Source organism: Ranitomeya imitator, chromosome 3, assembly GCF_032444005.1.
Source record: "Ranitomeya imitator isolate aRanImi1 chromosome 3, aRanImi1.pri, whole genome shotgun sequence".
NCBI lineage: Eukaryota > Metazoa > Chordata > Amphibia > Anura > Dendrobatidae > Ranitomeya > Ranitomeya imitator.
Window position 1 is genome coordinate 198044019 of NC_091284.1, and position 144179 is coordinate 198188197.

The 144179-nt window shown below is 45.3% G+C and overlaps 2 protein-coding genes across 3 annotated transcripts; one reads left to right on the top strand and one right to left on the bottom strand.

Annotated features, from left to right (window-relative positions):
* Positions 1 to 6864: 6864 nt before the first annotated feature.
* On the bottom strand, positions 6865 to 86251 carry RHOC (ras homolog family member C). 2 transcript variants are annotated; one of them, XM_069761739.1, is made up of 6 exons: positions 85858 to 86226; positions 60741 to 60790; positions 18655 to 18812; positions 16034 to 16154; positions 14410 to 14540; positions 6865 to 9045 (listed from the first exon to the last, which is right to left on the bottom strand). In XM_069761739.1, exons 3-6 carry the CDS (start codon positions 18808 to 18810, stop codon positions 8872 to 8874), a joined length of 582 nt encoding a protein of 193 aa, XP_069617840.1. In that variant the 5' UTR covers positions 18811 to 18812; positions 60741 to 60790; positions 85858 to 86226; the 3' UTR covers positions 6865 to 8871. The 2 variants fall into 2 exon arrangements, with proteins under 2 accessions (XP_069617840.1, XP_069617842.1); XM_069761741.1 differs by lacking the exon at positions 60741 to 60790 and having other exon boundaries at positions 85858 to 86251.
* A 1512-nt stretch (positions 86252 to 87763) lies between these two features.
* On the top strand, positions 87764 to 89114 carry LOC138673122 (uncharacterized). The gene is made up of 2 exons (XM_069761742.1): positions 87764 to 87911; positions 88004 to 89114. The coding sequence occupies exons 1-2, from the start codon at positions 87898 to 87900 to the stop codon at positions 88962 to 88964; spliced, it is 975 nt and encodes a 324-aa protein (XP_069617843.1). The 5' UTR covers positions 87764 to 87897; the 3' UTR covers positions 88965 to 89114.
* Positions 89115 to 144179: the final 55065 nt, after the last annotated feature.

Consider the following 144179-nt stretch of genomic DNA (forward strand, 5'->3'; position numbering starts at 1 on the left):
AATCCCCTCGTCTCTTCCTGTTGTGGAACTTCCTGTAAGACTTTCTTTTCCAGAAGACTGAACTTCCCTCTGGATACTCAGTTGCTCGATCTCCGACTTTCTTTGTGGTGTAACCACAAACTGACTGTGTGGCATTGTGTGAAAGGTTGGTTTTAGGCCCGTCTTTATGATGTTTAAAGTCCAGGCACTTCCAGAAATTTTTTCCCAGGTTTGAAGAAAGTGAGTCAGTCTCCCTCCTACCTGGGGCGCACCCTCATTGTGGCTGTTTTTTATTCTCCGGTTTGTTAAACATAAACCCTCCTTTTTTGAATTTTCTGTCTTCCCACCCCTCCTTTTGGTTTTTTGGGGGGCGTCTTTGTGTGAACCTTCTCCCTCGAAAGGGCCGCCTGTAAGACTGATTTGGGAATCCTGGAAAGGCTTTCTTTTTATCCACCGCTTTTTCGAGGACATCGTCTAGGGTGGGACCGAACAAATATTCCCCTTCACACGGTATGGAACACAGCTTGGCTTTAGTTTGCAGATCCCCCGGCCAGCACTTCAGCCATAATGCTCTCCTAGCCGCATTTGAGAAAGAAGCTGATCTTGCCGTCAGCCTAACTGAGTCTATTGAGGCATCTGCTAGATACGCAGCGGCACCTCTCATTGCTGACACTGAGTCCAGTATAGACTCTCTCGGGGTTTTATTTTTTAATTGAGTCTCTAAATGATCTAGCCAGACCATCAGAGCTCTCGCTGTACAAGTAGCAGCTATACCGGGTTTTAGCCCCCCGCTGGCGGCCTCCCAGGACCCCTTTAGAAAGACATCGGCCTTTTTATCCATAGGATCCTTGAGGGTTCCCATGTCCTCAAAAGGCAGAGCGAATTTTTTGGAGGCTTTCGCAATGGCAACGTCTAATTTTGGCGCCTTTCCCCATGATGCGCAGGCTGGGTCGTCAAATGGGTATTTCCTTTTGGGTGTCAACAGTACTTTTTTGTCTGGTCTTTTCCACTCCTTTTTTTATTAGGGTTTGTATTTTTTCGTTTAATGGGAATACTCTGTACTTCTTTTGTTCCAGGCCACTAAACATTAGATCTTGTACGGATTTTTTGGAACGAGTGTCCGCCAGGCCCATTGTCGCCCTAACCATTTTTACCAGTGCATCCGTTTCATCTATTGGGAAACAGTTGTGGCCGCTTTCTGAAGATGCGGAGGAGGATGCTGAAGCTGTAGAGCTATCTGAATCCTCACTCGTGCTATCTCCCTCGCTGGAGCTGTAATCTGGAGTTTTTTCTTTACGTTTTCTTTTACGGTTTTTTACGCTTTTTAGTGCGTCTGCCACCTGGGTTTTAATTAAGTCTTTTAATTCAGATGTGAAACTCGGCGTCTCCTCATTAATGGTGTTCCTAATACATGACGCACAGAGTTTTTTAACCCACGAATCTGGCAAATCTGCTGAACAAAGTGGGCACACTTTATGTTTACTTTTCCCTTGGCATTTCTTTCCCTAGGAAACAATAAACCCCTATTAGAATATACACTTTCACGGAGGTCACTTACCCTCCTAATGTGAGGAAGATACCGGTTGTGGCTTTGAGGATGCCTCCTCCACTTGAACCACCGTCTCCCTCCTGGATCCACCAGAGCCTCTGCTGCGCTGGGATCCTGAGCTGCTGCGCTGCGTAGGTTTCCGTGACGAATGGCGCTCCTTCGGATTCTTTGTCACAGGGGCCTGTGAAATTTCTTCCACCGACTGCTCTATTCCACTCATGGTGGTAATTACTGAGCAGCGGTATGCCCCTTTTTTTCCGGTTTTTATGCTGACAGAGCGGCGCCAGGTAACTTCCGGTTTACCCAGAGGTACCTTGCGCCGACCCCGGAAGTGACCCCCGCGCCTGCGCAGTAAGTTGCCGGACCTCGCGCGCGCGCTCACTACTTGCCGGCTCACAGGAGGGACGGAGCTTCTGCAGCCGCCGCTGCACCCTGCGTCCTGCCGCTTGTCGGTGACCGGCGTCACCACCCCCTGTGCGCCTCATGGACCGGCGGAGGAAACCTCCAGGTAGCCGCCGCTACCTATTACCGACCACTCCATTGAAAAGAGAAGAGGCAGGCTCGGTAACCTCTTCACTGCCTCCCCTCCGCGCATATCCACGAGGCCCGCCGACCCCGGAACGCGCCTTCAGGGAGGAATCCACCTGAGACCGTGGCAGGGCCCCCCGCTGCCTGAACTCGGCCCGATGGTCCCTGGACTCCTGAATGGTGAGCTGTGGGATCCCCGTCGGGGACAGGAAACCGAACTGAGGTGGAGGAGAGGTCCCGCCTTTTTAACCTGTGGGTTTCCTGTCCCTGAGGGCGGATCCCTCTCTCTCGTTAGTGCCGTCATGGGGTAAGAGAAAAAAGGTTGAAGGTGATGACCAGGTGGCTGCCTTACAGATTTTGTCTATTGGTACCTCCGACCTTCCGGCCCAGGAGGTCACCATAGCTCTTGTAGAGTGCGCTTTTAGCCCCTCAGGAACTGTGTTTCCAGTGGATGAGTACGCCAAGGCTATCGCATCAGTTACCCAGCGAGCTATAGTGCTTTTGGAGGCTTTGAGTCCTTTCCTAGGTCCCTGAAAACAGATAAAGAGAGACTCTTCCTTCCTATGCTGTTGGGTGCATTCTAAGTAATGTATTGGACACCTTCTCACATCTAATGTGTGGAATCTTTCCTCTTTCTTATTTTTAGGATTTGCGCAGAAGGATTATTTCCTGGGACCTGTGGAAATTGGAAGCAACCTTGGGTAGATAAGGGGGGTCTGTTCTTCGTATTAAGGTACCTTCACACTGAACAACTTTTCAACGAGAACGACAGTGATCTGTGACGTTGCAGCGTCCTGGATAGCGATCTCGTTGTGTTTGACACGCAGCAGCGATCAGGATCCTGCTGTGACACCGCTGGTCGTCGCTGAAAGTCCAGAACTTTATTTGGTCGTCAGGTCGGCGTGATTTGTCATGTTTGACAGCAAAAGCAACGATGCCTGCAATGATTTTCAATGGAGCAAACAACCAGTGAGAACGATAAGTACGTCACTGGATCGCTCCTGCATCGCTCAGCTGTTGCCAGTGTTTGACGTCTCCTAGCGACCTAAACAGCGACACTGCAGCGATCGGCTCGTTGCTAGTGCATGCCCTTATCATCTCCCGCCTCGACTACTGCAACCTCCTACTCTCTGGACTCCCCTCTAGCACTCTGGCACCACTTCAATCCATCCTACACTCTGCTGCCCGACTAATCCACCTGTCCCCCCGCTATTCCCCAGCCTCTCCCCTGTGTCAAGCCCTTCACTGGCTTCCTATCGCCCAGAGACTCCAGTTCAAAACCCTCACACTGACATACAAAGCCATCCACAACCTGTCTCCTCCATACATCTGTGACATGGTCTCCCGGTACCTACCTACACGCGACCTCCGATCCTCCCAAGACCTCCTTCTCTACTCCCCTCTCATCTCTTCTTCCCATAACCGCATCCAAGACTTCTCCCGTGCTTCCCCCATACTCTGGAACTCTCTACCCCAACACATCAGACTTGCGCCTACCATAGAAACCTTCAAAAAGAACCTGAAGACTCATCTCTTCCGACAAGCCTACAGCCTGCAGTGATCCTCAACCTACTGAACAGCCGCACAGCCAGCTCTTCCCTCTCCTAGTGTATCCTCACCCACCCCCTGCAGACTGTGAGCCCTCGCGGGCAGGGTCCTCCCTCCTTATGTACTCGTGTGCCTTGTTATCTGCTCATGTTTAATGTATTTGTCTATATTTGCCCCGTATTCACATGTAAAGCGCCATGGAATAAATGGCGCTATAAAAATGTATAATAATAATAATAATAATAATATATCGCTGCAGCATCGCTAAATGTGACAGTACCTTTACCCTATCATCCATGATTTGCGTGAAGGGAGGATTTGCAGATAGAGCCTGGAGATCACTTATTCTACGGGCAGATGTTAAAGCTGTGAGAAGGGCCGTCTTAAGTGATAGGATTTTAAGTGGTATCGAATCTATGGGCTCAAACGGGGGTTCTGTCAGAGCTGACAAGACTAAATTTAAGTCCCAGGTTGGTAGTTTTTTTAATGTTTATGGGCTTAGAACGTACAGCAGCTTTAATAAACCTTGTTACCCATGGGTTAGCGGCAATATTCTCACTGTATAATGCACCTAAAGCCGCTATTTGCACTTTTAAGGTGCTCACCGAGAGGCCCATATCTAACCCTTTTTGTAGAAATTCTAATATCTTAACAACTGGGACCCCATCTTGTAGTCTTACCCCAGAGGTGGACAAACTTTTTCCAGGTTTTACCGTAGATTTTAGTTGTTCCTAGATACCCCATCTCTTAGTTGTTTCTCTAAGTTGTCTATCCAAATCATTAGAGATCTGGAAGTACACGCGGCTGCTATTGCAGGCCTTAAACATCCCCCTGCCGATTCCCAGGCCCCTTTAAGGAAGGTATCGGCTCTTTTATCGAGGGGATCCTTCAGAGTTCCCATGTCCTCAAAGGGCAACGCAAATTTTTTTTAAGCCTTAGCTACTGCTACGTCAAGTTTAGGGGCCTTATCCCATGACGTAGAAGACACTTCCTCGAAGGGATACTTCCTTTTAAGGGAGGGCACAGATGAATTCTTTCTTTCTGGTTTCTCCCACTCCTTTTTAATTAAAGCTTGAACATTTTCGTTAAGTGGAAAGACTCTGCGCTTTTTCTGGCCTAGGCCTCCAAACATGATGTCCTGTACTGTTTTGTCAGGACGTGGATCTAGGACCCCCATGGTCGATCTTACAGCCTTCAAAAGGGCATCTACTTCGTCTAAGGGGAAGCAGTGGCGACCACCGCTCTCAGAATCTGAGGAGGAGGATGAACCCCGCCTGTCTGAAACACCCTCTTCAGAACTAGAGGAATCGGAGTGAGAATAAGGTACAGGTGTTTTCTTTTTAACCCCTTCCCCTTTAAGGGATTTAAATGCTGTTTCTACCTCTGATCTTATTACGGATCGTAATTCAGAGGCAAAACTAGGGGTTTCTTCAAAGGACTTGTCCTATACAGGAACCACACAATTTCTTATCCCAGTTTTGCACCAAGGGTTTTCTGCATAGGGGACAGGACCTATGCTTAGTTTTCTCCGTTCTTTTTCTTGCCTAAAAATAAACGGAAAAGGGGACCCCAATTTGGTGAACTTTCACGAAGATCACTCACCCATCTTGTGCAGCCAAAGGTACCGGTTCTGGAGGAGGTAAAGGATCCTGTATGAGATCTGTAGTCGGTGGTGTCGGCTGGTTAGCCATACTGGAGGCTTTACTCTGCGGCATGGAATGGCTGCTGGAGCGAGTACTGCGGGTGCCGGCAGAGGATCTTATCTTTTGCGCATCTGGCTTGCGCTGGTCTTCATCTGCGCATGCGCGCTGCCCGGGACCCGGAAGTAGAACGCATTAGATTCGGTGCGGCGGCCATCTTTGTGCACCTCACACACGGTGCCTCCCGCCCCGAATCAGGAAGTGCCTCCGCATGGAGCCGCCTGAGGCACACCGGGTCCCTGAAGCCCCTACCCCAATCCGGGGAGGCGGCCGCGCTTCCCTCCGCACACTCTGCAGACCCTTCGGACCCAGAAGTGGCAGCGTCGGACACCACACCAGCTGTGACAGGGGCCTCCCCGCCGTCATAGCTCGACTGGCCGGCTACGGATCTTCAGGTACCGATCCTAGAGGGTTCCCTGTCAGGGACAGGAAACCAAAACTGACGCAGGAGAGAGGTACCGCCCTTTTATCCTATAGGTTTCCTGTCCCTGAAGGGCGGATCCACTCTCTCTGGTAGTGCTGTCATGGGCGACTGAGAATCTCGGCTTATACTTGAGTATATACAGTAAATTTTTTGTGAAAAAAAGTTAAATGTTCATTTTTTTTGTTTAAAAATTCCACAAAAATTTCTGTGAAACACCTGAAGGGTTAATAAACTTCTTGGATGTGGTTTTGAGCACCTTGAGGGGTGCAGTTTTTAGAATGGTGTCACACTTGGGTATTTTCTATCATATTGACCCCTCAAAGTGACTTCAAATGTGAGGTGATCCCTAAAAATAAAAATATGGTGTTGTAAAAACGAGAAATTGCTAGTTAACTTTTAACCCTTATAACTCCCTAACAAAAAAAAAAATTTGGTTCCAAATTTGTGTTGATGTAAAGTAGACATGTGGCAAATGTTACTTATTTAAGTATTTTGTGTGACATATCTCTGTGATTTAAGGGCATGAAAACTCAAAGTTGGAAAATTGCAAAATTTTCAAAGTTTTCGCCAAATTTCCGTTTTTTTTTTTTCACAAGGAAATTTTACCACTAACATGAAGTACAATAGGTCACGAGAAAACATGGTCAGAATCACCGGGATCCATGCAAGTATTCCAGAGTTATAACCTCAAAGGGACAGTGGTCAGAATTTTAAAAATTGGCTCGGTCATTTACATGCAAACCACCCTTGGGGGTTAAGGGCACAAATTAAAATTTTGACATTGCAAAATTTTAAACATTTTTGGCAGATTTGTTTTTTTTCATAAATAAAACGCAAGTCATAACGAATAAATTTTACCTTTAACATGAAGTACGATATGTCAGGAAAAAACATGCTCAGAATCAGCGCTATAACCTCATAAAGGGACAGTGGTCAGCATTGTAAAAATTGGCCTGGTCACAAAGTACAAAATTCACTTGGTCACTTAAAGAACACTTGGATGAGAAATGCACGATTGGTGGGCCATAAGCATCTAAAACTTGTTTTACCACCTAAATTAAAAAAAAAAAAAAAAAGTCCTTCTCCCTTCCCATCCAAGAGCAAACAATCAAATCAAAATACCATTTGACATGTACTTTCTCATTGTAAATGTGTTTATTGTTCTTTTTTACATTCGAAAAGTCACGTGTGTCAAATTCCAATGTTTACAGGCAGTCAGGCAGAGAACAGAATACAAAAACAGACAAAGAAAAAAGCTTATAATTGTACACTTTTTATAAAGGAATTTTAAAAAGCAGAAATGTTGAACACAAGCTGAAGGTCATGAGAAAAAGTAAAGCTGATCTGATTTTTGCTTTACAAAGGATGTACAAAAAACAAAAAAAATTTCAGTAGACAAAGCACAGTAGATCGGTGGGTTCTGCAAATTGGTAATAACATTTATCAAAAATGCTGGTGTATAGCAAGTGCATTAGTTAGCAATAGTGTAGGGGGAGGATTTGAGTAGGGAGTACACATTAGAATATAATACACTGCTTGAAAAAAAAAAAAAAAAAAAAAATCCCCTCCAATACTACGGAAAATTATCTGCTGGTAGATTAACCATGAAGTACATGGTTCCAATTGTGCCTTATTACCAGGACTATGGGATTTGTCCCTTTCACCACACAAATCCCCAGTATTCACATACTCTTATTAAATACAAATAAAATACCCTTGTGCAGTGGTATTGTGCCAAGTTCCCAGTAACACACAAAAAGCAGTTTTTGGGCTAGGACTACATGGTGACTATCCGAGACATGTCAAACGGCCAAAGTTTACTAGCTGTCGCTGCTCCATCACAGTGCAATAGGAATAAATGGGCTCGATCCCGAGGGTACTACGACCATGGCCGGTCACAAAATGTCTCATGCAGTAGGACCTTGAGACTTACTTGTCATGGTACCTCAGCGTTGCACTGCGACCCCATTCACTTGTATTGCGCTGCGATGTAGAAGCCAAATATAGCTATCTAGTCACACCCAAAGCGGCCGTGTATCCCCAGCCTTATTGGTTTACTAAACGCATAAAGAGTATATGCTACTACATGACAGGAGGGCCCACAGAGACACTGCAAAGTTGGCACACATGTTAAGTTAGAATAAGGAAAAGATTGGGGCACAGGAATAAGCATAAAAATAAGAACAGACCTACAAGATTGTTGTGGTTGCAGACCTGGAAAAAAAAATAAAAAAAATGGGAAAGATGAACAAGCTCCATGTTCACATTCAATTTCCGGTCCAGTTTCTGGTCTGTGGGGCCCCAGTTGGTCTTGGACCACTTGCACATGTCACAAGATTGCTATGTGGGCATGTTAGAACGTAACAATCGCTTCTTGTTAAAGTCTGGACTTTTATTAGCACAAGACGGTTACGACCAGTATACAAAACTAACATTGTCTGTAGGGTTTGTAAGGCCATTTTGTGGGTCTGGAAAAAAATGGGCACATTAGAGCTAAGGGCTGGAGGACTGCAAAGAAGCAGGTAGGAAAGATAAAAGTAGGGAAGAAATAATTGGGTGACAACTACATGAGTCTCAGCTGGGAGGATATGAAATTAAAATAGTGTAAACCATGACTTGGGTAACGGGATCGTGCAACTTGCCATTTATCATATTGTGCTATGCAAGTACAGCTAACCCCCTCAAGCTCAAACGCTCATTTCCAGTGTTGATTCCTTGCTGTTATGTCTGGTAAGCCATTTTGGAAGGGGAAATTCAGAAAGTAGAATAAGTTAAAAAGATTCCAAAAACACAATATGGCACAAAAAACAAACAAGTAACTCCCAGAATCCCACATGTGCTTTTTACTTACAAAACAGGATTGTTTAGGTGTATAGATTGTATGGGTAGAGAAGGAGGCACTGCATATACATTCGAAACTTTGTGCCGATTTTTTCCACAGTTTCACTCGTGCCTAACTCTATATAGACGTTTATGTGGAGAAAAATGAAACAAAACCAAGGATACATACATGTACAGTACAAATGGTGCATATAGCTCTTTGCTACTGAAGTCTCTGGCATTGTATAGCAGGTGGTGCAGCAGCAAAAGAAGCTACTCTCTGTTCTTCTAATCTTCTTTCCAAAAAGGTTCTAAGACGTTACTTATAGGATTGAGCAACGCTGCTTCTTCCTGTGTTTTCGGACCTGCAGAGCTGCCCGTGTTGCCATTTCAAACACTTCCCGGACTCCATCTTTGGTCTTAGCAGAACATTCCAGATAACCAAAGGCGTTAATTCTATTGGCCATTTCTCTTCCGTCTTCTGGTTTAACAGGCTCCTGTGGCACACAAGCAAATTAATGAATTTATTGTGTGAATATAAATATATGTCTATCATCTTACATGTACTGAACGCATCTCTTATCAAGCTTTTGAGCATCTACATTTATCTTAAGCAATGCCCAAGCAAAAATCCGGATATAAACGTCACCACTCTGTATTGAGAGAGAAAAAAAAAAATTAACTAAGCAGCTCACACAACACAATTGTGGCATTTATAATTAAGAGGGTGATCAGCTACTAAAAACCTTTGCTGGTAAATCTTTCCCCGTGGGAACTTAGAACAGCCTCTATAGAGAGGAGGAGGATTTGAACTCTAGTGCCACCTATCGAACATACCACCTGGAAATCAGTAATGATCCATTAACGAGCCATGGCACATGACTAAGCCTGAAATGCGTGTCGGCTTTAGCTTTTATCCTGTTTGCCCTTCCTCAGTGCAAAGAAACAAGTCTGCATTGATATATCCCAAGCCAAGGGGTAAGGTTTCTTAAAGGGTTAATATTCAATTTTAGATTTGCTACCCCCAATAGGTGTCACTAGAGTTCAAGTGCTCTTCTCTAAAGAAAATTTGCATATTTTCTTAGAGGATCACTGCATGGCATTTGAGTTTCCTTACCCTGGCCTGGCACTACGTTACCCCCGGAGACCTCCATGGAGAAAATCAAGTATGTGGAAAACGAACTTGCATGATCTTTCTTAAAGCAGATGTACATTACTTTTATGTTGATGAACAATCCTAATGAGAAGTCATTAATATCAGGTCGGTGGGGGTGCAACTGCGAGATGTGTGTTGGCTCACCATTGTGCTATAAATGTGTATACCGGTGTCCGCATCAGTATTATACTGTGTCGGTTGTAAATAAGTAATCATCTGAAGTAATGTTCAGTTATTCAGCCACCAGGGTCCGTTCGCCAAGTAGAACGGAAAGATTATAATAGATATGTATTCTGTGTAAAAACACCCAAGAGTTTAGAAAATAAATCAATTTTGATATGCACTGATCAGTCCCATATTAAAAGTGATTCCCAGTGACGACAAACTGAAGTTTTGATGCATCAATGCCCTGCTTGGTACAGGGGTGAAGATCTAAGCGGGGGAGGATGTGGATCACAGGAAGTGGAAGTGCAGCAATCTTGGATACAATTGTCAGTTAAGGACAGAGGGAGGACATGCCAATGAGGAACCCTGCAACATCCGCTTGTGAAAGCATCCCACCAGGATGAGAGAGTGGTGCTGATCGTATCCGTGACCAGATTCTGTCGAGATGGGAGATTTCTATCAGAAATGCTGCAGAGACAGAAAAGGCCGGGACCTAGTGTGAAATGTTGGAAGTCGCTGAGGAGTCAAGTAACAGTTTTCAGCAGTACTGTTCACCTGCTGGAGGAACCCTACATCTGTCTGTACGCACCGATTTTTTTTTTTTGCTGGAGCAGACCCCAGCAGTGAGAAAACCAAGGTCTACTGTGCACACACACACACACACACACCTCACAACATTCTGTCGCCAAAATACTCAAGACTGAGATAGGTCCTGTAGTTAGATAGGCATATTGACTGTTTCACGGTTATTTCCAAGATCAGCGTCCGAAACTTCCCTATTTGCCGCAACGTTTCCGATTTGTTCCATAGTTAAGAATTCTAATTCATGTCTAGGTGCTGACATGGCATGTAACAGACTTCAGACCAAACACTAACTTTTTTTTGTTTCAAGAGAGCTTGAGAAACATTATAGCAAGGGATATTTGCTCAACTTTGCTAGACTTAAGTTTCCGGCTAAATAGTCAGAATAGTTGGTTAATTGCGGACACTCCACTGAAACTGCCCTCACTAAAGTCTCTAATGATCTAATAACAGCTAAATCCAAAGGTCATTGCTCTCTGCCGATTCTTCTGGATCTATCTGCCGCATTTGATACTGTGGATCACCAGCTCCTTCTCACTATGCTCGGCTCCTTAGGCCTCAAGGACAGCCCTCTCCTGGCTCTCCTCCTACCTCTCTGACCGCTCCTTCACTGTATCTTTTGCCAGCTCCTCTTCCTCTCCTCGTCCCTTTACTATTGGGGTTCCGCAGGGCTCAGTCCTAGGCCCCCTCCTTTTCTATACACTGCCCCTATTGGACAAACAATCATCAGATTTGGGTTCCAGTAACATCTCTATGCTGATGACCCCCAATTATACACTTCTTCCCCTGACATCACCCCTACCCTAATTAAAAATACCAAGGATTGTCTGTCTGCTGTCTCTAACATCATGTCCTCCCTCTATCTGAAACTAAATCTCTCCAAAACTGAACTACTTGTGTTTCTCCCTTCTACTAACCTCACTCTACCCAACATCGAAATTACCCTGGAGGGTTCAACCATAACTCCCAAGCAGCGTGCCTGCTGTCTTGGGGGTCATATTCGACACCGAACTTTCCTTTACTCCCTATATCCGATCACTCACTCGCTCCTGTCACCTGCATCTTAAAAATATCTCCAGAATCCAACCTTTTCTCACCTTTGAAACTGCTAAGACTCTTACTGTCGCTCTTATTCATTCTCGTCTGGACTACTGCAACTCTCTTCTGATCGGTCTCCCTCTTACCAAACTTTCGCCTCTCCAATCCATCTTGAATGCGCCAGCCAAGGTCATTTCTGTCCAGCAGCTTCACCGATGCCTACATCTTGTGCCAGTCATTACACTGGCTACCCATTCGCTACAGGGTCCAGTATAAACTCATCTCTCTCACCCACAAAGCTCTCCACAGTTCTACACTGCCTTATATCTCCTCTCTCATCTCTGTCTATCGCCCTACACGTGCCCTCCGTTCTACAAATGACCTAAGGCTAACATCCCCTGTAATCCGAACCTCACATCTCCAACTCCAAGACTTCTCTCGTGCTGCGCCAGCTCTCTGGAATGCACTTCCCTAGACGATCAGATTGATACCTAGCCCCGACCTATTCAAGCGCACTTTAAAAATCCATCTCTTCAGACAAGCCTACCACATCAACTACTCAGTAAACTAACTTGCCCTGTTCCCTCCTTCCAAATATTATTCTGAATCTGCACCCTACTATTCATCTGTCTCCACACCCTCCATGCACATGATGCTTGACTCTTGCACTTAAACACACGGGCTGATGACCGGATCATGCAGCTTTATATGAAAATCCCTATTATAATTGCCAGACCTGAAATAACAAGCACTTTTCACCTATTGTGTTCCCCCCATTTCCTTGTAGATTGTAAACTTGTGAGCAGGGACCTCACTCCTAAGGGTACCTTCACACAACGATATCGCTAGCGATCCGTGACGTTGCAGCGTCGTGGCTAGCGATATCGTTGAGTTTGACAGGCAGCAGCGATCAGGATCCTGCTGTGCCATCATTGGTCGGAGCAGAAAGTCCAGAACTTTATTTAGTCGCTGGACTCCCTGCAGACATCGCTGAATCGGCGTGTGTGACGCCGATTCAGCGATGTCTTTACTGGTAACCAGGGTAAACATCGGGTTACTAAGCGCAGGGCTGTGCTTAGTAACCCGATGTTTACCCTAGTTACCAGCGTAAACGTAAAAAAAGAAACAAACACTACATACTTACATTCCGGTGTCTGTCCCCCGGCGCTGTGCTTCTCTGCACTGTGAGCGCCGGCCAGCCGGAAAGCAGAGCACCGCGGTGACGTCACCGCTGTGCTTTCCGGCTGGCGCTCACAGTCAGTGCAGAGAAGCAGAGCGCCGAGTGCAGAGAAGCAGAGCGCCGGAGGACAGACAGCGGAAGGTAAGTATGTAGTGGTTTTTTTTTTTACGTTTACGCTGGTAACCAGGGTAAACATCGGGTTACTAAGCGCGGCCCTGCGCTTGGTAACCCGATGTTTACCCTGATTACCAGGGGACCGGCATCGTTGGTCGCTGGAGAGCTGTGTGTGACAGCTCTCCAGCGACGCTGCAGCGATCGGGATCGTTGTCTGGATCGCTGCAGCGTCGCTAAATGTGACGGTACCTTAATGTCACTGTTTAAATTGTCTTAACTTGTACTGAATTTATTGTCTGTACATGTTGTCGTCATCATCATCATCTTTATAAACCTTTGAAAGACTTAAAAACCCTCTTATTAACAAATTAAGGTCTTCCACTGACCACCCATTATTAAACATACTGTCGTCACGCTGATGGCTATTATGCACACCACAGCATCTTTCTGACTCAAACCCCACCGACACCTGCATTATTCAAAGTGAAGCAGGTTCCCATACTTCTTTGTAACCTACTATATACCGTAATTGTTTAAGGGTCACTTACGTCTGTCTCGGACATCCCACGTCGCTGATTAGTCGCGGCCCAAGGCCACGACCAATTAGCAACGGGCGCAGTCCGGCCACGAATTGGCCCCTCCCTCCCCCCCAGTCAGCGCCCACATAGCGTTAACCGGACTGCCTCAGGCTGTGTGCACATGTTGCGGTTTTTTCGCTATGCAGCATCAAAAGTAAAAACATATAATGTTAAAAATAATAAAAAATCATTATATACTCAACCCCCGGATCCCAGCCCAGGCCTTTCCCGCTCCGGTCCCCAGAATGCATTGCGGCAATGACCGGAGATGACGTAGCGGTCTCGCGAGACCGCTACATCATCACGTGTTATTGCCGTTTGGGAACGAAGCAGGAAAGGCCTGGGCTGGATCCGGGGGCCGTCGGAGGGTGAGTATATAGCTAATTTTTTTTTTTTTAACAGGGATACGGTGCCCACATTGCTATATACTGCATGGGCTGTGCAATATAATACGGTGGCTGTGCAATATACCGCGTGGGCTGTGCAATATACCGCGTGGGCGGCCGCGAACAATCAGCGACAGGCGCATTCCAACCGCGAATTGGCACGGGATTTGAATCACGTTTCACTAATTGGTCGCACCCGGTCAGCTGAATTCAGTATATTCATTGTATTATTCTAAAATCTTCACAAATAAAACTACATATAAATTCTAGAATACCCAATGCGTTGGAATCGGGCCACCATCTAGTACACCAATATTTATCCAGAAATCTTTACCCTGCAAAATTCCTATTTTTTGGACTTTCTACCACCCCTACAACAGTGTGCAAATTGGTGACCTATTTTTTTTTTTAATTTTCTTCTCTTCCTCATAAAACGTTCAGCGTAAAAAAAAATTAAAAAGTGAAAAAAAATTCATTTAGCCATAATGTTAAATGTACCCTGTCTGGAGGAAACTTTTCCTTTTCCTTGCGTCTATGAAATCATTCAGCTGAAGATGCACTGATCTTGTTTGTTAACATTTGGCTTACGTCAAATTTTTCTCTGATGTGCTTCATAAATTGTCTAAACAACCAGACTGATTTTTTTTTTGTTTCATACTTACTTGTTTCATCTTTGTCAGCTCCCTCCGGGTGTGCTCATCGTTTCTAAGATCTTTTTTGTTCCCGACTAGAATGATAGGAACATTAGGGCAGAAATGTTTCACTTCAGGAGTCCACTTCTCTGGAATGTTTTCTGTTTTTTTTACAAAAAAGGAAAAACAAGAAATAAAAACATTTTTTAGGCATTTATGTAAAACTGATGCCATGTCATAAAAGGGGCATCATAATAGAGTAGGCTCCAACCACATTGGTCCATTACTTGTTTTCAGTTTGTCTCATGTCAAAGAAGAATTACAAAATGCCCGGACTATGAAATGTCCCAGAACCAAAATCCTAAAAAGTATAAAACTAAACAAGGACCAATTTTAGACCGAGGCACACTGGTATGCTTAGCACAGGGCCTCAAGTCGTAATGCATGACATGGGTTCTAGAAACAGGAGAATCCAAGTTTAATGCTCCGCTATTTATTAAACCCATCGGCTTGGTGAAGTTAATAAAATCAGTGTTACTCACCCCTTCCCGGCTCTAGCGCCAACTCGCCATGTGATTTTGTACAGGCTGCATGGGGAGATATCCACACTACAGCACTTGATAGTACTTCTCTATGGTCTCAGCGGGAATGCCGATGTACACAAGCGGCTGTGATTGGCCGCAACAGTCACATGGCACTATAGTCGTGACATCACCCTTGTAGCCTGTAAACCAGTGTTCCCCAACTCCGGTCCTCAAGAGCCACTAACAGGTCATGTTTTCAGGATTTCCTTAGTATTGCACAGGTGATAATTGCATCACCTGTGCAATACTAAGGAAATCCTGAAAACATGACCTGTTGGTGGCTCTTGAGGTCCGGAGTTGGGGAACACTGCTGTAAACAATCACTGGGAGCAGCGGCTGAGAGCTGGTGCTGGTGTAGTGGAGAGAAAGTCATATCGATTTTAGTATTTTTAAACTACAGCAAGCTGATGGCATTAATCTCTTTAATGCATGCAAGCAGCATAACAGTATCAGTTTTGTCCATAGTACTCCTTTTAGGGTATGTTTCCACGTGTCGTATTTGCTGCAGATTTAATGCTGCATACAGCTGCAGTGTCCGATCCACAGCATCCAGATGTTACAGCATAGTGGAGGGGATTTTATGAAATCCCATCTACACTATGCGTTCAAAAGACGCAGGCAGCAGACCTGTGTATACGCGCATGCAACGCATCTTTATAGACCACAGCATGTCTATTTATCTTGCCAAGATGCTCAGTCTCCACAAGATAAATAGCACAGTTCTATGTATAGGATGCAGAGATTCCGCTTGTGTTCAATGAACACATGAGAAATCGCCGTGCGTACAAAAGCCGGCAGCACTTTGGACGGGGCGGGTGTCCGCTGAGCCCAAAGCGCTGCCATTCCAGACCGTGGAAACATATACTAACAGAGAAACAATGATTTAAGATCTATCTTATTTTATTTTTGGCACAGTAGGGAAAGGACAATGGATCACTCAGAGAAGGCAAAAATGGTATAAAAAAAAAGTGCATTGCACCAAATAGTTAGAATGCAATGATATAAATGGCCCTGCATTCCCCTCAGATCATCTCTTCCCTGTCGTTACACTGATATAGGGATTCTCTTACCTAAACTGTCTGGGCTGTCAATGGAGAAACACATCAGAATGACATCGGTATCCGGGTATGAGAGTGGGCGCAGTCGGTCGTAATCCTCCTGTCCCGCTGTGTCCCACAGAGCCAGTTCCACCTACATTGAAATAACCTAATTAGTCCGCACAGAAGGAAGGATTATAGGATTAGGAGCGAGCAGGAGGGATGAAGAGAAAAGTGGAGCTTGAGAGGTGCTCGGCATTTAGCGCATACAGATTGTATAACTGGCACAAATACCAAGAAGATTTCAACAAGCCGGCCAAGAGCCATGCAATTAAAATGTAAACGCTCACCCAAGATTTGTGTATAGGAGAAACACATACAAAGACTGAACTACCGTATATACTCAAGTATAAGCCAACCCCCTAATTTTGCCACAAAAAACTGGGAAAACTTATTGACTCGAGTATAAGCCTAGGGTAGGAAATGCAGCAGCTACTGGTAAATTTCAAAAATAAAAATAGATGCTCCATACCGTTCATAATTGCCCCATAGATGCTCCATATACAACTGTGCTATATAGAATGCTCTGCACCGTTCATTATGGCCCCATAGATGCTCCACATAAAGCTGTGCCATATGGAATGCTCTATACCGTTCATTATGGCCCCATAGATGCTCCTTATTATGGCCCCATAGATGCTCCATATATAATGCTGTGCCATATAGAATGCTGCTGGTGCTGCAATAAAAAATAAATAAATAAATCACATACTCACCTCTCTTCGCTCAGGACGCCAGCGCTTTCAATATTTACCTGCTCCTCGTGCGGCTCCGTCTCCAGCACTGACGCTCAGCAGAGGGCGCTCACTGACTACGTCACCGCGCCCTCTAACCTGAGCGTCACTGCTAGAGGACGCTGCAGACGGAGCCGCACCAGAGCGAGGAGCAGGTAAATATCGCGCAGCGCTGCGCTCCCCGTATACTTACCTGCTGCGGTGCGGTCCCTGCAGTCCCTGGCTTCCCCGGCGCTGCAGCTTCTTCCTGTAATTGAGCGGTCACAGTTACCGATCATTTACAGCAATGAATATGCGGCTCCTCCCCTATGGAGGCGGAGCCGCCTATTCATTTCTGTAATGAGCGGTGCCATGCGACCACTCAGTACAGGAAGAATTTGCAGCGCCGGGGAAGCCAGGGACTGCAGGGACCGCGCCGCAGCAGGTAAGTATAACTACACAGCCCCCGCTCCCCCTCACCTGCCGACCTCCCGGTATATGACTTGAGTATAAGCCGAGAGGGGGACTTTCAGCCCAAAAAAATGGGCTGAAAATCTCGGCTTATACTCGAGTATATACGGTAAAACCAATTCTGCCAACATTACACATTTGCCAATTCCTGTTGGACCATCCAGGGTAATATTACCATTATACTCCAAAAACACCCAGAAGGCGAAGAGATGTTTACATGTTAATCAAGGGTAAATCAATTGTGGAATGCACGATGCCAAATCTCCCCACTTTGATAGCTGTGCTCAATCGTCTGACAGTTAACCATGCATCCAGACTCCCCCATACACATGAACCCTATGCTTGACCAACATTCTTGTGTTTTCAGTAGGGAGAGGTTGGTGTTCTGTGCTGCAAAACGTCTTGTGGCGAATAATCTCCAAGGGGACAAAAAGGATCAGGTGTTTAAAAAGGGAATCTGTCAGCAGGTATTTGCTATGTGATCTGAGGGCATCATGAAGTAGGAGCTGTGACACTGATTTCAACAATATGTCACAAGGCTGTGTGCGGTTTCAATATAAAAGGTTTTATCAGTAGGAGATAATTACTGCCCCAGACTACAGCTCGCGTGCCGCTTGGTCCAACAGTCAGAAGACTGTAATAAATATTAGATGGTTAGTCAGTCCCATTAAAATTATCAGGTTTGGTTAAACTTAATCTAATGTGGGTAGGAGGTAACCTGAAAAATGATAATAACAGCCAGGCTTTTTTAAAAAAAAAAATTTTCTCCAAGTATTCTATTATTCTCATCATGGAGAATTGCATGCCACATCAAGGAGGTATCTGTATGCAATGCTTTTATAAAACATACAAGAAACTGGGAAATCTAAAGACACTTGGGGCGTCTTGATGATTAAACATGTTTGACAAGTGAAAAGGAAAAAAGTGTTGGTAAATTCTGCAAGATCCTTTACTTATAGTGTTCAGCAACACCATTATTACCACTGGTAGCAGGGCATGGGGTCAGCCAGTACTATCATAATGACTGAACACATCTGAATAAAGGAATTTGATCCCACCCACCCCCTGAAAAAAAAAAAAAAAAACGGTAAGAAAACAATTATTCACAACAGAGCTAACGGACACACAGTCATGGCCGAAATTGTTCGTACCCTTGAAATTGTTCGAGAAAATTATGTATTTCTCCCAGAACATTACACAGTTATACACGTTTATTTCCTTTGTGTGTAATGGAACAACATATAAAGGAAATAAACATGTGTATAACTAAATGTGTAATTGTAATAATATTCGGGGAGAAGTGCCGTACTTTATTTTCTCGAACAATGTCAAGGGTGCCAACATTTTCGCCCACGACTGTACAAGGAGGAGCACATGCCTTATTGGGCAGTAGAATTTCTGGTTTCTCACCTGTTTTCCATCCACTTCAATATCGGCAATGTAGTTCTCAAAGACTGTTGGCACATACACCTCCGGAAACTGATCCTTGCTGAACACAATTAAGAGACAGGTTTTCCCGCATGCACCATCTCCAACAATTACCAGCTTTTTCCGAATCGCTGCCATTCCTGCAGAGAGAATTAGGGATTTTAATTATTCATAGTTTACATCTATTATGGGAAAATCTCATGTCAATCATAGTAACTGAAAAAGCTGTAGAGTTGTCTCAATCCATTTATTTTTATCTCCACCGGACATAGACTAGACTGAGGACTATGCGTAAAATGAAGAGGGGATGTGAAGCCCTGAAAAATAAAAGGAATTCTACCATGCTATTGATACTTAACCCCTTCAAGAAGGTGCACTTTTTAATTTTTGCGCTTGTTTTCGCTCCCCTTTTTCCCCAGAGCCATAACTTATTTTTATGTCAATATGGGTGTGTGAGGGCATTTTTTTTTTTTTTTTGCGGGACACGTACTTTTGAACGACACCATTAGTTTTACAACATTGTGTACTCAAAAACAGGGGGGAAAAAATTCTAAGTTCGGCGAAATTGAAAAAAAAAAAAAAAAAAAAAAAAAAGTGCAATTCCACAACTTTTTTTGGATTTTCTTCTTCATGTTCACCAAATGCTAAATCTGACCTGCCAGTATGAATCTCCAGTTCATTATGAGTTCATAGAAACCAAACATGTCTACATTCTTTTTTATTTAAGTGGTAAAATAAAACGCAGAGATTATAAAAAAAAAAAATTAAAATTAAAAATTGGGGCATTTTCCCGAGACACGTAGCGTCTCCATTTTCCGTGATCTCGGATTGGGTGACTGCTTATTTTGTGTGCGCAGAGATTACATTTTATTGATACCATTTTGATGTAGATAAGATCCTTTGATCGCCCATTATTGCATTTTAATGCAATGTTGCGGTGACCAAAAAAAGTAATACTGGCATCTTGACTTTTATCTAGTTATGCTGTTTAGCAATCGGGTTAATTTTTTTATATTGATCAGGAGATTCTGAACCCGGCGATCCCAAATATGTGTATGTTTTTTTTTTTGTTTTGTTTTTTATTGCTTTAACTCGAAATGGGAGACTAGAAGCTGCCATAACCCGATCGGCTCTGCTACATTCAGCCCATGATCAGATCACCTGTATGTACTGTTGCAGAATTGCTGACTTGCTATGAGCACCTACCACCAGGTGGCGCTCATAGCAAGCTGGCAATGACAACCATAGAGGTCTGTAGGAGACCTCTGGTTGTCATACCAACCCATCGGGGATTTCCGTCCTGATTGCACCCGCAGAGTTCTGGGCACATGTCAGCTGTTCAAAACAGCTGACATGTCGGGAAAGATGTGGGCTCAGTGCCAGAGCCAACATCAAAAGGGGGAGACAGGACATGCGCATGTAGTGAAGAGGTTAAAAGGGTATTCATATGACATGCCATAAATGTCTGAGATGCAGTGCCTGCACCTATCCTCAGAAGTGGTGTCCCTCACCCACAAATCAGGTTTATAGGTTTCCATAACATCCATAAAAATGTATGGACCGAACACCATATGCATGGTCAGCCGCTGTTAATTTTCCACCTCTATAGATATGGTGGCCATTGACAACTTCAACCTAAAAAGAAGGCTCATAGGACCCCCAAAATCTGGAGACAGGTGCAGATTAGTTTTCTGCTATAGCCTATAAGTGACAGAGTTCCAGTTTTCCATTACGATAAGTGCACTGCACCCCATGGGCCCATGCTCAAAGATTTTACGACAAAACAGTCGGAAAAGCTTTGAAAAGTCACAAGTTTTGTGCAACAGGGAGTTGCGCACAAATCTTCCAACTTTTGGTTGTTTTTCGTCTGGTTGACACAGCTCTTCGGTGTAAGCCAGTGGCACGACTATGCCCACATGTAAGATTAATATAAAATGTCAGCGCTTTGTACACCGGAAATGCTACTCCTTCAAGGGAACCAAGCAGACGTGGAGTCCAGAATGTCTTCCCCCTAATAATGGGTAATTAGAATCAGCCTTATGGGGTTTTTGTCTTCCTCTAGATCAATATATGTTATGTTATGTTCTAGGTTTAACAAGATTAACAGTCTTCTTTCAACTTTAAAGGAAACCTGTTACGAGGCTTTCACTACCTAAGCTGAGAACAGCATAATTTAGGGACAGAGACCCTGATACCAGCGATGTGTCACTTACTGGTCTGCTTGGTGTAGTTTTGATAAAAATCACTGCTTTATCTGCAGGAGATCATCAATAGAGGACTAGTGCAGCTGCTGCCGAATAGTCCAGCCACTCCCCCCACCACTGATTGGAGCTTTAGATCTATACTTTAAAATAAAGCAGAAAGCGGCCAGTGATGTGGGCGGGATTCCACAAAACCTCAGCAAAAATCAGTTTAAGTTTAAATTTTTGAACTTTTTTATTCTTCATTAAACCCACTTCCTGGGCACCGTATCACGTGTCTAGATATTATGCAAGTGTGGCTATTCACTACACAAGTCAAGGTCAGGTATAACTCTTCTATACAGTTGTCATTCAGGAAACAAAAAACCTTGGGTTTTCTAAAGTAGTATGACTTCCTTCAAGAAATTACATTATGCCGTGCGCCAATTTGTTTATGTCACACTTTGAGGCAAGGTGCCCACGATTCGGTGCTCAAGACCTTACGTTCGCTCCTGCACCAGCACCCGCGCATACTCCTCACCCTCTATCCAAATTAGAATCTTATACACTCAGACTATCTGATCGCGCAGCTTTAGGCCAGAACAAGACAGGATCTTAAAGAGTATGAGTTTCCAGATCAAAATTGGGCAGTTTCTCCTGGCGTGTTCCCGCTGCTCTCCTGAGTGTTCGGTTTTATGTTAAAAATCCGCCATACGGTTCCAGATATCAGGGCCTTTTTATTTAGTGCCCTTTAGTTTTGTGCCCTTTACGAAGGAAGTGTGGCTCTCAAGGTAATCATGCAATCAGACAAGATAAAAAGTCACGCCCCCTTGGAAAGTCCATAAAAATTAAACACCAAATCTAAAAAGACCGGTGTCTCTGGTACAAAATGTTGGATTTAAACAAAAAGAAAAAAAAAAACTTCTTGGGAGAGCAGCAGGAATGAAATAAAGAGCAAGAATTCAATCTGGTGACAGATTTTTCAAGTCATGTGACTGCAATTCTCAGACTTGTCATGCAACAAAAAAAACTTTTATAAAAATTCCTGTCACATGATTATTTTAGAGAAGACAATATGCATGCAACTTTCATGTGACAAGAGGGTTGGGTTCTTGCATTGTGGCTATGAGAGGTCTTGTTGACCCCACTGACAACCATTAGCTGTGAACAGAGGTCACGGTGAGACATTGCAATCGTAATGTTGCACGGCACAAGACGCGGTCCTAGCCTTGAGGAGCAGGGCAGGATAGCGGATGATTATTTCAGTATTGTGACCAGCTGAAGCTAAACTCCTGATGACACTTTTTTCTCACAATGCAGATTAAGTTCCTCTCCACTGTCAGCTGTGACTCCATCTTTTCCTGCAGTAACTCCACTTGGCCGTCTACAGCCAACACAGTTCTGGGCTCAGAACAGCTGAGAACTCGGAAAACCAAGTGCACCATCCAGCTAAACCACATCGTAACATAGCCGTAGGGAGGAAGAACAGGAATGGAGCAGGGCATTGTGGCTAAAATACTTTTTCTATACGTCCAACCCCATAACGCACTTCATCCTGGAATGCAGATCCACCCCACAACGAGAAGGGGGACGGAAAGTCACCTGTAATGTTATCAGACAGGTGTGGACTTTAGCCAACGTTACATAACCTTGGCTGAATTTCACAACCTGTAATGCAGAAAGAAATTGGAGCCACGACAGGAAAGAGACTGCTGTAGAGACAGGACAAAGTCACACTGGTGTACAAGGAAAAAGTGGTCAATTTACTTCAAGAACTAAATAAAGCAAATAATTGTAAAGTATACATCAAAGGAGTCTTGTATTGCCTGCAATTTTGAGTCACCTGCTGACTCACCTTCTTACCCCTGTGACATGGCGACACCTCATGCATGCCTCATAACTATGGTTATTTTCAGGAGATACCGTATATCCAATAGTCAAAGGGTGCGGCCTCAGAAAAAAGGTATGTGAATGACTATGCACTTAAAATGGCCGAGGTATATCATAGCATCAACGTCACTTGACAAGGGTCAACGAGGTTACGGAAACTTCAAACAAAACAAACAAAAAAAACAATCCATAGTCTAAGTTGTGCGATTTTATCTCAGTGGTTAATATGCTACAAAAAAATTTTTTTCCAAAAATAAAAAAAAACACAACTGAAATGTTATCTAACCTCTGACTGGTGGGATTTCTTTAGACTATTCCACTCAGTCAGTCATGGAGAGGAAGTGTGCACAGGCCTCCAGTGAGGAGAATTCATAGAATTCCAACCACATTCCTTCTAAAAGCCGATTAGCTTCTACATAACACTTTACTGATCCCACGTATCAGATTTACTCAACCACAAGAGGCGCCATGTCTACTGGAACGCGGAAACTGAGTGAAACATGCAAAGATGCTGCGGGCTTCATATGATAGATGTGCCAAGGGAAAGAAGGTTAATTTTGGAACGTAGTAGTCACCATCAGACCCCGTTCACAAACCCGATTAATCGTGATCTGATCAGTTTTCACCATTTCCAGCATCCATCAGTTTACAGCAATACTCCTGCAGCCACTTTGCTCCTCAGGGCCTGTAGCAGGGTGGTGGGTGGCTAGGTGAAAATGTCACTTGTCCATCAAACAAAAAGCACATAACTTCCCTACTACATGTTTACTTGGAAAAGAAAAAAAAATGAATCAGAAAAACCTACAAAAAGAATAGTTACCAGGTTAACTCCTCAAATTCACCCGAAAACTTAGTTATATGATGTTTGGCTTCTGGTGTGTAAATTGGTAGAATAATATTTTATTGGATAACACCAATCTACTCCACGACTCCAAAATGTTGGACAAACTGCTTTGTGTAAATGTTTTCCCTAGAAATGTCTTTTGTAACCAAATTAGTATTTCCACTATTGCTGACTACTCAAACCCTAATTGTGTGTGGTAACAGTAAGTTTAGTCAAAGCAAATGGCCCACCACCAAACGATTGTACGGTTGGTGGCGAAGTAGGTTTTAGTCTACAATTGGTTCCTCTTAAATGTATCTTCAATAACCAGAATCTTGGTGGGTACTCCTGTAAGGCTAGGTTCACATTGCCTTAATGGCAATGCGCTGACTTCATCCGTTACATAGCGGCACTAACGCTACATAACGGATATGTTAGCGCACCCATTGACTGCCATTATGTAGCGCATCGCTAACGCATGTCATAATCGGCATGCGTTCGCGATGTGCCGTCATTCTGTGACGGACCCTCGGAAGCCGCGGTCTGCAGCGTTTTCGGGTCCGTCACCGCTAGCACAGATTGAGCATCTGCGCTTGTGTGATCGCATAACGCAATCTTTAAAAGGCACTTGTGTGGCGCAGTCCGTTTAACGCGTTGAACAGACTGCACGAACGCAATGTGAACCTAGCCTAAGGAGGAAGACCAGACCGTGGGTACCTGTTCTGTGTCAGGCCTGGAACTGTCGGGGCTGTCTCCTCTGTTGTCCGGGGAAAAGCATAAGGGACCGGACAAACCTTTGCACTCAGAAGTTGGGGCGTGGCTAAGCTGCAGCAGAGACAGCGCACGCGGAAGCAGTCAGTCTTTGCGGGAACAGGCAGTGCACAGCAGGGAAAGAAGAGTGTGTCGTCCCTGGAGTACTGCTACCATGCAGACCCACGTCCGCTTACCTTCGCCGCTACTAGGGGAGACAGGAGAGACGTGCAGTGTGTCCGGTGGGGACTAGAAAACGAGGTGAAATACGCTGCGAGCCCGAGAGTACAGCGCACGCGCCAACTAAGAGACCGGGTGTGGGACAGACGTTCACGCCCGGACCTGCCAAAATACATTTGTCGGGCTACGTTGGACCCGGATAGTGCTGTGGCCTGCCCAATCTCGGCTACATCAATTAATGGACCAGGGGCTCAGCAGAAGGTACAGGAGACCAACCGCTGCCGCCAGAAGATGGATCGTTTCCCACAGGACCTCATGAGACCAGCATCGCTCCAGCTATTGTTGGCGCCATCGTCTGTTCAGCAACACACACGGCCTGAGAAACGACTAACAGGTTAAGTTAACGTTAACGAACTGCCGTTACTGAATCCACTGTTTTTCAACACTGCATATCCTTTTGCCATTGAAGAGTTCATTCTGCCATTTAACTGTTTATTTCCCCGTTTAACCGTTTGCCTCCCTGCGTGGAGTATCCCCCTGTTAAAGTTGTTATCTCTGCCTTCCCGCAACCTGCTCGCACTCCTTAGTTTACGTTGCCAAGATCAGCGCTTTGGACACCGCGTATGTTCGCTACGTCCAAAACGCTGCACTCTAATCATGCAGGTAAATCCGCTGTGAGCACTGAACCATGCGGATTAACCGCATTCAATACATTCTATTGATGTAATTTCTGTTGGAGATTTGCTGCGGCTCGTAAACCCACGCCGCAGGGTAGTGTCCGCGGGTGATCCGCAGGCACACAAATGCAGTGGACATGGGATTTCTAGAAATCCCATCCACTATGCTGTAACATCTGGCCATTGCTGTTTTGACACTGCATAAATACGCAAACCCTTAGGAGGGGTTACAACCTTTCAGGAACTCTTACATCCCAGGCAAAACAAACCATGCAGTATTCACTTGTCCCCGTGTGCACTGGCGAGTGTCCATCGATGTTTGGCATCGGCTATGGAGCCGATCACGTCGACAATGCGGCAGCCAGTGAGCTCAGCGCCTCTAGCAGTGAAGTTGTAAGGCCCTGCTCAGTGACTGAGTTCACTGAATGGTTGCTGTGAATGTGATATCAGTGCTGCAGCCAATGCCAGACACCAAGAGCAGCAGAGACTTACTAGTGGACCCAGGGACGGTGATCAAAGAAAGGTTAGTTTTTACCAAACTGCGCCCAGAAAGATTCCTTGAAAGGGGACAACTCCTTGTAGGTGTCCAGTAGTTGAATGAACGTTTAGTCTTTTGAATAGATTACTGTGTTTTAGGATCCAGAGAGGATTTCATAGGACTTATGAAGTACAATATTAGCCCAGTATGAAATAAGTTTCATTGACCAGCATCATTTTATAATAGCCGTCTTAGGCTAGTTTCACATTTGCGTTAGAATCCGCAGCGTTTAATCCGCATCCGCAAGTGCAGGAAAAAAAAAGCATAGAAACAAGTACAAACGCAGCTTTTTTTAGACGCATGCGGGAACGCATGTGGTTAAAAAAACGCCACGTTTTCACACTTTTCCATGCGTTTTGTCATGTGTTTGCGATTTTGGTGCGCATGGTGATAGATTTTTTTTACAGGAGAAAAATCTAGATAACCAGACACCACCAATGTGACAGATGGCATGTATTATGGGAGATATATATATATATATTTGTCTAAGGGTCACTTCCGTCTGTCTGTCCTTCTGTCACAGTTATTCATTCGGTGAGTGGTCTCGGCAGCTGCCTGTCATGGCTGCCGCGACCAATCAGCGACGGCCACAGTCCGATTAGTCCCTCCCCTACACTCCCTGCCCGGCGCCCGCTCCATAATTCCCTCCACTCACACAGGGTTAATGGCAGCGGTAACGGCCCGTGGTGTAACGCACTCCGTTACTGCTGCTATTAACTCGGCGTGTCCCCAACTATTTACTATTGATGCTGCCTATGCAGCATCAATAGTAAAAATATGTCATGTTAAAAATAATAAAAAAAAATAAACATATACTCACCTTCCGAAGGCCCGTTGGAAGTCCTGCTATACTCACCATCCGCCGCCTTTGCCGCTCCTCGCCACGCTCCCGGGACCGCTCCATTGCAAGCGGCAGCTTCCGGTCCCAGGGATGGTGTGCGACAAGGACCTGCCGTGACGTCACGGTCATGTGACCGCGACGTCATCATAGGTCCTGCTCACACTAGCCCTGGGACCGGAAGCTGCCGCTTGCAATGGAGCGGTCCCGGGAGCGTGGCGAGGAGCGGCAAAGGCGGCGGATGGTGAGTATAGCAGGACTTCCAACGGGCCTTCGGAAGGTGAGTATATATGTTTATTTTTTTTTTAAGTCTCTATACATGGCTCTGTGCTGGGCAATATACTACGTGGCTGGGCAATATACTACGTGGACATGCATATTCTAGAATACCCGATGCATTAGAATCGGGCCACCATCTAATATATATAATTGTCTAAGGGTCACTTCCGTCTGTCTGTCTGTGCTCCTGTCACGATTATTCATTCGCTAATTAGTCTCGCCAGCTGCCTGTCATGGCTGCCGCGACCAATCAGCGACGGGCACAGTCCGGAAGAAAATAGCCGCTCCTTACTCCCCGCAGTCAGTGCCTGTCGTCCGCATACTCCCCTCCGGTCACCACTAACACAGGGTTAATGCCGGCGGTAACGGACCGCGTTATGCCGCGGGTAACGCACTCCGTTACCGCCGCTATTAACCCTGTGTGTCCCCAACCTTTTACTATCGATGCTACCTATGCAGCATCAATAGTAAAAAAAAAAAAAAAAAAAAAATGGGTATTATACCTACCGATAATTCCGTTTCCAGGAGTCCATCCTGACATTGAAGGACGTCCTCCTCCGCCTTGCAGGGACAGGAAAAACACCACGAGAGGTTAAAAGGTCCCACTCCGCCCCCTTTCCTTTAGTGTTTTGACAAGTACCACACCATGGATAGATATACTTTGAAATCTTTATTAACCAAACATATTACAGCATATGAAATAGTATACATAGGGGGCAAAGTAACGGTGCTGTCAGGATGGACTCCTGGAAACCAAATTATTGGTAGGTATCATACCCATTTTCCAGGACGTTCCCCTGACAGCACATTGGAGAATACCAAAGAAAACCTTTTTTAGGGTGGGACAACTGCTTGGAGAAATTTTCTCCCAAATGACGTTTGCTGGGCTGCTAATACGTCAAGTTTATAATGCTTACAGAATGTGTTTACCCTGGCCCAAGTTGCAGCCTTGCAAATCTGATCTAGGGACGCCCCTGCTCGCTCAGCCCATGATGCTGAAACAGCCCTAGTAGAGTGTGCTTTTATTCCTGTTGGGCAATCTATCCCCTCTGATGAGTAGGCTTTTGAAATTATAGTCGTGATTCATCTAGCTATTGAAGCCTTGGAAGCTTTTTTACCTTTATTCTTACCCCCAAATAGAATAAAAAGATTAGAAACCTTCCTCCAGGAGCTAGTGGCCTCTAGATAGTTTAAATACTGCCCGTCTGACATCAAGGGAGTGTAATGCCTGTTCTTTTTCATTAGAAGGGTTCTCACAAAAAGGTAAAATTATCTCCTGGTTTCAATTTTTAACGGAGGCTATTTTAGGGATAAATGCTGGATCTAATTTTAGTATTATATGGTCCTCTCGGACCTGAAGGTATGGATCCTTAATTGATAGAGCCTGAATTTCACCTACGCGCTTAGCTGTTGTAATCGCTACTAAAAAAGGCAGTCTTCCAGGTACGTATTGAAATAGGCATGTCCTCCTCAAGAGTATAAGGATTTTTACATAGAGCCCTGAGGACCAGATTTAAGTCCCACGTAGGAGCTGTCTTAAGGTAGGCCGTAATCTCTGGATAGCCTTCACAAATCTAATTATCCAGGGGTGGGAGGCTAATGGATAAGCCAAAAAAGCACCGAGGGCCGAGATCTGCACTTTAAGAGTACTCGGCCTGAGCCCCAAGTTAAAGCCAGATTGTAAAAAATTCAAAACTCTAGGAACATCCAAGGCCCCTGGTACCACGGCTGACCTGCCACTTTCCATACAAAATTTCCTCCAGATTTTGTGGTAGATGGCTGCGGTCACAGGCTTCCTACTAGCCTGGATGGTTGTAATTACTTGATCCGAAAGACCTCTGGATTTCAAGATGTCCCTCTCAGAATCCATGCTGATAGATGTAATCTCTCCGGGTCTTGGTGTAATACAGGCCCTTGATGAAGGATACCCTTCCATAATGGGCGTTTTGATAGGGTTTTCCGTTGTCATGGCTCCCAACAATGGGAACCAGCTTCTCTTTGGCCAAAATGGTACAATTGTCAGCACTGTTGCCTGGTCCTCTTGAATTTTCCTGAGCACTACTGGAATAAGTGCTATTGGGGGAAAGGCATAAGACAGTGGTTCGTTCCATGTTTGACTTAAGGCATCGACTGCTTCCGGCATATCTGAAGGATTGAGAGAATAAAATCTGGGCACCTTTGAATTTTTCCTTGTGGCGAACAAATCTATCCCGGGAGTTCCCCAACGGTGGCATAGTATTTGAAAAATGTTTTGATTTAATTCCCATTCTGTTGGACAAACCTTTCTTCTGCTTAGGTAGTTGGCTAGAATATTTTGAGATCCTTCTAGATGCACTGCTGTTATTGACAGGACTGTTTTCTGACCAAGAAATATTCTTTGCACTAGATCTTGAAGAGCCTTGTGTCTGGAACCTCCTTGGTGTCTCAAAAAGGATACAGCTGTCACGTTGTCCGATAGGATTTTTACGTGTGTCTTTAGACGGGAATGGTTTCTTCTGAGAGCTTCCCAAACTGCATATAGTTCTCTAATTTGAAGACATCTGACTGATCTCTTCGGGCCACTTGCCCTGAAAGAATCTTCCTTCCAAGTGTGCTCCCCATCCCCACTGACTTGCGTCCGTGGCGATTACCACACAAGGGGTTGAGATCCAAGGGACACCCATTCTTAGGTTGCAGTCTTGAGGCCACCATCGTAGCGACCTTCTTACCTTCGTTGATAGCTGTAGCTTTCTGTCTAATGACGAACGACAACAATGCCATACCGTGAGGACTTGTTCTTGTAATGGTCTTGAATGAGCCTGAGCCCATCTGACACAAAGGATGTAAGCGGTCATCTTCCCCAAAATTTTCATGGCAGATCTTATCGTAATTGGACTTTTTAGGAACTCTAAAATCATCTTCTTTGTTGAGATCCGTTTGTCCTTTGGCAAGAAGGATTGTCTGGTTGTAGAATCCAAGAGTACTCCCAGGAATATTTTCCGGGATTTGGGCCTTAGATGCGACTTTTTCCAGTTTACCACCCATCCTAGCTGTTCCAATACTGCTATGACCTGATCTCGGTGTTGCAGCAGAATGTCCTTTGTTCGTGCTACTACGAGAAAATCGTCCAAGTATGGAATTATTGTTATTCCTTGGTTTCTTAGAAAAGCCACCACTTCTGCTACCAATTTCGTGAAAATTCTTGGGGCCGATGCTAGCCTGAATGGGAGGCATTGAAATTGGAAGTGGCAGGTTTGGTCCGGGAATCTCACCGAGAATCTCAGCAGCTCCTGAGATGAGGGATGTATCGGAACCTGATAATACGCACTCTTCAGGTCGAGAGTGCACATTACCGAATCCTTGCTTATAAGGTGAATGGTTGACCTGATCGACTATTTTGAATCTTTTGTACCTGACGTATACATTCAGAGGTTTTAAATTTATTATTGTACGGGTTTCTCCTGACGATTTTGAAATCGAAAAAAGAGAAGAATAGTGACCTGTGCCTATTTCTGGAGGGGGAACCCGAACTATGACCCGGGAGCTGAACAGATTTTGCAGGTCTGCGAACATTGGGGAGTTTGTAGCTACCACTGTTGGTGCGATACACCTTTGTGGTACGCGGGATATCAGCTCTATTCTGTAACCCTCTGAAATTATTTTGAGGACATAACTGTTGTCTGAGATCCGACTCCAGTGTTTTAGAAAGAGGCTTAGTCTCCCGCCTATACCTATGGCGTCATTGTCTCCTTGGTCTATAGCTTGAACCAAAAAGGGAACTTCTTCACCTTCTGTTCTAAGCGTAGGAACCATTGAAGGTCCCTCTGCTTGATCTCCATTGTTCTCTATACTCTGGTTGTCTCCGTGTCTTCCACTGGAAAGTAATAATTTCTTCCTAGCTCCTGCTCTTCCAGTGGCAATTCTCCTTTTTCCTGGTCTGAACCTCTAAATTCCGATTCTGCTTCCGAGGAACCATCCTGATCCTCTTGGTCTGGATCACTTCTTGGTCTCTTACAAGCCAGGCCCGGACTGGAAAAATCCCGTTGATACATGGAGGCCAAAGAATTTTGGACCTCCTCCTGGATTAGACTTCTCATCTCCGATAACGTTGCCGGTTGTTCATCTCTGACAATCTTAGTAATACAAGAGCTGCAGAGAGCTTTCTTGTATGCTTCTGGAAGCTTCACATTACATATGGAGCACCTTTTAGATTGTGACAACACCTTACCAGACTTTTTTGTCTGAGGGAGGGGAGTCTGAGTGGCCTCTTTATCCTATACATAAGAATAAGAACTGCTCAGTGTGAGTGCGGGAGTATGTATGTACTCTGCACTGCGCACTTACCCCCGTCTCCTCATTTCTGGCCTCCATATTTTCTGTTGAGAGATGGACAGGATAAATATGTCATCTCTCAATTAAAATAAGGGATATAGCAGCTTCTGCTGCACTCACCCTTAGTTTCCGGCATTTGTAGCAGCCTGGCTAGCACGGACCCCACGATAATCCTGCGTCCTGCCGCCGAGATACCTTTCAGGAATTCAAATCTGGCGCCTCCACCTTCCTTCACACAGGAAGGAATGCTGGATGAATATCTGCGGCAACTCTGGGTTTTTGCATCTTTAAAGACGCGCACTTCCGCGTTCCACGAGGTGGAACGAACGCAGAGATGCCGCCCTCCCTCGGATATGACGTCACCTTACCCTGCGCTGTCACCGGAAGCTCCCTCAGGTATACGATTTCTTACTTCCACGTTCTACACTGTGGAAAGCACGCTGCGCCTGCTGCTGGCGCCGTATTCCTCCATGCAGCGCCTCTTCTCACCTGGCGCCTGAACCGAGAGACCCCCACCGGGAGCAAGCGGTTCTACCCAGGAGCCCGTCCGCTCGACTGGTCTCTGGGCAGAGGGACTCCCCACTGGGAAGTTTCTGCCTCGGGCTAATGTTGCGGGGGAAGGATATTGGCCTAGCCGCACGATCCCCCGAGCCCTCCGGACTGGTAAGTTTCCGCGCTTGTACAGCGCTGCCTTCTCTCGTGTGTCCCTCCATGCAGGGACAGGAAAAACCACTAAAGGAAAGGGGGCGGAGTGGGACCTTTTAACCTCTCGTGTTGTTTTTCCTGTCCCTGCAAGGAGGAGGAGGACGTCCTCCAATGTGCTGTCAGGGGGACGTCCTGGAAAGTAATGTTAAAAATAATAATTAAAAAAAAAAAAACCTGCTATACTCACCCTCCGTTGTACGCTGAGCCACTCGTGCCTGCCGACATCTTCCTTTCCCAGCGATGCATTGCGAAATTACCCAGAAGACCTAGCAGTCTCGCGAGACCGCTAAGTCATCTGGGTAATTTTGCAATGCATCCTGGGAACGCAAGATGGCGTCAGCCGCGCGCCCATCGGCACAGCGCCGTTGGATCCCAGGAGGCAGAGAGACAGGATGCTGAGGAGCAGCGACGAGAATGGTGAGTATGTTAGAACCACAAGGGTCCCTCGGATCGTTAGGTGAGTATGTTTATTTTTTATTTTTTAACCTGTGACATATGTGGCCGGGCTATACACTACGTGGCCGGGCTATACACTACGTGGCCAGGCAATATACTACGTGGACATGCATATTCTAGAATACCCAATGCGTTAGAATCGGGCCACCATCTAAAAAAAAAAAATAAATGTGTGTATATATATATATATATATATATATATATATATATATATATATATATATATATATATATATATATATATATATATATATATATATATATATATATATATATATATATATATATATATATATATATATACACACACACATATACGCATACACCCTAGGACTGCTGAAATCTTAACAGTGTGCTACTGTATCCTGTGTCATGATGGACCTTCGCATGGTGAGCTTTTATTTCAACCTGGATTTAAGCATCAAGCTGTTTCTTGCCTGTGTGTTTGCTTGGGAGCAAGACAGAAATCGTGAAAGATGGAGAAGGAGACGGCGTAGGCGTTTTTGGAGACACCCCATTATCGAACTACGTGAGAGCCGTGGAGCCTATCACACGTTGTATGGCGAGCTTAATGCCAACCCGGACAAATTCCCGGAATATACAAGGATGTCGCAAGACTCTTTCCGGGATTTGCTTGCTCGTGTCCAAGGAGCCATACGGAGACAGGACACCCAGCTCCGTAGAGCGATTCCACCAGGGGAACGTCTGCTAGTTACATTAAGGTACGTAACAATTCTAAACAAATGCCATTCCTAATTTTGGTTGTTCTGACATGTATTCTTTGTAATTTCCTTTATGTCTTTAGCAGAACAACACCATAAATAGAATTGATTGTAATTTTTTTTTTTTATTTTCTTCCAGATTTCCGGCAACCGGAGAGAGTTTATCATCCCTCCACTTCCAATACGGGCTTGGAATTTCCACCCTGTCCGAAATAGTTGCGGACACCTGCCGGGCTTTGTGGAATGTTCTTCGGGATGAGTTTATACCCCTGCCCACCGCGGACAACTGTTTGGGAGCGGTGGAAGGAAAGCACATCCACATTATCAAACCAGCCAGAACAAGATCGGAGTACTTCAATTATAAAAAATATTTTTCTGTTGTGCTCATGGCAATAGCCGATGCAGACTGTCGCTTCCTCACCGTGGACATTGGAGCTTTTGGCGGTGGCAACGGTTCCCAGATTTAAGAACTCCGATATGGGCCGCCGTGTGTATGGCAAAAATTTTAATTTTCCACAGCCACGACCTCTCCCCAACACTCAAGGTCCACCGATGCCATTTGTTATGGTTGGCAATGAGGCCTTTCAGATGTGCGAAAACCTATTGAAGCCATATTCCAGTCGGGACTTGAACCACACTAAAAGGATCTTTAACTACAGACTGACCAGGGCCCGAAGAACAGTAGAGTGTACGTTTGGCATTCTAGTCTCAAAATGGCGCATTCTTGCAACAGCCATTAATCTAAAAATGGAGACAGTCGATAAGGTGGTCAAAGCCTGTGTGGTTCTACACAATTACATAATGGCTAAGGAGTGACCCACCATTGAACTGGATGAACCAGTTGCAAACCCATTGCCAGATTACCAGCATCACCCACTGCGGTCAACTGTTGAAGTTGGCCACATGCGGGACCAATTTGCTGCCTTTTTTTGATTCGGATATTGGACGTGTGGCATGGCAGGACAATATAGTGTAAAATGTCCTGTTGGGTTCGGGTCTGTACCTGTTATGTTTCAAATGTTACTAAAACTTGTTGTTAATAAACTTCATAATTTTGGTATCTTGACCGTGTCTCCTATGTATTTCCTCTAGAAACCAAGGCTGCTGTCACACTAGCAGTATTTGATAAGTACTTTACATCATTTTTTGAAAGCCAAAACCAGGAGTGGGTGATAAATGCTGAAGTGGTGCATATGTTTATATTATACTTTACCTCTCATTGCTCCACTCCTGTTTTTGGCACAAATACTGATGTAAAATACTGACCAAATACTGCTAGTGTGACGACAGCCTTAGGTTGTTAGTGGTAAGGTGGTTGATGTCATTGCGTCCTTATTCTGTTCTGCAGTATTCATTGAACGCAGACTGAAGAGACAATGGCTGTTTAATACAAAACAGATCTATAGTCATCAAGTCAGGTGTCAGAAATAATGAATTCATGATGCACATATAAGAGCCTTATGAATTCACTATTTCTGACACATGTCCAGGTGAGCATAGATATGCCTTGTATTATTATTCATTTATATAGCACCATTAATACCATGGTGCTGTACAGGATAAAGGGCTTGTATGACCGCCATCGTCCCTTCACTTTGTGTGAAATATATTAAGTACACAAGAGAAAATGGAGGTTATACAAGGCAGTTCTCTACTCACCAGGTCAGGTGTCCTAACTAATGAGTTTTTGGACACCAGACCTGTTGAGTATAGTTCTGCATTGTATCGCCACCATTTTCTCTTCAGTCTGCAACACTAGTCACAGACTAAGCAAAAGGAAGAGATTATGGATAAAATACAAGTATAATTTTTTTGGCCCACCTCATATCTCTATAATAAAAGACACACAAAACTGCAGTGTTGTACTTGCTAACTACTGGAGCTATGAAGTGGGCCAAAAAAAAAAAAGTGTGCGGCGCAGTTTATTTGGCGCACGGTGTGTGTTGCCGGCGGCAAAATACACAATGACCCAAACCTTTTTGGGGGCAAAAAACATTTTTTTAACAAATAAAAGAAAAGTTAACTGCGCTGGCTTGGGGTAGAGTGCTGGAATGCAGCTAGTATGTAGCTGTGAAGCTTGACTGACTGTGGACGATGCAGGGGTGGCAGAAGAAGGGGCAATTAAATTACTGGGGTCTGGAAGATCAGGGATGGGGCTCGACGCATGAGAGGGCTGAGACACACTGGAAGGGTGAGACAAACCTGACATTACAGACATATTGGGAGGTGAGGGGGGAGGAATAGAAATAGTCCGCTGTTTTTTTTCCCTTTTTGGGATCGGTGCTGCGGTCTGGTCTGGGGGGCCTCGGCGGGCTCATTGCTTGCGGCCTGGTCATAGTGGCCGAACGGTCAGTCTCTTTGTCCTGCTGCTGCATGGTTACAGTTGGAGGTTGGAAGGCCATGCCTGGGTCCTGCTGCTGCATCGTGGTGGCAGAGCGGAAGGACATGCCAGGGTCCTGCTGCTGCATCGTGGTGGCGGAGCGGAAGGACATGCCAGGGTCCTGCTGCTGCATCGTAGTGGCGGAGCGGAAGGACATGCCAGGGTGCTGCGGCTGCATCGTGGTGGCGGAGCGGAAGGACATGCCAGGGTCCTGCCGCTGCATCGTGGTGGCAGTTCGGAAGGCCATGCCAGGGTCCTACTGCTGCATCGTGGTGGCGGTGCGGAAGGCCATGCCAGGGTCCTGCTGCTGCATCGTTGTGGCGGTGCATCTCCAAGCAGGAGCAGCGGTCGTCATGGTGGTGGCGGTGGGCTGTCCTACAGCAATCGGAAAGGTGGTGGTGCTGTAGTGGTGTCCGGCAGTGATTGGAATGGAGGTGGCCGTGCAGTGGTATGCAGTAGAGTTCGACATTGAGGTCAATCGTGACAGTGTTGGCACAAGTGGATATGCCGCCAATGTCTGCTGAAAATACCGACTCTGCTGCATAGCCTGCACGTAAGCAGCATTCCAGGCCTGCATGACACCAAGCTGGAGATCAGAAGTAAGGTGTTCCGACATGCCGTGTTCAATTTGGTTAAAAAAAAAAAATGATGTGCTGGCCTCTGGAGGTCGGCTTTTTCTTGGTCAAGGTTTTTGGTGACCTCCTGGATATGTGTATCTATATGGCTAATGGCAGTATCCAGTCGGTCACCCAAAGCCTTGAGTCCATCGTGAAAAACCAAGCTCAAGTGCAAAAAATCGGGCATGGGTGACCTGTCCAATGCCCTCTGGCGCTGCCGGGAGGAGCCACCCAAAAAAGGGGCAAAGGCAGAGGACTGGGAAAGGGGAACACCTGATGGACCAGCTTCCTGGTCTCCAGTTAGTGTGGCAGGCCCACTTGCTGCAGCGCTGCAGGATGGCTGGGACGGGTCCGAGGCTGTCCGATGAAGGACCGCTCCTGAACCTGGGTCAACAGTGCTGCTCCATGTGCTGTGAACAAAGGAAAAAAAAAATTAAGAGCAAAAACTAAAAAAACGCCAACTCCTGTTGAATAGAAACATACAGATTATGGCAATACAACACAACCTAATACACAGGAGAAATACTTACGTTCTCTGGGCAAGGACCGGTCTTAAAAATGCCAGAATGCAATGGTATTTATACTTTCGGATCCTTGCTCCAGAACCACTGGGAACACGGCTCTCTTCACACAGGTCTTTGTTGAAGCGGTCCTTCATCGAACGCCAACGTGTTTTGACTTTCAGCACTGTTGAAAAAACAAAACAATGGTCAGACAATGGACTTTTGGCCGTGCTCACACAACTGTGTGTGATGAGAGAAACTCCTGAGAGTTTGTGTCATCACACACACACACACAAACACTTGTGTGAGCACGGCCAAGGTCTCTGCTGCTTCACACTGCATTGCAATACTTACAAAATGCATTTCGGACCCGAGTCGGGGCGTTGTCCCAGCCATCTCACATCGCTTTGGCCACCTCATTCCATAGCCGCCGGATCGTCACGTTGTCCAAGTGCTGTGGAACCCAGAAAGAAAAATGGCAGAAATTAGGACATGTAGAGACAGAAAATAGAAAATAAAGGCATTGGCTTTGATATACTCACATTGTTCAGTGTCTTGTTTCCTCCAAGGTTCTCGCCTGCGTCTGCTCTGCTTCTCTGTCTGAGGAGTAGTGACCTGCAAATGTCCACTCCCTCCCTTTATCACCATGTATGTGGGGGGTGGCTAATCAGTGTCTAGACATGTTTTTCTCTGGTGCAACGCATGCGTTCATGAACGCAAGCAAACGCATGTGCGTTCACATAGACAGCAATGCGGTTTTTTGCCGCATTTCTTCGGCTAACAACTGCATACGTTTCTAGGTGGTAAATTGACACCTCTAAAATTACTACATGTAGCATTTACCGTGCCAAGCTGCAGACGACGAAATGAAGCATGCGTCGTCCAACGCGGATAAACGCAATCAAACGCAGACACATGCGTCTCTAATGTTAAAGATAGGAATACACAATGCATGCAGATAATTGCGGAAGAAACGCTGCAGACACAACCGCAAATGTGAAGCCGGCCTAAATGAAAAAAAGTGTTAGTGATGCACATTGCATCACTAACAACACACTGGGGACTATTTACATGCTAAAAAGGAGGACATAAAAGGTTCCCTTTAATCTCCATATATCTCTCATCCCATCAGCATCACTCAGTCCCTGTAACGTGGGCTGCTCGAGAGGAAGTCTCACACGTGTGCATAGGGGGCTTTGTGAAGTCTGCCATTGTATATGGAGGGCTATGTGGGGCCTCAATGTATTTAGGGAGGCTCATCCTGTATATAAAGTGGCTGTGGGTGGGTTCACACGGTATACAGGGGGTGTTCGCATACTTCATTTTGCTAAATTTTAAGTGCTTAATTAGAATTGTTATTAATATTGTATGTTAATATTGAGCAGAATTAATGTCAACCTATTGGTGCGGCCCTCCCCAACTGTCAGCATCTCATATTGCCCTTCGGGAACGTTAATTGATCACCCTTGCCATACAATACTCTTGGCCCCTGTCAGGTGATTTGATAAAGAATCAGGAATTATGACAAAAATCAAACAGGTACAGTAGGTGGCTCACCCAGTTATGTAGCGTTAGCTTGAGATGGGTGCCAGTTCCTCTGGAGGAAGCCATTGAGCTAACATAGATCAATCAGTGAAGGATTAACACACCTAAAAGCACCTGGAAATGCTTCAAATCGGATTTATTGTTAGTTTTTCATATCCATTGGTTACACCGCAGTAAATACAGTATTACGTTAACATTTCAGGTGAAAATCCTTCAGACGTACGGGCTATGTTCAATGCATATAAGCCACCGGATGTCCAGGATGTGGGGTGGGATACCCCACAAGCAGGGACAACCAGGATCCATCTGTATCAAGTCTTCTGGACAGTCATTACTCACAAAAAACATCCAGCAGCGCATTGGTTATGACAGAGGAAAAGTACATTACTACATTAATGCCAACATGGAGGAAACCATGTTCCTGTCCACGATCTATACAATTTGACTGAATGATAAGCAGTTTGGCATTTACAGCCCTTCAGAAAGGTTCTTCTGAAAAACGCATTTGTAATCATTCCATGTACTTCCATCAAGCTCTATCGAATTCATCCTGAGCTTAGTCCCAATTACACGGTAGACACTGGCATTGCTCACATGCACCTGGCACATGTAACGGGATTTATTTATAGGGTAGACCTGGGAAGGAACGCAATCAAATAATATGTGGGAAAACTAATATAGCACAAGACAAAATATACATAGAAAAATATCTACAAAAGTGAAACTTCCTATTCTTGTCCATTTTTGCTGATCAGTAATAAGTGTTAAATACACAAGGCAATGGCAGCTCTGACATAAAAAATGGGTTCACACACAGCGGTTATGCTGCAGTGGCAAAAAGTTAAGAGCTGCGCCACTACTTTTATATTAATGACCTATTCTAAAGATGGGTCATCAATATAAGATTGCTGAGGGATTAACACATGCCACCCCCACCAATCAACTGTTCTCAGTGTCAGATGGGTGTTAGCAGTGACAAAGCTGAACACCACAGGGATAGGTCATCAATATAAAAGTAGTGGAGCAACACTTTAACCCCTTAGTGACGGAGCCAAATTTTTAAAATCTGACCAGTGTGACTTTATGTGGTAACTGGTACGCTTCAACAAATCCCAGTGATTTTGAGACTGTTTTTTCGTGACACACTATACTTTATGATAATGGTAAATTTAGGTCAATAGGTTTTGTATTTATAAAAAAATATCAAAAATTTGAGAAAAATGTTAAAAAATTAGCAATTTTCAAAATCTGAATGATTATCCCTTTAATCCAGATGGTCATACCACAGCAAAACATTAATAACTAACATTTCCAACATGTCCGCTTTACATCAGCATCATTTGTAAAATGTTATTTTTTTAGCATTTTAGGAGGTTTAAAAATGTAGCAGCAATTTTTCATTTTTCAAAGGAAATTTACTAAATTTATTTTTTCAGGGACTTATCCATGTTTGAAGTGACTTTAGGGGTCTCATATATTGGGAAACCCCCAAACGTGATACCATTTTAAAAACAGCACCCCCTGACATATCGGAAACTGCTGGCAGATAGTTTATTAACCCTTCAGGTGCTTTACAGGAATTAATGCAAAGTGATATGACAAATGAAAATGTGTATTTTTAGCACCTAAATGCCTCTAACTTCTGAACAGATTAGTACAGCAATCAGACTCTAAGGCCACTATTTGGTCATGAATTGCCACGGCAAACATCAGGACCACAAAATCATGATCTGAGGGCACCAATTGGGATAAAGAGGAAGCCCCCACACTCTGTTAACCATATATAATGATGTAGTCACTAGTTACAGCAGCATATAAGGGGTTAAACAGATTTGGACGGTGCAAACACTGATCGTGGCTGATGCAGAAAGTTGTCAGCAATAGTGCACAGCCTACAGATGCTGGATTGCTCCTGTATGGGGAGGCTATTCTCTTATATGTCAGGTCAGTTAAAAGGCGTATTGGCTGTCATTAAAGGGATAAATCTGTGAAGGGCTGGAAGTAGAAGGAACACCTACCTACTTTATATGAAAAATTACCTCATTCTTGAGTCGAGGAGTAGTGATGAGCGAGTGCACTCGTTGCTCAGGTTTTCCGTATTTATGACTGCTCGGAGATTTAGTTTTCATCACGGCAGCAGAATGATTTATAGCTACTAGCCAGGCTCAGTACATGTGGGGGTTGCCTGGTTGCCAGGGAATCTCCACATGTAATCAAGCTGGCTAATAGCTGTAAATCATTCAGCTGCCGCAATGAAAACTAAATCTCCGAGCAGTCAAATCACCAGGGCAAGGAGTACACTCGTTCATCACTATTGAGGAGTGTCACCCCCTGCACACAATAGATAGCCATTTTGACTCCTACATACACAGGAGTGCTTGGCTCAGCCCACCGCTTCTATGTTCCCAGTGGGTAGCCACTACCAAACTCCGAATGGTAGCTCATCTCTCAAGAGAACAAAAAATATCGTTCATTGAAAAACCAATATGCCTGATCCTAGAACATGGAGAACATTTTAATTACTTCATGTAAGGAGTATTTTTAACATGTAAATTGAATTTCCTGTGACAATGATATAATGGGAGTATTTAGTTGGCTATGATTATAAATTACATGTATACAGGACAGATTGATCGTGCTCCAGTAACGGCTCTGCGGTTTGGATATCCATATGGGATGCAATTAATATAATCAGCTAAACAATGATTCTCCTAGCAGATTGCAGTTATCATGAGACTGGATTGTCTGCCAGTGTTGATTAAAGGTACCGTCACACTAGACGATATCGCTAGCGATCCGTGACGTTGCAGCGTCCTGGATAGCGATATCGTCCAGTGTGACAGGCAGCAGCGATCAGGCCCCTGCTGTGACATCGCTGGTCGGGGAAGAAAGGCCAGAACTTTATTTCGTCGCTGGCTCTCCTGCTGACATCGCTGAATCGGTGTGTGTGACGCCGATTCAGCGATGTCTTCACTGGTAACCAGGGTAAACATCGGGTTACTAAGCGCGGCCCTACGCTTAGTAACCCGATGTTTACCCTGGTTACCGGCATCGTTGGTCGCTGGAGAGCTGTCTGTGTGACAGCTCTCCAGCGACCAAACAGCAACGCTGCAGCGATCCGGATCGTTGTCGGTATCGCTGCAGCGTCGCTTAGTGTGACGGTACCTTAACATACCAGTTCTAATCAGAGAACGATTAAACTATCTGGCTCTTCGGAAAGTCAATTTTATGGGCTTGACCTGGTAATTTGTGAAATCTGCTTTGCTTACTTGACCTGCAGCTCCTCATTTTGGCATAAGACAGTAGACTAATGCAGTGGGCGGAGCGGAGGCCTTCTGACTGAGAACTCCACCTCTTAGCCACAGGTGTTTTTATCGCAGCAGGTCCATTACCCCTCCACAGAGAGAGAGAGAAATTTAGTCTAAGAAGAGGTTTCACATGTACCCATTCAGATGAAGACGTTTATTCTCAGCAAGGAAAGGAAAGTTTAGGACCTGGTATACTTGAGATGCCCTAATGTAGCTACCAGGTACACGTGAATTGGCCAATTTATGCGCTAAACGCGCTCATTTTTTCATATTTCTAGTGCAGTAATGCAGTTCAATTTTCATGTTTGCATGTTTTAGCATCTCAGTGTGCTGCCTTATGAATTGAAATTGGTATGCAAACGGCTATGGTAGATCTGAAGCTTCTCACCTCAGCTCTATTCTCTGCCCAGCACTGTCTCCTACTGTCTGACTGCCTCTATGTGGTGTGACTTCAGGCACAGGAGCGGTCAGTGAAGCAGGAGGCAGCGCTGGCTGGGGAATGGAGTAGGCATCACAGGATCGAGATCTTCAGCCTCATTTACATATAAATTCAAACACCAATTTCTCAGTAACTGAGAAAGGGGATGGTCATGTAATGGTCTGTACTTGTCTTTGAAAGAGCTACACATGCATATAAACATTTAGGCCATGTTCACACAGTGCGTTTTTTACCGCGGAAACGCAGCGGTTTTGCCGCTGCGGTTCCGCGGCTGTTTTCCATGCAGGGTACAGTACACTGTAAAAACAAAATCCAGCTCACCATACCGACATTCCCAGGAGCTCGGAGCACGGAACCGCTGTGTCAGGGCGTGGACGAACAGGAAAGAGAAGGAGATCCACCTCAACGAAATAGTGAAAAATCCATAATTTATTTCACTTAAAATATAGTGAAAGGACAAAACATCGGCATACAGAAAAAATTATAAAAACAAGGTCAACGCGTTTCCGGTGACTAAGCACCCTTAATCATGATTAAGGTCACCGGAAACGCGTTGACCTTGTTTTTATAATTTTTTCTGTATGCCGATGTTTTGTCCTTTCACTATATTTTAAGTGAAATAAATTATGGATTTTTCACTATTTCGTTGAGCTGGATCTCCTTCTCTTTCCTACAGTACACTGTACCCTATGGAAAACAGGACCCACTGTGCACATGGTCCTGAATTGAAAAAAAAAAAACCGCACTGATTAGCTGCGGTAAAAGAGAAGTACCATGTCACTTCTTTTTGTAAAACAGCAGCGGTTCTGCACCCATAGACCTCCATTGTGAGGTGAAAGCCGCAGTAAAACCCGCAGATTAAAAAAATATCTGCGGGTTTTACTGCGGTTTGTGGCGCAGAACTGCTGCAGTGTGGCTGCCCCCCAGTGCCCCAATCCCACCCCCCCATGCTCCGATGCCACCCCCCCGTGCTCCGACGCCCCCCCCGTGCCCCCATCTCCCCCCATCTCCCCCCCTTATACTTACCCGGTCCCGTTGTCCGTCCGGCCGTCTTCTCCCTGGGCGCCGCCATCTTGCAAAATGGCGGGCGCATGCGCAGTGCGCCCGCCGAATCTGCCGGCCGGCAGATTCGTTACAAAGTGCATTTTGATCACTGAGATATAACCTATCTCAGTGATCAAAATAAAAAAAAATAGTAAATGACCCCCCCCCCCCCCATGTCACCCCCATAGGTAGGGACAATAAAAAAATAAAGAATTTTTTTTTTTTTTTTTTTTTTCACCAAGGTTAGAATAGGGGTAGGGTTAGGGGTAGGGTTAGAGGTAGGGTTAGGGGTAGGGTTAGGGGTAGGGTTAGGGGTAGGGTTAGGGTATTTTCAGCCATTTTAACCCTAAAAAAATTCCTAGAAAACACACAGACTCTGGCTAGAAAACTGCATCAAAAAACGCATCAAAAAACGCATCAAAAAAAGGACCAAAAAAAGGACCTGCGTTTTCTGCCAAGAGCTGCAGTTTTTTAAAAAACAGTCCTGAAAAAAAAAGGATGGAAATCAGGAACGTGTGAACACACCCTAAATCTCATAATATCCTTAGGTTAATGTTTTTACTCTTCATAATCCTTAAAACAGCAAGTAATTTTCTGATGACACATTCTCTTTATGTTTAGTTATATGGATTTGGATTGGCAGAAGGTTTTTTTTTTCCTTAAATTTAAAATTAATTTTCTACGTGCCCTTTATTTTTCAAATATTGTGCCTCCATAAAAATGGTAATAAAAGGCCTTTGAGGCATGTCACAGTGAAGTATTTTTAAACCCCCACCCCCATTTCCCCTGTACATTTACCTGTATTATTTAAACTGCGCTGTGTGAACCCGTTTAACAGACTACGTTACACTGCGGCATAACGCAGTGTAACGTAGTCCGTTAACGCCGCCATTACTTTCAATGAGTGACAGACCCGAGACGCAGGCTGCAGCGTTTCCGGGTCAGTCAGTGCTAGCTCACTGCTAGTGCAGATGGAGCTAGCAGATGCTCCATCTGCGCTAGCGCACTGCCAAAGTCGGCACTTGCGTTAGTGCAGTCCGTTTAACAGATTTGTTGAACGGACTGCACAACGCAAGTGTGAACCTAGCCTAACTGGAGCTGGTATATAAGGGAAAAGCAAACTCTTGACTGCATAACAGGGCTAACTGAGCCTCCTGGGACTCAGCAGCTCGCGTTCCATCCAGTGACCCATCGATTACATGATCACTAGGTCAGGAGGAGAAAGCACTGTTAGCATGTCCTATACACAGTGCGGTGTATGCAGCGATCGGGAAAGGCAGAGACTCTGACTTCCATACAGGTCGCTCAGCCATGTTTGACAGAATGTCACTTCAGAGTAGAATGCGGACCGCCCAGATGTTTAAAGTCCTTGTTTTTTTTCTTGACATGTTCCCCTTCAGAAACGACACTAAGAAACCATGTTCATAAACAAGTTTAACACATACTAACGTGATTGGATGCAAATCAGCAATTCCTCCTTTGTAACAAAACTGGCTGCAGTAATGAGAGACTAATAAGCCTGCCTCAAGGTCACACCTAACCCCTTAGAATTCCAAACCAGAAATGGAAGAAATCCGGAAGTAGTCAACTTCTTTGTTCTCTGTATGATCCCTGTCTATACATCCCTGACACAAAAAATTTACGAAGCTTAAGTGAACACTAGAATTATGGTAAAAAAAAACCGACAAAACACAATGGGGTCTATTCATGTAGCGCACGCCAGTCTCGATGAGTTGGAGTACACTGATCTGATTCACTAATCGCCACTTAAAGTGCACCTGTCAGCAGTTTTGGCTGATATAAGATACGGCCATCGTCTTTCAGGGCTTATATACAGCATTCTATAATGCTGTATATAAGCCCCCAACCTGACCTGGAAGAACTGAAAAATAAGTTTTATTATACGCACCTGCACGGCGGTCCGGTCCAACGGGTGTTTTGGCATAGAGATGCAAAAGTCATAGTTACTCACCGATAACGGTGTTTCTCAGAGCCCATGACCGCACCACGGAGAGAGGGGATCCGCCCTTCAGGGTCAGGAAACCTACAGATAAAAGGGCGGTACCTCTCCCTCGCATCAGGTGGTTTACAGAGCATCAGAGGACCTCCAGGTTAGTGACAACAAAAATATATACACATTATAGTATTGCTTATCAGAGAAGGAACCCCGTGCCTATATTGGATTATATAATGTACATAAAAATGTGCTCACCGCACTCGTGATGGGAGGGAATAAGCAGGTGCTGTCATGGGTTCTGAGAAACACCGTTATCGGTGAGTAACTATGACTTTCTTAGTCTCCCATGACAGCACAAGGGAGAGAATTTCAGAGAATGGAAGCTTAGGGAGGGACCACAGCCTGAAGGACTTTTCTACCAAAGGTCAAATCAGATGTAGAGTTTAAATCTAATCTGTAGTGTCTAAAGAAGGTCGAAGGTGATGACCAGGTGGCCGCCTGGCAGATTTGTTCTATAGATACCTGTGACTTCTCTGCCCATGAGGTCGGTATAGCCCTTGCAGAATGAGCTTTTAGACCATCCGGGATTGTGTTCCACGTGGATGAGTAAGCCAGGGTTATCGCTTCCTTTATCCACCTTGCCAGGGTACCTTTGGATGCTTTAAGGCCCTTCCTTGGTCCCTGAAAACAGACAAAAATCCTTCCTTCCTACAGCTCTTGGTGGATTCTAGGTACTGGACTAGGCATCTTTTTGACATCTAGAGTGTGGAATTCCTCCTCTTTATTTCTGGAATTAGGGCACAAGGAAGGAAGGACTACTCCTTGGGACCTGTGGAACCGAGATGCCACTTTGGGTAAATATGCTGGGTCAAGTTTTAATATCACCCTGTCATGTAGAATCTTCTTGAATGGGGATGTTGCCGAAAGTGCCTGAATGTCACTCACCCTACGGGCTGGTGTTAAGGCTACTAGTAGTATGGTTTTTAAGGGGGTCTGTATTGACTTAAATGGAGGAACTGTTAGGGTAGATAGGACCAAGTTCAGATCCCAGGATGGTAGTTTTTGGCTGACCAACGGTTTAGATCTTCATGCCGCTTTGATGAATCTTGCTACCCAAGGGTTACAATATCCTGGTTAAAAAGTGCACCTAGAGCTGCCACCTGAACTTTTAAGGTGCTTACCGCTAGACCCTTCTCTGGGCCTTTTTGCAAAAATTCAAGAATATCCGTAATTGAGGCACCATCCTGGGTCTTTACCTTGGAGATGGATTAGAATTTCCTCCAAGTTTTGCCGTAGGTTCTAGTGGTAACTGGTTTTCTACTCTTTTGTAGTGTAGAGATCAGTTCGTCTGAGAACCCCAACCCTGAGCAGCGACCTTTCAAATTGCACACTTAAATGGAGGTTCGCTGCTTGAGGGTGTAATAATTGTCCTTGGGACAGGAGGTCAGGGATGTCCAGTAGGTGATGATTAGTATTATCAGCCAAGAAAACCAGGTTCTCTTCTGTCAGAATGGGGCTATCCGTAGATGGTGACTTGTTTGCTGCAGCCAATCTGCTGCGCTGTGTGGAGTGGTTACTGGAACAGCTGCTCCTCTTTTGTCTTTTGGTCCATCCTGCTGTTTATAATGACGTTTCTGCTGTCGTTTAAGCTGGTGCTGTTGTTGCTCCTCCTGGAGCTGCTCATCGCTGCCTTCCATGGTAGTGGAGACCACATGCAGCAGGAGCTGTCTGCATCGGTCTCCTTTTAAATTTGCCGCTCTGCTGCGTTCTCTATGGCCACGCCCCGCCCCACATGTGTTTGGTGAAGAGAGCGCTACTGCACATGCACCCGCCCCGGGACCCGGAAATTGAGCTCCACCTCTGGAGCGGCAGCCATCTTGGTGCACCTCATGTACACGTTGCCGGCGCGTGTACTCCTGGGAACTCCGGGTGCCCCATCTCCACTTTGGAGCGGCAGCTGCGCTCCTCACCCACGCACCCTGAAGGATCCATCAGTCCCAGTGGTGGCGTCCTCAAGTATCGGAACAATAGTGGCAGGAGCCTCCTCGCTGCCGAACCCCGACTGCCCAGCCCTGGCCCTCTTCATCCAGATGACATCTTCGTGCAGGTACCGCACTGAAGGTTCCCCGTCAGGGACAGGAAACCAACTGATGCGAGGGAGAGGCATCACCCTTTTATCTGTAGGTTTCCTGTCCCTGAAGGGCGGATCCCCTCTCTCCGTGGTGCTGTCATGGGAGACTTAGGAAACATTCAGTGGTTAGAGACCATCCATATTAAAAGGTCACCTTGACGTGGTTGGGTGGATCTTCTTCCTCATTTAATTCTAAAATAAAACTTCACATTCTAGTGACAGGAAATCAGCAGGGTTCTATCGTAAGAATTTCTAAAACACGCCGAAGAAAAACTGTGGAATGTGAAAACTGATGTAAACTCTAGCAAAGAAAAGTAGAGTTTACCTCTAAATCATAACACAAATGAGATCCATCCAACGGGTTGTCTCATCAAGGCTCCATACACCGTAAAACTATGTTCAATCGACCAGAACGAACTCCTGCTCTATCAGCGGAAATCTATATATTACATGGACAACTATTTATATGGACGATTGCCATGTAATACTACATGCCTGGTTGAAAAAGAAAACAAAAAACAAACAAACAAAAAAAAAACAAAACAGAAAAGTCTTGCTGGTTGCAGCTTAAAATAAGCAGATTGCCAACGGTGCCAGACCCACTGATCTCGACTGACTGCAGTGTCTCCTTACTAAACGAGGGTGTCGCTGATGCCACCACATGTATCCTGGTAAGTCAAGCGTCAGTCACACAAGTGTATACATAAAATGTAGCCTTTGCCTCATTAGAAAATATCTGATGTTCCAGACAAACAGGTCCAAGTTATGGTTTTCAGCAGAAAATTTACTATAAGCCTTTGAGCAAGATAATATGAAGCCTTTCTGTTGAAGAAAAATAATTTGAATCAACCAACAGTGCCAATAATTACTGTGATTTTTCATTCCATTCAAATACAAGAAGGAAGAACACTAAATAACGCTCTTATACATGCACTATGTCAGAGACAGACAACTAGTGTAAAAAGAAATTAAATATGAGGAGAACTTGAGTCATAATTCGTGATGAGCGAATATACTCGTTACTCGAGATTTCCCAACCACGCTCGGGTGTCCTCCAAGTATTTTTTAGTGCTCGGAAATTGAGTTTTTATTGCCGCAGCTGAATGGTTTACATCTGTTAGCCAGCATAAGTACATGTGGGGGTTGCCTGGTTGCTAGGGAATCCCCACATGTACTTATGCTGGCTAACAGATGTAAATCATTCAGCTGCGGCACTGAAAAATAAATTTCCGAGCACTAAAAAATACTTGGAGGACACCCGAGCGTGCTCGGGAAATCTCGAGTAACGAGTATAATCGCTCATCACTAGTCAATGTATCTCAAAATTTAAATATTTTATTTATTGTAGATATTTACCACAGACTAAATACAAATACAAATAATAGGATATCATAAAATAGTGTGATCCCAAAAAAAAAAAAAAAAAAAAAGAGTATTAACAGTCACAGGGTGGATCAGGACAACATATTATGCTAAATAATAGCATATACATGTAGAAAGCAATAAGCAATATAACTTAAACAGGTAGGACAATCAGTCACTTGTTTGTACCAAGACTAATCTGTTCCACCTATAACTGTCACTGTCACCATGTTTAGTGCCAACATAAATTGTAATGGTTTTTAGCAATGCATCAGACATAAGTAGCATAAGATATGTATCAATAAATCAAGGGTTAAATACCCATATTGCAAGGGGACGCCCCCTTGAGGAAGCGAGTCTTTATACTTGTGAAACATACGTCGGGTTTGCGGTCACATCGGGGACAAGAGGAGACACTATGGGTAAATAACCCTTGATTTATTGATGCATATCTTATGCTACTTATGTCTGATACATTGTAATGCTTTTTAGCAATGCATGCTAGCACTAAACATGGTGACGGAACTGATTAGTCTTGGTACAAACAAGTGACTGATTGTCCTACCTGTTTAGGTTACATTGCTTATGTGCATTGCTTTCTAGATGCATATGCAATTATTTTGCATAATATGTTGTCCTGATCCACCCCGTGACTGTTACTACTTTTTTGGGATCACACTATTTTATGATATATTATATGCATTTGTATTTACTCTGTGGTAAATATCTACCCTTAACAAAATATTATTTTGAAATACATTATGACTCAAGTTCTCATATTTAATTGATCTTTTTGAGTCTGTATTTTTTTTATATCTTTGATTGTATGTATATATACTGGTGACCTATATAATTAGTGTAAAAAGAAGCAGGTCACCGAGCATTGGGGTGTAGTGAAATGACCCTTACACATTGGATAAAAGAGCATTGGGAAAAAAATATCCAATGACAAAAGCCAAATAAAGGGAGTTTCCAAGTAGTGGACAACCCATTTAATTGACTACAGTCTTTGGATATGTTTTTATTTTATTTTATTTATTTTGAAATTAAAGAATTAACCCCTTAGCGACCGCCGATACGCCTTTTAACGGCGGCCGCTAAGGGTACTTAAACCACAGCGCCGTTAATTAACGGTGCTGTGGAAAAAGTGAATAGCGCCCCCCAGAGGCCGATTTTCTCTGGGGTCTCGGCTGAGACCCCAGAGAACATGATTCGGGGTTTTTTTAACCCACCCCGCATTTGCGATCGCCGGTAATTAACCGTTTACCGGCGATCGCAAAAAAAAAAAAAAAAACGCGATCTCTTTAAAGGGACTCTGTCACCTGAATTTGGCGGGACTGGTTTTGGGTCATATGGGCGGAGGTTTTGGGTGTTTGATTCACCCTTTCCTTACCCGCTGACTGCATGCTGGCTGCAATATTGGATTGAAGTTCATTCTCTGTCCTCCATAGTACACGCCTGCGCAAAGCAATCTTACCTTGTGCAGGGATGTACTATGGAGGACAGAGAATGACCTTCAATCCAATATTGCAGCCAGCATGCAGCCAGCAGGTAAGGAAAGGGTGAATCAAACACCCGAAAACTCCGCCCATATGACCCAAAACCAGTCCCGCCAAATTCAGATGACAGGTTCCCTTTAATTTCTCTGTCCTCCGATGTGATCGCACATCGGAGGACAGAGAAAAGGGGTCCCAGGTGGCCCCTCAATACTCACCTATCTCCCCCGATGCTCCTCGTGTCTCCCGGTGGGCGCCGCCATCTTCAAAATGGCGGGCGCATGCGCAGTGCGCCCGCCGGCCGGCACCGGGAGAATCTTTGGGTTCTCGGCTGCCGGGGGTAGCCGAGACCCCAAAGAGCATGATCGGGGTCGGTTTTACCGACCCCTGTTTTGCGATCGCCGGTAATTAACTGTTTACCGGCGACCGCAAAAAAAAAAAAAAGTAAAGTGTAATTCTCTGTCCTCTGATGTGATCGCACATCAGAGGACAGAGAAATAGGGGGATTTGGGGACCCTACAATACTCACCTGTGTCCCTGGATCCTCTTGCTGCTCCTCCTGGCCGCCGGCAGAAGAAAATGGCGGGCGCATGCGCAGTGCGCCCGCCATCTGTCTCCATCTGCCGGCCGGCAGGAGAACAGCAGTTGGGGCTAAAATTAGGGGTAGGGTTAGGGCTAGGGTTAGGGTTGGGGCTAAATTTAGGGTTAGGGTTGGGGCTAAATTTAGGGTTAGGGTTGGGGCTAAATTTAGGGTTAGGGTTGGGGCTAAATTTAGGGTTAGGCTTCTTTCACACTTGCGTCGGTACGGGGCCGTCGCAATGCGTCGGCCCGACATACCGACGCACGTTGTGAAAATTGTGCACAACGTGGGCAGCAGCTGTAGTTTTTCAACGCATCCGCTGCCCAATCTATGTCCTGGGGAGGAGGGGGCGGAGTTACGGCCACGCATGCGCGGTCAGAAATGGCGGATGCGACGTACAAAAAAAAAACGTTTCATTGAACGTTTTTTTTGTGCCGACGGTCCGCCAAAATACAACTGATCCAGTGCACGACGGACGCGACGTGTGGCCATCCGTCACGATCCGTCGGCAATACAAGTCTATGGGCAAAAAACGCATCCTGCGGGCACATTTGCAGGATCCGTTTCTTGTCCAAAACAACGGATTGCGACGGAATGCCAAATGACGCAAGTGTGAAAGTAGCCTTAGGGCTAGGGTTAGGGCTAAAGTTAGGGCTAGGGTTGGGGCTAAAGTTAGGGTTAGAGCTGGGATTAGGGTTAGGGTTTGGATTAGGGTTGGTATTAGGGTTAGGGTTGGCATTAGGGTTACGCTTGGGATTAGGGTTAAGGTTAGGGTTGTGATTAGGGGTGTATTGGGATTAGGGTTAGGTTTGAGGTTAGGGTTGGGATTAGGGGTGTATTGGGATTAGAGTTAGGTTTGAGGCTAGGGTTGAGATTAGGATTAGGGGTGTGTTGGATTTAGGGTTTTGATTAGGGTTATGGTTATGGTTGACATTAGGGTTGTTTTGGGGTAAGGGTTGTGATTATGGTTAGGGTTAGTGATTAGGATTATGGATCAGGTTGGGATTAGGGTTAGGGGTGTGTTGGGGTTAGGGTTGGAGCTAGAATTGGGGGGTTTCCACTGTTTAGGTACATCAGGGGGTCTCCAAACACGACAGCCAATTTTGCGCTCAAAAAGTCAAATGGTGCTCCCTCCCTTCTGAGCTCTGCCGTGCGCCCAAACAGTGGGTTACCCCCACATATGGGGCATCAGCGTACTCGGGATAAATTGGACAACAACTTTAGTGGTCCAATTTCTCCTGTTACCCTTGTGAAAATAAAAACTTGGGGGCTACAATATCTTTTTTTGTGGAAAAACAAATATTTTTTCTTTTCACGACTCTGCATTCTAAACTTCTGTGAAGCACTTGGGCATTCAAAGTTCTCACCACACATCTAGATAAGTTCCATGGGGGGGTCTAGTTTCCAAAATGGGGTCACTTGTGGGGGATTTCTACTGTTTAGGCACATCAGGGGCTCTCCAAACGCGACATGGCGTCCGATCTCAATTCCAGCCAATTCTACATTGAAAAAGTAAAACGGCACTCTTTCTCTTCCAAGCTCTGCGGTGCGCCCAAACAGTGGTTTACCATAACATATGGGGTATCGACGTATTCAGGAGAAATCGCACAACAACTTTTGTGGTCTAATTTCTCCTGTTACCCTTGTGAAAATAATTTGTGGGCGAAAAGATCATTTTTGTGTAAACAAAAGCGATTTTTTATTTTCACGGCTCTACGTTATAAACTTCTGTGAAGCACTTGGGGGTTTAAAGTGCTCACCACACATCTAGATAAGTTCCTTAAGGGGTCTAGTTTCCAAAATGGTGTCACTTGTGGGGGGTTTCCACTGTTTAGGCACATCAGGGGCTCTCTAAACGTGACATGGCGTCCGATCTCAATTTGAGCCAATTGTGCATTGAAAAAAATCAAACGGCGCTCCTTCACTTCTAAGTTCTGCGGTGCGCCCAAAAAGTGGTTTACCCCCACATATGGGGTATTGGCGTATTCAGGAGAAATGGCATAACAAAATTTATGGTTACATTTCTGTTTTTACACTTGTGAAAATAAAAAAATGGTTCTGAATTAAGATGTTTGCAAAAAAAAGTTAAATGTTCATTTTTTCCTTCCACATTGTTTCAGTTCCTGTGAAGCACGTAAAGGGTTAATAAACTTCTTGAATGTGGTTTTGAGAACCTTGAGGGGTGTAGTTTTTAGAATGGTGTCACACTTCATTATTTTCTATCATATAGACCCCTCAAAATGACTTCAAATGTGATGTGGTCCCTAAAAAAAAAAAATGGTGTTGTAAAAATGAGAAATTGCTGGTCAACTTTTAACCCTTATAACTCCCTAACAAAAAAAAATTTTGTTTCCAAAATTGTGCTGCTGTAAAGTAGACATGTGGGAAATGTTATTTTTTAACTATTTTTCGTGACATATCTCTCTGATTTAAGGGCATAAAAATACAAAGTTTGAAAATTGCAAAATTTTAAAAATTTGCCATATTTCCGTTTTTTTCATAAATAATCGCAAGTAATATCGAAGAAATGTTACCACTAACATGAAGTACAATATGTCACGAAAAAACAATCTCAGAATCAGCGGGATCCGTTGAAGCATTCCAGAGTTATAACCTCATAAAGTGACAGTGGTCAGAATTGCAAAAATTGGCCTGGTCATTAAGTACCAAATTGGCTCTGTCACTAAGGGGTTAAAGTAGGACCCCGTTGAAAATAAAAAAAATACATATACTCACTTTCCTCACTGGCACTGTGTCTGCTGCCACCTGTGTGACACTAATGCCATGGCCGTGCTGCAGACAGTCAATGGCCCCTAGTGGGCTCACACCTTTATTGGATGCCAATTTCGTCCAAGAGTAGTGTGAGCAAAGCAGCCCATTAGGGGCCACAGAGGTCGTGTGATATAAAATTGTCCAGTGAAAGTCAGCAGATGCTGCGCCAGAGAGGCTAGAGCATAAGCTGTTTTTATTTTCAGTGCTGTCCTGTTTAATAGTGGACAACCCCTTTAAAATGGACTTCTTGTAGATACAGCTACACAAACACTAGAACACGAAGACTGTTTTACTAAACATCTTCCACAGTTACTAAGACCTTCAGAAAAACAAGTAATATAACATACGGTAATAATCCGGTACACTACTCCAAGAAGGAAGCAGATTAAAAAAAAATCCAGTTGCCACACAAGGTGCACAACAGTTTTTTTATTTTACTACTCCTCAATTTTAATGAAATCAGTTTACACAGATATGTGCCAGAATATTGCCACAAAGTATGCCAAAAAAACAGGCACAACCACTTTAAGGGCATGTGCACACGTCAGGATTTCTTGCAGAAATTTTCCTGACAAAAACTGGACATTTCTGTCAGAAATCCGCATGTGTTTTTTTTCGCATTTTTCATGCGTCTTTGGTGCGTTTTTTTCCAAATGCATAGAATAGCGGGAAAAACGCAGAAAATCCGCAGAGTTAATGAACATGCTGCTGTTTTTACCGCGATGCGTTTTTTTCGGGGAAAAAATGCATTAATGTGCACAAAACATGCAGAATGCATTCCAAATGATATGATGCATATTGTATGCGTTTTTAATGAGTTTTTATCGCGAAAAAACCTGAACGTGTACACATACCCTAAAAGATTTGGGCCATTATGCAGATTTTAGCTTTGAACAGAAATATGCCCAAAACTGAATGGGATACACAATGCTCCTTGTAATCTTTATCAAGGAGACCATCAGGGCAAACATTGCCAGGTTTCCATAGTAACCCTCCGACAGGCTCCACTGGAGCGTACAAGGCCCAAGTCTACCATCTGCATGACTGTTACGTTAGAGTCATCGCTCACTGCAACACCCCGCATCAACACCGAGGGTAAAGTCGCTATTCTGGCCACAAGTCTGACTTTTGATTGCACTTTGGCAGCTTTCCATTCCCATTTTATTATCTTTACAGTAAACAGTTCACAGGTGTGAGAAATTCACACCCAATTCAATAAAGATATCTACAGTCAAAGTATCAGCATGTAAAGACAACGTTTCAGAGTCATCAGCATCACCGCAAATCTGGAAAATTCAGCACTGAAAGATATATTCTATTACTAACATATCAAGTGCTAAATTTGGGACATTTAAGCGGCACCCTTTTAATACCCACCAGTGGGGTTCAGGTGTGACTCCTTTTGGGCATGGTTTTGCCAACCTCCACATTTTTTTGGTTTTACATAGTAACATGGTAACATAGTTAGTAAGGCCGAAAAAAGACATTTGTCCATCCAGTTCAGCCTATATTCCATCATAATAAATCCCCAGATCTACGTCCTTCTACAGAACCTAATTGTATGATACAATATTGTTCTGCTCCAGGAAGACATCCAGGAAGACATCCAGGTTTTGATTTTGAGAATGGGGCCACAGACCACCTCAGACTGCATGTGGGATTGCAACGCAGGCCAATTCGCTTCACTGGAGTAGCGCAAAAATATTGCAAGTTTTGGCCTTTACAAGCCAATCTGAGCTAGTTACGCCAACATATGCATAGCAACGGGCAGGACAGGACTTGGTCTGGCTGGTGTAGATTTCTGGCAACAGCACATGCTGGGTATCAAATGCAGGGCTGGCGTCAGCACCCGGGGACCTGTCGAGACGAGGGGGCCCATTCACGATACGGTATACTGAGGCTCTGGGGGGCCCCCTGCAGGCAGGGCCGGCGTTAGCTGCCTAGGCCCCCCGCTCCACCAGGGGCCCTCAGCTAGCGGAACATCACGCGTTGCTCCGGGGGTCTCAGGGAAGCCCACAGGGAGCCCCCTCCCTGCGCGATGCTTCCCTATACTGCTGGCACACCGCGATCATGTTTGATCGAGGTGTGCCGGGGGTTAATGTGCCGGGGGCGGTCCGTGACCGCTCCTACCACATAGTGCCGGATGTAAGCTGCGATAGTCAGCTGACACTGGCCGCAATCCCCCCGTGAGCGCGGCCGATCGCGTATGACGTACTAGCCCGTCGGTGGTCATACGGGCCCACCCCACCTCGACGGGATAGTACGTCATATATCAGAAAGGGGTCAACCATGTTCACATTTGCCCTCACTGTTTTTGCTCCACTAATATTCATTCTCCTTCGCTTACCCCAAACCCCTGCACCCTCAAGCCACATAATTATCTCCCCTCTCCCTCCCCCCCACCTCGCTTCATCCGCAGACCTGCTCTTTAACTTCAGACCTCACCTATTAAAATATAATATAAGCAGATCACTCCTTCACCCACCTGCTTTCCCATTCTCTGATCATTCTCACTGTTGGCAACATACCCCCCCAATCCTGCCCCCCCCCCCCACCTCATACATCTCACTAATCCTCACCCCTATCCTTCTCATACTATGAGAAACTACCGCAACCCCTCACACTTAAAATCTGTGCCACTGACCCCATCACCCTGCTTCCTCTCTGGGGCACTTTGGAATGCCCGCTCTGTCTGTAACAAGCTCCACGTGATCCACAATCTCTTAACTTCCTGCAACCTTTCCTTCCTGGCAATCACCGAGACCTGGCTGGCGCCCCCTGACACAGCCTCCTCTGCTGCACTGAGTTACGGTGGCCTCTACTTTACCCACACTCCTCGCTCTGACAACAGACATGGAGTGGGTTTCCTTATTTCTAAAAACTGCTACTTCAGCCCTATGCAACCCCCACCCTCCCTTATCCTCCCTTCTTTCGAGGTTCACTCTGTCCGTATCTACTCTCCCTCTAATCTCCAAATGGCTGTCATACCGACCACTGGGCTCAGCCACTGCCTTCATCGACCAATTCTCCACCTGACTTCTTCACTTTCTCTCTGCTGACATCCCCACCATCATAATGGGCGAATAATATCTCTACTGACATCTGCCAGCCAGCAGCCTCCAAGCTCCTGGCCCTTACTTTATCCTTTGGACTTCCACAGTGGTTCTCCACAGCCACACACGCAGACGGAAATACACTAGAACTCATCTTCACCCGCCTCTGTTCCTTATCTAATCTCACAACCTGTCCCTTCCCCCTATCTGACCATCATCTACTCACCTTCTTATCCTTGTCCTCCTCACCTGCCCCCCATGTCCAGCCACTACCACATCCTCACAGAAACCTTGCACATCTAGACATTCACAGACTCAGACTCTTCTATCCCTGTCCTCCATATCCTCACTCAACGACATGGACAGTGCCACCGCTTTCTATAACTCCACCCTCACATCAGCCATAGACTCAGTCGCCCCTCATCAATGGCAAAGTGCGACAAATCAATAGGCAACCCATGCATAACCTCACCCAAAAACTCCGACAAGCATCCAGGGTCACGAAGCGGCATTGGAAAAATAACCCGCCTGCTAGGCGACTTCACTGCTTTTAAACAAGCTACACTTGCCTTCAAACTACTCCTCACTTCTGCTAAACAGACCTATTTCACTAACCTTGTATCTTCATTATCATACAACCCAAAACAACTGTTCAGCACATTTAACTCTCTCCCCCGCCCATCACTGCCTCCTCCAACTCCCCTCATCTCTTCTGAGGAGTTTGCCACCTACTTCAAAAACCAGATCGATCAAACAAGGCAAACCTTTACTGTTCCATCACCCAAACCGCTTCATATACCAGACCTCTGCCCTTCCCTCTCCAATATAACTGAAGGAGAACTTACTCACCTCCTTTCCAAATCACACCTCACCACCTGTGCACCTGACCCCATCCCTTCTCACCTGCTCGCCAACATGCTCATTCCAGCCCTAACCCATCTCTTCAACCTATTGCTATCTTCTGGTACCTTCTCTGCCTTCAAACATGCCACCATCACACCCATCCTCAAAAAAGGTAACCTGACCCAACTGCTATGCCCAGCTATCGCCCCACTGCCTACTACAGATTCTTTCTTCCCTTGACATCAAAAACCTTGCCCTGTCCTGGATTGCTTCATACCTTTCTGACCGAACATTTCCCACTCCCACACTACCTCCTCATTCCACCCTCTCTCTGTTGGAGTCCCTCAAGGCTCTATCCTAGGGCAGCTTCTTTTTCCCCATCTATACCCTTGGCCTAGGACAACTCAAAGTCCCATGACTTCCAGTACCACCTGTATGCAGATGACACTCAGATCTACCTCTCTGGCCCAGATGTCACCTCTCTGCTGTCCAGAATCCTGGAGTGTCTATCAGCCATATCCTCCTTCAACTCTCGCTTCCCAAAACTCAACATAGACAAAACTGAACTCCATCTTTCCCCCCATCTTGCGTATCTCCCCTACCTGATCTATTATGGTAAACTGCATCACGCTCTCTACTGCACCTGAAATCCGCTGCCTCGGGGTAACATTCAACCCTGCCCTGTCCTTGAAACCGCAAGTCCAAACTCTTGCCACCTCCTGTCGGTTCCAACTCAAAAATATTGCCAGAATCCGTCCCTTCCTCAGCCTACAATCTACTAAAACTCTTGTGCATGCCATCATCTCCCGCCTCGATTACTGCAACACCCTCCTCTGTGGCCTCCCCGATAACTCTTGCACCACTCCAGTCTGTCCTTAACTCTGCTGCCCGGCTAAACCACCTATCCTCGCTACGCCCCGTTTCTCCTCTCTGCAAATCCCTCCACTGGGTCCCAATTACCCAACGAATCCAGCTCAAACTACTAACACGGATCTACAAAGCCATCCACAACCTGTCCCCTCCCTATATCTCTGAACTAATCTCACAATATCTTCCCTCACGTAATCTTCGATCCTCCCAAGACCTCCTACTCTCCTCCACACTTATTCGTTCCTTACACAACCGCCTCCAAGATTTCTCCCGAATATCCCCCATCCTCGAACTCCACGCCCCAACGCGTCTGATTATCCACCACCCTCAGATCCTTCAGATGGAACCTGAAAATCCGCCTCTTCAGGAAAGCCTACAATAGAAATTCTGCCGCCTCACCACTGGCAGAGCTGCCGCCTCACGACAGCCAGAGCTGCCGCTCCCCCAATCTTTGTCTCTTCCCCATCATCCCGTAGAATGTAAGTCCGCAAGGACAGGGTCCTCTCCCCTCTGTACCAGTCTGTCAGTGTAAGTTTGTTTACTGTAAATGTTATCTATAACCCTGTACGTAACCCCTTTTCTCATGTACAGCACCATGGAATTAATGATGCTATATAAATAAATATTAATACTACGTGGCTGTGCTATATGCTACCCATTTTGCACTTTTACAAATGTTCTACATTAATACTTACTAATGTTTACTTTAAAAAGTTTTCCATTAAAAAATGGTCATTCAATGTATGCAGTTTTTGCTTCGCAGAAAGTTCGGCTAACAATAAAATGCCTACTGGTAACTGAGGAAAAGGGAGTAGGTCACAAACTGGCATATAAGGGGTTGACTTATATATAATATAAGGGGTTGACTTATATATAGCCCCTCTGCTGTATGGTATTGTAAAATTTACAATAGCGATCACTCATGTAAGAAGTGAAATCTGGCATTGTACTATACCTATATTTCTCTGCTGTATCTGTGCATCATGAATCGTGTGTGTTAAAGGGGGGAAGGGGGGGGGGGCACTAAGACTTTCGCCTGGGGCCCACAAAAACCTGGAACCGGCACTGATCAGGTGCTCAGTGTTTAATTAATCAAGCCACTGTACGCCAGGAAGTGCTTTATTAAGACTAAAAGATACCAAGCTCGTCTTAATGAATCACCCCCACATTGTTCAGACCAGTGATCCCCAACCTTTCTTAGCGCAAGAGCCACATTCTGCTGTGAAGGAGGGATGCAAGCCACATCCAGAGTACCCCCTGAGTAATGACATCCAGCTGCCACCTCCCCCAACAGTAGTGGCATCCAGAACCCCCATTTCAGGTATAATAGTCAAAGCGATTATAGAAATCACAGTCGGGCTGTATACTTGTATCCACCAAGCACTCCTAATCAGACTATCAAATCCAGCTTACCATACATTATTTATCTCTCCACAACCAAGGCCATTATATGTGCATCCCGATCTGCTCTCCTGTGGTGGATTACTCACAAAAGTCATCATTTGGAGACCTGCTCTTCACAGCCATATCCATTACCTGGAGATAAAGCACCAAGTTGGCAGGCAGCCATGAGCCACACATTACAGGCTCAAGAGCCACCCGAACCACAGGTTGGGCTCCCCTGCTTTAAGGTACCGTCACATTAAGCGACGCTGCAGCGATCTAGACAACGATGCCGATCGCTGCAGCGTCGCTGTTTGGTTGCTGAAGAGCGACTACATACTTACATTCGTGTCGCGTCCCCCGGCCTCAGCTTCCCTGCTCTGTGTAAGCGCTTGCCGGAAAGCAGACCGGTGACGTCACCGCTGTGCTTTGCTTTACGGCCGGCGCTGACACTGGGGGACGCAGGGAAGCCGACGCTGAGGAACGTGACAGGAATGTAAGTATGTAGTGTTTTTTTTTTAAATTTTACATTGGTAACCAGGGTAAACATCGGGTTACTAAGCGCGGTCCTGCGCTTAGTAACCAGATATTTACCCTGGTTACCAGTGAAGACATCGCTGGATCGGCGTCACACACGCCGATTCAGCCATGTCAGTAGGGAGATCCAGCGACGAAATAAAGTCCTGGACTTTCCCCAGCGACCAATGATCTCCCAGCAGGGGCCTGATCGTTGGTCACTGTCACACATAACGATTTTGTTAACGATATCGTTGCTACGTCACAAAAAGCAACGATATCGTTATGTGTGACGGTACCTTTAGACAGATGCTATAAGTGCAGTAGTTCAGGAAAACCGCAGTACATGGTTGATGACCACAAAGCTTTACTGTCAGCATGTGCTAGATTTATACGTAATACATTTAATGTTTTACTTTTCCCCTCCATTCAGAAGAATGTTCTGTTTTGTACACCGTGAAACATTAAAAAAAAAAAAAAAAAAAAGTGACAATTATTTTGCTGGAAATGATTTAACGGAGGTGCAACCGGAATATCTACTCCTAGTGTGCGCTTCCTGATTGTAGGCTTAATACAGGGGAATTCCACATTCACGTCCCACTCATCCGGCCTCACACTAAATACAATGCTCCATGACTTTCAAACCTACTGAGGGTGGGGTGATGGGAGGAAAAAAAGAAAATTGACAACATCCTATAATAAGTCAGATCATTAGTCATTACCATGTAGCAAGCAACCACACGTAAAGCAGAATCTACGCTATACAAGGAAGACTGGTCAATGTATCAAAATATCACAGAATCCATTAGCATCTGATTTGCAATATATACAAGGAAATTGTAGCGAAAAAAAAAAAAAACCAGAACAAGAGGCAACATTTAGAGCATGCCTGGACAGGTAGGAAGACTGGCAATCCTTACGTTTAGCTTTTGTGCTCTTGAATGTTTCCTGACTGGAGGGTTATAGGACCCTGCAAACACAACAAAAACAAAGTTACCTTGCACCAACTTGCATCAGGAATTAAGAAAACATGCAGAGAGAAAGAATACAGGTCAGACGGTTCTCGGCAGAACTTCGTCCTGTGTAAACGGCACCAGCACGGACAAGAACAATGGTAGCCTATGCACGCTGGGCGATCTATTACAGATCATTGGAAGTGTGTTGCTGGCCAAGGTCTGCCTATAGAAACAAGTCGATAAAATGACTTTATAAAATCAGCCAAGTACGTTTGACTCTGAAATGTGGCAATGTTAAAAAAAAAAAAAAAAAAAAGATATACGGTACTTTAATAGGGGTTGGGTACCTAGATCGCACTATAGACTAGTTGGATAGGTGGTCAGCAGACGAGGTGACGCCACCAAGGACCAGCCCGTCTCACTAGTCTACAGTACGGCTTGTTCCAACCTCATACAGAAGTCAGGTCACCAGAAAGTCCATAGTGCCTCATGAAATTTATCTAAAATGGTTCATACGTCGGAAATAAAAAATAGGCTTCTATAATTGCAATGTTTCTAACCAAATGTGTTGTAGTTTAAGATACAGACAAAATGTGAAGCTAAATATAGAAGGAGATTATGATACCATGCAACAGTAGAACTGCACTTTGATAGAAAGAACTGTATTGAATGGTCTCAAGAGTACTTATTGGTTGTTATGGAAACTCCAGCTAAATTTTAAATTTGTGAGTCACCTTTAGGATCTGACTAAAGCAAACAAATGCACAAATATAAAAAAACTAGATGATGGCCCGATTCTAACGTATCGGGTATTCTAGAATATGTAGGAGTATATAGCACAGGCTACGTACTATATTGCACAGTGACGTAGTATATAACACAACCGACGTAGTATACAACAGAGCTACGTAGTATTTAACACAGCGTACGTAGTATATAGCAGAGATACGTAGTATATAACACAGCCACGTAGTATATAACATAGCCACGTAGTATATAATAGCCACGTAGTGTATTGCACAGCTACGTAGTGTATTGCACAGCTACGTAGTATAATGGTCAGCCACGTATTATATAGCAGAGCCACGTAGTATATAACAGTCACGTAGTGTATTGCACAGCTACGTAGTGTATAACAGAGCCCACGCAGTATGTAACACAGCCCACATAGTATTTAGCAATGTGGGCACTATATGCGTGGTTAAAAAAGACTAATTTTTATTTTAACATATACTCACCTTCAGAAGGCCCCTTGAAGTCCTGGCGCCTGTGTGCGGTGCACGCGGCAGTTTCCGGTCCCAGGGTTGGTATGAGCGCAGGACCTGTGATGACGTCGCGGTCACATGACTGACGTCATGGCAGGTCCTTCTCGCATAGCCTCCTTGGCACCGGAACCTGCCGCTTGCACTGCCGAGGACAGCGTGCGATGTCGGAAGGTGAGAATAACCTTTTTTTATTATTATTTGTAACATTAGATCTTTTTACTATTGATGCTGCATACGCAGCATCAATAGTAAAAAGTTGGTCACACAGGGTTAATAGCTGCGTCAACGGAGTGCGTTACACAGCGGCATAACGCGGTCCATTAACGCTGCCATTAACCCTGTGTGAGGGCTGACTGGAGGGGAGTATGGAGCGGGCACTGACTGCGGGGAGGAAGGAGCGGCCATTTTGCCGCCGGACTGTGCCCGTCGCTGATTGCCACGACCAATCAGCGACTTGGATTTCCATGACAGACAGAGGCCGCGACCAATGAATATCCGTGATAGACAGAAAGACAGACACAGACGGAAGTGACCCATAGACAATTATATAGTAGATAAATAAGAAGCCGTCATGAGGCAAAAGTCACACCATTCTTACTCCTGGGATTACGGTTTGAGCCGACACCATTATACAGTAGCCAGATGATCTTGTCTTCATTCCACATACATGGATTTGGTACTAAATTGGTTGATTCATTTCTCTAGTGCCCAAGGAGATTTTTCTTTGACACCACCCAGTCTCATGTTGTATGTGCTACTGTGAGCCACCTGTGTAGCTACCATGTCCTGCAACATCACTTGACTCCACTCCCCCAGTAGCAGATCTTTATTTGCGTTCCCAAGGGCATTCAGAGAGGCAGAAAAGATATTAGGCTATGTCCCCACGTTCTGTAATCTGCATCACTTTGGACGCAGCATATGTCCGCTCCGTCCAAAGCGTTGACAACTTTTGAACACAGGCGATTCCGTGTGTTCAGTGAACCGTGCGGAATCACCGCATCCAATACATTGGACTGTTGATATTTATCTTGCGGAGACAGAGCTTCTCCGCAAGATAAGGACATACTGCGCTCTGGAAAGACGTGCCACATGTCTGTCTCCGCAGGGAAGCCAGAGGCGTCCATGCACATATAGTGGAAATGGGATTTCTTTAAATCCCATCCACTATGCTGTAACATCTGGCCTCTGCGGGTTGGACGCTGTGGATGTATGGAGCGTCCAACCTGAAGCGTTTACGGACCGTGGGAACATACCCTTAAGGATGAACCAGACTGCCGTATAACTCATGCGATGATTGTATCGCACTGCACACACTGGCCCGACACCTCTCCTGACCTGAGCAGAGCAAGACAGTATAATGTATTTCTATGCAGCTGTCAAGCTCAGGTCAGAAAAGCCGACAGCCAGTACGAGGTTTACGATGAGATTCTCACATGAGATATACGGCAGTCTGTCTCTGCCCTTAGGCAGTTAATCGCATGTCACTGCAGTTTCCATAATGCCAAAACTTTTCCTTCTTGGTGCTTACCAGACCATAGAACAGCAGAACTCTATGGCAGCTTCATATGGCACTGCTTCTGTGGTAAATACTCTACTAATGTAAATGAAGAATGTGATGGAGCATGCCACATTCCATATAAAATTCTGGTGAGAAAAGGCAGTTATGGTTTCCCAATACAACTGTTTCTCAAACGGAATAATTAATCCTTTAATGGTCAAATTAGCCATTCGAGTGAGGAGCGTAAAGAGTTAAAAGATTGTTCACTACTTTCTGATTGATGACTGATGAATGTGCAAACTCACCACTCTGCCTGACATCACTATTAAGTCAGAATGATCATGCAGAACAGTCTCCCCACTTGCACCAACGTTACGCTCTTCACCCCCCTGGAGACATGCAAGGTCTGCTTGGTACAGTTTTACACAGGCACCCCCAATCTACACGGGACCAGGGAGGCACGGGGAGGAGGATGTGACACAGTCGCTGTCGTGGCACCACACCGAAGCCAGTGAAAGAGCGCTGCCAGCCCGGTAGGACTGACACTAGTTTCTCCTTAGATAGAATCCTATTGACGTACCAGCTTATATCGGGCCAGAAACCAGCCCCGGTATCATGAAAAGTTGAACAGAATACAGACATGTGGATCGAGATAAAAGAGCAGCCCAAGGTTAAGTTACATATTTAATCTCCTTAAGGGAAATTAGACAATACACTATACATCTATATACATCATGGCTATACATATATAATGGTCATACATGCAAATACAACAGTGGTAGTACAGAAGATATAAGCAAATGGATTATGTCATTTGCCGATTTGATATTCGACTGTGTGCTGGGTCACATGGGGCATTGGCTGCTAGCTGGTTCCTAGTTCCTTCACAGAACATTACTTGACGTGGCCCCCTACTTTCGAAGTGAATCACAAGCATAATCGAGAGAGAATACATGGCCTTACACTAGCCTTTAGCGCCTTTGGGCCACTCCCTTCTGGGTTGAACCTAAAAACCCCTCCCCTTGCCTCTAGCAGCTAAAAAAAAAAAAAAAAAAAAAAACTCCAAAACCCAACATGGGTCATAACTATACAAAAGTCCCAAGAAAAAATATTAAAGGGATATAGAGGCATAGGCATAAATAAAATCAAAATATTTTATTATAATTTGATTTCCTTGGCTTTTCTTTAGGAGGCATCACCTCTCCCACCTCATGAACAAATGCCCTACTGTAGTATCTCTTAAATGTTGGGCCTTTTTCTTATTAATTTTATTTGTAGTCCTGCCTGAAGGAGCCTCTGTGCTCTGAAAGCTTGCAAACATGTACACTGCTCAAAAAAATAAAGGGAACAAACACCACAATATAACTCCAAGTAAATCAAACTTCTGTGAAATCAAACTGTCCACTTAGGAAGCAACACCGTTGGACAATCAATTTCACATGCTGTTGTGCAAATGGAATAGACAACTGATGGAAATTATTGGCAATTATCAAGACACTCAATAAAGGAGTGATTCTTCAGGTGGGGACCACAGACCACATCTCAGTACCAATGCTTTCTGGCTGATATGTTGGTCACTTGAATGTTGGTTGTACTTTCACACTCGTGGTAGCATGAGACGGACTCTACAACCCACACAAGTGGCTCAGGTAGTGCAGCTCATCAAGGATGGCACATCAATGCGAGTTGTGGCAAGAAGGTTTCCCGTGTCTGTCAGCGTAGTGTCCAGAGGCTGGAGGTGCTACCAGGAGACAGGCCAGTACACCAGGAGACATGGAGGGGGCCGAAGGAGGGCAACAACCCAGCAGCAGGACCGCTACCTTTGTGCAAGAAGGAACTGAAAAATGACCTCCAGCAGGCCACAAATGTGTATGTGTCTGCACAAACTGTTAAGACACCGACTCCATGAGGATGGTATGAGTGCCAGACGTCCACAGATGGGGGGGTTGTGCTCACAGCCCAACACCGTGCACGACACTTGGCATTTGCCACAGAACACCAGGATGGGCAAATTCACCACTGGTGCCCTGTGCTCTTCACAGATGAAAGCAGGTTCACACTGAGCACATGTGACAGACGTGACAGTCTGGAGACGCCGTGGAGAGCCTGCAACATCCTTCAGCATTACCGGTTTGGCAGTGGGTCAGTAATGGTGTGGGGTGGTATTTCATTGGAGGGCCGCACAGCCCTCCATGTGCTTGCCAGAGGTAGCCTGACTGCCATTAGGTAGAGAGATGAGATCCGTCAGACCCCTTGTGAGACCATATGCTGGGGCAGTTGGTCCTGGGTTCCTTTAATGCAGGACAATGCCATTTATTTACATTGATCATTTTTATGTTTTATTGTTCTCAACACATTCCACTATGTAATGAATAAAGATTTACAACTGGAATATTTCTTTCAGTGATAGCTAGGATGTGGGATTTTAGTGTTCCCTTTATTTATTTATTTTGAGCAGTGTAGTATTTTCTGGTTAGCCAATAAAGGTATCACTCTGAGAATACTTTTGTCATTATTGAGCAGACAAGTATTCACAACTTCTTTAACTTCTCTGAAAACGTTGGTCCTAACGAATTACTTGGACCATTTCTAGTACATTACACAGTGGAGTTGATAGAGTAACAGACTGCTCGCTTGCGGTTTATGAAGGTAATCAATGCATGTTTCTGTCAAAATATTTCATATCTTTATTCTGTTCATGGATTTAATTAAACAGTTCTTAAAATTAAAATGTTACGTTTTGTAACAAACAAAATGTGGTCACCACCTGCCATAGCAGCAGCATGCTAAATGCAATAGTGAGACAAAACAAAAGCCTAACAAGTTCATAAACAGAGTTGTGGGGAAGGACCAAGCACATGAGAATATCTAACTATCAGTCAGTGAAGTGAGGCACTGTCACACCAACCACAATCTTTTGATGCTTCCATTCTCTATTCTTAATTCTTAATTTTTACAGGGTTCATAAATCACATTCAATCCAAGTCCCATAGCAAAGAGAGAAGTCAAGTTGAACCTTTCCTAACCCCTGAAGAAAACGATTTGAAATACTTTGTGGATTTTCTCCCTTTTACATACATTCCACAGGGTTTAAATAAATAGAAGGTGTAGAATTTTTTTGTGCTCCAGAAAAAAAGGGCTTTGTAATATTCTATTCTGAAACAGTTTATTGCTCAGGTGGCAGAAAAGCTCATATATTTTTATAGTAAAACTAGCAGTGGAAGACCACTGTAAAGATTAAGTTCCTCTAATCAAATACAGTACTCTTGCAAAAGGCAGAGTACCTTAAATAGAGTCTTTGGGGTACATGCCCACCGTTAGATTTGGAGCTAACCAATTAGCTGGACCCAGTCTGTTGGCCATGTCAGTAATCTGTGGTCACTTGGCTGGAGCCCTGACAACAGCCTCCTACCTCTCTACATCTGCAAGGGTCTTTTGATTAGCCTGTCTGGCAGAGTGTCATGCCACAATAACATTGTACTAGGCAGACCAATCAAACAAAGAGTATTGGCTGCCATCAGACTAGAGACTGTTTTCAAGGCTCCCATCTAGAGACCACAGATCATTGACAGGTCTTGTCCTGAAAACCGATTCACACCATCTTATGCCAGCATCCCATTAGATATGCCCATGATGAGATAAGGGCCTCACTCTTGCCAATAACAGTGATCGCAATAGTCATTGGGCCCATTTCTTTAGCAAGGTACAGTTGTTAGGATAGCCCAAGTGGCACTAAACAAGGCTGGGCTGTCATGAGAGGGTGAAACACAGTGCGTTGAGCAGGTGTCCAGCGGCGAAGTCTACCGGAGACACCGATGAGTCCAGTGGACAATGAATAGATGTCCAAGGGAGGAGGTTGGTGAGCACGCTAGTAACTACAATAGTGACTGAGACCTGAGGAACAGAAAGTGAAAGAGTGATAATTACCATAGACACTGTATAGTGTAGCCATAACCTAAGAGCTGAGGTCCAGTGAGGTCCAGTCTGTCCCAGGCTTACAGGAGCATGATTGAGTATTCTCAATTTTTCTAGAGACATATGTAGCGAGCTGTAGGACAGGCATCATCGACTATTATGCTGCCAGGTATAGGAATGCTGTTAAATATTGAACTGTGGCTCTCCCTATACTTGACCATTAAAAGGAGTCTGTCAGCACAGAGTGACTTTTCAAACCAAATACAGGTGCTTGGTGCACCTCTAGTGTGACCAAACAGTTCAGTGCACCTTATCCACCCCCTTTTCTTTAAAAGTCAGATCTGGGAAGAAGCACGTAAATGTTTGTCCACATCAAGGGTGCACTAAGCGCCTGTGCTTTGTTTGATCAATCACCCTGTGCAGACAGTCCGTTTAAATGAGATTTTACAAAACTTGCAAAAATGTAGGAAGTGTTACAAAATAAAAAGTACCGGTAATAATCATTACTTGTCTGCTCAAGTCTCTACCAGTTTTGCAAGGGTGATGTCCCATTCCTCATTCATATGAATGCTGCATTCATTTAGCATTGGATGGCTGCATACTCCTGGGCTAACGTAGTTAAATTTTAGGCAAACCCCGCCTTATATCCGGTTGTGACTAGAAACTGCAAAGAGTCCCATTTCTTGACAAATCAAAATAAGCTTTTGTTGTTGTGGAGCTTATTGTTGCATCAGTATCCTCATAAGTACGATTCCAAGTTTACAACATCGTTGTAGGATCTAAGGGGCAATGTTTCTCCTTAAAAAGACCATCAAGTAGGAATAAGGAGACTTCTAGGCCATGCAATGCCCCCTGGGAGAAGGTTAAGCACAGTCGCTTCACAGAAGAACAGAACAGTGGTTGAACAGATCACAACAAAATTCTGTTTCAATAAATAACTAGTTTTTATATTGTTCAGAGGGAACCAACACAGAAAATGCAAACTATACAAATATTGCGCCTTATTGTAGGTAAACCAACTCATGTATAATATTTGCTTGTCACTGAACAACAAAATATATTTCTATTATAGATCGAGCTAAACAGAAAATCTATGATCTAGTTATTCCCAAACTCCTAATGTGGTGTCAGTTTTCTGTACATACAGAATTAAAAGAGTACTAACAACCCATGTTTAAAACTGCAGCGATATGCAACCATCACCCACCCCCTAATTCTCACTACCCTTCATTTCCACTAGATCTGTCTTTCACCATTTCACTAGTTCTTATGTGGTCAGTGAAGCATGTTTAGATCCCCTGATGAAACTAATAAAACATCAGGCATCCAGGATATGGTACAGCTCTGCTATTGTACGCTGAAAAACCATCTGATACCAGGAACATTTGTACCTGATGAATCCATCCAATTCATGAAAAACAGATGCCGGCAGAAATCCTCATTGCCCCAAATGCTGTAGCACAGCTCATCTAATGCATGCAGGAGGAACATGATCATGCTCTGGAGATCCGGATAAAACACATATTGTAATGTGTCAAATGGTGGGTCACAAACTATACTCAAAAAGTATCAATGGTCATCTCATTCACTGAAGTAAAAACTGTACATGCGGAGATCTGCAGCACTGAGGAGAAGCAGGGTGCTGCTGGAAAATGTAGTTTTGCAAACAGGACCAATAATTCTCCTTTTTGAAGCTGAATGCACCAAGAAAAACAGGTACAAGAGATAAATGTTGTGTTGGCCTTTTAAATAATAAACAATAGTCATGCAACTACTGTCATTATAGGAATAAGGCCGGGGTCACACTTGCAAGTGCAATGCAAGAAACTCGCACGAGTGTCTCGCATCAATACCCGGCACTACCGTTGGCGCTCGGGACCGAGCCGCATATATTTCTATGCAGCTGAACACTCCGGTCCTGAGTGCCGGCAGCAGGTATTGATGCGACAGACTCGTGCGAGTTTCTCGCATTGCACTTGCAAGTGTGACCCCGGCCTAAGGGTGCTTTCACATTACATTCAAGCAACCGTTCATTGGTCCAGTCGGGGTTGACTTCTGAATCGGTTACATGACAATTCTATACATAACAGACTGAGACTGGACCCCCTCGCTGTATGTACTTTTGTAAGACATGCTCATTTTTTTACGCACTTTGGGACGAATAGTCAACCTGGACAGCTCTGCTCTATTTGTCTGAAGGAACCGCTCGTACTTATCTGTGAGTACGAAACTATGAACCTGCATGACTTCCATTATAATAAAAATCACATCTACTGGTTGAATGTGTAGACTGAAATCTACAATCAAGTACAAAACCACAAACCCAAGAGCAAAACAAAAAGTTGTGTTTTTCTCAATCCAAATAAACAAACAAAATTATTTTAAAAGGGAATAAAACTCCCTTGTGTGGCATTTACTGCGTTAGGAGGCCTGACTGGTACAAAAATAAGTCACACATTAGTATTTTGGGGTGTAAAGCAGTGTACCGAAGCGAGTAAACAAGCAGACATTTATTTTTGACTTCTTGTAAACTCAGCGAAAGACACTGGTACCTGCACAGAGACATCAAGGCTTGCACTGAAAATCTAGAGACGTGTCCAAGCATAGGAAATTAAACGGTAGTAAATGTCCTGAAAGCTGCAGAAAAAATGCTGGAGATGTTAAAGGGAAGGTACCGCGTTTGTAGATCATTAATTAATCAATGTAATGTAGCATAACATGCTGTTATAACCCAGATTTGAATGCATGTAAAACAGATTTTGTGTGATATATGAGTAGAAAGAAGGAACTGGGGGCTGACATCTTGGTTTTGCAGCAGTAGTACGTCACTATCAGTGTCAGATTACGGCACCCCATGGACATAGGAGATAATAGACCGGCTCGGACCCTATCTGTAACATTGCAGCAGCATTAGCAGTGAGCTGGGCACGCCTCTGTGGGCTGCACAACTCACTGCTGTAGGTGTGACTAGCTGCCATTTTATTATAGTCCAGTGCTATCTGTTCAGCTCCACTTGCTCTCTATCGCAGGACAGAATCACTGACTGCTCCTCTGTACTCCAGGCACTGCAGGTTCTGGGCAGACATCCTCTGCTCTCACACTCTGCCGTGTGCTTCTCCTGCTCTGTCTCCGCCTCCTCACTTGCACACAGTCCCAGTGATCTCCGGTAAACTGCACTCTCCCCCTGTGTCGCTCTCCCTCTCTGTGCGGCGTGGGGGGTCTCTGTGCGGCATGGGGGGGGGGGGTCTGTGCGGCATGGGGGGGGGGGGGGGGGTCTGTGCGGCATGGGGGGGGGGTCTGTGCGGCGTGGGGGGGCTCTCTGGGCGGCGTGGGGGGGCTCTCTGGGCGGCGTGGGGGGGCTCTCTGGGCGGCGTGGGGGGGCTCTCTGGGCGGCGTGGGGGGGGGGGCCTCTGTGCGGCGTGGGGGGGCCTCTGTGCGGCGTGGGGGGGCCTCTGTGCGGCGTGGGGGGGCCTCTGTGCGGCGTGGGGGGGCCTCTGTGCGGCGTGGGGGGGGGGGGTCTCTGTGCGGCGTGGGGGGGTCTCTATGCGTGTATGCAAGCATCGTCCGATGGGACTACAAGTCCCATCGGACGATGCCTGCTACAATGACAGTGATTGACACATTAGCCAATTATGGGACAGTAATAGTCCCATCATCCGGCTAATGTGTTGAATGAAAAAAAAAATACTCCATACATACATGCCACATACATGCTACATACAATACATTACATACTTATAGACATACAGTACATTAAACATAGATTTCATACTCACCATTACTTGTCACTTTGTTCCCCGAAGCCAGTGTCATCTGTAAAAAAAAATATTAAAAAAACAAACAACCAATATACTCCCTGTCCGCAGAAATCCACAAGTGTCCCACGATGATCTCCCGTGGAGAGCAGCAGCATCAGATAACGCGACTGCTCTCTAGGGGCTCCAGGAACACAATGACAGCAGGAACGTATCCTTCCACCACTGTATTCCTCCGCCGCTGTAAAAAAAAAAAAAAAGTCCCTAGTCTCACTTTATGCCATTGGTGTATGAGAAATTTTCCCAGGCAGCAATTGCCATAAAGTGAGACCTTGTCCTAAGGTAACCTCTCAGTGATGCACTGTAGGAGCCATTGTCTCCTGTCAGTGTGTCACTGAGGGTCCTATAGAGCAGTGACATCACCCGATGTCACTGTTCTATAGGGGAGATCGTCGTGGGACACTCGATATTAATTGGACTACGGCGGACAGGTAGTATACGGTTTATTATTTTACGTTTTTTGCAGGCGCTGAAGTATGGTAAGTATGGTGAAATGAAGAATATTAAAATACTTTTTTCCTAATGTGTGCGTGTTTTTTTTAACCCTTTCTTACTATTGGATTAATAACGGATAGGCGTCTTATTGACGCCTCTCCGTTATTAACCCGGCTTAATGTCACCTTACAATAGCAAGGTGACATTAACCCTTCATTACCCCATATCCCACCGCTACACGGGAGTGGGAAGAGAGGGGCTAAGTGCCGGAATTGGCGCATCTTACAGATGCGCCATTTCTGGGGCGGCTGCGGACTGGTATTTGTAGCCTGGGGGGGGCCAATATCCATGGCCCCCTCTAGGCTATGGATATCAGCCTGCAGCTGTCTGCGTAGCCTTTCTGGCTATAAAATATAGGGGGACCCCCACGCAATTTTTTTTTTTTGGGGTCCCCTTATTTTAATAGCCAGTAAAGGCTACACAGACAGCTGCGGGCTGATATTCATAGCAGGCTACAGATATTGGCCCCCGGCTGTCGGCTTTCCCCCTCTGGCGCAGAAAATTGCACGGACGCCCACGCGTTTTTTTTTTTTAATTCAACCCTCACAAAGGCCTCTTTCACACTTGCGTCGGTACGAGTCCGTCGGTACGAGTTTTTCAACACATCCACTGCCCATTCTGAAGTCTAGAAGGAGGGGGCGGAGTTTTGGCAGCGCATGCGCGGTAGAAAATGGCGGACGCGCTGGACAAAAAAAGTTCACTTGAACGTTTTTTTCATGCCGACGGTCCGCCAAAACACGACGGATCCGTTGCACGACGGACGCGACCACGCGACGTGTGGCCATCCGTCACGATCTGTCGCTAATACAAGTTTATGGGGAAAAAACGCATCCTGCGAGCACATTTGCAGAATCCGTTTTTTTCCACCAGATCCGTTTTTTCCACCGGATCCATTTTTTCCCGCTGGATCCGTTTTTTCCTGCTGGATCCGTTAATTCCCGCCGGATCCGTTTTTTTCAACAATTTCCTTTTTTTTCTGTCAGATCAGTTTTTTTTCCATCGGATCCTTTTTTTCCTGCCTAATCCGTTTTTTTTCCACAATTTCCTTTTTTTTTTTCCGCCTTATCCGTTTTTTTCCGCCTTATCCGTTTTTTTCCGCCTTATCCGTTTTTTTCTGCCAGATCAGTTTTTTTTTCCCCATCGGATCCTTTTTTTCCCGCCTAATCCGTTTTTTTCCCACAAGTTCCTTTTTTTCTGCCAGATCAGTTTTTTCCGCCAGATCAGTTTTTTCCGCCAGATCAGTTTTTTCCGCCAGATCAGTTTTTTCACGCCAGATCCGTTTTTTTCCACAATTTAATTTTTTTTGTGCCAGATCAGTTTTTTTCCGCCGGATCCGTTATTTTCTCATTGAGTTGTATTAGCGCCGGATGACCACACGTTTCATCCGTTTTTTGCAGGATCCGTCAAAACAGCTGTTTCCGCCGGACGGAAAACACATACAGAGGAACGGTTGAATCGCGATCTCACCTGCCGCTATTGCGGGCACATGTCAGTCATGTTTTTTTCTATTGACAGATTGGGCAATTCTGAATGCGGCGATACTAAATATGTGTAGGTTTGATTTTTTTATTGTTTTATTTTTGATGGGGCAAAAGGGGGGTGATTTAAACTTTAATTTTTTTTCATATTTTTAAAAACATTTTTTTTTTACATTTGCCATGCTTCAATAGCCTCCATGGGAAACTAGAAGCTGGCATAGCCTGATCGGCTCTGCTACATAGCAGCGATCATCAGATTGCTGCTCCGTAGCTGAATTACAGGCTTGCTATGAGTGCCGACCACAGGGTGGTGCTCACAGCACGCCGGCATCAGTAACTATAGAGGTCTCAAGGACCTCTATGGTTACCATCCTGACGCATCGCCAACCCCTGATCATGTGACGGGGGTGGACGATACGCCCATTTCTGGCCGCGCGGCTGGAAGCGGTAGTTAAATGCCGCTGTCAGCATTTGACAGCGGCATTTAACAGGTTAATAGCGGCGGGTGAATTGCGATTTCACCTGCCGCTATTGCGCGCACATGTCAGCTGTACAAAACAGCCGACATGTCGTGACTTTGATGTGGGCTCACCGCCGGATCCGATTTTCATCAAAGGAGGAGACACGACATGCGCAGAACATGTTGCATTTTTTACTGCGATGCGTTTTTCCCCCAGAAAAAACGCAACATATGCACAAAAATTGCGGAATGCATTATAAATGATGGGATGCATATGTATGCATTTTTTAATTGTTTTTATCACATTTTTATAGCGAACAAATGCAAAAAAATGCGAAAAATCCTGAACGTGTGCACACAGCCTCAATGTGTATCTCCCCATCACACTCCATATGTGTCTCACTCATCATACTTCACGTCTCTTTCTCTCCCATCAGTCACTCTTAGGCCGGGGACACACACAACGTATAAAAAAAGGTCCGTTTTTGATGGACGAGAATCGCACAAATGTTACCAAAACAGTGATCCGTGTGCAGTGCGAGGATGCGATTTTCTCGCATCCAATGATCCGTGTGACATCCGTATGGCGTCCGTATGGTGAGATTTTCTCACACACTTGCAAAATGAGCAAATAATGGCTGAGCCTTTCCTGTCACCTGCCCAATGCCTGAGAATTTCTCGCACGTCACACTGATGGTCCGTGTGCTGTGCGATTTTTTTCTCACCCCCATAGACTTTCATTGTCGATTCTCGGCCGAGATACGCTGAGAATTGCAGCATGCTGCGATTTCACTCGGATCCTGAATACGGCCGAGAGAATATCGGATGATGGGAGCTGCCCCATAGATTAACATTGGGACGAGCGCTATGCGATTTTTTTTATCACATTGCACTCGTCCGTATTGCGGTCTAGTGTGACCCCGGCCTTAGCCATACAATGCATCTCTCCCCTCCCTCCATAATGCCTGGCTATTCACTGCAGAGCTGGAGCTCCCACACAGCTCCTAATGCTGCTCCATGCACACCACATGTCTTCACTCTTCTTGGGTCCAGATGCTGCTGAGCCCACTGTGTTCTGCTCCTCTGTAAACAAGCTGTCACTATGCTGCAGTAACTGCTGGTGATAGCAGGTCACAGGGCAGTCACACACAAAATGGTGCTGCCCTGTGATGCTGCTCTTCATTCTTACTGTTGGGGCAGTAACTGCTGACATCACCATTTCCCTCCCCTTTTGGGTGGTCTAATATCCCTGGGGCAGAGCTGCTAAATCTTACTATAGCTGCTTGAGGTCTAAAACGGAAAATGCTCCCCCTAGTGGTAAATATGTATATTTGTAGAAAAATATATAATATTTTTCATATAGAAATGTTTGCAAACAGTGCAAACATTGCATTAATACATTTTAATTACTATTTTAAGCTTAATTTCACAAAAAAACAAAATACGAGAAAACTGGTGGCACCTTCCCTTTAAGGGACAATGATAAACATGGCTACTCCACAGAGACCCAATTATTTAAGTATTTTATTTCACAGCTACAGCCAGCCGCAGTTACTGTGATGCAGATTTTAATTAGTGCCAATTCTGACAAACACATCCAAGCAAATGTAATCCTAGCGTAAATGAAACGTCTAAGGCAGCAATGCGGTTAATCATATAGGACTACCCAACCCTTCACAAACTATTAAAAATGCTCAATGTCTACTCATATCTTATTCTTTCATCTCCCACACTGCCCTTGAGAAACTGAAACTTCTCAAAAGTATACAGGAAAGATATACAAGAAGTATACAATGTATACAGATGTATACAAAAGTATACAAGCAGAGATTCCAATGATAACCCATAGGGGACGGAAAGTTCATATTCTTCTGGAAACCCATAAATGGTCATAGGCTTTTTCCCACATTGTATATCCTCAGTACATTGAGAGATCACTAATCCAGTAATAATGAATACTCATTAACTAAGTAAAGCCTCACTATCAGGACAACCTGTTCTTAAACGCAGTAGTGCCTCATAGCTGGGGTCCTGGGTTCAAATCCCGCCAAGGACAACATCTACAAGGAGTATGTTCTCCCCATGTTTGCGTGTTTTTCCCATGGGTTCTCCATTTTTCTCCCACACTTGAAGGGAATTAAAATGGTGAGCCTCATTGGGGACAGTGATGACGATGTAAAGTGTTGCTGCATATGATGGTGCTATAAGCCAAGCATAATAAGTAATCGTAAAATTAAAGCTTATAGCCCCCACCAGAAATGGTGGCATTCCAGCGATGTTGGCATTGGGCCTCCCAATGCTTGTGTGACAGTGTTATGCCACAAGAGTGATGAGACTATACGTGACCGCTAAAGAGCAGCAGTACTCACACTTGCCTTGGATGATGTCCGTTGTCTGAAGGAGGCGCGAGAACAGGGGCCCATTAGTGGTCACCGACTGGCTGCAGAGCTCAGTGGCATAACAGCATCACACAAGCCTAGGAAATCCAGCATAGACAATCGCTAGAACGTTGCTGGTGGGGTGTTTCTTTTTGTTAATTTTTAAATGTATTGTCCGGTCTTCTGATGAAAGTCTGCAGTGGCTGTGGCTGAAGTCTTCAATCAGATTATCCAATGTTGCCGGTGAGAGTGGGCAGTCATGTGATATTTCAGTTTTCCTTTTTTTTAATACATTTGCAGTCAACTTTTTAATTTATCAAATGGCTGCAATGAAACAGAGTGAAAAATGTTAAGGGGTCTGAATACTTTCTATACCCACTGTAGCAGCCCTTGTGCTGGGAAACCAGAAATGCCTGGTTCAGTATTGCGGTGCGACCTCCGTCACAATGGTTATCAGAATGTATCCCTTTTTATGAGATTGCCAGATTCCACATATTTTGTATTGGGACCCTATCAGTGCACCTCCTTTTTGTCTAAGGAGTGCTGTTCTGGGATCACATTGCGTTATGGCTGTCCGTTAGACGGACTGCGTTACACCGTGGCATAACGTGGTGTAACGTAGTCCGTTAACGCTGCCATTAACCCCTATCATCGGGCGCATCACCAACGCATGCCATAATCGCCATGCGCTAGAGATGTGCCGTCATTCTGTGACGGACCCTCGGACGCGGGCTGCAGCATTTCTGGGTCCGTCACCACTAGCACAGATAGAGCATCTGCACTAGCGCGATCGCATAACGCGATCTTTTTTGGCACTTGCGTTAACGCAGTCCGTTTAACGCATGCGATGAACGGACTGCACTAACGCAATGTGAACCTAGCCTTATTCTAATTGTCAATTTATTCACATTACTTTGATTACGGTAATAACTGAGGAACAGTACAACGTAGCTCTATGCAAAATACTGCTCCAGAAATAATAAATAAGAAATGCAACAGACATGTTGGGAGAGAACAGATCCTCTTTAAATAAATGCAAGCTAAAATCTAGAATTAAAAATAACAGCGCAAGAAGAATAGTTCCCAAAGACACGACTCACTGTAGGACATTCCAAAATAAGGAGAAAAAACAAAAACAAAACACACAACTACTGTTTCATCAATTAACTGCAGAAATTCAACAGATTGTGGTATTTACATTTCATCCTTACTGTCCAATACACTAAACAATATAATCAGTTCATTAGAATGTTCATTCACAAGTGATCGACGTGTGTAAGCAAGCCAGCAATCACCGAGAAACAAGCAACAATCACCATTGGCAGCGCATCGTGCAGTGTAAACAGGACATGTGATGCTGAATAACAACCATATTATAAGCCGCACAGAATGATTGAATTAACGATTGTTCTATTACACAATTTTGGTTGGCCTGTAAGCAGATAAAGGACAAGTCAGTGGGTGTAAAAACACCTTGGCGTTAGGAGCACACTAGCGTTCAGTTTTGCGGTTCCATTACAGGAAGAGAAAAACTGAACTCTTGTAAAATAAATAAATAAAACTTCTATCCCATGATGGACACCAACCGTGTGACACTGTATGCAGAATAATAGGGGTCATTTGATTTCAGTTTTGGAGGCCACCTCTAACGGGAAAACAAAAGTGCAGAATGCTGGGATTTTTCTTCTATGGTAAAAAGTGACGGAACTTGCCACACAGCCTCATAAATGGAGACCTCTGACGCAAGTAGAAAAATAAATAGGCACATTATCTCAAATTGCAAGTTATTGTTTCAGTCTTTCGTTGGGCAATCCAAAAATATGACGTGATAGCGCCTCTCCCCATAGCAGTCATACCTCCACTGCACTTTGGTTTGAGACATCTGAGGTTTGAGTCCGGTGATAATTTGATCACTTTTTTGGGATGGTCTTACAATTTAATGAGTGCAGGTTTTTGGTTTTCTTTTACTATGGTATCAGGGGTGAGTGTAGGACTCAGCTGAACCATGTTGCCTTGGGACAGACGTGACGAATTTGCTATCCTACAACTATAACCCTAGTCTTAAAAAAAAAAAAAAAAAGGGGCCTGTCCACTAATTTACAATCCACTATTAATGGGTCTAGGGAGATTAAAAACGGAATTAATACCTTCCAAACTGTTGAAGTATTTTTTTTTTCACCTACAGGCTCATTAATAAGCAGTTGTCCATTACAGCACAACTCCTTTAAAGGCATCATCTTCAATTCTTAATGCACTCTTTGTAGATCTGTAATCTACATTCTATATCATAAGCAAAGATTGCTCCGCACAGATACAAGAAGCATAAGAAACGTTTTACAAGTAGTAACGAGTTTGCCCATTTGTTGCATGCACAGTGCAGATTTGTGTTGGCACTAGGTCAAACTTATTTGACATTTTACAATTTCCCCTGCAGACAATGGTAAAATATCTCACAGTGCCTCAGTTTGTAGACATGTTTGTTGCATGTAGACATCTATTTAGGTAAACAGGATAAAACACTTTCAAGATGAGTTTACAATCTGTAAGTGTTGCATAAGGAAGGTTGAACTATAAAAATCGTGCCAACTCATGTAGACTAATGACCAAGATGGTAGTCATCAATATGAGCAATAGTTATAATTGTCGGCACAATCAATGCAGAACCTGTTAACATATGTATGAACAAAACTATTTCTTCAGTATGCTCAAATTATATGCTCCAGCAGTTCATCTAGGTAGTCATAAACCTCACATTCAACAGTTGAGGCATGACAGGAGACATGACATGGGACAATTCTAGGTCTTGCTGGTTTCTCAGGAAAGACTGAAATACAATGATACATACATGCTAGCCACCTTAGGGAGAGACCCAAGTTGGGCTAAATGTAGCGGGACGAAAGAGACCGAAAAGCCCTCTACTCAAAGGAAATACATAGTGGATGCTTTCCTGAAACGGAAAGTACTTGCAAGCAGCATAATACAAAGAATAGCAGGTTTACCCAGAATCCTTTGCAGTAGGCGGAGCTATGCAAATCATCTCTTTCCACCCCTGTCTAATCCACAGCGCTTGGAACCGCCAAGCGTGCAATGCTGCGGATTAGTTTCTAAATTTACACAGCCAACCAATTCCTACCTGTGGACACGTGTTTCAAGCTTTAGGCCCTCATCAGCACAGGGCTGGAATTGGTTGGCTGTATGGAGTGGGGCTCGGTGAGCAAGCGATACATACATGCTAGCCACCTTAGGGAGAGACCAATAAATACAATGACAAACTTATACATTTAAAAAGGTTTCTAGTCACAGCAGATCTTGGCCCCTTGATAATCCATATTCGATTGGTGAGGGTATGATACTCAGCACCTTCATTGATTAGCCGTTATTTGCTCTGGTGGGCACCTGATGTTAAAACTTTAGGGTTGTGCCTTGCAGTTCTGTTCAATAAGTAGTAGTCACTGTTGGGTACTGCAGAACGGTTCCTGTTCTTTTGACTGGGAACAGATCTGCAGTGCGCTTTGCAAAGTGTTTCCATCAGGCAGGTGCTGGAGCAAATAACAGCTGATCAGTGACAATGGCGAGTGTAGGTCATCAATATGCCGAGACTGGAAAGGACATTAAGTAATGTCTACATTAAAGGGCCACTGTCACCCCCTCCAGCCGTTATAAACTAAAAGATCCACCTTGTGCAGCAGTAATGCTGCATTCTAACAAGGTGGCTCTTTTAGTTTTGGGTACATGTATTCCCAAAATAAAGCGTTTTATTACTTCTCCAAAATACCTGTCTTTCGCCAGGGAGGCGGGTCCTCACCCCCCTGCTTGAAACGCCACACTGCCGTCACTCAAATATTCAGGGGCTCCGGGCGCCGCCCCCTCCGCGCTGTTTTCGCTTGAAATCCGGCGCCTGCGCTGTGTACTACTGTGTGGGGCAGGCGCAGTGAGCTCTGGACATCTGACGTCACAGCCAGGCTTGCCGACTGCACCTGTGCGGCCGCCCTGCCTATGAATCCCAGCCCCGCACTGTGCATAATGCATAACACTGCGGGGCTGGGATTCCCAAGGTGGGTGGCCGCACTGTCCGCACACGCGCAGTCTGCAAGCCTGGCTGTGACATCTGACGGCCAGAGCTCATTGCGTCTGCCCCACACAGTAGTACACAGCGCAGGCGCCGGATTTTAAGCGAAAACAGCGCGGAGGGAGCGGCACCCAGAGTCCCTGAATATTTGAGTGACGGCAGTGTGGCGTTTCAAGCAGGGGGGTGAGGACCTCCCTCACTGGCGAAAGACAGGTATTTTGGGAATACATGCACCAAAAACTAAAAGAGCCACCTTGTTAGAATGCAGCATTACTCCTGCACAAGGTGGCGCTTTTAGTTTATAACGGCTGGAGGGGGTGACAGTGGCCCTTTAAACCAGGTCTGCACAACATGCGGCTGGCCAAACGATGTTGTGTGGCCCACACTGTTGTCCAGGAGATGCCACTCCCTTCTTTTAATCAAATGTATTTGCACCTTTCAGGTTCAAATTAATTTGAAAACTGGAGTGCCGAGATAGAGCAAGGTTTGTCAGCCCCTGCCCTGACGTGCAGCAGCGTGATGAGGTCAAAATGCTGCAGATATCATCACACTACTGCCGCAAAGGCGATGAGACATCTGGTAATGGCAAGCACTCCAAGGAGGAGCCGAACTGTGTTTTCATTTTAAATAAGGGGGCTGAAGGAGGGAAGGGTTGGGTCTACTGCGAGAGCACAAAGGTGCAATAGAGGTTATTATGGGGCACTTTATAAGACAATGGAGTACATTATGGGGCAATTGTCAGATTGTGAAAGGGGGCATAGTATAGTGAGGGGCAGTGGGGACAAAATACAGAGAGGCAGTGTGAGAGGGGGTGATATTCTGGAAAGGGACCATGCAGGGGGTATATTCTGGAAAAGGACTGCAGGGGGGTATATTCTGGAAAAGGACAGTGTGTAGAAGGTGAATTATGGAAAGGGGCAGTGTGGGGGGATATTTTGTGCAAGAAGCACAATTAGGGGTAATTATTCAGGGGCACAGCACAGGAGAGATTTATATTTATGGTGCAGTATAATGATACTTTTATTTTTAAGGGCACAGTGTCGGGAAGCTCTGTTGATAACAGAAGAGAGATGCCCTGAAAAGACAAGCTGGTTCTGGTTTCACATTCCTGTACCGACTGAAGTGTTGGCGTGATCGTGGTTCTGATCTTGTTCACATGTAGCAATCCATAACATGCTTCATGGCCATGTTAAAATTTAACAATCCTCAAAACTTAAGAGATTTGTGAAGGATTTGGTGAGGTTCTGCTCCAAAAACGAAGTTTAAAAGGTAGGGTGTATTCATACTGATTTATTTATTTATTTTTAAGCAGAAACTCTCCAAATCCCCCTTAAATACGAAAATCATGTTCTAGTGAAATATTAATGTACCAACTGTGGTTGTGGTGACATAGCTATGTAGTTACACCTTTATAATGAAAAAAAAAAAAAACTTGCGGCCATTGGGATTGGTTTAGTATGGCAATGTGGCTCTTAGACAAAAAAAAAAAAATTGGTGCATGCCTGCTATAAAACCTCCTGAGAAGTTTTCAGTAATAAAGAAATATAAATAAAATCTTAGGAGAAGTGATTCTGTAATCAAATGTGGAGAGGGAACAAAACACAACGAGGAAGGAACAAAACACAATGAGGGGACATTTACCAACGTCCCCCATGGCCAAAAGTGTGTCTGAAATTTGTTGTATATTTGCATGTAATGTTGCATCACATTTTAGACCAACTAACCATGCGCTTTAGAAACTTGTTTGACAAGGACTGTGATGTGACAGAGAAAAATAAGTTTGTCTTTGAAGAAAATAGGCATGGATCAATGTGCAACATGAACTAATTGCACCAAAAAGGTAGCAGTAAAGAGATAGGACACAGTAAGCCAACAAATAAGCGGTGGAAAGTTAGACATATCTAAAAATGCAGCAAATTTACCTTCAATAAGAGCTAATAAACTTGGTGCATTTTAAGGGCAAGTTCACACTAGGAGTTTTTGCAGCTTTTTTAATGCAAATTTTCATCTCTGTTTTACAGTTCCAGCCAAGGCTTTGAGATTTCAGAAATGTCATGCAAACAGCTTTTCTGGCTTCAGATTTTGATCTTTGCATGTTTTTTTTTTTTGCACAATGCAGCATGTCACCTTTCAGCTTTTGAAATGAAGGTGTGGTGAGGAAAAAAAAAAAAAAAAAAACACAGGTATCAGGTTTTGTTGCTTTTTTTTGTGTCAAAACCTGATTCTATAGAAATGGACTCCCCCCCCCCCAAACAAGCATTCCAAAACCGAAGCAAAAATGCACACAAAAAAAAAAGAGAAAAGCCAAGGAAAACTTTTTTCTGCAGACTCTTGTGTCAAGAGATCAAGTTTTGCTGCAGAAAAAAAAAACTCCTAGTGTGAACTTACCCTAATAATAATAATCTTTATTTTTATATAGCGCTAACATATTCCGCAGCGCTTTACAGTTTTGCACACATTGATCACTGTCCCCGATGGGGCTCACAATCTATATTCCCTATCAGTATGTCTTTGGAATGTGGGAGGAAACCGGAGTGCCCGGAGGAAACCCACGCAAACACGGAGAGAACATACAAACTCTTTGCAGATGTTGTCCTGGGTGGGATTAGAACCCAGGACTCCATCGCTGCAAGGCTGCAGTGCTAACCACTGCGCCACCACCCTAAGATTAATTACAATATACTGCGGGTCATCTACAAATCCTAGACAAAGATTGAGAGTTGTATTCCCTGTGAAAGAACAATTCTGGATCATGGTGTCTTATAACTTTGCTCTGTTCCACTGACCCATTACTTTAGAGGAAAAAATCCGTGCTCCAAACATAGAAAGAACAGGAAACACCAAAGCAAGAAATGTGTTATAACAATTATTATATCTTTATTGAAAATAATAAGACAATAGAAAAGCTTACAAAATATACAGAAATACAAAAATATGCACGTATCAAGTAATGCGCAAAAAGATGTTGATGAATAAATTAACTAAGTTCAGTATATCAAAAAACACACCGTTATGCATATGGTGGGTAAGGTTTAATTCACAATATAAAAAGGTATATGTATATGTGTGTGCATATACTCTGGTTTATATGCACCGTATGAACTTATATTTTTACTCTTTATTTATTTATTATTTATTTTGCATAAACTACTTTTGGTGATTGTAAGTTCACAAAATGATAGATCGTCTCACTTTTTATTTTGCTTATGCAATGTATTTTTTTAAATCTTTTTACTTTGTGTTCACACCCCTTAGGGGATTATAATATACATATACCTTTTATATTGTGAATTATACCTTACCCACCATACGCTAAACTGGTGTGTTTTTTTAATATAATGAATTTAGTTATCTTATTCATCATTAACATCTTTTTGCGCATTACTTGATACGTGCACATTTTTGTATTTCTGTATATTTTGTATGCTTTTCTATTGTCTTATTTTCAATAAAGATATAGTTTTTATTGCACATTTCTTGCTTTGGTGGTTCCTGTTCTTTCTATGTTTGGAGCACGGATTTTTTCCTCTTAAGTGGTTTCCACTACAATGTCTGCACATGCGGTGGATCTATGATATCTAATCATTATATATAAATAATTTTGTTTGAAAGAATTGGGTATTCTTCGATAATACCATCAGGTATCAACTGTTGTGTTTATTTAATTGGCCCATTACTTTGCCTAGAAATATATGATAAATAGATAAACAGGTGTTGCCATTCAGGGTGTCACTTGGCCATATTCGTACACAGACATTGGCCGCACTGATTGGAGAGCACCAGAAAGTGGAGGGACGCAGCCCAAACTAGTGAAACCCAGCTGTCTAAAACATAATAATAAATAAATAAATAAATAAATAAATGGTGGTATAACTAAGGAACACCACAATACAGGGTTATACAAAAAGAATCCAGAGTTATTTTACTGTAAATACAATACCAAAGCGGACATGTGAAGAGAGCCGACCAGTATGTATTTTGATCCATACTGGATGATCCCACAATCTGCCCCGATTATGACAGGGTAACTTACCACTTTTTTTTTTTGCATATTCGTTTTGGTTACATGCGTCAAGCAGTGGCGTAACTTAAAAGTTCATGGGCCCCAATTATTGCATATTTTATAGTATTGGTGCTTTCATAAAGGCCAAAGAAATGTTTTTGGGCCCGGGTGTGTGCACAACCCCTGTATATCTGTGATTTTTTAATGCCTATAAAGAAAAACTTGCTGTAGAACCAGAACACTCGCGCAAAAAAAAGAAGAAAAAAGAATCCAAAATACCACAAACCAAAATGTGCACAATGAAGGGTATTTCATGTTGGACTAGTAACATTATAGAGGGTCATACAAAAAAAAAAAACACTTAATGGGAACTTGTCACCCCCAAAATCGAAGGTGAGCTAAGCCCAACAGCATCAGGGGCTTATCTACAGCATTCTGGAATGCTGTAGATAAGCCCCCCAATGTAACCTTAAAGATGAGAAAAAGAGGTTAGATTATACTCACCTGGGGGGGGCGGTCCCGCTGCGGTGGGCGTCGCGGTCCGGGGCCTCCCATCTTCTTACGTTGACTTCCTCTTCTTGTCTTCATGCTGCGGCTCCGGGGTAGTTTGTCTGCCCTGTTGAGGGAAAGGTCAGAGAGGCCCCGCACCTGCGCACTGCAGTACTTTGCTCTGCCCTCGACAGGGCAGACAAAGTACGCCTGCGCCGGAGCAACAGCATGAAGACAAGAAGAGGACGTCATCGTAAGAAGATGGGAGACCACGGACCGCGACACCCATCGGACCGGGACCGCAGCAGGACCCCCCCTAGGTAAGTATAATCTAACCTCTTTTTCTCATCTTTCAGGATACATAGGGGGCTTATCTACAGCATTACAGAATGCTGTAGATGAGCCCATGATACTGGTGGGCTTAGTTCACCTTCGATTTTGGGGGTGACAGGTTCCCTTTAAACACTATGAAAAGATCACTGTCCTCTAACTACAAGTCTGCAACTGCTATTAAATGCTGCAGCTGCTGATTACAGGGAAAAAAAAATCTCAGAAGAAAAATGAAAGTACAATTCATTGTGTTTGCATCATTAACCATTCAGGGTGCAGACAATGAGGCCCGAAGAACCTAAACTTATTTAAACTGGTTTCCATAGAAACTGAAAGAGAGCTTCCCAAGCTGAGAGAGTGCAGAGAGCAGCCCACACCCTCATTCCTCCCCACCCTCTGCCATCACCCTGGATGCCACCTCCACACAGGACACTCCTGTCCCTCTCTCCACCACAAGGCAAACTGGTTTCTGACAAACACCAGAGTCTCCTGGGTGTGGGTCACTCACAGTCCCCATGACAGGAGCTGCTCCTCAGGGTCCAGAGCTCCCAGGGAGCAGAACCCACAAGAGATCAGTCCCCAGTAATGCCTGGGCTACACTCCTCAGGAACCAGCAATAATTCACCATCTACAACCATGGAGCCAGAAGCAATAACCACTGTGTCACCGAGCAGCAGTGTGGACACCCACGAGAACCTCTGGCTACTGACAAATGCAGACACAACCTGATGAGAATTTTTTCGCAATTTACAATGACATATTTACATAGGGCTGCCAAACTTAGAAAAAGCAGAATGAACTTTAGGACAGAGGCAGAAGAAGGAAGCAGCAGCCATAGTAAGCAGCAGCACTGTGCAGAGCTGCCCCGGCTGACAGGGCTCCTCACCTCAGACTCAGCAGCTCGGGCTCCTGGGGAAGGGTCCGGTCTCTGCAGGGTGCGGGCTGTCTGCGCCGGGAAGTGACAGCAGCTCCTGCTCTCCACACTGCAGGCTGCTCTCCACACTGCAGGCTGCTCTCCACACTGCAGGCTCCACTGAGGAGAGGAAGGCGGGAGGGGCAGCTCTGTGCTAGAGGAAGAATTAAATCCTCCCTCCACCCCCTCAGGGTTCACTATGACATCATTGTCAAAGGATTGTGGGAGAGGAGGATGAAAGGAGAAGAAGGCAGCTAATTAACCTGTGCGGCGCTGGAAATGCTCCATGTTAGGACTCTACATGCAGGACTGCTGCTGGAGGGGCCATAGCTAGTTTACCTCAGGGACACTCCCCATCCCTAATCTCACTGTAAGCACACTTCAGTGTTTGGTTAGTATCACTGTATGCCAAAACCAGGAGTGGAACTGTAAGGGCCCCTTTCCACTTGTGAGGGAAAAAAAAGGTCCGTAATCTGGACCGAAAAAACGGATGTAACGTATGCGATTGTCATGCGTTTGTGATGCGAGTTCAATGCGATTTTTTTAATCGCACCATCCGTTTGACATCCGTATGCAATCCGTTTTTTTTTTCTCTGCAACTATTTTTATACAGTCATTTACAGGACTCTTTACAGTGTTCTATGCCACAGAATGGTAAGGTATCCGTAAAAAACGGATGGAATACGGATAGTCCGTATTCCATGCGTTTTTTTTCTCGCATCCATTGACTTGCATTGGCGAGTCTCGTCCGAGACCCGCAGCAAATCGCAGCATGCTGCGATTTTTTTTTCTCAGCCGACCCAGATTTTTCTCAGTCCGATTTCGGCTGAGAAAGAAAACGCAAATGAAAAGACACCTATTAAATAACATTGGTCCGAGTGCAATCCGATTTTTTTATCGGATTGCACTCGTCCGTTTTCCTCGCAAGTGGAAAGGGGCCCTAAGTGAAAGATTGACACCTGTTCTGTGTTTTCTTATACAAATACTAATCAAAAATACTAATGTGTGAGTAATCCTTAGGCCGGGGTCACACTAGACCGTAATACGGACGAGTGCAATGCGCTAAAAAATCGCATAGCACTCGTCCCAATGTTAATCTATGGGGCAGCTCCCATCATCCGACATTTTCTCGGCCGTATTCAGGATCCGAGTGAAATCGCAGCATGCTGCGATTGTCAGCGTATCTCAGCCGAGAATCGCCAATGCAAGTCTATGGGTGCGAGAAAAAATCGGATTACATACGGACCATGCGTGTGCATTGCGAGAAATACGGAAGACTTCTCCAGGTGACAGGAAATTGAATCATCCATTATCAGGAAGCTTTGGCATGCTAATTTCTGGCCCACGCTGGATTGCAAACCAGGAAGCACGCCTCCACGGAGTGTACTGTTGTAGCAGCATGGCCAGGCATATTAATGTGGAGATGCTCATTGCTCTGGTCCATGATAGACCCGAATTATGGGACCAACGCGACGCACATTATGCGGACCGTGCACGTAAAGACGCAGCATGGAGGTCAATATGTCGCCACATGTTCCCCGATTTTGATGATCGACCTCAAGAGGTTCAGCAAGAAATTTGTAAGTACCATCCTTTATGCAAAAATGGGTTTTTATATTGGGTTCATGATAAAAATAAGCATGAACACATCATATGTGGTGTGTTTATGAGTGAAGTAAATGATCCATGCTCTTGGTTGAAGATGCAAAAACATTACCAAGACACACAAATATGGATGAAATGTAGTAGCTATTGTCCTTTAATATATTCCCCAAGGAATTTTATGTCCCCCTCGGCTCCTGGGCCCGTGTGTGATTGCAAACACTGTTTGAGTTGTGTGCATGATATTTATCTACCAAATGTATCTTTGCAGTCAATGATGTCACTAGACGCTGGCGGAGTTGCCGGGACCAATACCAGCGTGAACGACAACTTTCTGGGCGGAGTGGTGATGCAGCCACAAAAAAAAGAAAATACCTTTATTTTGATCGCCTTAATTTTCTTGCACCGGTGATGGAGCTCAGACCGTAAGTGCATGCATGTCTCAAAAAATGTGACACATCTTATTACGTGAATATGTATGTATTTTTTCTAAATAAAAATCTTTTGTGAAATACAGAACAGAGTCAAATCTGACAGAAAGGGAGACTGCATCTGACTCTGAGTTGGTTATTGACCCTGTTGGTGAAGAGGCAGAAATGGCTGGACCATCTGGGCAAACAACAGGCAGCAACCAACCACCACCACCACAACCAGCAGCAGCGTCTTTTGCCACACGGGAGACAAATCCAGAGGTGGAGGAAGGAGCCCAGAGCAGCAGTCCAACCTTGGCTCTGGATACCTCACCACAGCCTAATACCAGACCAAACCGTGGTTGGCGCAGAAGGGTGGCTTCGAACATTGGCACCAGGAGGCAAGTGGATACAGGGGTGTTAGACTATTTGTCCAGAGCTGCCCATGATGATGGGGAGGAAGCGTACTTCCGCAGTCTTGCCCGCTATTTACGGCCCAGTCCACGCTCGCTCAGGCTGCGGACCAGAGATTGTATCCAAATATTGATAGATGCAGCCACACCCCCAAACAACCCCACTGATGTTTTTAATTATCTGGAACGGTGGCAAATGTCAGCTACCAACCTTCTGGCGGTGCAAGAACTTCCACAGGACCAATCACAAACTGTCGCAGCACCACCCCCGCAACCTATAGCTCCACAACATCAGCATGCCCAAAGCACCAAACAACCACAAAACAGGGCAATTTATGATTATCCTGCAACTGCCCAATATGACCACTTGAACAGACACATGTTTGGAGGCTGGTCCCAACATGTGTCTGCTCAACATGGCCATATTGGGGGGTCTGACCAAATGGGACAAGCCGGTACCCAGGACTTGATGCCCTTCTACCCTCAACATCAAGTGATAAGTCATACACATGATCGAAACTTGCCACAACAACCTCAATTTAGATCAACACTAACACAGGTTGACAGTCTGGTTGGTCAACCACCCAGGCAAAGTTCCGCACATGCTGGACACCATCACCACCCCCAACCTACCAGAACCTGTAATTTTCTTTAAATTTTTTTGGCCTGTCATTTTGGCTGTTGTATGGCCTAAGTTTGTTTTTACCTTGGCATGTAAATCTGTCTTGTTCATATGGCTCTAATTACATATGCTGATAATATGTTTTGAGTATATATATATATATATATATATAAATTTGTTCGTAAATCGGAGTGTTATGTATTGGTCAAACTACATACATGATTTGTCAACTTAACACACTTAGCTAATTTCTGGTTGAGATACATAATACACAATTGAATCCGGAAAATTATGGTGTTTATTAACTTACAATATAACTTAACTTTACTGCAAAACAGCATTGTCTTGCCAAACAGTCGATCCCTCTGGTGACACAAAATAATTTGTTAAAACATCACGAACTTTAAGGCCTGAGGGCTGACGACGTGAAGGAAGAACACGTGTAGTTGTCAAGACAGTATTTGCAGAATCAATTTCATTGGAAGCAGATGATGGGCAATCATGGTATCTTGTAAAGTTGTGAAGAACAGCACATGCTTTTATCACGCCATTTACATTGCCTTCACTCAGTTGGATTGCTGACTGAAGTACCCGCCATTTTGCACTGACAATGCCGAATGAACACTCGACCAGACGGCGGGCACGGGAAAGACGCAAATTAAAAATTCTGCGCCGGTAGTCCAGGCCTCTTCGTGGATAGGGCCTCATGACGTTCCTTGATAATTGAAACGCCTCATCTGCTACCATCATGTAAGGCACCGCATCCAAATTAGCACCTGGTATGTGACTTGGGGGTGGGAGATCCAATTCATTGTTGCGCAGCCGCCGACCCATAATGGAAGAACTGAAGACTCTAGAGTCTCCAGTTCTCCCATAGGCCCCAATGTCTACAATTATAAACCTGTAGTTGCTGTCGACTAGGGCCAACAGCACTACAGAGAAAAACTGTTTATAATTATAGAATTGGGTCCCTGAACCTGGTGGCTTACGCACACGGATGTGCTTTCCGTCAAGTGCCCCAATACAGTGCGGAAACTGGCAGGTGTCCTGAAATCCTTGAGCAATATTTAACCAGTCTGCCATTTTGGGTTCAGGCATCACCTCTTGATGGAGTCTTCTCCAGATTTCCGTGCATGTATCCCGCATAATACCAGAAATTGTAGATTTGCCCAGTAGAAACTCTAAATGCAGTGCCGCATATGATAGGCCAGTGGCAAGGAAGCTAAAAGAAAAGAGAGTATTCTTTAAAAATATAAAGTGAACACAATACAGTGTTATATTTGCAACAACAAAAATGTTTAAAAAAAATGGCATGCTTATTAAATCATTAAAGACATGCGATGGCTTTCATCTTTGACAAAATTAAATATTATCTAAGAAGGCCAAATGATGTTGAAGTTACCTAAACATTTAATTAGCTACTTTGAATAAGGGGGAACAACATTAAAGTGTTAAATAATTTTGGACAAAGATTATTTAGACATACCGTAAGGTAAGGATAAGGCGCTCCTCTGCTGAAATAGATTTGCGCATCCTGGTGTCCTTCTTCGTGATCCCAGGTCGCAAAATATCCAACAAAATATCAAAGGTTTGAATCCTCATCCGACAATAGTTGAAGAACTTGTCCGGATTTGACCTCAGAGCAGCATACAGACGGCTGAAATGGCCTTTATTGATCCGTTGCTTTATAAGTGGATGGACCCACATCCGTCTCCGCCTCCTCGGATCTACAATAACTGGGTATGGCTGGCCAAAACGCTGGGAAAGTACCCAGTTGTAAAGCACACGCTCTGTGGTGTTAAAAGTCAGTAGATCAGACATGTTGCTCATCAATCCGAAGTGCACCAACACAGGCAGGGACTCTACTTAATAGATTGGTGTGTGGCACCTGTGTTTTGGGCCATTAAATAATGTTCTTGGTGATGATTTAAATTTTTTCAGGTGGAAAATCCGTTATATGTCCATTTTGCAAGCCTGCGAGAAAATCTCGCCATACGGATGCCATACGGATGTCACACGGATGTCAAACGGATCATTTGATGTGAGAAAATCGCATCCTCGCACTGCACACGGATCACTGTTTTGGTAACATTTGTGCGATTCTCGTCCGTCAAAAACGGACCGTTTTTTAATACGTTGTGTGTGTCCCCGGCCTTAGGTTACATTCCCACAATGAGTTTTTGATTCGTTTTTTTACGCTGCGTATTTTCCAAAAAAAACAAATGCAATAAACCTATTTTACGTAATGGGTGCAGAAAATAAAAAAACCTCACCAAAATCTCATGGGAATGTAGCCTTAAATGGAACCACTCACCAGTTTTTGAGTCTCTGAACAAATGCCACCCCCTTGTACTACCCCTGCTCCGCATTCCACAAACATGTCTATCACCCCTTTCTCTATACCCCCATTTTAATTGCTCCCATGCTGCATTTGACTGAGAATGGTCTGGTCCAATGGACCATCTGTGCCTCCTAGTTGCCGTCCTCCATCTTGACGTGGATGACGCATCCTACAGCATCCACATAGCGAAACGAGATTTCACGCTTGCACAGTAGCTTCACAGTCCTGCGCATGCGCATTATGCTCTGTCCTACTGTGGGCACAGCATAAAACATCACTGTGCATGTGCCAAGATATAATTGCAGCTCTAATGTACCCTGCCACTAGAAATGACAAGAATGACAGTTTGCCCACATTACGGCAGAGCAAAATGCACCTATTTGGCTGGAGTCACACTCAGCGTAAGGCAATACGGTCCGTATATTACGGCCGTAATACGCTGAAAAGTCCCCCAAAAAGTGGTCCTTAGCTCCTCCGTAGGCAGGGTGTGTCAGCGTATTTTGCGCATGGCATCCTCCGTATGTAATCCGTATGGCATCCGTACTGTGTGTTTTTCTCGCAGGGTTGCAAAACCAACACACGGCTATACAAGGGATCCATGTGTTAAAAAAAAAAATTATATATATATACTGTCTATATATATACAGTGGGGCAAAAAAGTATTTAGTCAGTCAGCAATAGTGCAAGTTCCACCACTTAAAAAGATGAGAGGCGTCTGTAATTTACATCATAGGTAGACCTCAACTATGGGAGACAAACTGAGAAAAAAAAATCCAGAAAATCACATTGTCTGTTTTTTTAACATTTTATTTGCATATTATGGTGGAAAATAAGTATTTGGTCAGAAACAATCAAGATTTCTGGCTCTCACAGACCTGTAACTTCTTCTTTAAGAGTCTGTCTCCTCTTTCCTCCACTCATTACCTGTAGTAATGGCACCTGTTTAAACTTGTTATCAGTATAAAAAGACACCTGTGCACACCCTCAAACAGTCTGACTCCAAACTCCACTATGGTGAAGACCAAAGAGCTGTCAAAGGACACCAGAAACAAAATTGTAGCCCTGCACCAGGCTGGGAAGACTGAATCTGCAATAGCCAACCAACTTGGAGTGAAGAAATCAACAGTGGGAGCAATAATTAGAAAATGGAAGACATACAAGACCACTGATAATCTCCCTCGATCTGGGGCTCCACGCAAAATCCCACCCCGTGGGGTCAGAATGATCACAAGAACGGTGAGCAAAAATCCCAGAACCACGCGGGGGGACCTAGTGAATGAACTGCAGAGAGCTGGGACCAATGTAACAAGGTCTACCATAAGTAACACACTACGCCACCATGGACTCACATCCTGCAGTGCCAGATGTGTCCCACTGCTTAAGCCAGTACATGTCCGGGCCCGTCTGAAGTTTGCTAGAGAGCATTTGGATGATCCAGAGGAGTTTTGGGAGAATGTCCTATGGTCTGATGAAACGAAACTGGAACTGTTTGGTAGAAACACAACTTGTCGTGTTTGGAGGAAAAAGAATACTGAGTTGCATCCATCAAACACCATACCTACTGTAAAGCATGGTGGTGGAAACATCATGCTTTGGGGCTGTTTCTCTGCAAAAGGGCCAGGACGACTGATCCGGGTACATGAAAGAATGAATGGTGCCATGTATCGTGAGATTTTGAGTGCAAACCTCGTTCCATCAGCAAGGGCATTGAAGATGAAACGTGGCTGGGTCTTTCAACATGACAATGATCCAAAGCACACCGCCAGGGCAACGAAGGAGTGGCTTCGTAAGAAGCATTTCAAGGTCCTGGAGTGGCCTAGCCAGTCTCCAGATCTCAACCCTAAAGAAAACCTTTGGAGGGAGTTGAAAGTCCGTGTTGCCAAGCGAAAAGCCAAAAACATCACTGCTCTAGAGGAGATCTGCATGGAGTAATGGGCCAACATACCAACAACAGTGTGTGGCAACCTTGTGAAGACTTACAGAAAACATTTGACCTCTGTCATTGCCAACAAAGGATATATTACAAAGTATTGAGATGAAATTTTGTTTCTGACCAAATACTTATTTTCCACCATAATATGCAAATAAAATGTTAAAAAAAACAGACAATGTGAGTTTCTGGATTTTTTTTTCTCAGTTTGTCTTCCATAGTTGAGGTCTACCTATGATGTAAATTACAGACGCCTCTCATCTTTTTAAGTGGTGGAACTTGCACTATTGCTGACTGACTAAATACTTTTTTGCCCCACTGTATATATATATATATATATATGTGTGTCATTAGACACATATATGTATATATATTATTACTTCATACAGCGCTAGATAGCTTTAAAGCCGGTAATTCAATTACCGGCTTTTGCTATCTTCTTCCTAAACCCGACATGATTTGTGACATGGTTTACATACAGTAAACCATGTCATATCACCTTTTTTTTGCATATTCCACACTACTAATGTTAGTAGTGTGTATATGCAAAATTTGGCCGTTCTATCTACTAAAGGGTTAAATGGCGGAAAAAATTGGTGTGGGCTCCCGCGCAATTTTCTCCGCCAGAGTAGTAAAGCCAGTGACTGAGGGCAGATAGTAATAGCCTGGAGAGGGTCCACGGTTATTGCCCACCCCCCCCTGGCTAAAAACACCTGCCCCCAGCCACCCCAGAAAAGGCACATCTGTAAGATGTGCCTATTCTGGCACTTGGCCACTCTCTTCCCATTCCCGTGTAGCGGTGGGATATGGGGTAATGAAGGGTTAATGCCACCTTGCTATTGTAAGGTGACATTAAGCCAAATTAATAATGGAGAGGCGTCAATTATGACACCTATCCATTATTAATCCAATAGTAGTAAAGGGTTAAAAAAACACAAACACATTATTAAAAATTACTTTAATGAAATAAACACAAAGGTTGTTGTAATATTTTATTCAACGCCCAATCCAGTCACTGAAGACCCTCGTTCTGTAACAAAAAAAAAATAATAAACCAACAATATCCTTACCTTCCAAAGATCTGTAATGTCCAACGATGTAAATCCATCTGAAGGGGTTAAAATATTTTGCAGCCACGAGCTTTGCTAATGCAACGTTGTTCGTGGCTGCAAAACCCCGGGGAATGAAAGTAAAGTAGGTCAATTACCTATATTTACCTTCATTTGCGGTGAGGCGCCCTCTGCTGGTTGTCCCTAGATCGTGGGAACTTTCCTAGAAAGCTCCCAGGCTCGAGTTCATAAGAGGCGCCCTCTGCTGGTTGTCCTCATATGAACTCGAGCCTGGGAGCTTTCTAGGAAAGTTCCTGTTATGGGCCTGGTGGTTAGGAGCACCCGATACGACCTGTGTCATGATTCCAATGGCAGGTAATTACAAAAGGACAAGCACAAACGAGCTCTAGGGTGATGGAACCTAAGCTGACCGCGACCCTAAACCTGAACACACAAATAACAATAGCCGGGGAACGTGCCTACGTTGATCCTAGACGTCTCGCACCAGCCGAAGATCTAACTTCCCCTATTAGAAGAAACACAGACCTCTCTTGCCTCCAGAGAAATACCCCACAGAAATAGCAGCCCCCCACATATAATGACGGTGAAATGAGAGGAAGGCACATACACAGTATGAAAACAGATTCAGCAAAATGAGGCCCGCTAAAACTAGATAGCAGAGGATACAAAAGTAAACTGCGCGGTCAGCAAAAAACCCTTCAAAAAACCATCCTGCAATTACTTGAACTCATGTTCCAACTCATGGAACATGAGGAGCAATTACAGCCCACTAGAGCAACCAGCAGCAAAGAAACAATTATATGCAAGCTGGACAAGACAAAAATAAAGCAAAACGTGGAACAAGAAAATCAAAAACTTAGCTTGTCCTGAAGATTACTGAAGCCAGAAGCTGAGGTAACAAAACACTCTGATAACCTTGATAGCCGGCGGGGAAATGACAAGAAAGCCCGGTTAAATAGGAAACTCCCAAATCCTAATAGAACAGGTGGACACCAGAGACAGCAGAACACAAATCACCCAGTACCATCAGTAACCACCAGAGGGAGCCCAAAAACAGAACTCACAACAGTACCCCCCCCTTGAGGAGGGGTCACCGAACCCTCACAAGAACCACCAGGGCGACCAGGATGAGCCCTCTGAAAAGCGCGGACCAAATCATCAGCATGAACATCAGAGGCAACCACCCAAGAATTATCCTCCTGACCATGACCCTTCCACTTGACCAAATATTGGAGTTTCCGTCTGGAAACACGAGAATCCAAGATCTTCTCTACAACATACTCCAATTCTCCCTCCACCAGCACCGGAGCAGGAGGCTCAAGCGAAGGAACAACAGGTACCTCATACCTCCGCAACAATGACCAATGGAACACATTATGAATAGCAAACGATGCCGGGAGATCCAAACGAAACGACACAGGGTTAAGAATTTCCAAGATCCTATAAGGACCGATGAACCGAGGCTTGAACTTAGGAGAAGAGACCTTCATAGGAACAAAACGAGAAGACAACCACACCAAGTCCCCAACACGAAGTCGAGGACCCACGCGTCGACGGCGATTAGCAAACTGCTGAGCCTTCTCCTGGGACAACTTCAAATTGTCCACCACATGACTCCAAATCCGATGCAACCCATCCACCACAATGTCCACTCCATGACAATCAGAAGGCTCCACCTGACCAGAGGAAAAACGAGGATGAAACCCCGAATTACAAAAGAAAGGAGAAACCAAGGTAGCAGAACTAGCCCGATTATTAAGGGCAAACTCGGCCAGCGGCAAAAAGGTAACCCAGTCATCCTGATCAGCAGAAACAAAACACCTCAAATAAGTTTCCAAGGTCTGATTAGTTCGCTCCGTCTGGCCATTCGTCTGAGGATGGAATGCAGATGAAAAGGACAAATCAATGCCCATCTTAGCACAGAACGTCCGCCAAAATCTAGACACAAACTGGGATCCCCTGTCAGAAACGATGTTTTCCGGAATCCCATGCAAACGAACCACGTTCTGGAAAAACAGAGGGACCAACTCAGAGGAGGAAGGCAACTTAGGCAAGGGTACAAGATGAACCATTTTAGAAAAGCGGTCACACACAACCCAGATGACAGACATTTTTTGAGAGACAGGGAGATCCGAAATAAAGTCCATGGAAATGTGCGTCCAAGGCCTCTTCGGGATAGGCAAAGGTGACAACAATCCACTGGCTCGAGAACAGCAAGGCTTAGCCCGAGCACAAACCTCACAAGACTGCACAAAAGAACGCACATCCCTCGACAAGGAAGGCCACCAAAAAGACCTGGCCACCAAATCTCTAGTACCAAATATTCCAGGATGACCTGCCAACGCAGAAGAATGGACCTCGGAGATGACTCTACTGGTCCAACTATCCGGAACAGTCTCTCAGGCGGACAACGATCAGGTTTACCCGCCTGAAACTCCTGCAAAGCACGTCGCAAGTCTGGGAAGACGGCCGACAAAATCACCCCATCCCTAAGGATACCAGTGGGCTCAGAATTTCCAGGGGAGTCAGGCACAAAACTCCTAGAAAGAGCATCCGCCTTCACATTCTTTGAACCTGGCAGGTACGAAACCACAAAATTGAAACGAGAGAAAAACAGTGACCAACGAGCCTGTCTAGGATTCAGACGCCTGGCAGACTCAAGGTAAATCAGATTTTTGTGATCAGTCAAGACCACCACACGATGTCTAGCACCCTCCAGCCAATGACGCCACTCCTCAAATGCCCACTTCATGGCCAAAAGTTCCCGATTACCCACATCATAATTCCGCTCAGCGGGCGAAAATTTTCTAGAAAAGAACGCACATGGCTTCATCACCGAGCAATCGGAGCTTCTCTGTGACAAAACCGCCCCCGCTCCAATCTCGGAAGCATCAACCTCAACCTGGAAAGGAAGCGAAACATCAGGCTGACGCAACACAGGAGCAGAAGAAAACCGGCGTTTAAGTTCCTGAAAGGCCTCCACAGCCGCAGGAGACCAATCAGCAACATCAGCACCCTTCTTAGTCAAATCCGTCAAAGGCTTAACAACACTAGAAAAATCAGTTATAAAACGACGATAGAAATTAGCAAAGCCCAAGAACTTCTGCAGACTCTTAAGAGATGCAGGCTGCGTCCAGTCACAAATAGCCCGAACCTTGACGGGATCCATCTCAATAGTAGAAGGGGAAAAAATATACCCCAAGAAAGAAATCTTCTGGACTCCAAAGAGACACTTTGAGCCCTTTACAAACAAGGAATTAGCCCGCAGGACCTGAAACACCTTCCTGACCTGCTGAACATGAGACTCCCAGTCATCAGAAAAAAACAAAATATCAACCAAATACACAATCATAAATTTATCCAGATATTCACGGAAAATATCGTGCATAAAGGACTGGAAGACTGAAGGAGCATTAGAAAGTCCGAAAGGCATTACCAAATACTCAAAATGGCCCTCAGGCGTATTAAATGCGGTTTTCCACTCATCACCTTGCTTTATTCGTATAAGATTATACGCACCCCGAAGATCAATCTTAGTGAACCATTTAGCCCCCTTAATGCGAGCAAACAAATCAGTCAACAAAGGCAAAGGATACTGATATTTTACGGTAATCTTATTCAAAAGACGATAATCTATACAAGGCCTCAAGGACCCATCTTTTTTGGCCACGAAAAAAAAACCTGCTCCCAAAGGGGACGAAGATGGACGGATATGTCCCTTTTCCAAGGACTCCTTAACATAATCCCGCATAGCAGTATGCTCTGGCACTGACAGATTGAACAAACGACCCTTAGGAAATTTACTACCAGGAATTAAATCTATAGCACAATCGCAATCCCTGTGAGGAGGAAGCGAACTGAGCTTAGGCTCCTCAAAAACATCCCGATAATCAGACAAAAATACAGGAACCTCAAAAGGAGTAGATGAAGCGATAGAAATCGGAGGTGCATCATCATGAACCCCCTGACATCCCCAGCTTAACACAGACATTGTTTTCCAGTCAAGGACTGGATTATGAGTTTGTAACCATGGCAGACCAAGTACTAGAACATCATGTAAATTATACAATACCAGGAAGCGAATCACCTCCTGATGAACGGGAGTCATACGCATGGTCACTTGTGTCCAGTACTGAGGTTTATTCATAGCCAAAGGTGTAGAGTCAATTCCCTTCAAAGGAATAGGGACTTCCAGAGGTTCCAGACTAAACCCACAGCGATTGGCAAATGACCAATCCATAAGACTCAGTGCAGCGCCTGAATCTACATAGGCATCGACGGAAATGGATGATAATGAGCAAATCAGAGTCACAGACAGAATGAACTTAGACTGTAACGTACTAATGGCAACAGACTTATCAACCTTTTTTGTGCGTTTAGAGCATGCTGATATAACATGAGCTGAATCACCACAATAAAAGCACAACCCTTTTTTCCGCCTATAGTTTTGCCGTTCACTTCTAGACTGAACTCTATCACATTGCATTGTCTCAAGTGCCTGTTCAGAAGACACCGCCAAATGGTGCACAGGTTTGCGCTCCCGTAAACGCCGATCAATCTGAATAGCCATAGTCATAGACTCATTCAGACCCGTAGGCGCAGGGAACCCCACAATAACATCTTTAATGGCCTCAGAAAGGCCATCTCTGAACTTTGCAGCCAGGGCGCACTCGTTCCACTGAGTAAGCACTGACCATTTTCAAAATTTTTGACAATATATTTCTGCTTCATCTTGCCCCTGAGAGAGAGCTAATAAAGCTTTTTCAGCCTGAATCTCCTGGTTAGGTTCCTCATAGAGCAAACCCAATGCCAGAAAAAACGCATCCACATTAAGCAACGCAGGATCCCCTGGTGCCAATGCAAATGCCCAATTTTGAGGGTCACCCCGCAGGAAAGATATAATAATCTTAACCTGCTGAGCAGGGTCTCCAGAAGAGCGAGATTTCAAAGAAAGGAACAGCTTGCAATTGTTCCTAAAATTCAGAAAACTAGATCTATCTCCAGCAAAGAACTCTGGAATAGGAATTCTAGGTTCAGACATAGGAGCATGTACAACAAAATCTTGTATATTTTGAACCTTAGCAGCAAGATTATTCAAGCTGGAAGCTAAACTCTGGACGTCCATGATAAACAGCTAAGGTCAGAGCCATTCAAGGATTAAGAGGAGGGGAAAAAAAAAAATCAGCCAGGCTGCAATTAAGGCTAGGCAGCAACCTCAGAGGAGAGAAAAAAAAAAAAAAAAACTTCCTCAGACTACTTTTCCTCCTACTTCAGCCCAAACATTTTGGCCGGCTATACTGTCATGATTCCAATGGCAGGGAATCACAAAAGGACAAGCACAAACGAGCTCTAGGGTGATGGAACCTAAGCTGACCGCGACCCTAAACCTGAACACACAAATAACAATAGCCGGGGAACGTGCCTACGTTGATCCTAGACGTCTCGCACCAGCCGAAGATCTAACTTCCCCTATTAGAAGAAACACAGACCTCTCTTGCCTCCAGAGAAATACCCCACAGAAATAGCAGCCCCCCACATATAATGACGGTGAAATGAGAGGAAGGCACATACACAGTATGAAAACAGATTCAGCAAAATGAGGCCCGCTAAAACTAGATAGCAGAGGATACAAAAGTAAACTGCGCGGTCAGCAAAAAACCCTTCAAAAAACCATCCTGCAATTACTTGAACTCATGTTCCAACTCATGGAACATGAGGAGCAATTACAGCCCACTAGAGCAACCAGCAGCAAAGAAACAATTATATGCAAGCTGGACAAGACAAAAATAAAGCAAAACGTGGAACAAGAAAATCAAAAACTTAGCTTGTCCTGAAGATTACTGAAGCCAGAAGCTGAGGTAACAAAACACTCTGATAACCTTGATAGCCGGCGGGGAAATGACAAGAAAGCCCGGTTAAATAGGAAACTCCCAAATCCTAATAGAACAGGTGGACACCAGAGACAGCAGAACACAAATCACCCAGTACCATCAGTAACCACCAGAGGGAGCCCAAAAACAGAACTCACAACAGACCTGATGGTTAAACTCACACAGGACAAGCTCTGGGAAGTGGGAGCTCTGCTGACCACAACCCCTAATCCTATCACACAACTAGAAATAGCCGTGGAGCGTACCTAACTCTGCCTAGACACCTCTTCACAGCCTAAGAGCTAACTAGCCCTAGAGATAGAAAAATAAAGCCTACCTTGCCTCAGAGAAATTTCCCAAAGGAAAAGGCAGCCCCCCACATATATTGACTGTGAGTTAAGATGAAAGTCACAAACACAGAAATTAAACAGGTTTCAGTAAAGGGAGGCCAGACTTACTAAACAGACTGAGGATAGGAAAGGTAACTTTGCGGTCAGCACAAAAAACTACAAAAAGACCACGCAGAGTTTGCAAAAAGACCTCCGCACCGACTCACGGTGCGGAGGTGCCACTCTGCATCCCAGAGCTTCCAGCTAGCAAGGCAAAATCATGATAGCAAGCTGGACAAGGAAACAATGAACAAATAATTAACTAGCAGGGACTTAGCTTCTGCTGGAGTAGACAGGTCACCAGAAAGATCCAAGAGCGAACTGAACCAGTACAAGAACATTGACAGCTGGCATGGAGTAACGATCTGAGTGGAGTTAAATAGAGCAGCCAGCCAAAGAATAAACTACATCACCTGTGGAAGGAACCTCAGAAGCAGCAGCTCCACTCACAGCCACCAGAGGGAGTCCATGGACAGAACTCGCCGAAGTACCATTCATGACCACAGGAGGGAGATCGATAACAGAATTCACAACAGTACCCTCCTTGAGGAGGGGTCACCGAACCCTCACCAGAGCCCCCAGGCCGATCAGGACGAGCCAAATGAAAGGCACGAACTAGATCGGCAGCATGAACATCAGAGGCAAAAACCCAAGAATTATCTTCCTGACCATAACCCTTCCACTTGACCAGGTACTGGAGTTTCCGTCTCGAAATACGAGAATCCAAAATCTTCTCCACCACATACTCCAACTCCCCCTCGACCAACACCGGGGCAGGAGGATCAACGGAGGGAACCATAGGCGCCACGTATCTCCGCAATAACGACTTATGGAACACATTATGGATGGCAAAAGAAGCTGGAAGGGCCAAACGAAATGACACAGGATTGAGAACTTCAGAAATCTTATACGGACCAATGAAACGAGGCTTAAACTTAGGAGAGGAAACCTTCATAGGAACATAACGAGACGACAACCAAACCAAATACCCAACACGAAGCCGGGGACCAACACAGCGCCGGCGGTTAACAAAACGTTGAGCCTTCTCCTGGGACAATGTCAAATTGTCCACCACATGAGTCCAACTCTGCTGCAACCTGTCCACCACAGAATCCACACCAGGACAGTCCGAAGGCTCAACCTGCCCTGAAGAGAAACGAGGATGGAAACCAGAATTACAGAAAAAAAGACGAAACCAAAGTAGCCGAGCTGGCCCGATTATTAAGGGCGAACTCAGCCAAAGGCAAGAAGGACACCCAATCATCCTGATCAGCAGAAACAATGCATCTCAGATATGTTTCCAAAGTCTGATTAGTTCATTCGGTTTGGCCATTTGTCTGAGGATGGAAAGCCAAAGAAAAAGACAAATCAATGCCCATCTTAGCACAAAAGGACCGCCAAAACCTCGAAACAAACTGGGAACCTCTGTCTGAGACGATGTTCTCCGGAATGCCATGCAAACGAACCACATGCTGGAAAAACAATGGCACCAAATCAGAGGAGGAATGCAATTTAGACAAGGGTACCAAATGGACCATCTTAGAGAAGCGATCACAAACCACCCAAATGACCGACATCCTTTGAGAGACAGGGAGATCTGAAATAAAATCCATGGAAATATGCATCCAGGGCCTCTTCGGGACCGGCAAGGGCAAAAGCAACCCACTGGCACGAGAACAGCAGGGCTTAGCCCGAGCACAAGTCCCACAGGACTGCACAAAAGAACGCACATCCCGTGACAAAGAAGGCCACCAAAAGGATCTAGCCACCAAATCTCTGGTACCAAAGATTCCAGGATGACCAGCCAACACCGAACAATGAACCTCAGAGATAACTCTACTAGTCCATCTATCAGGGACAAACAGTTTCTCCGCTGGACAACGGTCAGGTCTATCAGCCTGAAACTTCCGCAGCACCCGCCGCAAATCAGGGGAGATGGCAGACAAAATTACCCCCTCTTTGAGAATACCCGCCGGCTCAGGAACACCCGGAGAGTCAGGCACAAAACTCCTTGACAGGGCATCAGCCTTCACATTCTTAGAGCCCGGAAGGTACGAAACCACAAAATCAAAACGGGAGAAAAACAGCGACCATCGAGCCTGTCTAGGATTCAACCGTTTGGCAGACTCGAGATAAATCAAATTCTTGTGATCCGTCAAGACCACCACGCGATGCTTGGCTCCTTCAAGCCAATGTTGCCACTCCTCGAATGCCCCCTTCATGGCCAACAACTCTCGATTGCCAACATCATAATTGCGCTCAGCAGGCGAGAATTTTCTAGAAAAGAAGGCACATGGTTTCATCACCGAGCCATCAGAACTTCTTTGCGACAAAACCGCCCCTGCTCCAATCTCAGAAACATCAACCTCGACCTGAAATGGGAGCGAAACATCTGGCTGGCACAACACAGGGGCAGAAGAAAAACGACGCTTCAACTCCTGAAAAGCCTCTACAGCCGCAGAGGACCAATTGACCACATCAGCGCCTTTCTTGGTCAAATCAGTCAACGGTTTAGCAACACTAGAAAAATTAGCGATGAAGCGACGGTAAAAATTAGCAAACTTCTGCAGGCTCTTCACAGATGTCGGCTGAGTCCAATCATAAATGGCCTGAACTTTAACAGGGTCCATCTCGATAGTAGAAGGGGAAAAAAATGAAACCCAAAAATGAAACCTTCTGAACTCCAAAGAGACATTTTGACCCCTTCACAAACAAGGAATTCGCACGAAGGACCTGGAACACCATTCTGACCTGCTTCACATGAGACTCCCAATCATCCGAAAAGACCAAAATATCATCCAAATATACAATCATGAATCTATCCAGGTACTTTCGGAAGATGTCATGCATAAAGGACTGAAACACAGATGGAGCATTAGAAAGCCCAAATGGCATAACCAGGTACTCAAAATGGCCCTCGGGCGTATTAAATGCTGTTTTCCATTCATCGCCCTGTTTAATTCGCACAAGATTATACGCCCCTCGAAGATCTATCTTGGTGAACCAACTAGCCCCTTTAATCCGAGCAAACAAATCAGACAGCAGCGGCAAAGGGTACTAAAATTTGACTGTGATCTTATTAAGAAGGCAGTAATCAATACAAGGTCTCAAAGAACCATCCTTCTTGGCCACAAAAAAGAACCTGCTCCCAACGGTGATGACGACGGGCGAATATGACCTTTCTCCAAGGATTCCTTTATATAACTCCGCATAGCGGCGTGCTCTGGCACAGATAAATTAAACAGTCGGCCCTTAGGAAACATACTACCAGGAATCAAATTAATAGCACAATCACAATCCCTATGAGGAGGTAGGGCACTGGATTTGGGCTCATCAAATACATCCCGGTAATCTGACAAAAACTCAGGGACTTCAGAAGGAGTGGAAGGCGAAATTGACAGCAATGGAACATCACCATGTACCCCCTGACAACCCCAGCCGGACACAGACATAGATTTCCAATCCAATACTGGATTATGGACCTGTAGCCATGGCAACCCAAAAACGACCACATCATGCAGATTATGCAACACCAAAAAGCGAATATCCTCCTGATGTGCAGGAGCCATGCACATGGTCAATTGAGTCCAGTACTGAGGCTTATTCTTGGCCAAAGGCGTAGCATCAATTCCTCTCAATGGAATAGGATACTGCAAGGGCTCCAAGAAAAAACCACAGCGCCTGGCAAACTCCAAGTCCATCAAATTCAAGGCAGCGCCTGAATCCACAAATGCCATAACAGAATAGGACGACAAAGAGCAAATCAGAGTAACGGACAAAAGAAATTTAGACTGTACCGTACCAATGGTGGCAGACCTAGCGAACCGCTTAGTGCGCTTAGGACAATCGGAGATAGCATGAGTGGAATCACCACAGTAAAAACACAGCCCATTCCGACGTCTCTGTTCTTGCCGTTCAGCTCTGGTCAAAATCCTATCACATTGCATAGGCTCAGCCTATGCTCAGAGAATACCGCCAAATGGTGCACAGCTTTGCGCTCATGCAAGCGCCGATCGATCTGAATGGCCAAGGACATAGACTCATTCAGACCAGCAGGCGTGGGAAATCCCACCATGACATCCTTAAGGGCTTCAGAAAGACCCTTTCTGAAAATTGCCGCCAGGGCACACTCATTCCACTGAGTAAGCACAGACCACTTTCTAAACTTCTGACAATACACCTCCGCTTCATCCTGACCCTGACACAAAGCCAGCAAGATTTTCTCTGCCTGATCCACTGAATTTGGTTCATCATAAAGCAATCCAAGCGCCAGAAAAACGCGTCTACATCACGCAATGCAGGATCTCCTGGTGCAAGGGAAAATGCCCAGTCTTGAGGGTCGCCACGCAACAAAGAAATAATGATTTTTACTTGTTGAACGGGGTCACCAGAGGAGCGGGGTTTCAAAGCAAGAAACAGTTTACAATTATTTTTGAAATTCAGGAACTTAGATCTATCCCCAGAAAACAAATCAGGAATTGGAATTCTAGGCTCTAACATCGGATTCTGAACCACAAAATCTTGAATGTTTTGTACTCTTGCAGTGAGATGATCCACACAAGAGGACAGACCTTGAATGTCCATATCTACACCTGTGTCCTGAACCACCCAGAGGTTAAGGGGAAAAGAAAGACAAAACACACTGCAGAGAAAAAAAAATGGTCTCAGAACTTCTCTTATCCCTCTATTGAGATGCATTAATACTTTGGGCCAGCTGTACAGTTATGGACCTGGTGGTTAGGAGCACCCGGAACGACCTGATGGTTAAACTCACACAGGACAAGCTCTGGGAAGTGAGAGCTCTGCTGACCCCAACCCCTAATCCTATCACACAACTAGAAATAGCCGTGGAGCGTACCTAACTCTGCCTAGACGCCTCTTCACAGCCTAAGAGCTAACTAGCCCTAGAGATAGAACAATAAAGCCTACCTTGCCTCAGAGAAATTCCCCAAAGGAAAAGGCAGCCCCCCACATATATTGACTGTGAGTAAAGATGAAAGTCACAAACACAGAAATGAAACAGGTTTCAGCAAAGGGAGGCGAGACTTACTAAACAGACTGAGGATAGGAAAGGTAACTTTGCGGTCAGCACAAAAAACTACAAAAAGACCACGCAGAGTGCAAAAAGACCTCCGCACCGACTCACGGTGCGGAGGTGCCACTCTGCATCCCAGAGCTTCCAGCTAGCAAGGCAAAATCATGATAGCAAGCTGGACAAGGAAACAATGAACAAATAATTAGCTAGCAGGGACTTAGCTTCTGCTGGAGTAGACAGGTCACCAGAAAGATCCAAGAGCGAACTGAACCAGTACAAGAACATTGACAGCTGGCATGGAGTAACGATCTGAGTGGAGTTAAATAGAGCAGCCAGCCAAAGAATAAACTACATCACCTGTGGAAGGAACCTCAGAAGCAGCAGCTCCACTCACAGCCACCAGAGGGAGTCCATGGACAGAACTCGCCGAAGTACCATTCATGACCACAGGAGGGAGTTCGATAACAGAATTCACAACAAGTTCCCACGATCTAGGGACAACCAGCAGAGGGCGCCTCACCGCAAATGAAGGTAAATATAGGTCATTGACCTACTTTACCTTCATTCCCCGGGGTTTTGCAGCCACGAACAACGTTGCATTAGCAAAGCTCGTGGCTGCGAAATATTTTAACCCCTTCAGATGGATTTACATCGTTGGACATTACAGATCTTCGGAAGGTAAGGATATTGTTGGTTTATTTATTTTTTTTTGTTACAGAACGAGGGTCTTCAGTGACTGGATTGGGCGTTGAATAAAATATTACAACAACCTTTGTGTTTATTTCATTAAAATAATTTTTAATATTGTGTGTGTTTTTTTAACCCTTTACTACTATTGGATTAATAATGGATAGGTGTCATAATTGACGCCTCTCCATTATTAATTTGGCTTAATGTCACCTTACAATAGGAAGGTGGCATTAACCCTTCATTACCCCATATCCCACCGCTACACGGGAATGGGAAGAGAGTGGCCAAGTGCCAGAATAGGCGCATCTTACAGATGTGCCTTTTCTGGGGTGGCTGGGGGCAGGTGTTTTTAGCCAGGGGTGGGGGGGGGGGCAATAACCGTGGACCCTCTCCAGGCTATTAATATCTGCCCTTAGTCACTGGCTTTACTACTCTGGCGGAGAAAATTGCGCGGGAGCCCACGCCAATTTTTTCCGCCATTTAACCCTTTAATTTAGTAGATAGAACGGCCAAATTTTGCATATACACACTACTAACATTAGTAGTGTGGAATATGCAAAAAAAAAGGTGATATGACATGGTTTACTCTATGTAAACCATGTCACAAGTCATGTCGGGTTTAGGAAGGAGATAGCAAAAGCCGGTAATTGAATTACCGGCTTTAAAGCAATCTAGCGCTGTATGAAGTAATAATATATATACATATATGTGTCTCAATGACATATATATACAGTGGGGCAAAAAAGTATTTAGTCAGTCAGCAATAGTGCAAGTTCCACCACTTAAAAAGATGAGAGGCGTCTGTAGTTTACATCATAGGTAGACCTCAACTATGGGAGACAAACTGAGAAAAAAAAATCCAGAAAATCACATTATCTGTTTTTTTAACATTTTATTTGCATATTATGGTGGAAAATAAGTATTTGGTCAGAAACAAACACTCAAGATTTCTGGCTCTCACAGACCTGTAACTTCTTCTTTAAGAGTCTCCTCTTTCCTCCACTCATTACCTGTAGTAATGGCACCTGTTTAAACTTGTTATCAGTATAAAAAGACACCTGTGCACACCCTCAAACAGTCTGACTCCAAACTCCACTATGGTGAAGACCAAAGAGCTGTCAAAGGACACCAGAAACAAAATTGTAGCCCTGCACCAGGCTGGGAAGACTGAATCTGCAATAGCCAACCAGCTTGGAGTGAAGAAATCAACAGTGGGAGCAATAATTAGAAAATGGAAGACATACAAGATCACTGATAATCTCCCTCGATCTGGGGCTCCACGCAAAATCCCACCCCGTGGGGTCAGAATGATCACAAGAACGGTGAGCAAAAATCCCAGAACCACGCGGGGGGACCTAGTGAATGAACTGCAGAGAGCTGGGACCAATGTAACAAGGCCTACCATAAGTAACACACTACGCCACCATGGACTCAGATCCTGCAGTGCCAGACGTGTCCCACTGCTTAAGCCAGTACATGTCCGGGCCCGTCTGAAGTTTGCTAGAGAGCATTTGGATGATCCAGAGGAGTTTTGGGAGAATGTCCTATGGTCTGATGAAACCAAACTGGAACTGTTTGGTAGAAACACAACTTGTCGTGTTTGGAGGAAAAAGAATACTGAGTTGCATCCATCAAACACCATACCTACTGTAAAGCATGGTGGTGGAAACATCATGCTTTGGGGCTGTTTCTCTGCAAAGGGGCCAGGACGACTGATCCGGGTACATGAAAGAATGAATGGGGCCATGTATCGTGAGATTTTGAGTGCAAACCTCCTTCCATCAGCAAGGGCATTGAAGATGAAACGTGGCTGGGTCTTTCAACATGACAATGATCCAAAGCACACCGCCAGGGCAATGAAGGAGTGGCTTCGTAAGAAGCATTTCAAGGTCCTGGAGTGGCCTAGCCAGTCTCCAGATCTCAACCCTATAGAAAACCTTTGGAGGGAGTTGAAAGTCCGTGTTGCCAAGCGAAAAGCCAAAAACATCACTGCTCTAGAGGAGATCTGCATGGAGAAATGGGCCAACATACCAACAACAGTGTGTGGCAACCTTGTGAAAACTTACAAAAAACGTTTGACCTCTGTGATTGCTAACAAAGGATATATTACAAAATTACAAAGTATTGAGATGAAATTTTGTTTCTGACCAAATACTTATTTTCCACCATAATATGCAAATAAAATGTTAAAAAAACAGACAATGTCATTTTCTGGATTTTTTTTTCTCAGTTTGTCTCCCATAGTTGAGGTCTACCTACGATGTAAATTACAGACGCCTCTCATCTTTTTAAGTGGTGGAACTTGCACTATTGCTGACTGACTAAATACTTTTTTGCCCCACTGTATATATATATATAAATATATATATATATATATATATATATATATACACCTATTCTATGTGTACACACTTATTCTACCTATTCTATTGTAAGCTGTCAGTGTGATTTTACTGTACACCGCACTGAATTGCCGGCTTTTCTCTCTAACACCGCTGCGTATTTCTCGCAAGTTAAACTGCTGGTCCGTGTGTGATCCGTATTTTTCTGGCTTCCATAGACTTTCATTGGCGTATTTTTTGTGCAGTACGGTGACAAACGCAGCATGCTGCGATTTTCTACGGCCGTAGAAGCCAGTATAATACGGATCAGTAAAATACGGCAGATAGGAGCAGGGGCATAGAGAATAATTGTGCCGTTTGTTTTGCGAGTTTTACGGACGTAGTTTCTGCGCTCTTACGTCCGTAAAACTCGCTAGTGTGACTCCAGCCTTTGGGCCTGCGAGGCTACTGAAAAAGCGCAAAATCTCAGTTCGCTATGTGGATGATGCAGAACCCGTCATCTATGTCAATCAAAGCCGAAGGACCTGTACATCTTCATTTAAATACAGCGAGGACGCAACTAGTATTGTATTTTGCGGGATATACAGGGGAAGTTAGGAGTTAATAGACACCTTTGTGGAATGCAGCGCAGCCATGAGCAGATAAAGGGGGTGGCATTTATTTTAGCAACTCAAAAACTGGTGACAGGGAGTCAGGAGTTAATAGACACATTTTTCTTAAAAGTTATTCCCAACATTTAACGTTATGAGTTAAAACAGTTGTTCGGAAACTTTTATTTCCCTTAAGCGTATTCAGATGGCTGTGTAACATGGACGCCGATCGCATCACAATGCTCGGACTGGCCGGCTGCGCTCCTGACCTGGTCGTGACAGCATGTATTTCTATGCAGCTCTGACGCTAGGATCAGGAGAGCCACCGGCCAGTCCGTGTACTGTGATGCGATGTTTGTCCGTGTTATAAGGCCATCTGACCTCACCTTTAGGCCGGCGTCACACTCAGTGTAGTGAAATACGGTCCGTTTTTTACGGCCAAAAATCCAAAAATAGTGTTCCGTATGTAATCTGTTGGCAAGGTGTGGTCGCATATTTTGCGCATGTAATGTTGCGTATGTAATCCGTATCACATCCGTAATGCATTTTTTCCACGCAACCTGACAAAATGGACATTTAACGGTATTGGAGCCTGAAATTAATTTAAATCAGCATCAGCAGCCCTATTTAAGGCCTCTACAACAGGTGGCACACTCCCATATGGACATTTTGTGGTTGTGCATCTGTTGGTGTGTTGTGGTAACATTTGCACCATGTCTGACATACTGCACTTCACCCCAACTCAGCGGGTTTTGTTTAACTGGGTCTTGTCGCGTCGGTTTGGCCAGCCATACCCTGTGATTGTAGATCCGCAAAGGAGGAGAAGAAGAATGTGGGTGCATCCTCTTTTGACCCAACCCCTCACTAAAGGCCATTTTCAGAGGCTCTATACAGCTCTGCGGGCACATCCTGATAAGTTCTACCTATACTGTCTAATGACAATACCAACATTTGATATCTTGTTGGAGACAGTACGTCCAGGACTCAAGTATCAGGACACCAGGATGCGAAAAAGCATATCCGCAGAGGAGCATCTTCTCCTTACCTTACGGTATGTATTCAACATCTTCACATACTGTAGATGATGTTTTTTTTTCAGGGTTGTTTGCTAGTGCAGCGCCCCAGAGACCTGGTCGTTGCAGTATGGCACTCTGCCGCTAAAGGGGAGTAGCGGTACGTCTGATGGCACTAAGGAGTTCTCCTGACCAGGTATCACCAGAACACATTACACTTCACACTCCGGCCACTAGGGGGAGAAAAAGGCTTTATTTATTGGGCCACTCCTCACACTGGTAAAACTAGGGGCTGGGGAGGAAGTTAGTCAGAAGCTGACTGGGTTGGATTCAGGCAACATCCCGTGGCAGGGGGTGTTGCAGGGAGAAGGCACAAGGGGGTCCCTGTCAGGCATGGGAACCTGGCAGGTGCCTAGCAAACAGAACAGAACGTAACGGAACCGCGCCTGCACACCCTGCGGCGGTATCCTAAGAAAGAGACACGAAGGGAAGGATATTGTGGAACAGTGTAAACGAGATCAAGCACAAAGGGGAGCCATTAAGAGTCGTGCCGAGAGAGAGGCAACATCTTACTGAGGCGCGTAGTCAGTGGCCGGAACACCGTAGGAGTAACTGACTTCAGGCCTTACTTCAAACTCCGCTGGACAGTTAATTATAGGTTGGCTGTCTACCTTAAATTTCCTAAGAAGACATAGGGGGCAACATTGGGAGAGGGGCGTCTCTAGGGTCCCGGAAGACCTCCAAGCCTTCCCGTCATACGGGTGCGTCCTAGCCAAAATATACCTGGGGGACGAGAAACTAGTAACATCTGGAACTAAAGAGAACGAGAGAGAGCTGTAGAGAACGAACGAGAACAGCAGTTGTGAGGACTATTCCGAATGCTCAGCAGGGTAGGACTACAACACACAGGCGCTAGTGGTAGGCAACGATTTCCATCTGCGAAGGAAGCTCTGAATGTGCCCATCAGACCGGCCGGTCTCTGAGAGCCCTGTTAAACGTACTCTGGATTGAGGATCCTGAAGCCTTCAGTAAAGAGGTAAAGAGACTGCAACCTTGTGTCCTCATTATTGACTGCACCTCACACCATCGCCACCTACACCACTGGGAAGCCCTGGGGACATACTTCACCTGTGGGAAGGTATGCCATCCAGCTGCCATTCCATCACCCCAGCGGACCCCATAGCAGCGTCGGTCACCCTGACCGAACACCACAGGTGGCGTCACGAACCCATGACAGACTGTTTCACTACTTTCATTGGACACCCCTTAGCAGGGTCGCGGACCGGGTCTAGCCACCGTGACAGCCTCAGAACCGAACCAGAGAGGCCCGGTACCGAATTGCGTGGCCCTGTGTCTGGGGGCGCTCCACTAGCAGCTATTTTAAAATATATGTGTTACTTTGGAGAGAAACAAAAGAAAAATATGTATTTTTAATGTTCCACTTATGTACACTAGGTAAATCTCGATTACTTTCAATGATATTCCTGTGTTTTTTATTAAACAACATACTTGCACTTTCTCATGTTTTATCAAAACTATTGTTACATAATTATTATGATTTTTTGTGTCCTTTCAGCTTCCTGTCAACTGGATTGTCTTATGCGGGACTACACCTGGAGTTTCTCATTGGTCGCTCCACGATTTCTGGCATTGTGCGCTCAACATGTGTTGAGTCCGTTTGGAATCAGTGTGTTCAATTCAAAAATCCACTTGCTCTCCTCCCTTGACATCTGCTGTTGTGATCAGCAAAAAGTTTGCGGGTCACCCCCTATCACAACATTTTGAGGAATATCATGAGGGCTCAGTGAAAAATATTGTGGTTACTGGAATCAAAATAGTGAAGAAGAACTGGCGGAAAGGGAATTTCATCCATCAGATGTCAAGGGAGGAGAGCAAGTGGATTTTTGAATTGAACACGCTGATTCCAAACGGACTCAATAGTGAAATCGAACTCTTTGCCTTTAATAAGTAGACCCAGCGCTTCCATTCACTATATGATATAAAAGCACCTCTGCTATGCACCGGACCATCCCTAAGGAAGGAGTCTGCCGACTCCGAAACGCGTTGGATAGAACTTTTTGGTCCTAGGTGCATTCCGTCAGCCTGTCACGTGAAGCATCATGTGTATGTGACGTCACGCGAGGTCCTGCAGCTTTACTGCACCTCGCCGGCAACTTGTTTGTAGAAGCGTGGTCTTTACCGCTGAAGATCTGGAAGCATCGCCTGTGAGGTAAGGGGTGACTGTCACCGGCCGGGACAGGTTTAACACCCTTTCCTCACACACTTTTGGAAAGTTATCGCTGCGCATATGTTTGGGAGACCCCAGTTATGAACATATATGTGCGAACACCTGGTAACCGCTGGGACTGTATATGGACGATAGATGCCGCAGAACGCACTGCCAATAAGGTAATTGTCTGAACATAGTGCGATGGATATTATTCTATGTAGCAAGCTTTTTTATTAATTGTTTTTTAGACTAAATGGTACCTCCAGCGCGAATATACATATATATATCCTTACAAAGTTTTGTCTGCTCCGCACGTGTGCGTTGGTCAGATGGTTGCCCTCCCAGCACCACCTCCTCCTGATACACTGACATCTCCTTTGCCTGAAGTCACACAGCTAAAGGTACCTTCACACATAACGATTTCCTTAACGATATCGTTGCAACGTCACGCTTTTTGTGGGTTAGCAACGATCCCGCTAACGATCTTGTTATGTGTGACAGCGACCAACGATCAGGCCCCTGCTGGGAGATCGTTGGTCGTTGGGGAATGATCAGGACCTTTTTTGGTCGCTGATCACCTGCTGTCATCGCTGGATCGGTGTGTGTGATGCCGATTCAGCGATGTGTTCATTTGTAACCAGGGTAAATATCGGGTTACTAAGCGCAGGGCCGCGCTTAGTAACCCGACATTTACCCTGGTTACCATTGTAAAAGTAAAAAAAAAAAACCACTACATACTCACATTCCGATGTCTGTCACGTCCCCCGCCGTCAGCTTCCCTGCACTGACTGTCAGCGCCGCCGGCCGTAAAGCAGAGCACAGCGGTGACGTCATCGCTGTGCTCTGCTTTACGGCCGGCGCTGACACAGTCAGTGCGGGAAGCTGACGGCGGGGGACGTGACAGACATCAGAATGTATGTAGTGTTTTTTTTTTTTTACTTTTACAATGGTAACCAGGATAAATATCGGGTTACTAAGCGCGGCCCTGCACTTAGTAACCCGATGTTTACCCTGGATACCCGGGGACTTCGGCATCGTTGAAGACAGTTTCAACGATGCCGAAGTATTTCCCCTGATCGTTGGTCGCTGGAGAGAGCTGTCTGTGTGACAGCTCCCCAGCGACCACACAACGTCTTACCAACGATCACAGCCAGGTCGTATCGCTGGTCGTGATCGTTGGTAAGTCGTTTAGTGTAACGGTACCTTAAGAGGCTGTCAGCCTAGGAGGAGGTGGCGTTTATGAGGGAAAAGAGCTGGAGAGGCAGAGGTTCACATCTACAGCCTCATTTGCATATCAGTTCAAACGCTGATTTCTCAGTAACAGAGGACTGGCCATTTCAAGGTATTTCTAGACTTGTCTTTCAATGAACTACATGCTCATATAAATAGTTTGGGGGTGAAATCCTGCTGACAGATCCCCTTTAATCTCTGATTACATTGTATGGATACAGCCCATTTGGGCCAAATAGGACTGGAGAGGTGGCATTCTAACTTGTCCTATTTTTAGCTCTCTGTTGAGGATAAGCAAAACTAGATGTGTTGGCTAGAGGCTTATTCCACATTACCCAATGAAAAAAATTTGCATGCTCAGCTAATGCAAGCATACATTTTTATGCAGAAGCTTTGAAACTTCCTTGTCAGATAGTTACAGTGCGTGGGCAGCTTTAGAAATAATTATACAAGTTCTTTATGTATATATGTAAGGGGTGAGGACAATGGCTATCACTTTCCGGCCCCTGAAGACACCAATCGTAATGTGTATTATGTCTTGCATTGCATTGAGAAAAAGACAACTTCCTGTAGTTGGGCAGATAGGGACAGGTTCAGTAGGACATGTCTGTGAGCAGTTCTGTCATTTGGGTGAACGACAGCAAAGGAGACTAAGGAACAAGTGAGTATCGTGACCTTGTAGTGTCCAAAGGGACAGAGTGGGGTCCTTGCATAGGACAACTGTCGTGAGAAGCCTTGAGCTTGGTGAACGCCGAAGGTAACAGGACTTAGTTCATGAGACTATTGGGGGTACCAAGCGGTAGATCCGGGGTGCCAGTAGTGGAAGAAATAGGATGTAGAACTGCTTAGCAGGTTGAGAGACATGCTGATCAGGACTGTGGTGACAAGCTAGGCTGTGACTAAGTAGGGAAAAAGAGTCTGCTTCACCAGCCCTGGAGTAGACTACTGTTAAAGGAAACCATGTGTGCTAAAATGCGTTGCACTGTAAAGGAAACGTCCATAAGACTTTGCACCCACTATCCAGGGGTGAACCTAGCCTCTCTGCTGCCTGAGGCGAACGGAAAAATGGTGCCCCCCCCCCCACACACACACTCAGTCCCTGCTGGAGGGGGGGCGGGAATGAGGGAGGGAGGAGGGGGGGGCGGGCACTTGACCCCGGAGTTTTATTAAGAAAAAACCTAGCAGCGCAAATCCAGTTACCGTATATACTCGAGTATAAGCCGACCCGAGTATAAGCCGACCCCCCTAATTTTGCCACAAAAAACTGGGAAAACTTAATGACTCGAGTATAAGCCTAGGGTGGAAAATGCAGCAGCTACCAGTAAATTTCAAAAGTAAAAATAGATACCAATAAATTAAAATTAATTGAGACATCAGTAGGTTGTTTTTGCATATCCATATTGAATCAGGAGCCTCATATAATGCTCCATAAAGTTTGATGGGCCCCATTAGATGCTCCATATTAAAATATGCCCCATATAATCCTGCATAAAGGGTAATAAGGGCCCCATAAGATGCTCCATAGAGATATTTGCCCTATATAGTGCTGCACAAGCGCTATGGTCCCATAAGATGCTCCATACAGTCACTTGCCCCTTATAGTGCTGCACAAGTGTTATGGCCCCATAAGATGATCCATACAGTCACTGCCCCATATAGTGCTGCACAAGAGGTATGGCCCCATAAGATGCTCCGCACAGCCACTTGCCCCTTATAGTGCTGCACAAGTGTTATGGCCCCATAAGATGCTCCGCACAGCCACTTGCCCCTTATAGTGCTGCACAAGAGTTATGGCCCCATAAGATGCTCCGCACCGCCACTTGCCCCTTATAGTGCTGCACAAGAGTTATGGCCCCATAAGATGCTCCGCACAGCCATCTTGCCCCTTATAGTGCTGCACGAGTGTTATGGCCCCATAGGATGCTCCGCACAGCCACTTGCCCCTTATAGTGCTGCACAAGCGTTATGGCCCCATAAGATGCTCCATACAGCCACTTGCCCCTTATAGTGCTGCACAAGTGTTATGGTCCCATAAGATGCTCCATATAGTCACTTGCCCCTTATAGTGCTGCACAAGCGTTATGGCCCCATAAGATGCTCCATACAGTCACTTGCCCCATATAGTGCTGCACAAGCGTTATGGCCCCATAAGATGCTCCATACAGACACTTGCCCCATATAGTGCTGCACAAGTGTTATGGCCCCATAAGATACTCCATACAGCCACTTGCCCCATATAGTGCTGCACAAGTGTTATGGCCCCATAAGATGCTCCATACAGCCACTTGCCCCATATAGTGCTGCACAAGTGTTATGGCCCCATAAGATGCTCCATACAGTTACTTGCCGCTTATAGTGCTGCGCAAGTGTTATGGCCCCATAAGATGCTCCATACAGTTACTTGCCGCTTATAGTGCTGCGCAAGTGTTATGGCCCCATAAGATGCTCCATACAGTCACTTGCCCCTTGCAGTGCTGCACAAGTGTTATGGCCCCATAAGATGCTCCATACAGTCACTTGTCCCTTATAGTGCTGCACAAGTGTTATGGCCCCATAAGATGCTCCATACAGTCACTTGCCCCTTATAGTGCTGCACAAGTGTTATGGCCCCATAAGATGCTCCATACAGTCACTTGCCCCTTATAGTGCTGCACAAGTGTTATGGCCCCATAAGATACTCCATACAGCCACTTGCCCTTTATAGTGCTGCACAAGTGTTATGGCCCCATAAGATGCTCCGTACAGCCACTTGCCCCATATGCTTTTGCTGCGATAAAAAAAAAAAATCACATACTCACCTCTCTTCGCTCAGGACCCCCGGCACTTTCAATATTTACCTGCTCCTCGTGCGGCTCCATCTTCGGCACTGACGTTCAGCAGAGGGCGCGCACTGACTACGTCACCGTGCCCTCTGACCTGAGTGTCACTGCCAGAGGACGCTGAAGACGGAGCCGCACTGGAACGAGGAGAGGTAAATATCGCGCACACATGCATATACCGTACATACACACACATACCGTACACACATACCGTACATACATATACTGTACATACACACAGATACACATACCGTCATACATACATGCATATACCGTAAATACACAGAGATACACATACATATACTGTACATACACACAGATACACATACCGTCATACATACACGCATATACTGTACATACACATACACATACCGTACATGCATTCAGGTACACATACTCGTACCGTACATACATATACAGTTATATACACAAAGTATACACATACTGTACACACAGACATACACATATACTGTACATACATGCACATAAACATACATACCGTATATACATACAAATATATCGCACATACAGATACACACATATTATACACACAGACATACACATATACTGTACATGCATACACAGATACACACAGAAGCATACACATAGATACACACACTGTACATACACAGATGCACACACACATACATGTATATACATACACACATACTAATCCTGTATAGGTGATCAGAGGAGCCTTGGAGGAGGTCAGTTTAGCTGGAGAGGGCTGCAGAACTCACTGTGGGGGATGGGGCACAGAGCAGACTGATAACAGCCCCCTGGTGCTGCTGTGCTGTCCCGTGCAGTGAGCTCCTCCCCATCTCTTCACAGTGAGGACGGAGATGCTGCAGCCTGCTGGGGACAGAACAGTGGAGGAAGTAGACACACTGTAAAGCCCCCGTCACACACAGCGAGATCGCTAGCGAGATCGCTGCTGAGTCACAAGTTTTGTGACGCAACAGCGATCTCAGTAGCGATCTCGCTGTGTGTGACACGTAGCAGTGATCAGGCCCCTGCTGTGAGATCGCTGGTCGTGTCGGAATGGCCTGGGCCATTTTTTGATCGTTGAGGTCCCGCTGGGTAGCACACATCGCTGTGTTTGACACCTTACCAACGACCTCGCTGACAGGACGTCCCATTGAATCATCATGAAATAGCATCGTTCTACAGGTCGCTACAGTTCGCCGCATCGCTGCTGCGTCGTTGGGGAGATCGCACTGTGTGACATCTCACCAGCGACCACATAGCGACGCTTGAGCGATCCCTGACAGGTCGTATCGTTGTCGGAATCGCTCAAGCGTCGCTATGTGTGACGGGGCCTTAAGTCCTGCTCTTTCTCCACTGCTGTCCCTGTGTGCTGTGCTGCGGGCCCCCTGACTGTACTGTAAGGGAGGAAGTACTCACCAGTCACCAGAGACGCGCCATGCAGGAGGACAGAGACAGCAGCCAGTGAGCGCTCTCCTCAGTCTGGTGAGGAAAGCGTTCATTGGTCAGCGTCTCTCCCTGCATGACACGCCCCCCTTTTGAAGTCCTGCACTTCCCGCGCCGCTCTCTCCCCAGCTGAGGGTGTTGGCAGGATTACAGGAGCGAGTGACAGGGGCCTGATGCTACATGATACCGGGCCTGCCTGCAGGGGCCACCTTCCACCTCTCAGCCCCAGAGCAGTGGCACCAGCGGTATGTCCACTCCTGGCTGGGGGCCTCTAGGGGCCGGGTACTACAGAATCTGCCGCCCCCTCTCTTCTGCCGCCTGAGACAAAAAGCTCAAATCGCCTAATGATAGCAGCGTCACTGCCGCTATCCCTTGTACATAACCATTATTAGGTTACCGTTCAGTAAAGACTGTGTTTTAGAAAGGTAGTCTCCTTTATTGAACTCTGAAACTTGTGGTCCTGGACAGCCAACACCATCGGCTACTGGTGGCCTGCATGGGTGCAAGGCCCTCACTCCACCAACACCCAGCCAGGACTAGAAATGAGCGAATATCTTCTGCTCCCAACTTATTCGGCAAGCTGCAGCGGGAACCTGGATACATGGAGCGCTCTGATAATCAGGTGTCTGGCACCGCAGCTGCATGTGTCGCGCCTGTGTGACAGTCACAACACATGCATGGAGAGCCTGTTTGTTGTCATATCTGTGAATGCAGTGAGCTTATAGGTCACAGTTGTACTGCTTCTGAATTTTTTGTTCTTATCCTAAACAACACCATTGAGCTACGGTACTTTAATGTCTGCCAAAGCTGGAATCACATATGCAATGTTTTATATATCTCCACTATTTGTGTCCATTTCTTTGCTTGAAAAATAAAATGTGGAACGCCCGCCAGGGCCGTGGAGTACTCGGTACCGGGTCCGGTACTTAAGGGGATGTGTCACGGTGGCAGCGACCCGGTCCGTGGCCTTGGGCGCCCATGTAAAGGAAATTGAAGGGATTGGTGAATAAAGTTTGTGTTCGTGATGCTACCTGTGGTATTCGGTCAGTGGGGACCGACGCTGCTTAAAGGTGTCCTCTGGGCTGATGTTATGGCAGCTAGATGGTATAACTTCCCACAGGTGAAGTTGGGTCCCCAGGGCTCTCGGTCAATAGCTGGAGATGGTGAGTGGTGTAGTAAGAAAGGAGGACAGAGTTTGCAGTCTATTTACCTGGTTTACTGAAGCTTGAGGCAACCACAGTCCAGGGCACCAGATCACAGGTACAGGCAGAGTCCGGCCGGCTTCGAAGCAAGTTCAGAGTCCCCTTTACCAGGTGGAGTTAGAAGCCTTCCTATCAGCACGGTGATGTTGTAGTCCCCTACTGCCTATGGCTTCTGGCAAGGTCCTCACAGTTCTCTCTGTCCTCCATATAGGTTAGGACACAAACCCGTATGACAGGTGGCTAGAGCCTTTTTACAGGGTCTCTATCATGACCCGGGCTCTATGTGCCACTGTGCCTACTGGGCATTAGAGCAGACAGGTGATGTGTAATCCAGCTGTCCTGCCAGTTTCTGCTGTAAGTCTTAGAGTCCCTCACAACCTCGGTCTTCCAGCTACTGGTATCTTCGCTTCGCAGGGAGATAGCTCAATCGCAGCTTTCCTCCCCTGGTGTCACTCGCCTGTACTTCACTCTCCTGCATGTTCACTTTACACCGTTCTTACTTTTCTGTTTCCCTGTCCAGGAACTGCAGCTTTCTTGTGGCTGCATGGCCCTTCACACGTCTCTCTTCTTTCCTCTTTCCGCCGGGAGCTGCAGACCCCCACGTCGGCTCAGCCATTCTCCTATCGTACCAGCTCTGCCTCAGCTGAAGTTCCAAGACAAGCTCCTCTCTGGCTTCCTCTGATTCACTGACTGACTGACTTCCTTCTCTCTTGGTCTCCATGAACCAACTGACTAACCTTCCCTCCAAAACCAGAATCTATCAATAGGGGAGTTCCCCTGTAAACCAGGTTCAGAGCTTCCCCTTCTGGCCTGGAGTGTGAACATGTTGTGTTCATTGTGATTACCTGATAAAAGAGATCTTCCCTTGCTTCCAAGCGTGACATCACTCTCCCCGTGAGGAAAGCAATGCCACTGTGACAACCAGAACCCTGGGGTGTCACACTCCCTACCCGTTAAATCCAGTACTCCCGGACTGGAAAAAGAAGAACAATACAGGTTATTAGAAGACATACAAAAACATTTTTGCTATGCATGTAAACAGGTTAATTAATATAACTTTGGCTTCCCTTTATGGGAGGAATTAATGCTTGAAGGTTGCAAAACATATTTACAAAAATATAAATAACTTTTTAATGCTATATTATGGCGACTACCCTTATGGGTATACTACTTAGAATTCTCCTTTAATTAAAGTGCAAGACCAAACATTAGCTTTTACTCTCATTCACTAACTCTTGTTATACTTCTTCAACTCTATCTGCATCTATATTATACTAGCTCACTTCTTTCAACAATATTAATTACTTTCCCAAAGTGCAACAAATCAACATTGTCTGAATGAAAAATGCAACAAATTCAACGCTCATCTAAAACTGCAAACATTTCAACATGTCCTATTCTGAGGAAGACAATTATTATTGCCTTCTGCCACGCCAAACCGGTTTTCTTCAGGTCCCTGTAAACAACTAAAAACTTTAAGGGCTCATACTCACTTGTCTCGCACGGCAATACCCGGCGCTGCTGCTGGCACTCAGATCGGAGCGTGCGGCCGTATAGGAATACATGCAGTCGCATGCTCCGCTCCTCTGTGCCAGGTGCAGTGCCGGGTATTGCAGTGCGAGACTCATCCGAGTCTCGCGCAAGTGAGTATGAGCCCTTAGGCAAACGTCATTACACAGTCCCTTTAAGAGTTTTATGTAAAACCAGAAGAAAGCATCTTAAGAATTGCCAACTATGTACAATAAAGTTTGAGAATCTTTCACTGTCCATGAACCAGATGTCCTTTTAAACAATTGAACTGTTAACTGAAACCTGGTCAGGTTAAAGGAATCGCTCCAACTTGAACAACAAAGGTATAATCCAACAGGGTTAATTTAACTTTCAGCAGTCATATTCAAATTTTGCAGAGACAGTTCTTCTTTTTCCAGGGTAGCACCTGCACATGACAGTCTCCTTGATGAGAGTTCCGACGTATGCCAGGTACAATATACAGCTGGTCAGTATCCACTATGGCTCTGCACCTGAAGTCCTGATCTCTGTCCTCCTGCTCCTGTTTGAGCGCCTGCTGCCGGCAGTACTCCTTCTGGCTGATTACTTCTACATGCTCTCCCTCAGCCTGGGCCTCCCCGGGGAACCCCATCAAGTTGGTGCCTGAGTGCTCCCACCGAAAGGTCACCCATTCTCCATGTACTTCCTGGGCCTCTTTCATCGGCTGCAATGGAGCTTCAGAGGTACAGTGGGGCAAAAAAGTATTTAGTCAGTCAGCAATAGTGCAAGTTCCACCACTTAAAAAGATGAGAGGCGTCTGTAATTTACATCATAGGTAGACCTCAACTATGGGAGACAAACTGAGAAAAAAAAAATCCAGAAAATCACATTGTCTGTTTTTTAACATTTTATTTGCATATTATGGTGGAAAATAAGTATTTGGTCAGAAACAAAATTTCATCTCAATACTTTGTAATATATCCTTTGTTGGCAATGACAGAGGTCAAACGTTTTCTGTAAGTCTTCACAAGGTTGCCACACACTGTTGTTGGTATGTTGGCCCATTCCTCCATGCAGATCTCCTCTAGAGCAGTAATGTTTTTGGCTTTTCGCTTGGCAACACGGACTTTCAACTCCCTCCAAAGGTTTTCTATAGGGTTGAGATCTGGAGACTGGCTAGACCACTCCAGGACCTTGAAATGCTTCTTACGAAGCCACTCCTTCGTTGCCCTGGCGGTGTGCTTTGGATCATTGTCATGTTGAAAGACCCAGCCACGTTTCATCTTCAATGCCCTTGCTGATGGAAGGAGATTTGCACTCAAAATCTCACGATACATGGCCCCATTCATTCTTTCATGTACCCGGATCAGTCGTCCTGGCCTCTTTGCAGAGAAACAGCCCCAAAGCATGATGTTTCCACCACCATGCTTTACAGTAGGTATGGTGTTTGATGGATGCAACTCAGTATTCTTTTTCCTCCAAACACGACAAGTTGTGTTTCTACCAAACAGTTCCAGTTTGGTTTCATCAGACCATAGGACATTCTCCCAAAACTCCTCTGGATCATCCAAATGCCCTCTAGTAAACTTCAGATGGGCCCGGACATGTACTGGCTTAAGCAGTGGGACACGTCTGGCACTGCAGGATCTGAGTCCATGGTGGCGTAGTGTGTTACTTATGGTAGGCCTTGTTACATTGGTCCCAGCTTTCTGCAGTTCATTCACTAGGTCCCCCCGCGTGGTTCTGGGATTTTTGCTCACCGTTCTTGTGATCATTCTGACCCCACGGGGTGGGATTTTGCGTGGAGCCCCAGATCGAGGGAGATTATCAGTGGTCTTGTATGTCTTCCATTTTCTAATTATTGCTCCCACTGTTGATTTCTTCACTCCAAGCTGGTTGGCTATTGCAGATTCAGTCTTCCCAGCCTGGTGCAGGGCTACAATTTTGTTTCTGGTGTCCTTTGACAGCTCTTTGGTCTTCACCATAGTGGAGTTTGGAGTCAGACTGTTTGAGGGTGTGCACAGGTGTCTTTTTATACTGATAACAAGTTTAAACAGGTGCCATTACTACAGGTAATGAGTGGAGGAAAGAGGAGACTCTTAAAGAAGAAGTTACAGGTCTGTGAGAGCCAGAAATCTTGATTGTTTGTTTCTGACCAAATACTTATTTTCCACCATAATATGCAAATAAAATGTTAAAAAAACAGACAATGTGATTTTCTGGATTTTTTTTTCTCAGTTTGTCTCCCATAGTTGAGGTCTACCTATGATGTAAATTACAGACACCTCTCATCTTTTTAAGTGGTGGAACTTGCACTATTGCTGACTGACTAAATACTTTTTTGCCCCACTGTATGTACTGTCTCCCAAGGCCGCTCCCACTCGATCAGTCTGCACACCCGGCCTGGTGGTAGGGGTGGTGGGGCGTCGACGGGTCCTATCAGGGTGTCCTCGGCTACCGGGACAGGGTCGGTGTTCTTACATGCCGCTGCAGCATCTCCAGTGCCGGGCTTCTCCTTTGCAGGCTGGGGTTCCAGAAGCTGGCGCCGCCGCTACTCCCACGCTCTTGAGGCTGCACGGAATAAAGGTCTGCAGGAGCTGACAGCACAGCTCCTCCACTTCTGCGCTGAGAACATCCGGGTTCATGGGTGACGGCGGGGCCTTTTCTTCCTCCCATTGCCTGGGGCCACTGATTGCTTCTTCCCCCTCCACTGGGTGACCTCTGCTCTCCATGTTGCCAACCAGGTTCTCGGCGGCACCTTCCTGCTGTTCTCTCTCCGCCTCCTTCCATGGGTGATTCCTTCTCTCCTCATCCCCACCATCCCAGATTAGTAGGCGGACTTCTCTTGGGGATGGACAGATCTTTCGGACATAATAATATCTATGGTGGCGGCCATTACTTTCGCGCCATTTTTCCAAGCTCTGCCCACGACAACACGCCCTTTTCCTCCTGCACGCCACATGGTGCTATAGTGGCGGTGGTTTTGGTTCAATTTACAGTCCAATAGTCACACAGTTAAGCCCAGTCTCTTAGTCGCACATGACCCACTTCAATGGGTTGGTCCAACCTGTTCCTGACGCCAAAAATGAGTCACCCACCTGGACCGTGGGGTACTCGGTACCAGGTCTGGTACTTTAGGGGATGTGTCACAGTGGCGGCGACCCGGTCTGTGGCCTTGGGCGCCCATGTAAAGGAAATTGAAGGGATTGGTGAATAAAGTTTGTGTTTGTGACACCACCGGTTGTATTCGGTCAGTGGGGACCGACGATGCATAAAAGGGTCCTCTGGGGTGATGTTATGGCAGCTAGATGGTATAACTTCCCACAGGTGAAGTTGGGTCCCAAGGGCTCCCGGCGTGTAGCTGGAGATGGTGAGTGGTGCAGTAAGAATGGAGGACACAGGTTTGCAGTCTATTTATTATAGTCTATAATTTGTAAAGCGCATGCGGAATATGTTGGCGCTATATAAATAAAATTATTATTATTATTATTATTATTTTTTACCTGGTTTACTGAAGCTTCAGGCAACCGCAGTCCAGGGCACCAGATCACAGGTACAGGCAGGGTCCGGCCGGCTTGGAAGCAAGGTCCTCACAGTTCTCTCTGTTCTCCATATAGGTTAGGACACAAACTTGTATGACAGGTGGCATGAGCCTTTTTACAGGGTTTCTATCACACCAGAAACTAAATTGTAGCCCTGCACCAGGCTAGGAAGATTGATTCTGCAATAGGCAAGAAGCTTGGTTTGATGAAATCAACTGTGGGAGCAATAATAAGAAAATGGAAGACATACAAGACCACTGATAATCTCCCACGATCTGGGGCTTCACGCAAAATCTCATCCCGTGGGGTCAAAATGATCACAAGATCGGTGAGCCAAAATCCCAGAACCACACGGGGGAACCAGATGAATGACCTGCATAGAGCTGGGACCACCGTAACAAAGGCTACTATCAGTAACACAGTCCCGCCAGGGACTCAGATCCTGCAGTGCCAGACGTGTCCCCCTGCTTAAGCCAGTACATGTCCGGGCCCGTCTGAAGTTTGCTAGAGAGCATTTGGATTATCCAGAAGAGTATTGGGAGAATGCATATGGTCTGATGAAACCAAAGTAGAATTGTTTGGTAGAAACAAAACTCGTCGTGTTTGGAGGAGACTGCTAAGTTGCATCCAAAGAACACCATACCTACTCTGAAGCATGGTGGTGGAAACATCATGCTTTGGGGCTGTTTCTCTGCAAAGGGACCAGGACGACTGAGATTTTGAGTGCAAACCTCCTTCCATCAGCAAGGGCACTGAAGATGAAATGTGGATCGGTGTTTCAGCATGATAATGATCCCAAGTACACCGCCAGGGCAACGAAGAAGTGGCTTTGTAAGAAGCATATGAAGGTCCTTGAGTGGCCTAGCCAGTCTCCAGATCTCAACCCCATAGACAACCTTTTGGGGGAGTTGAAAGTCTCAGCAACAGGCCCAAAACCACACTGCTCTAGAGGAGATGGATGGAGGAATGCATGGAGGAATGGGCCAACATACCACCAACAGTTTGTGCCAAATTTGTGAAGACTTACAGAAAATGTTTGACCTCTGTCATTGCCAACAAAGTATATTTAACAAAATATTGAGATGAACTTTTGTTAATGACCAAATACTTATTTTCCACCATAATTTGCAAACTTAATCTTGCCAAATCAGACAAGGTGATTTTCTGGATTTGTTTTCTCAGTTTTGACTCTCATAGTTGTGGTCTACCTATGATGTCAATTACAAGCCTCTCTCATCTTTGTAAAGGGAACCTCTCACCCTGAAAATCGCGGGTGAGGTAAGCCCACCGGCCTTCAGGGGCTTATCTACAGCATTCTGTAATGCTGTAGATAAGCCCCCGATGTTACCTGAAAGAGGAGAAAAAGACGTTAGATTATACTCACCCAGGAGCGGTCCCGCTGCTGGTCCGGTCGGATGGGCGTCTCTGGTCCGCTGCGGCGCCTCCCATCTTCTTTCCAAGACGTACTCTTCTGATCTTCAGCCACGGCTCTGGCGCAGGCGTACTTTGTCTGCCCTGTTGAGGGCAGAGCAAAGTATTGCAGTGCGCAGGCGCCGGGCCTCTCTGACCTTTCCGGCGCCTGCGCACTGCAGTACTTTGTTCTGCCCTCAACAGGGCAGACAAAGTACGCCTGCGCCGGAGCCGTGGCTGAAGATCAGAAGAGGACGTCTTGGAATGAAGATGGGAGGCGCCGCAGCGGACCAGAGACGCCTATCCGACCGGACCAGCAGCGGGACCGCCCCTGGGTGAGTATAATCTAACGTCTTTTTCTCCTCTTTCAGGTAACATCGAAGGCTTATCTACAGCATTACAGAATGCTGTAGATAAGCCCCTGATGCCGGTGGGCTTACCTCACCCGCGATTTTCGGGGTGACAGGTTCCCTTTAAGTGGGAGAACTTGCACAATTGGTGGCTGACTAAATACTTTTTTCCCCACTCTATGTGATCAAGATGTGATCAAGACCAGATTTCCATTATCTAAAGGTGGCTGAATGCTTAAAGGAGTTATTCACTACTTGGACAACTGATTCTTAAATGCTGTAGTCCCTTACACTCACCTTTCACACTTGCGCAGTTCCAATGATGTCAGGGCCTGGTCTCTCAGGCATTGCATGACATAGTTATGTCACGTAAGAATTGCAGCCTATCCATGGCCATTCATGGTTTGCAGCCAGCAAAATTCCCATGGCTGTCCATGTTTCAGCCAAGAGAAGTGTGAGGCCATGTGCACACGTTCAGGATTTTTCACTTTTTTTTGCGTTTTTTCGCTATAAAAACGTGATAAAAACGCTAAAAAAACGCTTACATATGCCTCCTATTAATTACAGTGTATTCCGCATTTCTAGTGCAAATGTTGCTTTTTTTTCCGCGAAAAAATCGCATTGCGGAAAAAAAGGCAACATGTTCATTAAAAATGCGGAATTGCGGGGATTCCGCACACCTAGGAGTGCATTTATCTGCTTACTTTCCGCATGGGGCTGTGCACACCATGCGGGAAGTAAGCAGATTATGTGTGGTTGGTACCCAGGGTGGAGGAGAGGAGACTCTCCTCCACGGACTGGGCACCATATAATTAGTAAAAAAAAAAAGGAATTAAAATAAAAAATAGTCATATACTCACCCTCTGATGGCCCCGGTGTCTTCCCGCCTCTCTGCGCTGCATGCTGCCGCTTCTGTTCCTATAGATGGTCTGTGTGAAGGACCTACGATGACGTCGCGGTCCTGTGATTGGTCGCGCGACCGCTCACGTGACCGCAACGTCATCGAAGGTCCTGCACACACACCATCTATAGGAATGGACGCCGCTGAGGAGATTGGCTGTCTGCAGGGTGAGTATAACCATTTTTTTTTTTTATTATTATTATTTTTAAACATTCTATTTTTTACTATAGATGCGGCATAGGCAGCATCTATAGTAAAAAGTTGGTCACACTTGTCAAACACTATGTTTGACAAGTGTGACCAACCTGTCAGTCAGTTTTCCAAGCGATGCTACAGATCGCTTGGAAAACTTTAGCATTCTGCAAGCTAATTACGCTTGCAAAATGCTAAGAAAAACGCAAAAAAAAATGCAAAAAAAAAAAATGCGGATTTCTTGCAGAAAATTTCCGGTTTTCTTCAGGAAATTTCTGCAAGAAATCCGGACGTGAGCACATACCCTGAGTGTTGCAGTCTATCTGTGGCCCTTGATTGGCTGCAGATGTAATGTGGCATAACAATGTACCTTGTCGCCAACTTCGAATGGTGATGGTGCAGGTGATGAGTATAAGATTTTGGTATTTTATTTTTTATATGTACCTAGAATTTATGGCACCCGGGCAAGAATTGAGTTTGGTGCCCTCCCCCCCCCCCCCCCCCAAGCACATATGCCATTTTCACACTTAGGGCTCCTTTTCACTTGCGAGAAAAACGTGTGAGTCTCGCATGTTAAAACCAAGCTCTGGCGCCGGCACTTGGGAGCGGAGCGTGCAGCTCCATGTACTGCTATGCAGCCACACGCTCCACTCTGGAGTGCCGGCGCCAGAGCTTGGTTTTAACATGCGAGACTTGCACATATTTATCGCAAGTGAAAAGGAGCCCTTAGTTATGTACTGACGAGCTGCTCTCCATAATGCTCTCAGTGTTCAGTGAGAAACTGAGAGAGGCAGGAAGAAAAGCTTGTTGTCACATGACCATAAGTAAGAAAATCGCACATGAGTGAAGTGTCCATGTATTGACTACTGGAACCTGCAGAGCTGAATCCTGACAGTGAGCTGAATTCTGACATTGCAGCTTCTGAATTCTCACAACGAATGCACAGTACACTTTTAGGATTCTCCGTTGCCAATGCCAAAAGTGGATGGTCATGTTAGCACAAGAATGTGATGTGTATACTTCTGGCCACATTCCAACTAGACATGTCTGGCCTTGCTCAGTTCATTTTCATTGAGTGAGGCCACACATGTCTAGTCAGCACATGACTGTGTGTATGTAAATCAACAGCATGAGAGAATCCTAACAGTGTGCAGTGAGCACTGTGAGAATTCAGCAGTTTGCACTCACATATAACAAATAACATTTGCATCCAGGTACATTATAGATAACGTCATCTCTGGAATCGTTCGCCTTTTTTTCTTCATCTTGTCCAGACCCCATGATGAGTTTTCTCATCCACAGCCAGTTTCTGCAGACTTCTATCTTCTCCGGTCTTCTGCAGCAAATCTTCACGATACCCTTATAGATAGCAGTGTCATTATAATGCTCCTGAAAAAAATATCTGCCCTATGCTGAGCCTCTGAATAAATAATTGCCCCTCACTATATTGTCTGCACAAAATATGACCCCCACACTGTCTCTCTTATGGTACATGCTCTTCACACTGACCTCTCCTTTCCATACTGGAACCCCTCTTCACACTGTCCTCTCACACTGTGTCCTCTCTAAAGGGCCCAGTCTCTATACTGTACCCTCTCATCACACTCCCCCTCCTTGGTATACTGTCCCGACATGGCTGTACACTTACATTGTCCCCTCATGCTACGCCCCACTACTCAGTCTCTATTCTGTGGCCACTCACTTTTCTCCCCCCATACTGTCTCACACTATTCCCCTCCCTCTTCATACTGTCTCCTCTCACATCCCCCAGTTCACCATACTGTCTCCTCATATATTTACCCCCTCACTCTCTATACTGCTTGCTCTCACATACCCCCAACTCCACATACTGTGTCTGCACACATCCCATCACCCTCACTCCCCATATTGAGTCCACATATATTTTCTTCATCGCTACTCATACTGTTAGAGAACTAAGAAATCGGAGTAAACCATAAACCACCAAAGATTTTTAAGCAATAACAAGTCTAAAATTTTATTAATACACAAAAACAAACATAAAAAAATAACAAATATGTATCCAGGTGTGAATGGAGACATATGGAGGCGGCATGGAGGTAAGCAAGGCAGGAAAGGACAGCTGACAACGTCAAAAATAATAATAAGACCGGTAAGCCAGGTATAGAAGAGGTACTTATACTACTAGTTCAGCATAAAGAACAGTATAGGTAAAGGGCAGTGTGCGCATCAAACAAAGAACGGGTCATAGAAAGCTCCCAAACGCTTACCTATGATGTGTCACAGCAGCTAGTGCCCGCCCCGCGACCCCTGATGTGTAATTCGCATTCAGCTTTATCGAAGGGGATGGTGTAATGTCCCGAGATGGCCATTTAAATATGCCCCACTAAAGCGCCAATGATAACGGTGCGTGCGCCCCAAGGAGCTCTGTTCACTTCCGGTCACTTCCTCCACTGCCATTGCATTACTGTGCGCATGCGCGTGAACTTGCACCCTGTGATGTCACGGGGCATGCGCACAGCAACTAAGTCGATAACCACAGAGGGAGCAACTTAAAAACCAAATCTTAGTGCGCATACGCACCCTCTGCGCCCATATTGTCGTAGAACTCATTCAAATGTAGACGTGGCCATCTTAGGTAGGAATATCAATATGCATAAAAACGTAGCGATGAGCCCCCAAAGCTGAAGATTAGTTATCTAATAGCCTTTGGGAGTACTGTGCCTCTTTACATATTGAACTTTTTTAGTTTTGGGTGAGTTATATACCTACTATGTTCTCAGCCCAAGTATTATTATTGTGCTTGCAGATTTTTGTTTTAGCTACTCATACTGTGTCCGCATACATTCCCTCATTTGCTCCCCATACTGTCTGCACCCATCCCCCACTATACTGTGTCTGCACCCATCTCCCCACACACATTAAATTTCCCCTATCCCCACTCCAAATATCCTTAAACAAACACATTACATCTAGCACCTTCCCATCCTTGTTCACTGAGGGTATGTGCACACGTCAGGATTTTTTCCTGACAAAATCCTGAGATTTCTGCCAGGAATCCGCGTTTTTTTTGCGCGGATTTCTCGCGGAAATTGCGCGTTTTTTTGCGCGGATTTTGCGCGGATTTTTTGCGGAATTTTTGCTGATTTTTTTTTTCCGGAATGTCCTTTTTGATAGGAAATCCGCAAAAAATCCGCAAAAAGAATAAGCATGTCCGTTTATTTTGCGGAATGCGTTTTTTTTGCGGAAAAAAACACTAACATATGCACAAAAAATGCGGAATGCATTCTAAAAGATAGGATGCATAATGTTAGCATTTTTTTTACCGGATTTATAGCGTTTTTATAGCGAAATTCCGCAAAAAACGCTAAAAATCCGGACGTGTGCACATACCCTAAGGGTATGTGTCCACGTTCAGGATTGCATCAGGATTTGGTCAGGATTTTTCATCAGTATTTGTAAGCCAAAACCAGGAGTGGAACAATTAGAGGAAAAGTATAATATAAACATATGCTCCACTTTTGCATTTACCACCCACTCCTGGTTTTGGCTTACAAATACTGATGAAAAATCCTGACCAAATCCTGATGCAATCCTGAACCTGGACACATACCCTGAATGTTTGGTGTCTTCAGCTCCACTGAAGCACTTACCACCAATGTGCACCTCTGCAGCGCGGGCGAGTGATGTCGGCAGTGTGATCACATGGCCTGATCATGCTTCTGGCGGCGCTGTGACCCGGCAGTCAGAGCTTCATTTGTGCTCTCCTTTGTAAGATGCAAGTACAGTTGATCACTGGGAGCCTGCGCACTGCAGTTTCTCTGTGCCGGTTGTCAGCTTGACAGGTGCCACAGAGAATGGCCGACTCCCTGTCCAGAGGTGGCAGAATGCAACCATCGGGAAGACACTGCGGACCACCGCATTTAGCAGCCCGACTGCACCCGGGGCATGTGCCCCAGCTGCCCCTACCCAGATACGCCTCTGCTTTAAAGAGAGTCTTCTATCTCGCTCATGATTAAGCATGTGCATGTTTTTTTTCAATAGATGGAAGAGAATAAGTTTTTTCTAGACTGATCTGACAGTTCCTTATCTACTGTTAGAATTAGGCATGTTGAAAACCACCATTACATAGAAACATGTATATCTCTATTTATACTGTATCCCACAAAGCAATGTCTGTGTGCCATTGGACAGCCTCAGTGTTGCATGAATTAAGCCTTTTATAGGTTGTCCAACACGACGACTTGATATACACAAGGCGCCTTACATTTAGGTAGAAAATGTTGCAGTCAGATGTCACTTTAAAATCAATAGCTAACTACTGAAGTCTGTGTCTCTAGTTATAGCTTTTTTTGGCGTTTTTCCTGTAGTCTTCTGTATGGAACTGCTTCTCACACTGTAACACTGGCCTCAGCAGTGAGGATCCAGCTAGTTGTTAGGCCAGGTTCACATTAGCATATCTGTGCGCAGCGTATTCCTGCGTACCGATCCGCATGCGTCTTGCATACATATATTTAACATTGTGTAAGCAGGGACATGTGTTTGCATCAGTTCACATGCGGATGCGTACGCATGTGTCGTTTGGCGGTGTCCGGCGAACGCAACATGTTGCATTTTTTGAGACGTCAATTATGCGCAGGCATGCGCATGCGGATGAGTGCGTCAAAACAACGCATTACTGTCTATGGGAACGCATTGGTACGCATGGACATGCGTACACATGCGTTCGATACTCATGCGTACTTCAGACTGCGCATGTCCAGGAAATGATTTCACCACCTCCACCATGCGCATAAACAATGCAAACGCATTTAAACGCATGCACACACAGCGGGGGTTTTTGTGTCATGCGTAAGATGATGTGGAGTAAAAACGTAGAGTAAGCAAGCGTTTGAATGCGTTTTGGCATGCGTTTGCATATGCAGATGATACGCTGCCCACAGATACGCTAATATTAGGTTTAGTGAGGCACATGTAAGGAGGCATATGCTATGCTGCACAGTCCCTCTTAGGTTGTGTGCACACGTCACGTTTTTGCCACTCAAATTTGTCACAAAACCTGAAGGGAATCCTGATGCCAGCAGAGTGAATGAGAATCCTGAAGTGTCACACGTTACTCATTTGTGACTTGCAGATGTACTGCAGATTCAAATTTGTCAATTATTCCAGCGTTTTTGCAACATTTTCCCCCACTGACTTCAATTAAGTAAATAAAAAACACAGGTCTAAAAATAATTGCAGATGTGCTGAATATTTGCTACTTTTTTGTAGCGTTTTTGCTTGCGTTTTTTGCATGTGTTTTTAGACAGCAGTGAATGTTGTAGAGATAGATAACAATTCCTATTTGGCCTCAGAGTCAATATCGTAGTCATATACCCCTGGGGCACATTCCTATGGTAACTATTCTCTTGCATTGTTTACAGATGTATTAAATATATCAATGGTTATGTTAGTTGATTTTGCATGTTGGTCTGCTCATTTGTTTGCACAGGCTTAGTTCTCCTTTTGTGAGACTCCCATAGTGTCACACCTCAAAACATTATTTGCACACACCCTGTTTATTTTGTTTTTATATATACATGGTATATCTATTTACTCTATGCATCACACTACCATCCATTATTTAAATGTTATTTATGATCTATGTGTGTGTATCATTCCATCTTATATTTACAACCAATGTGGTGGTCTGATTCAGAGGTATTCAGGTATATATGAATAATACCGTATTTTGTTGTAAATTTTAGTTACCATTGACAACAATGTTTTTGTATTGTGCCCTTGGTCTGTTTTTTCCATCCTACATATTGTCCTATCTTCTCTTTTTAAATGGTTTTAATATGTATATTCCTTTGAATTAATATACCAACAAAGGAGTTTTACATTAATCATTGGAGAAGAGAGTCTCTTTTTTTTTGTGTCAGATCTATAGATAATAATATTAATAATGATAATAATAGATAGATAGTCCTTGTAGATAGTGTAAGAGTGTCACTGGTAATATACTGGAGGGAAGATATGTTTCATTGAGGTTATTAGCTTCAGTGATATAAACCTGTCAGCATGTTTTGTGCTGAGAGGGGTTAATCAGCCATGACAGGGCCAAGTTTATTGTGAGCAGCTAAAGAGTTGTGTGGGAGGGGTGTTCACTATATCTCCATCTTAGGGTGTGGTCCAAGAGTTAAAAGTGAAGCCTCTGGACTTAATGATTGTTCCATGTGCTCTGAAGGAGAGCTGACCTAAAGAAGTGGGCTCTTGCTTAAATGAGCTGAACTCTGATTTCTGGAGCGTGCGGACCTCGCAGTTATATGAACAGTAATGTATGCTGTTTATTAGTCCAAAAAGACTGAATATGTCTATTTTGTTTTGGACTGGTTTATGAGGTATGTTAATAGACCAGCTGAAGATTTAAATGAAAAGCATTCCTTTGATTACCTCATTAAGCGGCCCAGTGAGGTGATTTACCACAATTGATGGAGAATGCGGGCAAGATTCCCAAGAAGCAAGTGTGATGGCTGTGGACAAACTAGATGTCCTGGGTGAAATCTATGGATAGAACAGTGGTTACACAAAATGGAGAAGCTGATGAAGCACATTGTCCAAATCCAGCAGCAGCAACAGCTAGCACAATAGGAAACAAATAAACTATCGGTGCAGAAGTAGCAGCACCAACAGGAGATGCTTATGTGGCAGATGGAACTCTTTACAGATCCAGATCATAGCAGGGTGACCACCACCAAGTCCAGATGATGACTCCCACGTCTGGAAGGTGGTAAGATGTGCCATGCAAAAAGATGACCTAGGGGGATGATAGTGAGGCAATTTTGGTGGTATTTGAAAGGGTCGCAGAGCGGGAGAAGCTGCCACCGGAGCAGTGGGTGGAGGTGCTGGCATTCTATCTAACTGGTAAGCCTCAAAAGGCTTATTATGTGCTTGCCTTACAGGATGCAAATTAATATGCGAAAAAATCCCAGAAATATTGGCAAGCTTCAGAGTGACTTTGTCTGTCAGGGCAAAACAGGTCCACCACTGGGTGTATTTTGGGAAGCAAACCCCCCCCCACTCTCAAATGTTTGACCTGCTGCTTGTCCAGAAGTGGTTGCATCAGAGTTCTCCAGCCCAAATGGTTGAGCGCATGATTGTGGACAAATTTATTCATGCCTTTCCTAAACCGGCACAGACTTGGAATGCCCATGGAGACTCTCAGAATATGGACAATCTGGTGGGCCTAGTGGAAAGGTACCAGATGGCCGAGAAGTCATTAGAAAAAACAGTTGTCATCACATACCTATACTGGGGTACCCAAAAATAGACCGACTTTCAAACAAGGGGTACTAGAGCCACATATGAGGGGCATACAAGTGCCGCTGAGGGGTTGCCGAAGACCGGGGTTAAGGTCTTAACTTTTTGGAGGTGTCAGGGTCATGAGCACATAGTCGCTCATTCTCCCTTGTCCATTAAACTGATGGACTGCAGCCTAGGTTTCCGCTGTTCGTATTACACTTATTTAGCTTGCAGTGTGCATTGTCAACCCGGGAGGTGACTGCAGGTATGTCCCATGACAATAAATGGAGTATGGGTATCTGGACCCCCACTCCCTCACCAGTTGATCCCAGAAAGGATTGTGGGCATCCTCTGTATTCACGAGTATGCCAAGGATTACTCTGTCACTCGAGTGACCATAAAAAATAACTGGCACTAAGTGCCATGAGGTCGGAGTGGTCAAGGACATGATACACCCAAAAATAATAGAGCTGGACTTTGTTCTGGGACTTATGGGGAAGTGCCAAGTGACTCAGATAAGAGCAGGTTCAACCTTAAAAAAAAAATCACAGTTGGAGGTGGATGGGTTTCTCCTGTGTGTGCTTGGGAGGGCGATGAGGATGAGCCAGAAATCCATGATACCAACATCCCTGATTTGGGGCTTTAATAACGTCACTGTGTAAAACTGGGTGCTCGAAGAGAGAGGTGCCGCCACCAGGTTTCCACACGTAAACAGGGGTTTGCTATACTGGGTGACTAAGCTAGGGAGAGAGTTATTGGAACAACAGGTAGTACCAGGGTCTTATAGGCGTACGGTGTTTGACCTGGCCTATTCTCATGTTTTGGGTGGTCATCTGGGTGTAGACAAGACCCAAGAGAAATTCATGGAAGGTTCTACTGGCCCTAATGTCATTGAGAGATTTCAAACTATTGTAGGTCCTATCCAGAGCCCCCTAGGGCCTTACCAATTATAGAGGTCCCATTTAACCACATTGCCATGAATCTAGTCTGACTCTTGTCTTGGTAAAGTCCACCCGATGGCATCAATTTAAGAAACTCCTCAGCCAGAAGTATAGCTGGAGAACTGGTCAATAGAGTTGAGCGACCTTGACCTTTTTAGAGTCGAGCCGGGTTTCGCGAAACCCGACTATCTCAAAAGTCGGGTCGAGTGAAATCGGCCGATTATGACGTAAAGTCGGGATCGACCGAAACACGAAACCCAATGCAAGTCAATGGGGCAGCATAGTCGGCAGTGAGTGGGGGCCAGGAAAACACCTAGAGTGCCCATTTTAATGTCAAAACCATCCATTCTTCTTAATGAAGCTTGTCAAGCGTAATTTACCTTATAATAATTGGAAGGCATTTGAAATTGGGGGTCATTTGGCTAAAGTTGTGGTGGGTAGGGCTGGTTCAAGTAATTAGTGGGCCCAGGAAATCTGGACCACGTCACGGCAGTGGAGCAGGGAGAGGTAAGTATTTCAACTTTGCAAGTGCTGTGAACCTGAGCAAGCAGGGGGGGCCCACTCGTTGGCATTGGCACTGGCACAGGGCCCCTCAAAGTACAGCGGTGTGTTTGCACGGCGGGGGCGCCTCCCACCGGCAGCAACACTTTTGCGTACTATGAGAGGCCCTGTGCCAGTGACGTCGCCAACTAGTATTCCTCCCCCCACCTGATGAAGGAACCTGCACTTTCATCTGCACCTTCCTCTTTGTCCCCGTGTAAGGTGGTATGGTATGCGGGAAGAGCAACCTGACTTTCAGCAGGGTCACAATGTTGTTGTGTAGCATGCACGGGGAATGTTGCGTTATGGGTCAATGTACCAGCAGACTCATCTATCACTGGCTGGGCAATGGGCAGGATGAGGAGGAAACACAGATATAGGCCCAAATAATAAAGTGGGCTAAATGCAGTTCAAAATTGGTAACACAGGAATAACCAGGGGGCATTGCAGTGGAGGACAACTGGAATGAGAGGCTGACACAGAGAGTAGGCCCAAATCAGTAAGTAGTCGAAATGCAGTTCAAAATTGGCAACCGTAGTAAACAGGCGGCACAGCTTTGTTCAGTGGAGGAGAACAGCAAGGAGTGGCAGACACCGATAGTAGGCCCCAACCCAACTAGTAGGCCAAATGCAGTCTAACATTAACAACTACTTAACGAGTGCCTGAAAACGGAATTTCAGGACAGGAAACCAGGAGAACAGCAAGGAGCGGCAGACACTGTTAGTAGGCCCCAAACCAACTAGTACGCCAAATGCAGTTGTTCCATTTAACCACAATTTAACGAGAGCCTGAAGATAGAAGCTCAGGAAAGGCAACCTGGAGAACACCTTGGAGTGTAACACACCATCTCTCTCCACCCCATACCCATTTTGTAGGCCTAATGCTGTGTAGTTTTCTACAACTACTAAACGAGAGTCGGAAGACCGAAGCAATGGCAAGGCAACCTGGGGAACACCTTGGAGTGTAACACACCATCTCTCTCCACCCGATACCCATTTTGTAGGCCTAATGCAGTGTAGTTTTCTACAACTACTAAACGAGAGTCGGAAGATCGAAGCAATGGCGAGGAAACCTGGAGAACACCTTGGAGTGTAACACACCATCTCTCTCCACCCCATACCCATTTTGTAGGCCTAATGCTGTGTAGTTTTCTACAACTACTAAACGAGAGTCGGAAGACCGAAGCAATGGCAAGGCAACCTGGGGAACACCTTGGAGTGTAACACACCATCTCTCTCCACCCGATACCCATTTTGTAGGCCTAATGCAGTGTAGTTTTCTACAACTACTAAACGAGAGTCGGAAGACCGAAGCAATGGCAAGGCAACCTGGGGAACACCTTGGAGTGTAACACACCATCTCTCTCCACCCGATACCCATTTTGTAGGCCTAATGCAGTGTAGTTTTCTACAACTACTAAACGAGAGTCGGAAGATCGAAGCAATGGCGAGGAAACCTGGAGAACACCTTGGAGTGTAACACACCATCTCTCTCCACCCCATACCCATTTTGTAGGCCTAATGCTGTGTAGTTTTCTACAACTACTAAACGAGAGTCAGAAGACCGAAGCAATGGCAAGGCAACCTGGGGAACACCTTGGAGTGTAACACACCATCTCTCTCCACCCGATACCCATTTTGTAGGCCTAATGCAGTGTAGTTTTCTACAACTACTAAACGAGAGTCGGAAGACCGAAGCAATGGCAAGGCAACCTGGGGAACACCTTGGAGTGTAACACACCATCTCTCTCCACCCGATACCCATTTTGTAGGCCTAATGCAGTGTAGTTTTCTACAACTACTAAACGAGAGTCGGAAGATCGAAGCAATGGCGAGGAAACCTGGAGAACACCTTGGAGTGTAACACACCATCTCTCTCCACCCCATACCCATTTTGTAGGCCTAATGCTGTGTAGTTTTCTACAACTACTAAACGAGAGTCGGAAGACCGAAGCAATGGCAAGGCAACCTGGGGAACACCTTGGAGTGTAACACACCATCTCTCTCCACCCGATACCCATTTTGTAGGCCTAATGCAGTGTAGTTTTCTACAACTACTAAACGAGAGTCGGAAGACCGAAGCAATGGCAAGGCAACCTGGGGAACACCTTGGAGTGTAACACACCATCTCTCTCCACCCGATACCCATTTTGTAGGCCTAATGCAGTGTAGTTTTCTACAACTACTAAACGAGAGTCGGAAGATCGAAGCAATGGCGAGGAAACCTGGACTACACCTTGGAGTGTAACACACCATCTCTCTCCACCCCATACCCATTTTGTAGGCCTAATGCTGTGTAGTTTTCTACAACTACTAAACGAGAGTCGGAAGACCGAAGCAATGGCAAGGCAACCTGGGGAACACCTTGGAGTGTAACACACCATCTCTCTCCACCCGATACCCATTTTGTAGGCCTAATGCAGTGTAGTTTTCTACAACTACTAAACGAGAGTCGGAAGACCGAAGCAATGGCAAGGCAACCTGGGGAACACCTTGGAGTGTAACACACCATCTCTCTCCACCCGATACCCATTTTGTAGGCCTGATGCAGTGTAGTTTTCTACAACTACTAAACGAGAGTCGGAAGATCGAAGCAATGGCGAGGAAACCTGGAGAACACCTTGGAGTGTAACACACCATCTCTCTCCACCCCATACCCATTTTGTAGGCCTAATGCTGTGTAGTTTTCTACAACTACTAAACGAGAGTCGGAAGACCGAAGCAATGGCAAGGCAACCTGGGGAACACCTTGGAGTGTAACACACCATCTCTCTCCACCCGATACCCATTTTGTAGGCCTAATGCAGTGTAGTTTTCTACAACTACTAAACGAGAGTCGGAAGACCGAAGCAATGGCAAGGCAACCTGGGGAACACCTTGGAGTGTAACACACCATCTCTCTCCACCCGATACCCATTTTGTAGGCCTAATGCAGTGTAGTTTTCTACAACTACTAAACGAGAGTCGGAAGATCGAAGCAATGGCGAGGAAACCTGGAGAACACCTTGGAGTGTAACACACCATCTCTCTCCACCCCATACCCATTTTGTAGGCCTAATGCTGTGTAGTTTTCTACAACTACTAAACAAGAGTCGGAAGACCGAAGCAATGGCAAGGCAACCTGGGGAACACCTTGGAGTGTAACACACCATCTCTCTCCACCCGATACCCATTTTGTAGGCCTAATGCAGTGTAGTTTTCTACAACTACTAAACGAGAGTCGGAAGACCGAAGCAATGGCAAGGCAACCTGGGGAACACCTTGGAGTGTAACACACCATCTCTCTCCACCCGATACCCATTTTGTAGGCCTAATGCAGTGTAGTTTTCTACAACTACTAAACGAGAGTCGGAAGACCGAAGCAATGGCAAGGCAACCTGGGGAACACCTTGGAGTGTAACACACCATCTCTCTCCACCCGATACCCATTTTGTAGGCCTAATGCAGTGTAGTTTTCTACAACTACTAAACGAGAGTCGGAAGATCGAAGCAATGGCGAGGAAACCTGGAGAACACCTTGGAGTGTAACACATTATCTCTCTCCACCCCATACCCATTTTGTAGGCCTAATGCTGTGTAGTTTTCTACAACTACTAAACGAGAGTCGGAAGACCGAAGCAATGGCAAGGCAACCTGGGGAACACCTTGGAGTGTAACACACCATCTCTCTCCACCCGATACCCATTTTGTAGGCCTAATGCAGTGTAGTTTTCTACAACTACTAAACGAGAGTCGGAAGACCGAAGCAATGGCAAGGCAACCTGGGGAACACCTTGGAGTGTAACACACCATCTCTCTCCACCCGATACCCATTTTGTAGGCCTAATGCAGTGTAGTTTTCTACAACTACTAAACGAGAGTCAGAAGATCGAAGCAATGGCGAGGAAACCTGGAGAACACCTTGGAGTGTAACACACCATCTCTCTCCACCCCATACCCATTTTGTAGGCCTAATGCTGTGTAGTTTTCTACAACTACTAAACGAGAGTCGGAAGACCGAAGCAATGGTAAGGCAACCTGGGGAACACCTTGGAGTGTAACACACCATCTCTCTCCACCCGATACCCATTTTGTAGGCCTAATGCAGTGTAGTTTTCTACAACTACTAAACGAGAGTCGGAAGACCGAAGCAATGGCAAGGCAACCTGGGGAACACCTTGGAGTGTAACACACCATCTCTCTCCACCCGATACCCATTTTGTAGGCCTAATGCAGTGTAGTTTTCTACAACTACTAAACGAGAGTCGGAAGATCGAAGCAATGGCGAGGAAACCTGGAGAACACCTTGGAGTGTAACACACCATCTCTCTCCACCCCATACCCATTTTGTAGGCCTAATGCAGCCTACTTTCCGACAACTACTAAACGAGAGCATGAAGATCGAAGCTCAGGAAAGGCAACCTGGGGAACACCTTGGAGTGTAACACACCCTCTCTCTACACCACGGAAGGGCTGATTTTTTGGAAGGAAGGCTGTCGGAAAGAAGCAGGGCGCGTCCGAGGGTGATTATATTCTTATTAGGTATATACTCACCCTCGGACGCGCCCTGCTTCTTTATTTGTAATGAATGTTTATTTGCAATGTGGTTTTGACTTACTCTATTTTTTTGGTAAATAATGATTTTATTATTTTCATTGTTTTGCATCTTCTTGGCAATAATATAAAGAAGACGCGACAGGACAACACTCGGTGGATGCCATATCTGTGTTTTAAATTGAAAAAAACTTTCAGTTAACTACTTGCAGGAGAAAGTTATTGTAGCTGGTGGCCATTTTTAGTACTGTACCAGATTTTTGTTGTATGTGTTTGTTTTTAATGATAAAATGTCTGCATTTGATATCTCTCCAGTATTTTCTTTTTTTATAAGCAAAATACTTATTTTTATATTTTCTGATGTTGGTTCAAGGGGTACACGGGCAGCAGTAGACAGGTCAGTGGAGGCCTAGTGGAAGGAGGGACCGCAGACAGGCTTCGAAGCCCTAACATAATAAATTGGGCTGGCTGTAGGCAATTTAAAATTGGTTCCAGGGGAACCCGGGCAGCAGTAGACAGGTCAGTGGAGGCCTAGTGGAAGGAGGGACCGCAGACAGGCTTCGAAGCCCTAACATAATAAATTGGGCTGGCTGTAGGCAATTTAAAATTGGTTCCAGGGGAACCCGGGCAGCAGTAGACAGGTCAGTGGAGGCCTAGTGGAAGGAGGGACCGCAGACAGGCTTCGAAGCCCTAACATAATAAATTGGGCTGGCTGTAGGCAATTTAAAATTGGTTCCAGGGGAACCCGGGCAGCAGTAGACAGGTCAGTGGAGGCCTAGTGGAAGGAGGGACCGCAGACAGGCTTCGAAGCCCTAACATAATAAATTGGCCTGGCTGTAGGCAATTTACAATTGGTTCCAGGGGAACACGGGCGGCAGTAGACTGGTCAGTGGAGGCCTAGTGGAAGGAGGGACCGCAGACAGGCTTCGAAGCCCTAACATAATAAATTGGGCTGGCTGTAGGCAATTTAAAATTGGTTCCAGGGGAACCCGGGCAGCAGTAGACAGGTCAGTGGAGGCCTAGTGGAAGGAGGGACCGCAGACAGGCTTCGAAGCCCTAACATAATAAATTGGGCTGGCTGTAGGCAATTTAAAATTGGTTCCAGGGGAACACGGGCAGCAGTGGCCTGGTCAGTGTAGTAGTAGTGGAAAAACGGGCCGCAGACAGGCTTCGAAGGCCTAACATAACAAAAATTGGGATGTAGGCAATTTACAATTGGTTCCAGGGGAACCCGGGCAGCAGTAGACAGGTCAGTGGAGGCCTAGTGGAAGGAGGGACCGCAGACAGGCTTCGAAGCCCTAACATAATAAATTGGGCTGGCTGTAGGCAATTTAAAATTGGTTCCAGGGGAACCCGGGCAGCAGTAGACAGGTCAGTGGAGGCCTAGTGGAAGGAGGGACCGCAGACAGGCTTCGAAGCCCTAACATAATAAATTGGGCTGGCTGTAGGCAATTTAAAATTGGTTCCAGGGGAACACGGGCAGCAGTGGCCTGGTCAGTGTAGTAGTAGTGGAAAAACGGGCCGCAGACAGGCTTCGAAGGCCTAACATAACAAAAATTGGGATGTAGGCAATTTACAATTGGTTCCAGGGGAACACGGGCAGCAGTAGACAGGTCAGTGGAGGCCTAGTGGAAGGAGGGACCGCAGACAGGCTTCGAAGCCCTAACATAATAAATTGGCCTGGCTGTAGGCAATTTACAATTGGTTCCAGGGGAACACGGGCGGCAGTAGACAGATCAGTGGAGGCCTAGTGGAAGGAGGGACCGCAGACAGGCATCGAAGCCCTAACATAATAAATTGGGCTGGCTGTAGGCAATTTAAAATTGGTTCCAGGGGAACCCGGGCAGCAGTAGACAGGTCAGTGGAGGCCTAGTGGAAGGAGGGACCGCAGACAGGCTTCGAAGCCCTAACATAATAAATTGGGCTGGCTGTAGGCAATTTAAAATTGGTTCCAGGGGAACCCGGGCAGCAGTAGACAGGTCAGTGGAGGCCTAGTGGAAGGAGGGACCGCAGACAGGCTTCGAAGCCCTAACATAATAAATTGGGCTGGCTGTAGGCAATTTAAAAATGGTTCCAGGGGAACCCGGGCAGCAGTAGACAGGTCAGTGGAGGCCTAGTGGAAGGAGGGACCGCAGACAGGCTTCGAAGCCCTAACATAATAAATTGGGCTGGCTGTAGGCAATTTAAAATTGGTTCCAGGGGAACCCGGGCAGCAGTAGACAGGTCAGTGGAGGCCTAGTGGAAGGAGGGACCGCAGACAGGCTTCGAAGCCCTAACATAATAAATTGGCCTGGCTGTAGGCAATTTACAATTGGTTCCAGGGGAACACGGGCGGCAGTAGACAGGTCAGTGGAGGCCTAGTGGAAGGAGGGACCGCAGACAGGCTTCGAAGCCCTAACATAATAAATTGGGCTGGCTGTAGGCAATTTAAAATTGGTTCCAGGGGAACCCGGGCAGCAGTAGACAGGTCAGTGGAGGCCTAGTGGAAGGAGGGACCGCAGACAGGCTTCGAAGCCCTCACATAATAAATTGGGCTGGCTGTAGGCAATTTAAAATTGGTTCCAGGGGAACCCGGGCAGCAGTAGACAGGTCAGTGGAGGCCTAGTGGAAGGAGGGACCGCAGACAGGCTTCGAAGCCCTAACATAATAAATTGGGCTGGCTGTAGGCAATTTAAAATTGGTTCCAGGGGAACCCGGGCAGCAGTAGACAGGTCAGTGGAGGCCTAGTGGAAGGAGTGACCGCAGACAGGCTTCGAAGGCCTAACATAAGAAAAATGTCAATACAATGGTATTGACAGTGCCAGGCATTGAAGGATGTCAGCGCATAGACTAAACATTGGTGGAGCTGTGAGAGAAAATTTTGCAAGTGGTAGAGCACTGTTTGACCTGGGGGGGGGGACTGTCTTGTGGCCGGCGGTACAGGCCCAGGGCCCCTCATATTACAACGGTGTGTCTGACGTTGGGTGCGCACCACCACCGCCAGACACTTTATTGTACTATGAGGGACCTAGTGGCAGTGCCGTCGACCAAAAGCGGGCACACCCACCTCTTCAGACAAACAGTACTCTCACGGGTGCTGGCGCCAAGTGGCGATACCACGGCCCCGTGTGGGGACTTTGGCCATGTAGGGAGGTGTTAACATGTCGGATGCTGGACAATCAGGTGCTGCAAATTACGAGATTGGAAAAGTCGTTCAGAATAGTCCACAGGCAAGACCTTTACATAGGAAAGCTAGGTGTCAGCCGGGCAAGGTGGGGCAAAAGATTTCGAAATCCAGTTGTGGTTCATTTTAATGAAGGTTAGATCATCTACATTTTGGGTAGCCAGACGAGTCCTTTTTTCTGTTAGTATTGAACCTGCAGCACTGAATACTCTTTCTGATAGGACACTAGCTGCCGGGCAAGCAAGCTCCTGCAATGCATATTCTGCCAATTCTGGGCAGGTGTCTAATTTTGATGCCCAGTGATCAAATGGGAATGACGGTTGAGGGAGAACGTCGATAAGGGATGAAAAATAGTTAGTAACCATACTGGACAAATGTTGTCTCCTGTCACTTTGAATTGATGCTGCAGTACCTGTCCTGTCTGCGGTCATAGCAAAATCACTCCACAACCTGGTCAGAAAACCCCTCTGGCCAACGACACTTCTGATTTCTGCCCCTCTAACACCTCTGGCCTGCTGGCCCCTGCAGCTCGTGTTAGAACGATCACGGGCGCTGTGTGCAGGGAATGCCAGAAGCAAACGGTCAACAAGAGTTGATTGTTTGGTTGCTAATATTAGTTCCAAGTTCTCATGTGGCATTATATTTTTCAATTTGCCTTTATAGCGAGGATCAAGGAGGCAGGCCAACCAGTAATCGTCATCGTTCATCATTTTTGTTATGCGTGTGTCCCTTTTGAGGATACGT

Coding starts and splice junctions, on each gene's coding strand:
- RHOC (XM_069761741.1), bottom strand. CDS start 18,810: ATGGCAGCGATTCGGAAAAAGCTGGTAATTGTTGGAGATGGTGCATGC. Junction 14,541..16,033: donor TGACAGCCCAGACAGTTTAG/GTAAGAGAATCC, acceptor TAAAAAAAACAG/AAAACATTCCAGAGAAGTGG. Junction 9,046..14,409: donor AGCTGACAAAGATGAAACAA/GTAAGTATGAAA, acceptor TGTGTGCCACAG/GAGCCTGTTAAACCAGAAGA.